The following is a 108,404-nucleotide window of genomic DNA, read 5'->3' as shown; positions in this document are numbered from 1 at the left end:
AGTGACCAGAGCTGGAAGTTTGGACACGGAGATAATAGCAAAGAAGACCATGTTCTGTATGACCAAACCCATGAAGGAATTTTAATTGTTTTTTGAACAAGATACCTAATTAAAAAAAAAAATAAATTTGGTGATACCATATTAACTCAGCATCATTTTTCTTATGAATGAGTGAGGTAGGATTCAGTTTCATTCACAGGAATTTGACTTTAATGTTTTGATGATCATAAAGGTCTTGTAGAAGAATTGGAACAGTTGAGGGAAAGAAGAATCCATTGCCTAAAGGAAATACTAATTACCAGGAGTGTGAGCTAATGACACACGATCCAGCTGATATCAGCTCTGCATAGAGACTTCCCATTTCTAGGATCCTCACAATCTGACTAAAATGAAAGATCATATGATCCAAAGGCAGTTTTTGGGTTAGTAAGTTAAATAAAGCAAAATAGTATTCAAGCTATATACAGTAGATTTGTAGAACACATTCAGCTACACGTCAAGTGAGAGAACAGTGCTGTACAGCAGGAAGCTTGTCCTGAATTCTCTCCCAAGAGAAATCCCAACTCATTTAATACAAATATTGCCTCGTGTATATGTGTATGCATGTGTGCTTATTATAGCCAGGCTTATTGTTTTCTGCATAACACAGGGTACGAATCCTGAAGGGGTACTACTAAAATATTGATTTAATTTTTTAAATATCACTTGAAGCCTAATTGCACTATTCACTCAAGAATTTACGAACATGAGCAAAACCTGATCTTTTTCAAGTCCTCAGGAAAAACTATGCAAACTGGATCGATATTAATTAAGTCACAACAGGACCTTGTTATCTGCATTGAGGTGAGTGATTTGCAGTTGCACTATCACCCCTTGTAAAGGGAAGCAAACCCTGCCATTTAATGCCTTAGTATTCAGCTCCAAGACTGTATGGATCCCCTTTGCAGTAAGAATTACTGTGTTTTATAATTCATGGCAATAAAACTTTTAGACCAAAACATAACTGAATCAATCAGCAGAGACTCAGAAATTAAGTCATGCAATCCCTAATGGTGTCTGATATGGGAAGCAATACACTGAGCACTAACAGAGCAACAGTGATGGACTTTAGGACAGAACAAGCACATCTCGCATTACGTGTGATTGTCTTCTTAATGTGGGATTTTATAGGTTTGTAAGTCACCATAAAGCACCCTTCTTGATTTAAGCCTTGAATTGTTCAAAGTACCATATAAACACATTTGAATGTTTGGCTAGTGTCTAAGGTAAATTGTCCCCACAGCCTTACAGCTTCCAATGTTGCACATTCATTGTTTTCCAGCAGCCACTTTTCACCTGATTTGGTCCTTGAGCAGCACTGTGAAAGGAATTATGACAGACTGATGCAACCCAGATCCATTAAATCCTACCAAACTTCAGTTTATTTAGGCATCCCAAGAACATTTTTGGTCGATGAGGGGATGGGGGAAGTGAATATTTTCCTGCCTCTTTCCCTGCTGAAAAATGTCCAAAATCTTTCAGGTTTGAAAACAGAAGGACCATTGGAGGTGCCTTTGGATAGCTTAGTTCACAATTAGCCTTTGCAAAATTCCTATAAAACCCCCAATACCAGCGCAACATTCTTCGCGTGGGACCTGGAGGTCAGCCCAGGTGGCAGTATTTTGAGCTCTTGATGATTGCCAGAGGACTGAATTCAGTGTGATTAAACACAAATAAGGCTTAACATAAGGGAAAGCCAGGCAATAAGCTAGCATCATACACTGCTTTAGTAACTGCAATGGGACCAAATGGATATATAGTAACCAAAAACAGGGTCCTTAAAGGCTGAGATTTATCCAAGTCCTAGGTCTGGTCTGAAGAAGGAGCTCATTTCAGAATCAGATGTCTCTCCTGAATTTCCTGAAAATTCTTCTCTCTTTCATTCATATACAGATAAACTGAGAATTGCATACGTCATCACCTTCAAAGCAACAGGATTAGTGTAGGTTGCAGACAGTATTTTAAAGTATTCTATCTGCCATCTGGACACACAGATGCAACATAGAAGCACCTGGATGTGTTATGTAGAGATGCTTGCACCCTGAAATGCCTAGGAACTATCAGAGGGTGTTACTTATACAGGAAAGTCATCTGCAGCTTTGAAGGCAAACTTTGAGATGCAGCAAAAAAAATAGAAGAACTATATCCATCTATCATAAAAATGCAATTAAAGGGATCTCAGATAACACATCTTAGATACAGCAGAGAAGGAAAATGCTGTTGTTTAAGAACATGTTAAAGGTATAGAAACTGTTAGACATATTATAGTTTAAAAAGGAATCCTTTGCAACATGATACAACAGAGGTTGCCTTCCCCAGTGGATGGAGAAACTGTTTCAGCTCGCTCTTGGGCAGCTGGGAACCTGCTGGACCCCAAGCCTCCCACCGCTGCCACCCCTGGCTGCCCGCAAAATCCACAGACACTCCCATTCACATGGCGTCATGCTTTCGACAAGTGAAGTGCTAGCAAATTAGAGCACCAATATCTTACCCTCACTTTGTAGAGGTACAAATGTCAAGAAAGCACTGACGAAGTGGAGCAAACAAACTGAGAAAGGGACACCTTCCACTAGACCAGGTTGCTTGAAGTCCTGTCCAGGCTGGCCTTGAGCACTGCCAGGGATGGAGCAGCCACAGCTTCTGTGGGCAGCCTGTGCCAGTGACTTACAGCTCTCATTGTAAAGAAGTTTTTCCTAATCTGTATTCTAAACCTCTTCTCTTTCAGTTTAAAGCCATTCCCTTTTGTCCTACACCTACTCTGTCCTACACCAGTTTTCCTGTAGGCCCCCTTTAGGTACTGGAAGCTGCTCTATGGTCCCAGAGCTGAACACAGTACTGAACGTGGGGTCTCACTAAAGTGGAGCAGAGGAGCAGGATTACCTCCCTCACCTGTTGGCCACTCCTTTTGATGCAGCCCAGCATCTTTAATACTACAATATTTACCACTTTCTTTGAAGTAAGAGAAAACATGTCCAGACTTATAAATAAATCCCATTTCTATTTATTAATAAACTATTTCTGAGCATGCACTGTGACCCTCAAGACCCACAAGACCTGAAGTTACCACTGATATTTCACTCCCATGAAAGTTCTACTAAACCACTTCCTTTGACTGACCTGATTCATTCAATGCAGCTGCAATAGAAGCTGCAGGACGTTGTCAGTAAACACCCCTGGTATCAGGTTTTTTGTCCTGGTTTTGGCCACAGTGCCTAAGAAAGAGTTAAAACAAGAGCTCCTTACATCAGTAGCAGGCCAAGCATTTGGTCTGATATGAAAAGAGAAACATTACAGTCAAATTATCTATAGCTCTGCACAATGCTGTAGGACTGAAAGTTACTCCAAAATTGTCAGTGTAATTCTCCAGGCTGTTTATTTAATTCTTTGAGAAGGTCAAGAGCTTCTTTCTGAAAGACTGGAAAAAGGGCAAATTAAGAAAAAGTATCAGGATGGTTACTGAATAATTTACTAACATATACAAGTTCTCACAAGAGTGATTTGGTCCTTTAAATAAAACTCCTTTTTTTACTCTAAAAGTTTTATTATTTGATCCAAAATCTAATCTTAGCTGCACAAATAGAACATCAGGGGAAATGCTTCTCAGAGCTCTACTGTGTTAAACATTATGATTACAGGCAAATTAACACACTCTACACTTGTTAACTGCAGCCTTTGCACAACTGGCACTTTCAATGCACAGAAAAAGCAGCCCTGAAAGTTGAAAAGCAGCTTAATGTAAATTGTTGATTTAAATTTCTCTTTGTCAAGTCCTTTAGAAAGCTCTAATTTAGAACTCAGGCTTTATTAAAGTGAAAGGAGGGGGAAGATGACAAACATTTGAGAGCAGCAGCAGCTTTGTTTACTCCCTTCATCAGAAAACAGCCTCCTCTTGCGCAGCTCCAGGAAGGGTGGGGTTGCATTTGCTTTCATATGCTCCTATTTCTGGTTTTAAATCACCAATTTGTCATCACCAGGCTAAATTGCAGTCAAATTTTATAAACCCAGAACCATTTAATTGAACCCTTAGAAAGCTGAGGTACTTACTACCTGATGTGCTTTGCTCTGGACAGAGTGGTGCGGTAGCCTAGGACACCAGGTCTTAACAATTTATTGCCAACAAAACCCAAAGTCTAAATTTTCTGTACCTTAAGTACTCCGTAACGCCTGACTGGATGGTCTATACTTCCTCTTCTTCAAGGAAAGGCTGAGGGAGCTGGGTCTCTATAGTTTGGAGGAGACTGAGGGGTGACCTTGTTAGTGTATATAAATATATAAAGGGGGAGTGTCACGAGGGTGGAGCCAGGCTCTACTCAGTGGCAAACAATGATAGGACAAGGGGCAGTGGGTACAAACTGGAACACAAGAGGTTCCACTTAAACTTGAGAAGAAACTTCTTCTCAGTGAGGGTGACGGAACACTGGAACAGGCTGCCCAGGGAGGTTGTGGAGTCTCCTTCCCTGGAGACATTCAAAACTCACCTGGACACATTCCTGTGTAACCTTATCTAGGTGTTCCTGCTCCGGCAGGGGGATTGGACTAGATGATCTTTCGAGGTCCCTTCCAATCTCTAGCATACTGTGATACTGTGTGATACTGTGAACCTCCATCCCCACTAAAACAAACAAGTCTACTTACTGCACTAGCTGGCAATGAATGATGTGACAGATCCCATCAATTTTCACTAGCCATGAGATACACGAGGTTTTCCTCACTGCATTTCAAAAAGGGGGCAGTTAATTGTCCATACCATTCCCCTAGTTTCAGATTTGATTTTGTTACATACTAAAATCCCACTGTTCAGACTATGCAGCCTGTGCTTATGGTTACATGCAAACCAATTATGCACATGTACAAAAAGGTTCAGCAAAGTTTAGCTTGCACATTTAACTGTTCCAGTAAGGAAAGTACAGGTTACCTGATTTTCTTGCAGACACGTTGTCTGCACAAACAGACGTAATAATCCTCATATTTTAAAGAAAAAAACACCTGATCTGATCATATTAAAGCTTTAGTAATACAGTAATTCAAGCAGACAACAAACTCATCTCTCGAAAGTTTGATCAATTGGAGCACTGCTATTTTGTGCAAGTCCATGAGTCATGGGTTCAATTATCTTTTTGCCTATATAGTTTATCATCCCAAAGCATTCAATATGAAAGATTGGGGTTTGTCTGGAAAAGGCTATTGCGGTCCTTATTTCACTGAACACGGAGCATGAAGACACAACACCTTGAGATTAGACTATGGAGACAAGGCATGCAAATTGGTTTGATAGTAGGCAGTGTGACAAGCTGAGACTTCAGCTAATAAAGTAGTCATGGTTCTCCACTCTGCTGTAAATTAAATGCACAAATCTTTGGTCCACAAAAATCCTGCTACACAAACGTGGGTTGGGTGAATAACCAGACAGCCTCTTGAAAATCAGTACTATCCTGCTATGCCTTCATTCATCTATTTGATAAATAGATTAATCTATTTGATAAACAGATAAATTCATCTATTTGATAAATAGATGAATGAAGGCATAGCAGGATCTTTTCCTTCAAGATAATGTTTTCAGCATCTGGTATTCCTGTCTAACAAGGGGTATTAGGAAGGATTAAACATGGAAATAGATTAACTTGAATTATTCTGTGACTGATAACAAATTAGTGGGGTGCTCAACAATGAGCTATGCAAACAGAGTTTACCTTCACATCTGTGTAATATATAAATTGACTTTTTTCCTATTCATCACTAGTCAGGTGCTATCCAATTTTGATTTGTGTGAAAGGTTATGCTTTATTTACCTTCAGAAATTTTCCTGTCTGTTATGAAACAACAGCTCTTAAGCTCTCTCGAGCCTCCAACTATTCGCAACTTAGAAACTTCCTGAGATGAATCCACTGTCTACGCATTTAGTAACCTTTAACAAATTTTTATGGGCTTGCCTAGTCTCTCTTTGGGCTGATGAAAGTACTCAACAGCAACTTGCACCAGCATCTTGCAGCAAGAACTTGCCCAATGTAAGTACACAGCAGGTGGAACCCCTCCTTTTGTTTGCTCTGAACATGCCTCCGACAAGATTCAACCGATGCCTCATTCTGCCTGTGGGACACCAGTTGCAGTCCACCTTTTCCATGCCACCCATGGTCTCATAGCTTTCTGTCTACCTCTTCCAATCAGCCTCTTCCCCAGACTGAAGAGTCCTGACCTAGTCTTTCCTGAGGTGGAAGTTAGCCACAACTTTCCTCACCCTTGTTGCGCTTCTCTGAGTGTTTTCTATATCTGTTACAGTCTGGCTAACCAAAACGCACACAGTACTTGGGAAGCGGATGCTGCTTACATGAACACATAATTGTTATTATTCCTTTCTTCATGATCCCTACTGTGATTTGCTTTTTTGACCACCAAAGCAAATTAATTTTATTGCTTCACTATTTACTCTTTGTTTCAGTGCTGGTGTTACCAGTCATTAGAGGATAAAAGTAGGCAGATGACAAATATACATTTCTCAATAGCCCAGAGAATAGGTTACAACCTTTCACTAGCTGTATTCACTGTTAATAGCATATTAATTTCGATTAAAAATAAACCCAGACACTTATTCTTGAAGAAATCCAATGCCAATTGAATTATTAAAATATACTGGCCACTCTGTGAGCTTGCAATGACTCTGTATGACCTATAAGACATATAAATGTACATCCAGTATGCTTTGTTTCTGACAACTTCCCATGCCTTCTATTTTTTAATGCTGTAATTAGAGGAAGAGCAGAAGTGAATTTTATAGCAGATACAAGAGACAGTAGAAAAAGTGTTCGCTCGTATTTTGTGTGAAGTGTTTTAATGAATGTGGGCAAATCTTCCCATTACTGCAGGGAAATAAATAGTGATTTGCTATCAAGAAACCAACCCTCAAAAACCTTTTGCAAGGTCTTTGATCGCTCTGGTCAGATGACTGCCAGGTTGATGAATACAGCACTAGAAAAAGTGCTAAACCCTGGCTGGTGCCAGAGCTCTCAGCAGCAGCCAGTGCCTTGTCTGCAGGCTAGATCTGCACCAGTACATGAAAGGCTTGGAAACTCAGGGATAAGCAATCGTTTCAGGTATCACACAGTAGCAAAATGCACCCTCCTCCTGGATCTGATTGCAAGCTGAGAGATGGTCTTCAGGGTTTCTTTTGTTACTAGAAAAGCAAAGCCAGATGATGTAGACAACAGGCTAATAGCAGGCTTTTAGACTTCTAAGGAGGATATATTCTGGCTATGTAGTACCTGACCTATCTAAAACACATGCATACCAACTCATGCTCTCCAATTCTTCCTTTTACTAGTTGTACAAGCTTTCTTTTAAGATGTTTATGAGTTTCAGAATGTGATGGCTACTTAGGGAATGGAAACCATTTGGTCAAACAATAGTTTTGCTAATGGATGATGCTTCATGTGCAAACAGCACAAGAAGGAAATGGAATATGACTGCATACATTGCATGGTGGTCATGAGCAAGGACCACATGCACTACTTAAGTCTAGCACAAGAGATTTTTAAAGTTCTTTTCCTTTTAGTCTAAATGCTGTTGTGGAGCTGTAGCTCTCTCAAAGCCCCAGGAGCTCCTATCAGTCTAACTCAATAGAATTTTTTTTATTTCCATGTCTTGGTCTCACTCAAATATGCTTACTTGAAGGTGAAGGTGCTTAGGTATGTCCTTCAGGCCATATTGGCAGGGATGAACTTGTAAGATCAAGCAGGCAGGTTGTTTACATCAGTGTTTCCCAGAGAAACAAAACACCTGGAACATTTACTGGTACATTTTACAAAGCAGCAAACCCAGTCCCTCCCATGTGAGGCCTCCTAAGGCAAAAGCTCCCCTCTCAGGTAAATAAAGCTGTCCTGTTCTTAGATATTTGCATTTTCCCTTTGCCTTTCCCCCAGAATACATGTCTTTTCCCACAGCACAGCCACCCAAGACATTCTGTTCAGAGCTGATCTGTGAAATTCAACCACAAGTTTGGGTCTTTTCCAGCTGATCAGCACCTGCAGCTTGTGCCTCCCCAGCTGCACTCCTCTCCACCAGCACAAGAGCCAAATTCTCCCTCTCTCACAAGAGATTTTATTTCAGCTGTCCCCATTTCCAGGTCTGCTAGCTATTAATGACTATATGAAAAATGAGTATCACTTCCACCATTTTAGAGATGGAGGCATTGTTGGCTGATACTGATCCAAATAAAAGCTTGCGTTTACTATTTAGTACTGTAAAACAATTTCCACTTTCATACTGAAACACAATATAAAAAGCTGAAAAGGGTGAGGCTCCCAGCAGTAAGAGTAGAGTAAATAAAGACTGAAGTGACTCACTTTTTCATATGTGGGATCTCCTTGGCAGAAATCAGTGATCTTTCTTTTATTTGCTTTAGTTCAATGATTAGCTTTTTCAAAACTGAAAAAAACCCAAACATGTAAAACAGTAAGACTTCCCTTTTCTACTCATCAGAGTAGGGACAACATGGGCCCTTTCCGGAAGCTATCAGGAGAACTGGCTACCCTGCATTTGGAGAAGGCTGAGGCTCTTAATGACTTCTTTGCCTCAGTCTTCACTGGCAAATGCTCTGAGCACAACACCCTGTTGTGTTGGCAGACACAGGGACTGTGAGAATGAAGACCTTAGGCCCAGTGTAGGAGAGGATCTGGTTCAAGGCCATCTTAAGAACCTGAACGTGCACAAGTTTATGGGTCCTGATGAAATCCATCCGCAGGTCCTGAAGGAGCTGGCAAATGAAGCTCCTAAGCCACTGCCCATCATATTTGAAAAATCATGGCAGCCAGGTGAAGCTCCCGACAACTGGAAGAAGGAAATATAACCCCAGTTTTCAAGAAGGGGAAAATGGATGACCCAGGGAACTACAGACCAGTCAGTGTCACCTCTGTGCCTGGCAAAATCTTGAAGCAGATTCTCCTGGAAGGCATGCTAAGGCACATGAAAAACAACAAGGTGCTTGGTGACAGCCAGCATGGCTTCACTAAGCGGAAATCCCGCCTCACCAATTTGGTGGCCTTCTAAGATGGGGCTACAGAACTGATGGAAATGGGTAGAGCAGTTAATGTCATCTATCTGAACTTCTGCAAAGTGTTCGACACTGTCCCACAAGAAATCCTTGTCTCGAAATCAGAGAGACATCAATTTGATGGATGGACTACTCAGTAGATAAAGAACTGTCTGGATGGCCACATGCAAAGAGTTGTGGTCAATGGCTCAGTGTCCGGCTGGAGACCAGTAACGAGTGGTGTCCCTCAGGGTCGGTGTTGGGACGGATCTTGTTCAACATCTTTGTTGCTGACATGGACAGTGGGATTGAGTGCACCCTCAGCAAGTTTGCCGATGACACCAAGCTGTGTGGTTCGGTTGATATGCTGGAGGGAAGGAATGACATCCAGAGGGATTTCGACGCGCTTGTGAGGTGGGGTGGTGCCAACCTTATGAACTTTAACCATGTCAAGTGCAAAGTCCTACACCTGGGTTGGAACAATCCCAGGCACAGCTACAGGTTGGGTAGAGAAGAGATTCAGAGCAGCCTAGGGAGAAGGAGTTGGGGGTGTTGGTAGATGAGAAACTTAACATGAGCCAGCTTCAGCGGGAGCTCACAGCCCAGAAAGCCAAGTGGTGGTCATACATCCTGGGCTGCATCAAAAGGAACATGACCAGCAGGTCAAAGGAGGTGATCCTCCCCCTCTGCTCTTGTGAGACCTCATTTAGAGTATTGTGTACAGTTCTGGTTTCCTTAACGTAAAACTGACATGGAACTGTTGGAACAAGTCCAGAGAAGGGCCACGAGGACAATCAGGGGACTGGAGCACCTCCCGTATGAAGATAGGCTGAGAAAGTTGAGGCTGTTCAGCCTGGAGAAGAGAAGGCTGCATGGAGACCTCATAGCAGCCTTCCAGTGTCTGAAGGGGGCCTATAATGATGCTGGGGAGAGACTCTTCTTTAGGGACTGTAGTGATAGGACAAGGGGTAATGGGTTAAAACATAAACAGGGGAAGTTTAGATTGGATATAAGGAAGAAGTTCTTTACTGTGAGGGTGGTGAAGCCCTGGAATGGGTTGCCCAAGGAAGCTGTGAATGCTCCATCCCTGCCAGTGTTCAAGGTCAGGTTTGACAGAGCCTTGGGTGACATGGTTTAGTGTGAGGTGTCCCTGCCCATGGCAGGGGGGTTGGAACTAGATGATCTTAAAGTCCTTTCCAACCCTAACTATTCTATGATTCTATCTATGAGCAAAAATATATAAATTGTTTGGGTCCTTTTTGGTCCTAAACATGTAAGAGAAATTGAAAATAAAAGAAAAAAAAAAAACCCTACTGAAATCCTTAATTGTAGATCAAAATGTTTTTCATTTAGTAAAGGACTTTCCAAAGATTTTAACAAAGGTGTTGATACAGGTTTTCTTTGGGATCCGGCATTTTTAGCTCCACACTTTTTTTTATTAGCTATAGTGCTGGTTTTCTATGTGTTAATTCACTCTAATCATCTTCAGGAGACAACATAAAAAAAACCTAATTAAAAAAATATATATATGCAAGAAATGGCTTTTGATGTTTCCTCACAAAATAAAAGATTGAATAACAATCTACATGAATGTGTTAAAATAGATATTTGTTGACCCATGTGTATACCTTACCCTCCTGTTCAGCAAAGACATACCAAGTCTAAGGTGATATTCCACATAGCTGCTAAATCAGGTCTTAATGGTTAACTGTAAGGATTAACCCATCTTTACACAGCAAAAATGTTGCAGTGAAAAAAAAAAGAAAGTAAAATTAAAATTCATTATGTAAATCACCATTTTGTGCGTGAAGATATAAACCTGATTAAGACTAGTTATCTAAGTTACTTGATTTCAGTCAAGACACTTACAATGAAATTATTTTTTTCTCAGAAATTCCACAATTGCTGAGTGAAAAAAAAACAAAAATAAGTTAATAATAACAGAAACTGTAGCTAGGACACTAAGGAGAAAGAGACTAGGCCAAAAATATGAAAGTTCCATTTGTCACTTACACTGTGCCTATGCCCATAAACTGCTGATTTGCCTTAAAATCTGTTTAAAATGGACCTTCTGAGAGAATAGTTGTGTTTGAATTGAACTATCTTACCAAACTGAAAATATTTAAAACATTATTTTTTTTTATCTTCTCCTCTTAAATCCAGTAGTTTAATATATAATTACTTCCTGGGACCAGAACCATTTATTAAATACCTCTCTCATCTAGTGTTACACATGCTTTCCTAGAGCCATCCACACCTCAGCTGGCTGCATTCTCATGTTAACATCAGACCACTATTTTAACAGTTAGGACAGAGGCAGTATTTGAAATATAATACTATTGCAAGAGCAGGATAAATTGGTCTGCTTATCCTTTTATTGGAGTAGTTTAGAAAAAAAAAAATACTTAAAAAGTGGAGAAAGAAGAGAGCCCCTTTTGCAATGAGGAAAATTCATTCTGTGTGCTGAGCAACCCTATCCATGTGGCGTAGGAAAAAGAGGAGAGACATTTTAAAGAGCAGACAAGTGTACTTCATGGATTTCCACAGGGAGTCACTGACAGAGAGGCGTCCTTGGAATTGCCCATCTTTCATGGCATCTTCTGCAAACCCTGTCAGCCTGTGCCTGGCTACTTGGTTTCAAACTGGGCCAAGAGAGAGAGAATGAAGAGCATAGGAGCAGAGCACTTGGGTTGGGTTTGCCTGTCACTTGACAGGAGAGGTGATCAAATGAGGTCTGTCCTGGAACACCCCACCACTGGTATTGCTAGGAAGAAAAAGTAACACAAACTTTAAATGCCAAGCTGTTAACATCCTGAAAGGCTTTAGTGTCTGACTGACTGGAAAGTTGCTTTATCAAAACTGTGCTCAGGCATTGGAACAGGTTGCCCAGGGAAGCGGCGGAGTCACCATCCCTGGAAGTGTTCAAAATCCACACAGATGAGGCCTTTAGTGACATGGTTTAGTGGTGGTCTTGGCAGTCCTGGGTGCAGAGCTCTTGGGGGAGGTTTGCCTCTGAGGAACAGGTCCCCAGACACCCCATGATGCACCAGGAGACAATGGAGGGAACTCACCTGCTAGATGGCATGTCCTGGGTCCAAGCTTGGTGCAGCGGCTCTTCCACTCCAGCAGTACTGGCAGCAGTGGGCACTCCTAATCACGCTGATGTGAGCTACAGGCAGCAATGCTGAGAACACCCAGGGGAGCAATGGGGCAGACTAACATTTCAGAGGTATAGTCCCTGCCTCCTTCTTACAAGACACCACTAATGGCAACTGTGAGCAGCACAGTCGCACCCAGACTGTCGGGTTGAGTCATACACTTTGGTGTTTGAGGAAAATCGGGGCTGGAAAGCCCGGGTGGGAAAACAGGCAGCCAAGACCTGTGGTGTCCCTGGCAGCACAAACATATCACAATGTCCTGTGGCATTCAAGGGGACCCCAGTAAAGACGTGGAAACAGTACCCTCACTTCAATGCCCTCACAGGGCAGTACACGCACACTCCTAACACAATAGCACAGCCTGGGTCTAGCATCCAACTCCATCCCATATTGCACAGCAGTGTTTAAGAGCCCTTCTACATGTGAAGTCTTGAATGTAGCAATGAAACCATAAACCAAAAACACAGATACCAGACCTTTATTAGATATTTCACTGGAGAAACTTCACAAAGAAACTGGATTTTATATTACTCTTTTTCTACACCAAATACACATTCTTGCCAAAAAAATTCACATTTGCTATACAGAACTGTAGCCATTTTTTACACAACATTTATTAAAGTACCACTGAATCCTAAAAAAGAGAAGGTGCAGCTCTGTGAACCTTTGTGGGCACAACACACAAGGAGCTCCGTAATCAGTGTTATATAATCATTCTTCCCACCACAACAGAGAAAAGTCATTCAAATGCATTAATGCTCACAGGAAATAAGAAGACTTCTGTACATAGACACTGAATTGTGTCAGGAGGCAGTGTGGCAATAACATCTTAATCATCTACATCACCTACATCACCTAATCACCTAAGCACCTACATGACCCTGAAGCTACTCATGACTGAGGCACCCAAAAACTTAACAACTGTCCTGACAAGCCCCGGGGATTTCTTCATTTTCTTTTTTGAATTATATTTTTAATCATGTATTTTTAGATTTAACATATATTTAATAAGCCAAGATTCTGCTTTAAAGATCCCAGCTTCACAACAAAACTGACTTCAGCTACCCAAGGAGTCTCTCCTGATCAAATTGGCTTTGTAAGGACCCGGCGCTGAAAGGAGAGACTAGTATGTGTCATCTCACTGCAGAAAAAAAGCTTAAATGTATCTCCATTTTAGGACATACTCACTGGGATATCATCCAATCTGCTTTTAATTTGGAGGGAGAAAGTTTATAACTGAATTCTCATAGCCTAAGAGGACAATGGGTACATAACTTGAGATTGTGGGTATAAACCATCCTGGGACACCAGGTATGGGGCACTCCATCTTTTAGCCCTGTACTTAACACCTTTTAAGGACCTGTGGTTTAAGGACCTACTTTACTGAGGACAGCAAACCTATAATACTTTGAGCAGTGTTGCTCACAGCTGGCAGTTAAAGGAATGTGTACACAGTTGTTGAGATAAGGAGCACTGACTGGAGGCAAAGGAGAAGAGTGGGAAGGTGTTGTATTTTAACTACACAAAGATAATAGAAGAGGGTGTGAAGCCAGGTAGGCTAGGCATGCTCTGCCTACTCTGTCCAAACAGCCAGACACAAGATAGACCCTTTTAATCATCTGTGTTATCTGAAAGACATATCTGAAAGATATTATCTGAAATAATCTCAGACAGAAACCATGAAGGGAGATCTAGACCCGGCTGTGGAAATTGTGGAGGGGTCTTACATGTGGGGAATGTAGAGTTTCCTAAGCAGAACACTAGGTCTTGCCAGCCACTGGGAAATTATGATATCTTTTTTATTAATCAAAGCTGCCATGGTTCTGAAAGCAGAATGCTGTATGTGTGCAAGCCAGCCTAGGCTGATTAGCCTCTGAAATTTATAATTAAGGATTTTTACAGTCCAATGTAGACACTAACAGAGATCAAAACTCTTCCTGTGAATTTACAGCTATGTTCCAGCACAGGACAAAAGAAGTGTTGCATAGCATCCAGGTACGTCCCCAAAGCCAGGGTACCAGCGCTCTCCTATCATGATTGTATCACAGAATATGAAGTTTAGCACATTTGCCTGCATGATCACAACTGCCACAGGCATCAGCTGGAACTGTGTGTGCACAGAAGTGATTTGATATGCATCAGTCTGGAAACCATGTCTTTGCCAACTTGTATGTTCAAGACAGTTGATCAGGCAAACATTCTATTCTTTATTTATCAAGATGTGAGCTCCAAGTAACTTCAAGTTTAACTCCTTAGTGCCAAAAAGTGAGAAAGTCAGACCTATGGGCAATCCTTGGCAATGCTTGTGATCAGGCATGATAATTATTGGATTTAAACAATATTATGCCAATGCATTAAGGCAGGTTACATAACTGCCCATTTCCTTTAGGATTAATTATTGTTTCATTGTACATTGTAGACAACCATACTCCCATACACACACATACCTACAAAACAGCAGCACAGTAAAAACTAAATAGATCACTGAACTCCTACATACTTGTAATCAATACATTTCACATACTATAGAGCATTTTAACCCCATCATTGGTTAAACATATACAATTCAGAACAATAGTGACTGCATGTAACACAGAAGCTACCACTGACATATGGCAAATACATCATACACACTGTTAGCTTTAACTTCACTGAAAAGAAGTTCAGATGTTTAGAGTGGTGTTACCTGAACTCTTAAAATCACCAAACAGTATACTCAGCTGATAATACCTAGTGCTCCATATACAAGATATTCAAGATAAACAGCACTGCAGCAGTGATTTCAGGGCTCTTCACTTTGATATTGTATAGTTAAGCTCCACTGTTTTACATTGCAGCACAGCATATAGCTACCACACACTGATTAGCTGCTCTTCTCTCATCCCGGGGTAAAAGTAACTACTTTTAGGTTAGTAGAAATGGTCTAGATTTGTATCAGTATGACAGAAAGACTTAGCCCAGCATATAGGATCATACATTCCATCTCACTCATGTATGCACATATATATACACGCATATATGTATGTTTAAAAGAATGGCTTGAAGCGGCAAGACCAACGGAACCAATTATGTAACCAACAGCAAAGGAATACAAATAACCCACTGTTATATATATTTTAAAACTAGGCTCCTGTGGTCTGATTATGATCTTATCCCTCCCCACACAAGGCAGAAATCAGACCCCAGGACCACATACTGTTTGGTCCAAATTGCTGCAGGTAGGATCAGTAAAGTCATCTCAACCTGTGTAAACTGAAAAATGGAGCCGGGTAGGCTTACATCAGCTGAGACACTGCACGTGTTGCGCAGCACAGTCTCAATTTTTCAAGTATGGCTGAAAAGAAACGATCAAGTAAGATGCGAAAATGTCAGAAAACAGCACTAGTTGATGCGTACACAACGAACATAGTGAGGAGAAAAATGAGTGGAGAAAGAAAAAGGTGTTTTGGAGGAGAATGACATGACAGTTTGAGTAAATATATGCTTATGAAGATCAGTACTGTAGACAGGTATTTTTTCCTCTGATGGGCTGATTAGTCACCTAATTTCCCATGAAGGATTCCTCATAATACAGGTGTCGAAAACTCCCAAACGAATCAGTTCAGAACAATGTATCTGACCTAACCTTGCAGGCTCATTTCTGAGAGTTTTAGCTTTATACGGGTGCCAAAACTGGGTTCCTGAATGGTCGAGTTGTGCTGCATAGTCCTTTCTGGCTTGTTCTTTTCCACTTAGATCTCCCAGACAATACAATCAGGGAGTGCATCCCCATCAGGACTTACAGTTTTGTGGCCTCGCAGATGAAATCCCCAGAAAAGCATTGATAGCATGCCCCTCCCCACCCTTGTTTTAGCAATTAAGGCAAGTTTGTTTACCTGTCTTTAACATAAAGTGCTGTGCTTCTCCAACAGAAAAGAGACCGACAGCTAAGTGAAAACATATTTTTTCTGACCAAAAGTTAACATTTTCTCTTTTTTTTTTTTTTTTTTCCATTAATGGAGAAACCATTATGATTTGTTTATTACCCTTCTTGGCAGAGGATCCTTTTTTACAATGTTTTTCCGTGCTTTTATTTCCAGCACCCATATGACAATTAGAATAAGACTTACGCTAAGCAAACATTTAATAACAATGCTAACAAGCTCAGGATATCTCTATATTTATTCATATATACAGGCACACACACACACGCTTTTCTTAAATACAGCAGAACATTTGCTTCGAGCACACCTCTGTGTAAGCATAAAGCTCAGCGTGTCTGATGTGAGTTTGAGCTGGGGTTCCCAGCAGGAACTCGCTGTTATTGATGCTCTCAGGTGCAAGAGAATTTCAATCAGAATCCAACGAAAGAAGCCTAGATTTCACTCTACCCAAAGATCCAGATTACTTCATTATATTAAAAGGATGTTAAGATATTAACTCTTTTGACTATACTTAAGCAGCTGAAGGATGACAGGAAGAGTCTGGAAGCAAACAAATCCAGCCAAACAGAAAAATGAAAAGAGCCTTTCACGCCACATAGCTAATAAATAAGCAAATATTTCCATGTTTCTATGTGGGATGCCCACATAGGGTGGGTTAAAAAAAAACATATGCTCATGTTTCATTTTTTGTGTCTGTTACATAAATTTTGCTTGAACAGCCTAAGGTGACTGATACAATGTGCATCAACCCACCTAGTATCTTGCTTAGTTGTGGGTGAAAGCACTAGAGTCCTACCCCTCTTTTAATACAAAGATGGACAGTGATTCTTGGTAAATTTTTGAGGCAGTTTGGGTAAAGTTTTAATGCTGTAAAGCACTCAATTGGTTTAGATCACAGATTTCACTGTCTTATATCACTACATTGGATGTAAGAGTCATTCAATTTAGGATAAAAGATTCACCTCATACAGTCCTAACCTATATAGGAAAAAAAAGCTGCTACTGAAGGAGATGGCATAACTTCATAACAGCTGCACAGGTTTTATTTCAACCAAATTTATATTATCCCTGTACAGAAACCAAAATATTATTATGAATGTATGCACAGATGTCTTTGTATAATATACATACATTTAATTATTGTGTCATTATACTATACATACACTTCAATGTTTCTTTATAGTACACACACACACATACTTTTTCCAAGGCACACTCTCAATACAAAATAGCAGCAACTGTTCATTTCTTCTTCTTCCTAAACTAAAACCAAGAGAACCCCTGCAATCTGTCTGTAACCCACCTGCTCAATAAGACCACTTTTAATTTTCTAAACTGTGATGGTAGGTGGTATTCCTTGCCATCTGACAGAAAGTAGCAAAGGACCATATGATGCCGTTCTTTCTTCTCTCTCAATCAAAAGTTCGAGTAATATCAACAGAAACTTGACCTTAATGGGAACCCAGAAAGCCCTACAATATTTCAAAGAACATTTTCCTTGTAAGACATCAAGCATCTATTGTTTTGCACAAATGAAATGTTTTGCTTTCCAAAGTTATGTGCCTGGGCATTGATATGTTCAGGAGATACGACTGATTGCACTGTATCCAGTTAGGTGTAATACAGTGGCAGTTCTTTCATTTTATTCATCACTAAGTTTTTCATGTATTTGAGTTTTATATAAGTTCCATTAAAAGTTGCATGACTGGTGATTTTGCTGCCAGAACAGTGCCATTCAGTAGACTTCCAACCTTGTGTTATGCAGTATTATATCCCCAGAACAATATAAGGACTACAGAGTATTATTATTAGCTAGAAACTGAACTACTACACTTTTTAGTACAGCAATTTTTCATTGATGAAACTGGCACTGATCTTTTTTGCAATCAGCAGAGAAGAGTTTTGTTCGCAGCTGCCTCAAGGAAAAGCTTAGACTGCACTTATTTAAGTGTAGTTTTAGTCCTGCAGAAAGCAGGTTTCTACTATGGGACAAAATCCTGCCCACCTTACAGTACACACAATTTGCTGATCCTATCCCCAGTCCATGCTAAATACAGGAAATTTTCCTATTAAATTCAGTGGACATTGGATCAAGCTTTTACAGAAGATTAATTCTGGGAGGAAATGGTGCTCCAAGCTGGCCTAACTTTGCTCCTGCTAGAACAAGGGAAAATATGCACTGGCAGCTCCTATACAGATTTAGACCAGCACCACATATCTACCCACTTGAGCTGGGGCAGACAGTGGAAAATCCCATTTTGAGAATGAGAAGCAAGCAGGATTTAGTCTGTGCCTTATGCAAGCTACATAATATATCATGTTAACTGTCCATTGATTGTGCATGAGGCATGACTTTGGATTTACTTCACAAAGGCATTTACTGTAACTCACCGATATATACAACCAGTTAAACCAACATAACAGATGAAGTGTAGAGGCTTAAAATTTGTGGGCCAGATATACTGCCCTCAAACTCCCGGTGCAATGCTCATACCGTCGGGAATCCTGCTGTAAGCAGGCAGAGGGCAATATACATCCCACTGCTCCAAAAGCAGCAAATTTCTTGGCACTATTTGTAACCATAGAAGACACATAAATCGCATTTGGTACCTCATGGAGAACATGTAAATGGCCTTCTTTTATCTAACACTGTAAATGTGTTTAGTTTTGCTCTTCACATGAAACAAATGTAAAAAATGATCACAACTGGTTAAAACATTTTCCCTAAGCCCACCCACTAAAGCCCTAAACACCTCAGTGTGTCATAGGAAGATTAGTGTTTTACAAGACAATTCTTTTAAAATGCAATCTTTTATTTTTATTTTTTTTTTACTCTAAATGATGCAACAAGACACATATTATAGGACTATCAGGTAGTGTCATCTTCACCTCCATCCAAAACATAGTTGAGTTTTATGACTGTGCTGATAAAGTCGCCGAGTTCTACAAAATCTGCAGTGATAATATTCACACCACTTTCTCCTGGTCTCTGAGTTCTGACCCAGTGCATCATTGCAGGAAGAGCCCTAAGGAGAAAGCAGAAACAATTATTATTCATAAAGCAGTGAGACACATGCATTGAGGCAGGATTTACTCGGTCTCTAAAGGAACCATGTGGAAAAGGACACAGGATACTTAAACTTCAACAGGGGAAGTTCAGGTTAGATATAAGGAAGTTCTTTACCGTGAGGGTGGTGAGGCACTGGAACAGGTTGCTCAAAGAAGTGGTAAATGCTCCATCCCTGACAGTGTTCAGGCCAGGTTAGACAGAGCCTTGGGTGACATGGTTTAGTGTGTGGTGTCCCTGCCATGGCAGGGGGGTTGGAACTAGATTAACTGAAGGTCCTTTCCAACCCAAACCATTCTGTGATTCTATGATTCTATACTGCTTGGGTTATTTAAAAACCCTTCTTCTTATAATTTTCATTCTGTGTGGAAGTAACACGTTGATTGCATTCAACTTCTCAGAAGAAAACACTGGGAGGCAGGCTCACAGTAATTATTGATCTTGTCTAAGGGAAAGGGCATGGACCAATACCTTTTCAGTGTCATCAAACCATAGAAATTGTTTAAGGAAAAAGAAATAGCATTCAAGATATTTGCAAAGCATATTTGACACGTACAAATAAATGCTGAAAACAATATTTTGCAGGACACTGGAGCAATCATATAACTACAATATACACTGTATACCTTCTTTCCTAGTATTAATATCTTAACCGTGAACATTATAAAATCATAAACCAGCGGTTAGTAACAGAAATAAAAGGCACCACAGCCATATTGACTCTTTTCTAACATGGTATATTTTTGTTATGTCAGACCTTTAGTGTGGGAATACTTGGGTAAGCATGTCTGCTTAACTGGGTTTGTGAGTATAAAGAAGTTTTCTGACAACATGAAATTATAAATTAATGATCACAAGAAATATCTATGGGAAAACAAAGTGGTCCCCAGTCCTTCTGAGAAAGTCAAGCAGCAAGACTCCATTTCCAGAAGTCTGATGTTAACGGAGTTCCAAAAAATAAGGTACAGATTTTTCGGAGAAAGAGTATTTTTCAGAGAAAGGCCAACTGACCACTGAAACAAACTCTCAATGACTGTGACAAACTGCAGCACTTAGCCTTTAAATCCTCGTGACCTCGTGCTCACCAACAGGGAAGCGCTGGTTGAAAATGTGACACTCCAGGGCAGCCTTGGTTGTAGCGATCATGAGATGGTCAAGTTCGAGATCCTCAGGACAGTGAGAGGAGCATGCAGCAAGATCATTGCCCTGGACTTCAGGAGAGCAGACTTTGGCATCTTCAGGAGCCTCCATAGTAAGTTTCCATGGGATACAGGCCTAGAGGGCAGGGGGGCCCAAGACTGTTGGTTGATATTTAAGAATCACCTGCTAAAAGCTCAGAAGTGTTGCATCCCAACTAGAAGGAAGTGCAGCAGGAGGGCCAGGAGACCTCCTTGGATGGATAAGAAGCTGCTGAGGAAACTTTGAGGGAAAAGAGAGGCTTATAAAAGGTGAAAGCAAGGACAGGCTGCCTAGGAAGAATACAGGGATGTTGTCTGGGAAACTAAGGATCAGGTTAGGAAAGCTAAGGCCCAGTTAGAATTAACCTTGGCTAAGGATGTGAAAGAAAAAAGGTAGGAATTCTATACTTACATTGCAAATAAAAGACAGAGTAGGGACAACATGGGCCCTCTCCGGAAGCTATCAGGAGAACTGGCTACCCTGCATTTGGAGAAGGCTGAGGCTCTTAATGACTTCCTTGCCTCAGTCTTCACTGGCAAATGCTCTGAGCACAACACCCAAGTCTCAAAAGGCAGACACAGGGACTGTGAGAATGAAGACCTTAGGCCCAGTGTAGGAGAGGATCTGGTTCAAGGCCATCTTAAGAACCTGAACGTGCACAAGTTTATGGGTCCTGATGAAATCCATCCGCAGGTCCTGAAGGAGCTGGTAAATGAAGTTCCTAAGCCACTGCCCATCATATTTGAAAAATCATGGCAGCCAGGTGAAGCTCCCGACAACTGGAAGAAGGAAATATAACCCCAGTTTTCAAGAAGGGGAAAATGGATGACCCAGGGAACTACAGACCAGTCAGTCTCACCTCTGTGCCTGGCAAAATCTTGGAGCAGATTCTCCCGGAAGGCATGCTAAGGCACATGAAAAGAACAAAGTGGTTGGTGACAGCCAGCATGGCTTCACTAAGGGGCAATCCTGCCTGACCAATTTGATGGCCTTCTAAGATGGGGCTACAGAACAGATGGACGGGGTGGAGCGGTTGATGTCATCTACCTGGACTTGCATTCAAAACTGTCCCACAAGACATCCTTGTCTCTAAATCGGAGAGACATAAATTTGATGGATGGACCACTCAGTAGATAAAGAACTGTCTGGATGGCCACATGCAAAGAGTTGTGGTCAACGGCTCAGTGTCCGGCTGGAGACCAGTAACGAGTGGTGTCCCTCAGGGATCAGTGTTGGGACCGGTCTTGTTCAGCATCTTTGTCGGTGACAGGGACAGTGGAATTGAGTGCGCCCTCAGCAAGTTTGCCGATGACACCAAGCTGTGTGGTTCAGTTTATGCACTGGAGGGATACACCAGAGGGATCTCGACACGCTTGTGAGGTGGGCTGGTGCCAACCTCATGAAGTTTAACCATGTCAAGTGCAAAGTCCTACACCTGGGTTGGAGCAATCCCAGGCACAGCTACAGGTTGGGTAGAGAAGAGATTCAGAGCAGCCCTGCACAGAAGGACTTGGTGAAAGTCAAGTGGTGGTCATACATCCTGGGCTGTACCAAAAGGAGCATGACCAGCAGGTCAAAGGAGGCAATCCTGCTCCTCTACTCTGCTCTCATGACACCTCAATTGGAGTATTGTGTGCAGTTCTGGTGTCCTCAACATAAAACCAACATGGAACTGTTGAAACAAGTCCAGAGGAGGGCCACGAGGATGATCAGGGGACTGGAGCACCTCCCGTATGAAGACAGGCTGAGAAAGTTGGGGCTGTTCAGCCTGGAGAAGAGAAGGCTGCATGGAGACCTCATAGCAGCCTTCCAGTATCTGAAGGGGGCCTATAGGGATGCTGGGGAGGGACTCTTCATTAGGGACTGTAGTGACAGGACAAGGGGTAAATGGTTAGAACTTAAAACAGGGGAAGTTTAAATTAGATATAAAGAGGAAGTTCTTTACTATGAGGGTGGTGAAGCACTGGAATGGCTTGCCCAGGGAGGCTGTGAATGCTCCATCCCTGGCGGTGTTCAAGAACAGGTTGGGCAGAACCTTGGGTGACATGGTTTAGTGTGAGGTGTCCCTGCCCATGGCAGGGGGATTGGAACTAGATGATCTTAAGGTCCTTTCCAACCCTAACTATTCTATGATTCTAATCAAGCCCATATTTTGTTCCAAATATGCACTCTTAAGCTGCTAGGTTAAATAAAAGAACCTATGGACTGGGCAAGGCCACAGTCAGTTTAGCTGAACATCATGTTCTCCCTTTGCTCTAAAATCCATAAATTTGTGATTCTCCCACAGCCAGCTTTTTGTACAGCCTTTTTCACAGAGGCAAGGTACATGTGAAATGTTGGTCTGACAGCAGTTTAAATGAAGCTGAACATACTGAACCAGATCCCAAAAGCTTTAGAAATAACACATCTAAAGAAAACAGCTATTAGCAGAGTCAGATCGTAATTGCTACTGGCCACCTGAATCAGACATTTTTTTTTAAGCAAATTAGTACAGAAAAAAATACCAACCAGTTATAATTAGCCCCTCTATTTTTTTTTTTAGAGGAGATGCACAAGCCTGAGCCTTCACTTCAGCAAAATGTGCTTAAATCCACAAGATCCATGCAACACATTTTATTTCGCTCATTGATTCAGTGACCGGAGCACATGTATGTATGTACACCTGCTCATAAAACTGAGCTTAAGCACTCTGCTACATAAGAACACCTTCAGTTTAAGTTTATGTTATCCTAAAAAGCTGCACTCCATGTAACCATAACAGGCATAGGGCAGGTGTTAAATACCCAGCGATGCCTGGACTGTTTAAAAGGATCTGTGAGCACAAGAACCAGGACAGATCTCAGCAAAACAGCGTGGATCACCAAGGTGATAAAAGGCACATCAGAGCAGCTGAAAACTCCACTGCATCTTCACATGCAAGAGACACTGCTGAACAACAGACAAAGACATAAGGCTGAACCTCTAAAATGACTGTATGTTGCCTTTGTCTTTAATATAATCCTGTTTAAACACGAAGAATTTAAGTTTTAAAGGTGAACTGATTGATTGCAGGCAGGCACAGCTTTTTCCTTCCTTCCTTCCTTCTGCTTAAGTTGATACCCTTGATATTTTACTCCCCCTTGAGGCATAATTACTTTCTTTTGGTGTCCTTTATTTGTTCGGAAGCTGGTTCTGATGTAATTCTGTCTTCAGACCATAGAACTTGCTTTCTATGCATCTAGCCATATAGACTGAAATCCTGTTTTCTTTTTCCTACAGTGTTCTTATTAAGTCAGCCTTCAACAGATAATCATGCCTTCTTTTGGTTATCTTTAACTCAGTTTGCCCTGCCACTTCATCTCCAGTTAGGCTTGGTAGTTAAATGGGTAATTTACATTCTACTGATATTTCACACAGGACACAGCTGCACAACCCTTTGCTTATACAGAAATTGTTATATAAAGTCACAGAAATCTTTGTTCATGAGACTATAGAGCATTTAAAGATAAGTCAAAAAGGGAATTACATTATCCAACAGAAAGATTATTTGTGTAGCAATACCAAATAAAATAATCCTGTGAGGAAAAAAAAAAATACCTGAACAAAAGATTCCACTGACCTTAAAGATTTTATCTAGGCTATGCTTGTGATAGAAATACATAGAAAAAAACCTCATACAGATTGTCCTCCTCCTATAGTGCTATCTTGAAAGTAGATTACATCAATGACTGTAAGAATCCACGTTACTCAGTTTCAGTGAAAATACCTCACATGTTCATAAGAATTATTAGAATAAGCCTGCTTTAACATTCCTCAGGGTGCTTTTGTGATAGCAGCACAAACCTGGCTCAGTCTTCCTTATAATTTCCAATCTCTGCATGCCTTAAACTAGTAATTGTTCCCATTAAGGGTTTTAGTCTGAGGAACGAACCACGTTGTGTGGCAGCTACCTACATGACTGTGCTCACAGAAACCCAGTTGTTGTGATGGTCCTCATAGATGTTCTTATAATGTTGATAAGGAATGATTTGTTGTATGAGCATATGAAAGCCTCTCAGCCTGCACATCCTGAGAGCATCACTGCCTTTGTGTTAGGCAAGTCCTGACTCTGCTAGGGAGGACATTGATTGTGTTTAAGGGTCTCATTGGAGACCTGACACCAATGGTTCAGATCCCAAGGGCTGAGGACAGTCCAGCCATGTCAGTACAGACCACACTTGCAGATTCTCAAGGTTAGTATTTCTGCTGTTATCCCACTAATTACAGAGTCATACAGTAACTACATTCTCAGCTCTCATTGTGCTAGTGTAATGATTCTTCCTAATAAAACAGTGTCATGATGGCAACAATGACAGAAATGCCACTATTGAATCTGCATGTAGGAATGGCTCTAGCTCTCCTGAGGGTAACATCAAGCTTTCCAGCTCTCCTGTGTGTCAGCTGTCCCTGCTGTAAATGATGCAGTGAAAGCTGGATATGTTCATCAGCAGTCCTACTGGCCTCAGGTATGTGTTGTGAGGTTTCAGCACCATGACTAAATGGTAGGGCATACAGGATGAAAACTCCTATGTTAATATGCTACAAACTCAGGGCCAGGCAGCTGGAAAAGCTGACAGATGCTGAATTGCAGTCCTTCAGCTTACTGAGTCAGCTGCATCCCCCAGCTGTGCAGCCCAGCTGCTGCAGTCACAGTCTTTAAAGGAGTCACTTCTAACTCCTAAGGGCTTCAAAAGACACTGTATAACACTGAGTCATACACACATAAAGGTGCTGCTTGCCTTAGCCTAGAGCCAAGGTGTGCTTGTCAGCAAAACCTGTGCAAGAAGAAAGTCTCCTTCTCTTGTTCCAAGATCTGGGGTATGGTTTGCACCCTGCTGCAACTCCACTGACCTGGGTCAGGTCTGGCCAGATCCAACCCTGCCAGAACAGTGCAGAACTGTGCCACAGACCTGCGTCTGAAGTCAATTCCTGCTTTCACGTCCCCAGCAGGAGGGGCTGGCTAGATGCAGGATCGAGCAGGGAGGGGAAAGCCACAGGACTGGGGGCTTGAATAGTGGTGGGGAAGTAGCGGAACAGCATGTTACCTGGGTTTGATTATGTACTGAGATCAGTAACCTTGGTGAAAAATTTTCTCTTTTGAAGGAATACGTAAAAGGTATTATTTATTTGCACTGACTGGGAGCTAGGAAGTACCAAATTGTTGCTCCTCCTTCCCAGGAGAGCAAGAGTGTGGGGATGAAGTGATGTGACAGGATGCGATGTGAAAGAACTTTGTGCAAAGTGCTGTATTCCAGTCCCAGCCCACCACTGGTGCACCTCAGTCCCAGTGGGCCGATCCACCCCACCACTCAGGCTGCCTAGCTTTCCAACCTATCAAAAAGTCGGCATGAGAAGCTGGAGGAGAGTGGAGGAGATCTGGGCAGTAGGCACCTACATATGTACGGCAATGCAGTGTCATGCAAAGATATTTCATGTGACCATATTTCTTTTCAGACCAAAGCTTTTAACTCTAGGTGGTTCTTTACTAGGTCAGACAGAGGTCCTAATGATTTGGGCATGCCTTAGGTATCAGGATGACTTGCATCACACACGCAAACTTGCCATACTTAACTTTCCAGCTTTTTTTTTGTTGAGGAGCCATGTACTTTCTCACATAGCACTGCCCAGTGATTTTCATTTACAACCCAGTAAAACCTAGGCTCAGCTTTAACAAGTATTTTATTGCCTCTATTTTCTCTGTTCTTTTTGCTTCCTCTTATAAAACAGAAAAGTGTGCAGATTTCTGTTTAGGTTTTTCACTTCTTTCAGGAACCGTTTTCTGATGCATTAAAGAACTCAGCTGAGAAACACTGCCCTATACAACCCTAAACTACAAAAGATGTAAAGCTCGTTTCAAATCTATTGAATATCAAGACTTTTTTCTTTTTAATCTATCAAAGATCTCAAGATAGTCAAGTCTAGTCAAGATCTAGACTCCAACAGCATCGATTTTTGTTTAAAAAATAATTAAACATCCAAATAGCTCCAGTTCAAGCAGCAAAGCCGTGAGTCCCATTAACACTTTTCAGAAATAAAATACAACTTAATAAATTGTATTAAAATTTGCTTTAAAAATATCTGCTCTTCAGCTATTTTAGTTCAGAAAGAGGGGTGGTTGGTTTTTATGTTTTTTGCAATGCCTGAGTCATCAAAGCCTGACAACATGACAGAAGACTTGCAACAGCAGAGCTCTGAGGCAGGACCTCCTATGGCGAAACAGCCGCTCCTCTCTGCACAGCCTTCAAGGGAAAGGAGAAGGAAAAGGAACTTCGTAAACATGAAAGGGCTGTTCACTCTTTAATGAGTTTGATTACTAAAGGCAAAGAGCAGATTTTCTTCTGGAGTACAAGGAGCCAATTCAATGTCATCCAGAATAAGAAACAGGTCTCATTTACAATGGTGCCTAGCATTAAGTGCCCATTACCAGTAACACCAGTGAGAAATGAAGCATGTCCACTTGCTTAGGGCAGAAGTGACATGTGGCATTTCTTCTCCCTCCAGCGAAGCACACACCCCATCTCCGTGCAGCCTTTGCAAATAGGAAAAACAGCACTCCTCTGCGGGAGAATATACACACACGAGCCTGAACCTGAATTCCTTTAACTTTTCTCCCTTCTATCCAGTTTTACGCAGGTTTGCAAGAACACTGATTAATTCTGCAGCTGTAATTCAGCATACGCTGACTTTGGCTTTTCAATGATGCTGAGAATTCACTGCTCCAGTGGAAGCAATAGAGATTTTGTGTGTCGCTGAATCATAAAAATCACAATTGGAAAGAACCTTGAAAAGTCATTCAAGTTCCTCCAGCCCACCCTGGGCATGATCAGCTACACAAAGTTCAACAATACAAATCACACCTAGCAAATGTTCAATTTAATCAGTACTTACATGCCCTCAGTCATGGAGAAGGCACAACCTCCCTCTTTCATATTTAGAGCATCCCTACATAAACATTCTTATACATCTTCATTGCCTTCAACTGGAGTACCCACAAATAGATGTCACTAAAAGTAATGGCATTAAGGCGTGCTGCTCAAGAGTGTTCACTGTGACTACTCCTGCTTCAAACTTAGTGTTCATTAGTATATAAGCTTCCTGGTAGAACGTGGACCTTAAGTACCATTTCACAGTACCTCATTCTATCATAATTTTCTCTGTTGCAAAACTAGTTTAAAGTCCTCTTTTACATGCCAGCTGTTTGTTTCTGCTCCCTGATCAAAATCTACAATTCTCTCAGTTTTGCTAATAGACCTGCAGGAACAAAATAAAAACCAAAACATGGAAATTGTCTAGGTTAATAGAAACAAATCCAAATTTTTTGCCATCTCTCTTTCTCAAATGGCCCACATTATTGATAAGATTTGATTTATAACAGGATCTCCCAAAATAATGAATTGGCACAAACAAAGAACAAATGAACTGAAGCACAGAGATTTACATGAGTTCAGCATGAATGGGCTGGGAAGGAACTCCTTAGATTCACTTCCTTACTCCTCAGATCCTCTGTAGGCAGCAGTAGTGTGGCCATAGAATTGGCACTACAAAGACCAGCCTGACTAGAAACAGAAAAATTGGACAATACTGGGTGAAGTGATAGTCTTGAAGACAGACAGGTGATATTCCTTTCCTGTCATGTTGCAAGACCTACCTACAAAGGTGCCCAAAAGTCCTGAATTTATTCTTCTGAAATGCTTATCTGTAATTCAGTCATCTCCAATTGCTTTATACAGTTTGGAAATCAGACGACAGGCTACCATGCTGGGGTCCAATTAATATTTTAACATAATTGATTGTAGTACTGTACTCTGCAGAGTCACCAGGGACCAGATGTCTCTGCTTTCCTATTGAGCTGTTGTTGGCTTTCTAGGTCTCATTTTAGGGGGAAGCTGAAACAGGCTCAAAAGTCTTTCCTGCCTTCCCATCAGAGAACATTTCAGCCAAATTTATTGAACCTGCACCTCTATTCTTGCACAAAAATGACAGAGGATATTTAATAGGAGTGAAAGGTGGTTCTGGAGGTTAGTAATGTTCAACATCCTTCAACATTTTACCCCAGTTCTGTGCTTTTAGCTATTGCACCTATGGCATTAATTAATCACATAAGGAATGCAGACAGCTGGGAAAGGAACTCAGTAGTATAAAAGAGGTCATTAATGAAGCAACTCTCTCAGTCAATGTAGCATGTAACTGAAGTGGGCATCACCAGAGCTAAAAGCTTGAACTGCTGCCGTGCAAAGTGAAGCATTTAGCTTTCACATCATGACTGAAGGCCTTGTAACACATATAATTATGCTAGTATGGATAAATATATGATAGTATGCAAATTAACAGGAAAACTACTGCCTGTGTTTAAAGGCTAGCTTTTCTCAGGGATGCAGCAGATTAAGTTAGACAAACCCATCAACTGCTCCTCTAACCTGCACTTGTGCAAAGCATTTGACACTGTCCCACATGATGTCCTTGTTTCTAAAAATTCAGAGATGCAAGTTTGACAGGACCACTCAGTGGATAAGGAAGCATTGAAACGGGACCTGAAACAGATAAAATCTCTGCTTCATGTAAGAAAACATCTATGAGTAATCAGGGGAATAGCTACAGGTTTGTGACTTCCCCTTCTCACCCCCCCCCCCCCCCCTTTTAATTCTTTAAAAAAGAGTTACAAAAGAGTTACTTTTTGTTCATACATTCATTACACTTGAATCACTGTAGTAAACCATTCAAGTCCCCTGCTGAACAACTTGGTATGGGACTCCAGCTGCCCAGCTACTCCCCAGTTCAGTTTCACTTCCTGCTGATGCCTCAGCCCCTTTTTACAAAACTCACCTTCTTGCACATATAAAACTTGAATGATGCAAGAAAGAAAAGAGAGATTAAAAGGCAATGAATAGGAGGAATTTTTTTAAAAAGGAAAAAGACAAAAAAAAAGATTGTGCACGAGGAGATACTCTAAAATTTAATGTGGTGAACAAGGAAATAGTGTCTACCAGAATGAACAAGCAGTGATTTCTACCAGTCTGGCATCTAGCCCTGCCTAGAACCTTGGAATTACTGATGAATTAGCAAAGCAATTCTGAAAATCCCACTTCTAGTAAAAGGAAAATTTAGTAAGAAGATACATATTGCTATCAGGGAAAGCAGAGCAGGTAGGTGGGAGACAGAGTTTATTTAAGAAACTTCTAGCTGCCAGCTCTATCACTCCACTGTAAGACCTGTAACAGAATTTTACACATCATTGCACAGTTTCCACTGAAATAGATACAACATTAAATCCAAATTACTTAATTAGATAGATAAAATAAGGAGATTTTTTTTTTTTTAGTCTAATGGTGTAGCCTGCAAAATTGTTTTCTTATTGCTGATGCTTCAAAATTTGACTAAATCTCACCTATGTTTGAATCATTTGCTATTGAGTTCAGAAAAAAAGCAATTTCCGTTTTCTTTCCAGTAAACAACTCTAAGTGGTTCTGATATTTTTGTTTCATGAAATGGAGACATAAAGTCAGTCTGCAGTAGCAGAAAAGACAACCAGAGTATAAAATACTGCACACAACAGTTTGCTGTAGTACCTTGCTCAGTATATTCAACAATACATTATTCAGATACAGTGTAGAATAATTCAAATATTGTTGAAAAATGCAAGCAAAATAACCGTACTCAAATCAAAGAACGCTGCATTGAAGAATGAGTTTTGCAGCATTCCCAGAAATTTAACACTTTCTGATTCTTCAAAGGTGGGAATCTGCTTCATTTGTGGAACATCATCAGATTACAATGACACAATCCACCCAACAAAGTTTAAATAGAAAATTATGTCAAAAATAATTGCCTTTGAAAAAAGGTATGAGGAAATAGTAGTTTCTCATCACTGCTGCTATCTGGACAGCATGAAGAAACACAGAACATACTAAGAGCTTCAGGCTGCACATCCAAGTAATAGAAATTTGGCATAATTACAGCTCTGACTTGAATGATGTTGTGATTAAAACAAGTCAGGAAATGAGATAGTGGGGCACAAAATTAAATAGCAACATACAGTTTTTCAGTTATTTAAAAAACCTGAACATCTAGTTAATATTCAACATAGCCAATTAAACATTCTTTTCTTACTTTTTGGTCTTTTAAATTAGGTGTCATTTAAAAATAAAAGTTATTTTGAAACTTCCAAAGCTTCTATGCTTCTGAAATATGAAGTTAGAAAATATCAAGATAAGATGTTTTCCTACATATTCTCCTCAATTAGTCATCAAGTTTGACACAATTTTCAAAAAATATCAGTGGTGCTCAAAAATCTGTTTTTTCCCCAGCAGATTTCTGTTTAGGAATCAAAATTCCTCCCTGCTGTACCTCTCTCCATCTCAGCACCACCTCTTCTGTTTCCTTTGGTCGTATTTATTTGATTGTTCAGCCTTTTTGCATGGACTGAACTTCCTGCACCTCTTTCTCCACCAAGCCTTCACGTGCAAAACTACTTTTCTTATTTCCCTTCCAAGGTGTGTATCAAATAGATACACAGCACCAAGAATACTTATTACACTGCCAGTGCCACCCAGCACTGCAGTCTGGTGCAGGTCTGGAGTCATTGCACAGACTGTAGCTCCTCTACAACTGCTTCATCTCACCTTATGATGAAGGCTGCTTATGATTTTTTATACATTTTCTGGCTTCTAACTTTGGCCTAACACAACTAAACCAGCTTTGTTAATCAACTGGATCCAAGAGGCAATATCCTCATAAAAAGCACCCTGGGCATTACTGTGAATCATTTACCAGGAGCAGACTTCCCTGAGCTATTCCTTGTTCATTCTTATTGCTTTCCTCACAAACCAGCTTTAGCAAACCCAAAGCATTTATATGAGAAACCCTGAATTATACCAATTGTAGTTATGCCAAATTTGGACTATTTTTCTGCCATGTTGGTACCATACCAGGAGGATTTGTCCATCTAACACAGATTTCTCCGACTTCTTTGGTAGCCTGTAGGGCCATGAACAAATACTGCAACAGCACCTGCTTCCCCATCACCAGGCTGTAAATTCTCACATTCCTCAAGACATGAATCCTCCTGGGACTCCCTCAGGCAACTTTGCAGGGAGAGAAACATTGCACCCTGCAGTCCTCTCTTTCCACTTCCAGTGACAAAGCCAGTGATACGGACAAGACCATGCACGGCTGCCTTTGAAAAAGTGGGTTAGCAGCTGCAACATTCTCCCATATAAGGGGGCCTGGCAGGAATCTGCTAATGATCTCTGTCCTCTTTCAAAAGCAGATAGAGCTCATAAAAGACATCACCTTTCTCACTGCCACTTTTCCAGCTGTAAGACTGATGGCAAACCACTGCTCTGATGGGATATAGCCCTTCTATCACTTCCAGCCTGAAATTATTTAGTCAGTGTAGAAGCGTTGCTCTTGTGAGAACACTAGCCTTTAAGCCTAAACTGTTCCTTTCCCTCCCTGGTATTTATTCCCCTTTGATATTTATAGACAGTAATCACATAGCCTCTCAGGCTTCATTGTGCTAGGATAAACACGACAAGATCTCTCAATGTCTTCAGCAATTCACTCCCTGATTATCCTAGTTAGTAGTCCCCCTCTGTATTTGTGCTGGTTTTATTCTACTTCACTGAACATGAATTGCATATGATATCCAAAAATATATCCTACCCACACCTTGGGCAGAAATATCACTACCTTTATGCACATGCTGGAGATGCCTCAGTGCGTATGAAGAGGATACTCTTCTTTTTCCCAGATGCTTTCCACTGGGGGCTCAGTTTTAACCAGCATCTGTCTTGCCTGGCTATCCCAGCTGATGAGATCCCATCTTACCAGAGCTTGCTCCCATTCTTACAATCTTGCATTTTATATTACTGAATTTCAGCTCATTCCTAAATATTGCAGGCATCCAGTTCCTCCCTTATGTTACTCCCCAGCTTTCTTCTGTTATTAAGATATCCCCTTACTTTGTGTTATCAGCAAATACCATTAGCAGTCACCTACAGCTGAATCCAAGGTCCTTCACAGAAATATTAAAGATGAAGAGGCTGTTTTCTGAAGAATGCTACTATTACCTTCTTTTCAGTCTGGTTCTTCAAACCAGTCCTAACTCCATTTCCAATTCCCAAATTCCATTTTGGTTGATAATATCCTACTTAACGCTTCACCAGCTGCATTACTAAAATTGCAAAATTTTCCTGTAAAATGTCCATAGAATTAGTTACAAAAACAAATGAAGTCTGTTTGACGTTGTCCACCTTTGGCAAAACCTCATTAATATTCATCCTACTTTCCATTAACCTCTGTATCTTTAATTACCATTTCTTTCCAGTTAAATTCTTCGGCCTCATTGCCTTCTCCTGAAGGCTTGTAGGGACTTAGACCACTCCTCTACCATTTTTAGACATAGGTGTTATGTTTGCTGTTCTCCACTCTAAACCACAGTTTTTTATAGGTCTCCTTCACTGTGGGCAATGCTCATGCTAGTCCTTCAGCAATTCTGCTGTGAAAATTAGCAGATCACTCTCCTCTCTGCTTAAATGTATTCCCTCCTTAAATGTATTCCCTTCTGACGGCTTTTATAAAACATCTTCCACAGTGTTACCAGGAGTCACAAAGGCTTCAAGAGGAATCTTTATAATTCAAACACTGGATGAAAAACTAATATCAAAGATCCATGCTGAATATAGCAGAACTTAGTAAGAGGATAAACAGAATTAATGCAGTTATTTAACAAGCTCACAAGGCAACCATGGCACAATTTACTTACTGCCATGGGGAAAGGAATTCACTGAAAGAATTAAATCTGCTTGTTTCACCCTGGTAGATATTTATGTTTACCTTTGGGCCATCCTTTTTAACATTCATTACTGGCAGATTTTGTAATCAAATGCTAATAGTCATCTTTTCTTTTAAATCAAGTTATATCAACAGTCTTGGAATGTCTAGAGGATGATGCTTATGGCAATAAAACACGACTGGCAGCAAAATTCATATCAATCATAAAGTTGTGTCAGACTCTTCCACACTGCATAGTCCCAAATCACTAACTCTGGATTATCTCTACCATCATGCTGTTTGCCTTGACTTCAAATGTTTTTAAATTTTTAAAGGGAGTATTTGGGCCACTTCACTTTTGGCCAAAATAATGAGGTTAAACTTTCTTAGAGAGAAATTAAAACAAGTTCTGACTTATTTTTCCTGCAAAACTGTAAAAGTCCCAGAGGTATGACACAGTATTACCTAGAAGACAGCGTATCCTGGAAAAACTCTGTCCTTTTATCGGGTTTGTTACCATGCAGTAGTGAATAATTACTGTTACTAATACTGTTACTTTGCTTTCCCAGTGGTATACACTATCTTTAATGGATAAAACTGTAATTTTCAACAGTCAGAAGCAAAACTAAAATGGACATTAGGAATGAGGAAAAAAAAAAATACGAAATTTTCTGCAGACTGTTGCTTGATCAACAATGATAGGGGGGCAAGTAAAAGCTGTGTACTTTAGTGTTAGACATCCATTGTGGTATTAAATAGATCTGCCCTGAAATCAAGAACTGCTCTTCTGTGAGAAACTCCAGCATTTCAAAGTGTGATTTTGTTTTGAATTTGAAAGCAAATACAAAATGTTGGCCTGCCCCACCAAATAAAATTTAAGACCTCTTTCTGAATACAATAATGGAAAGTTGTGAATATAGAAACAGCATTAAATATTATATATACAATTAACACTGCAACATAAACCTGAAGACATAAAAAAAACTAATAGAAATACAAAAGTTGAAATGTTTTCACGTTTTGTTAAAGTAGACTTCTCCTGGAGAGAGAGGAAAAAAAAAAAAAGATACCTGCAGTTTTCAATAAAAAGCTACACCAATGGGAAAAAGAAAAAATAGTTTTGTAATCACTGGGTGGAAACAATTTACACAAACATGCACTTGCTGCCCCATCTGACAAAACTAACTGCAGACCAAACTCTTAGAAAGATAAATAAAATATTAACCAATATATCACAGATGTGATCTTAAATTAGCTTTAAAAACAAAAATGTTTTGATGATTCAGAGAGCTCTTACTGGTTCTGATCAGCACTAAAAATAGGCAGACATTGTGAGAAGTCTCGTATTTCCAGTAATACTGGCATTACTGAATTGATCTGGTATTTTACTTAATGAGAACTCCACATTGATGAACTGAGGTTGCTATACCACAAATGAAATAACCACATGACAGTCCATCAGAGAAAATGTAGACTAAGAATGCATTATATAGCTTGTAAAAATATAGCAAGGGATTCCAGAAGATATATCAGCCACAGACTAAAATCCTCCTGGAGTGCAGCCAGGAGAGATATTTGGTTGAGACATGCCGTAACAAAGAGGTCATAGAATAACAGAATAGTTTGGATTGGAAGAGAACTTTAAAGGTCATATAGTCCAACCAACCCTGTTATCAACAGGGACATTTTCAACCAGACCAGGTTTCTCAAAGCCCTGTCCAACCTGACCTTGAACACTTCAGGGATGGGGCAGCCACAGCTTCTCTGGGCAGCTTGTTCCAGTGTCTCATCACCCTCATCATAATAAATTCCTTCATTATATCTAGTCTTAATCCACCCTCCTCTAGCTTAAAACCATTCCCCCTTGTCCTATCACAGCAGGCCCTATAAAAGTTTGTCCTCATGTTTCTTAAAAGCCCCCTTTCAGTATTGAAAGGCTGCAATAAGGTCTCCCCAGAGCCTTCTCTTTTCCATGCTGAACAAGCCCAGTTCCCTCATCTTGTCCTCAGAGGAGACATGCTCCTGTGCCCTGAGGATTTTTGTGGCCCTCCTCTGGATCCCCTCCAAAGGTCCATGTCATTCTTGTATTGAGGACTCCAGACCTGAATGCAGTACTGTACTGCAGGTGGAGTCTTACCAGAGCAGAACAGAGGGGCAGAATCACCTCCTTCAACTTACTGGCCATACCGCTTTTGATGCAGCCCAGGATACGGTTGACTTTCTGGGCTGTGAGTGCACACTGCTAGGTAATGTCCAGCTTGTCATCCACCAGTACCTCCAAGTCCTCCTCCTCCTCAAGGGCATTCTCAACCTTGTCATCCCCTGAGATATTTTGATACCAGGGGTTGCCCCAGCCCCTATGCAGAACCTTGCACTTGACATTGTTGAGGTTCACGTGCACCCACTTTTCCAGCTTGAATACCTCCCTTTGAATCTTATCCCTCAGGCATCTACTGCACCACTCAGCTTAGTATCACCTGCAAATTTGCAAAGGGAGCTCTCAATCCCACTGTCTGTGTCATTGATGAAGGCATTAAATAGTACTGATCTCAGTCGAGACCCCTGAGAGACACCACTCACCACTGATCTCCACTTATCCATCGAGCCATTGACCACTTTCTGAATGCAAACCATCTAACCAATTCCTCACCCACTGAAGAGTCCACCCATCAACTCTATATCTCTCCAATTTAGGAGAAGGATATTGTGGGGGACTGTGTCTATCTGGACTTACAGAAGTCGAGATAGATGACATCTGTAGCTCTTCCCCTGTCCACTGATGTAGTCACTGCATCAGAGAAGGTCACTGCGTTGGTGAGGTAAGACTTGCCCTTGGTGAAACCATGCTGGCTGTCTCAAATCACCTCCCTGTCCTCCATGCACCATAGCTTCTATGAGAATCTGTTCCACGATCTTCCCAGGCACAGACGGGAGACTGACAGGTTGGTAGCTCCCATTGGCCTTCTCTATACCCTTTGTAAAAATGGGTACAATGCTTCCCTTTTCCCAATCTCAGGGACTGCACCTGACTGCCATGGCTTTCCAAATATGACGGAGAGTGGTTTGACTAGTGCAGCAGACAGTTCCCTCGGGGCTGTGAAGCATCTTATCAGGTCCCATAGTCCTATGGATGTTCTCAGGGTTTCTCAGGATGTGCCTCAGGGTTTCTCAGACCTGATGTTCTCTTACACTGGGAGGGACTTTGCTCCACCTGCCCCCACCTTGAGGTCCATTCACTCAAGAGGTGTTCAAGGACAGGTTGCCAAGGGAGGTCATTCCCTCCTTCATGGAGTCACTCTGAACCACTCAGCTCCATAGCCACAAGGAAACAGAGACTTGTTACGTCAGTCATGCACTAACCATAAGAATCACTGTAGCGGCTCACACTCCTCTTGAAGGATACAAACCAGGCTGGCACATTCACCATAGAGCTGCTTTGGTACCCTTCTTCCTACAAACCTCTCACACCAGATGCTGATGTGACAGCTGAGCATTTGCCTCGCATCATGCATCAAAGTCCAGCCAGAGACCCTGCACCCCTGACCCAGCAGTGATTAGGGGTAAGACCTGTTAGCACAGCCTTGGTCAGTGTGACAGAACATGCTGGCATATTATGCATCAACGGACACGTTAATTAAGAGATGACAAGAGTTCATAAGCTTGGGCCTAGGGAAAAGTATACAGCACTTTGGAAACAAAGCAGATGTGAGTCTGCATCTCAGAAGAGATGTATCCTGAGAACAGCAGCATAGCCAGTACGGTTGATGATGTCTGTAGCAGGAGAGAAGCCCAGAAAGTTGGTGACAGGGAATTACAGTAACTGAGCTTTGTGGTCAATTCATCCAGTGCATTATTTCCAGTTACTAGAGAGCAAAAAGAAGTCCTGGCTGAGCGGGAAAATATTTTTCAAGCAACAGCCTACTTATAACTCTTATGAGAAATAGCTTAGGAGAAAAAAAAAGCAGAAGTTCATCACATGGATTACTATTTCCACAAACGTTCTTCAGACTGCAGAGCTCAGAGGGCGGAGCTTGCTCCCATGAGAAAACTGTTCAGCTGGATTTATGTCTCTTCTGTTCTAGTGCAGCCAGGCAGTAATAGCACTGAAATGCTGTCTGATGGAGAGAAGGAGCCAGCAGCAGAGGTGAGACAGATCGTTGTCAGCCACATACTCTGAGCTGAGGTTAGTAACAGACTCAGAGGAACCTACAATGCATAGTGTGAGGGTGTGAGAACAGGGCAAGAGCATGTCTCTCATTTTGAGCACTGCAGTGCTGAATTTACCTCTCTTAGCTCATCCCTATCCTTTGCTTTCTGCCAAAGGATGCTTAACAGATGGACCAGAGTAGGAGCAGACACTCACCATGCCACACACTCATACTCTTCATAGAAACAGCACTGGTCTCAGACAATACACAAGTACCTTGATGATCTTCCAGCAATGAGTTTTAGGACCACCCACCAGCACTCGATGACAGCTTGAAACAGCATTTTTGGGTATGAAATGGCTTTTCCTAATTCCTCCCAGTGGCAAATTTAAAGACGGATGGTTACACTCTAGTTTCAGATTTAATTGTTTTGTCTTAATTGTCCAAATCCTAACCATCACTATGCATGCAGCTGAAGTAGAAGTGAACCTTGCTGGGCTGATTGCTTGAAACAGCCCAGAGCAAGAAATAAAAACCAAGTTAAAAGAGTGTGTGAGGGGAAAATAGAGATGGTGAAAGGTGGCTAAGGAACAGATGCAACAACAGTGGTCATGAGAAGAGGCAGATCCTCCTCCTGACACAGGGACAGTGATCACAAGCCCTGCACCAGTAATAATTATTTGGATTATGACATTGCCTTGCAGCTGTAATTTGAATAGGTCTCATTGGAAAAAAAGAGAAGCTAGTTTCAGACTTCAGAGTATATAAGTCCAAGCAGAAAGGGAATAAAGATCCATGGCTCTCCCACTTCATTGTCCAGCAGCAAAATTAAGGAGGCTATCATCAAAGATCTAGTTTCAGTCTCGATCTAAAGTGCTTGCTGGCACAACTGTCATGTTGAGAGTGCCATGGCAGCACTTGAAAGATAAGTAGGTTTCAATATCCCACCATGAAACAAATGATGATAGGATTCCTCCTTTGTGCTATAGCTCAAAAATTTTCAGTGGGAAAGTGCCTGCAGCTCACCATGGCTCCTACTCAACTCTAACCACTCATTCTCTTTTATATCTTAATACTATTTTATGATATAATACATTCTGGATAACAGTTGCTTAGTTACAAAAACTCTCAGAACAACAGCTACAACATTAAAATATTGTCAAAGGTCAAATCCTACTCTATGATCATTCAGTGTCTTAAAGACATGGGGTTTATTATTTTTCTTTGTGTCTGAGATAAATACTGAAAGACTTCTTATATAATAGGCTGTGCTCTGGTGAAGCAATTGTACAGCCTGGGACAATACATGCAATGCTAGCATTATAATTATTTATCTTTTATTATAATCTCTGAATACATGAAGTTTATACCTTAGCCCACACCCCTCACCTTGAGAAAAATAAATCTTGGAAGAAAATGAAATCATGAAATCGTTGTCCAAAAGTAAAGTTGTAGAGAAAAGATCAATAAAATGAAGTTTAACATTTCCAGGCTTTAAGAACAAAAGAAATGAAAATAAGCTTTCTCCCTAAGACAGAATTGCATTGCATCACGCAGACATTACTGAATTCCTAGGGAACAAGCTTTATCATCCCTATTTCAACAGAGGAAAAATACGGGCATTTTTATAGCCCTGTGCACATTCTGCACCATACAGAAGCTGATACATCATCAAGACCTTTGGCCTGGCTGCCTTTCCTATATACAAGTCCTGTCCTACTCACTCTGTTGCAGCCACTTGTACAAATGTGGCACCAGGGTGCCAGGATGCCTTACTGCATCCTCTGCAGGCTTTGCCCCAACAGAACTCTGACTGTAGCCTGCATGCCCCACCTGCTCATTCACTCCACAAACGCTATTTGTTTATAAGCATGGGAATCATCTAATAAAATAATTGGAGCTTGGTATACTCTCTGATCCCAGAGACTGTCTGTAGACTTTCTGATCACTTTCTCTGGCATCAGTGGATCCCAGAGACTTTCTGTAGCTAAGACTTCCTTAAGCCTACCATCAAAGCAGACATAGCCACTAGAGAAATTGGGAATATGCAGGTGACTTCTCTAGGGAGAGCATGGATGTGTTCTGTCTAGAAAGCCCTCTAAGGTTTTGGAGAATACCGAGAATTGCCCAAATACATGAGGAATGATACAGCATATGCAACAGGGTTTTAAGAGGTGAAAAGATTTTTCTGAGAAATTCTATCCACGTCTTATCACTCCAGGACCACAGAGAAGCTAGAGGAGATTAAAAATTCAAACTTCCAAACACACAGTGACTGCTTCTTAGAACTGCCCAGTTCTCTGCTTAAAAATTGACGAGGGTGCACCTACTCATCTACTTACCAGAATAGATCTGAAGTCGACTGTTTGCAGCATGCAAGTGTGAATACAACATAGATTAAAAAATGTTACAGACTAAGCAGGTATATTTGCTAATATATATGTTTTTGTATTACAGAAACTCATTACCAGCTTGAAAGCCACCTTGAGAATAAATCTGGAAAGTCTTGTTTGCGTAAACCTCAGTACTCATTTTGTAACTTATAAATGAAGGGGAGAATGACCAACCCACCAAGAAACCATTCTCTTCAGAATGAGGTAAAAGCAGTTAGCGTGACTAATGCATTTCTCCCTGGGTAAGCGCTTGTTAGTGTCTATTAGCTGTAGTTTCCTTAGTGATCTAAGTAATGTCAGAAAGATCAAAGAAAACCCAACTGATTTAATGATCCATTTGCAATTTCACTAGAGCAGCCACACAGACTAAAGCATGAAATCTTTGAGACAAATAGACATTAGTGACAGGTTACAGCAGCAGAGTTGGAGGAATGAACATTTCCTTTCATGATGAAAAACACTTGCTGCCTTCTGTACATGCAGGGTCTGATGGTGCTCAGAATGTGATGATGGATCACATAAAATATCTTTACAAGTAGTCACACAGCATATAGCAGAACTGCAAGCAGGTCTTTCGGTGCATAATGTGATAAAAGTTATGAGTAGGCCAAATAGAAGAAAAGACTGTGTTCAAAAACCGTGTAAATGTGGCCCTCAGTGATACTGTTCAATGTTGGTCTTGGCATACCTGGGGTAATGGTTGGACTTGATGATCTTAAAGGTCTTTTCCAACCTAGTTGATTCTATGACACCCCAAACTACCAGAAGAGAAGACCACACCGACTACCCTAAACACACATCCTAAAGCTAAGCCACTGATAGTTCTAATGGTCACAGAGCTGGTGATCACCATGCCAACTTCCTTTCTGGACTAAAATCCCACAGGATACTAATCTGTATGTAGGTAAATACTTTTCCCTAATAAAGTTATTAAAACTCCAGTGCTCACGTATTTTATGACATTTTAATACTATTCCAGTTTCATGATCAAAGCCACCAGACACAACCACTCAGCACTTCCCAGTGGAACACTATATTAAAATCCTTGTGCAGACAGATTCTCCTCTGGTGAAATGCCACTAAAATGCCTGCCAGCAAAATTAGGCTGAGCATACACAGCCTATTAGGAATTTTATTCTGCAGGCCTATTGACATGGCAGATAGATACTTCAAATGAAAGTAAGGTCTCCCTGTACTGCTCTGTATGCAAACAGAGATTGCCTCTTGTGTGGAAAGACTAGAAATGTAATTAAGAGTAGTCTGAGGACGAACAGAAATACTAAGGATTAGGCTGGAGTGCCCAGAGTACTTTTGAATTCCCTAGTAATATACCAGAATGACAGTTTGTACCACATATATTAGTGAGAGATGGAGTCTGCACTTGTCTGTTGACAGTTAAAGAGCTCACATACCACCTATGTTGCTATGGGGTCACTTAAGTCCTAAACACAAATCAGCTCACTGGGGCCTGATGCTCTCCTGTAGCCCATAATGAAGACAGATATCAAGGTTACAAGCAGGAAGGATGCCTAGACAATCAGGAAAATACAGCTGCCACAGGTGACATTTCTGTTTTCTTTTTTAAAAAAATAGGGAATAACAAGTCAATATCAGTCAATATCAAGTGTGGATCAAAATATGATCAAATCCCTCTCTTCCAGCAACACAGAAACTCTCACAAATTCATCTGGCTGAGATATGGCTTGGATGAGTACACCCTCAGCAACTGTTTCAAAAAAAAAAAAAAAAACACTTCCTGAAACTTCAAGGATTATTTGATTATTTTTCATTTAATATCCATCTATGTGCTCGCTAAATCTGACTCTGCTTAGGTTTATGAGTGTACCCAGAAATGGCTTTTTTGCAGACAGCTTCTGTGGCCTGTTTACCACCCTTTTTGTTAACAGTTTGCCTGCTTTTCTTCTCCTCCAAAGATTCATTCTCATGTGCAGGTGGGGTTTTTTCCTGGTTTTAGGTTTGGTTTTTGGGTTGCTCTTTTTTTTAAAAAAATTTGCTTTGGTTGCTAAGGGGGAAGCTTTAGCATGGTAGGCAAGGATTTAGTCACATGTGGAATACAGGGAACATTATCCCTAGAGATTATTTTGGAAATCAAGTGACAATTGACAGGGTATGTCTTTATGTCTATTTCTTGAAAGCTTTAAAAGTACCACAGGACTTTTGCGTCCTCTGAAGGAGTTCTATTTTTTCCTGTTCTGTATTACTCAACCTCAGAGACAAAAAAGAGAGTATCATGCTTGTCTCCAGTGTCAGAGATAAAATTAGCAATTTCACTGCAAATCGGAAAACAAAGTAGATCATTATGAAGAACAACCCTACACTCATGGAAAGGTTGTTTCACAGCCACCTTTGAAATGTACTAAAGGCAGCTGCCTCACTGTGAAGTTAATTCAATAAGCAGTGGGAATGCAATTCATTTGGTACATACTATTTGCTAATCAAAGAGTATGCCTTGGCATCTAAGCTGTGTCTGACAGAACGTTAAGCCTGAAAACATATTGTTAGTCCTCAAAGTTTTTCATCAAATCCAAGAAACGTAACATGCACTCAGGAGAGCCATCTTCCTCATTCAAAAAATGAAGATGAAAGCTGTGTTACATAGTTTTGCAATGATGAGCTGTGGTCCTAAGAAGAGCACACAACAAATGGCTTTTGCCTCTTGTATTTGTGCAGGAATAGAAATCTTGACTATTTTATCATTTCTCCTTCTTTCAAATTATTGTCCTACAGAGCATTACCTGTGATGACAGCAAAGCCTGTGGGCAAGCATTCTCAGTAAAACCCAGTCCTGGTATATCATCTACTGAACTCGAAAGCTTTTTTTTAACCAAAGCTGCCATGGGCCTTCCCTCTTGCATATCTGTGCTATGGGGAAAAGGCTGAGAAAAAACGTCACGTCTCCTGCAATGTGTCGCCTTAGGAGAATTTTCGACTGCAGTTTGAACATGTGGACCTCCACCACCACATGCAGCAGTGAAAAGCTATTAAACCAATCAGCTTGGCTATGGAGGAATATTTCTTTCACAACATGAGATACAAAACAATAGAAAGGGGCATGGATTGCTGCTCAGTGTCTGCTTGCAATTTTTGCAGTCTGTTGCAACTGAGAAACCAGGTTCCTCCTCTAAGGTGGCCACTGCTTTTCAAATTGTACATAATCTCATGACTAACAAACAGCTTCAAAGACCAAAACCTAACATGGTTGTTCTGATCCAAAAGGACCTAAGCTTTGTTCTATTTTCAGAAATAAGTCAACATGTAAATGAAAATGGCTACTCTACAGATGACAGAAATAGAGACTACAGGATATGCCTGCAAATGCCAAAGGAAACATTTCTGCAATGTAATATCTGGGGGGCGAACACACCAGAATTACTTGAAAAGTTCAATCTTATTCCACATTTGCGTTCAGATCTGTCAAAATTTAGTGTGAGAGAAAAACCCAACCCAAATGACTACAAAACTGCTGCTAAAAGCAAGATTCTTAATGAAAAGCTCTTCCCAGCATTAATTGATAAGCAGAAAATAGTATAAAATATATAAAACTATGCAGCAACTGGCAACAAAAGCACAGATGTTATCTACCTGAACACAGTAATGTATGTGGTCTGTGCATTTATTCTGAAAAGGACAGAATAATCTTTATATAAATAATTGCGAGACAGATGAAAGTAACAAACAGTGCAGCTGGAACTTACGCCCTGGCTCCTAAGTTACTGCAACATTAATGCAGCGAGATTGAAGTGAATTCTGTAAATTCTATTAACTGTGCACATCCTTTAATTGCTTGTCTATGTATTTTTTAGCAGGATCATTGTCAAATGAGGATCAGTTCTGAGTCTACTTCCAGAGCAGTTAACAATATAGAAGCTCAGTTCCTACATTAACAACATTCAAAGCCTGTGCTTTTCTGCAGTGTCTTTTAGTAACAAAAATACAAATAAAAATTTAAAATGAGATGCCACACTTGGAAGATTGAATACTAGCTTTAGAGATAATTTTAAAGATCCCTTTCTTTTGTGATGGTTAAAAGTTAGGCAAAGAAGGAAAAAAAAGCACATTCATGCAGCAGCCTCTGATTACACACTTGGAGCCCATATGAAAAACCTCAACTGCAATTTGGAAACAACATTTCCAGGTATTCCAGCCCCATTATTTACCAAAATTTCAAGTTATAATCTCAAAGTTTGCTGTAGATAAAGGCTTACTAAGAGTTCAAAGGCTCAAGTCATTCAGAACTCAGACAAACTTATTCACAATCCACTTTTTTTTAGTTTTCCGAACAGCTTTGAGGAAGCACAATGCGAGTCAGAGAAGAAAAAAAGTTTTTTTTAATGGATATTTTACTGATGCAGCAGATTTTAAAAAGAATCTGGTAGTTTCTTGATCTTGCTACTTCATGGTCTGAAGAACACTCAGAAAGATGTTTACCAGAGAAAACAAATCCCTGAACAACAAAGTGAGTATTTAACCGTGAAATCCATCAAGAAAGTAGCATTTCAATGAGAGAAGTGCTCTTCAGATTCTGCAGAAAGGGAGATCCCTAGTCCAATGGACTTATAAAAACATGTGAAGGATGTAAACAGCTGCAAGTGCAGTCATACAAGCATTTCTGAATCATATCCCAGTGTTTATAAAACCTTGTGTCAGTGTTTTACCATTTCAGCTAAAGATTTTCCTTGTTTTTTCAAGTTAACAGTCACTTGGGAAAGCTGCCATAAAAATGGCTCAATCTTTCTCAAAAATGAGGCATGTTTTCTTTCGCAGGTTGTAGTGTCACAGGCACTGTGTCATTCATCTCATACAGAAGGAGACAGTGTTCCAAATAGACCTTCCTGACACAGGCACATGAATGCAGACAGCAGAACATCAGAAGGCCATTGACTCCCATTATAAATTTTTTTTACACTCTGCAACCCTTCTTCTTTTTTTTTTTTTTTAAGGGGAAAAAATAGCTCTTTTGTCTTGGCATTAAATTTCACATTTCCTACAAAGTTGGCAAGAACAGTCATACATATATGCCTTTAAACTGAAAGCTTGCTGTGATTTATTCAAGTCAGAATGGCATAATAACTCACATCTTGCACAGACTGCTTTTTTGGTAATCTAACAACTAATGGCCTGTCAACACAGTATTCCATATACAGAACCTGTACAGTGGTCTGCAGTCTCATTCCTGCATGACAAATGAAGGCTTCTTTGGAGGCAAACTCACTCTAACAGTGTCCTGATATCTTTGATATAATGTGTGATGTTATGCAGAAAGAAAATATGTACATGTTTAAGGTACATAAAGATAGTTAAGGATGCAAATTCTTCAGTTTCAGGCTTTGCTCATGAACAAAAAAAAATATCTACCCAATACCTGAAGCCTGATGCATAAATAGAAACGTACATGATCTAGATAATTCACACAGATTTGTCCACATCAGTAAGGAAATCCAAGACAAGGTGTTCAGTGCTCATGGTAAGAAACCACATTTGAAAACAAAAACAAACAAACAAAAAAACCCAAACAAAAAAACCAACCCCCCCAAAAAAAGAAATAAGGCCAAAACAATCCCAATCCCATAATCGCATTAGGCTTTAGCACAAATTTTTATTTCAAAATAGAAAAACTTGTCTTTCAATGTATGTCCCTTTAAATATTTTAAGATTATGCACAAGTTCTGACTAACCTAAAGTAGGATGGAGTTTCTTTAAAAAGCATTAGAAAAGCAGCATTACCAAACACACACATTCAGCACAGCAACACGTTACCTGCCAGAAACTTACCTTTCTGTGATCGTTTCTCTGAGACCACTAGTAACCCCTTTCACCACTGTACTAGCCTTTGGTGTCAACACTACTTGAGATATAAAGAAGGAACCTTTCTTTCTTCTTTCAGTGACTGATGCCTGGAGGAATTGAATCAGCTTTTCAGGATCTGTTGTGTTTGCCCAGGGAGCTGGCATCATCTGGCCTGGCCAAAGAAATGCTACCTCAAGAGCCACTGGACTGTGGTAGAACACCAGCACTTGGTGTTCCTTTTCCCACAGGTACTGGAGACTTACTTCATGGGCAAATATAGCAGGACACATTTTGTTTCCGTATGTGTCTTTGAGCATTTGGACAAGCTTTTCATGATGGTATTTCTGCATCCCGTAGAAGTGATTGAAATCCAGAAAGACCACTTCTTTTGGGTGGTCAGCAAGAAACGCATTGATCTCTTCCAGACCCTCCTTGACTTTGGCACTGAATAAACCATGAGCAAAGTAGAGCTCATTGTCTGGATCTCTGGGCTTGGTGGAAATTCTAAGATCAAAATACCGTATACCTGCCCCCAGCTGGCTGGTGAAGTTCATGGTCTGTGTAGCCAGCCACTTCCTCATCAGCTTTTTAGCAACAGTCCCAAAAACAGATACAAAATTCTGGACCGTCTCTGGCTGTTCAGGACCAACTGGAGAAGCTTCATCGATGTAAAAGCTAAATGAGTCATGAGAACCTAAAAACACAATAGAAGAAAACAATATGTATTAATCTGTTATTAGTGATTCTTGATAATTTTCTGACCTGTACCAGCATTCACCAGTAGACTCCTCCCCTGCCCTTTCTCTTAATATACTACATTTGTCTCTCAGCATTTACCACAACAGCAGCTTGTATGAATTTGAAATAAACAGGCACTGCTTTAATTGCTTGTATGGGCACTTCCTCACTTTCTTCTCATTCTTATGCCTTTAAGGTCACTGAAGTCATCGGGCTTTGAACATCAAAGCAATCCTGGTGTAAGCCCAGCAAAGATAGTCCCATAATAAATCCCTAGGGACAATGAAAAGAGGAGAGTCTGGCCCTATACACCGAATCATGCACTGTGTAGATTACAGAAACAAAGAAAAAAAAATTAAAATAACTAAAAAAACCCCACAAAACAAACCAGCAATATCACAGCTGGCTTTATATTGCAGCTAAAATATGAGTTGAAAATGTAAAGGACACTTAAACTTTCCAATCTTTTCTTTATTTCAGGTCTTATCAACAAGGTTACTGAATGCTGTTTTCCTTCTCAAATTTACCTCAAATTCTGTTTTCCTTTGCTACAAAAGTACAACAGATAGAGCCAACAGTAGCACTGCCTGTCACTGATACAATACAGAAACTCCAGTGCATGGTCTTGAACAAGATGCAGTACTTAACATGCTTATGTACAGAAGTTACCTCATTCCACAACTTAACAAAGATGAATAAAAGGTATGAGATACCTTGCTATGAAAAATACTGTTTCTAAGGTACATCCATTAAGAAAACCCTCAACCACAAAATAACTTATCTTGCTCAGCATTCAGACATTTACATGAAAGCAGCTGATAAAGCTAAAGACACCACCAAACACATGATCATTCCCCCCCATAAGGGACATTGTCTTTATGGAGAGGTGAGCTGGCACTAGAAGATGCTTATCACCCTTGAACACCACTACCTTTCTGAACACTGGTGGCGAAATCTGGCAGTTTATATGGAAATACTGTTTGGCTGCAGGCAGAGCCACAGTCCCACTGTTCCAGCTAGAAGAGATGTTTCTGGTCAGATTCACCATAGCAAGCAGGTCTGCTCCACAGCCTATGTAGCACTGCTTGTAAAACTCCTTCAGTGTCAGTAGAACTCTATTTCAGAAATGAACTGTACCATTAGGGCCTCAGAGACGCAAATCCTAGCACCAAAATGAGTTCAGAGCACAGGTCTTGCCTGCTACTGACAGTTTTGTAGGTGCCTTTAAAAATTACTTTCCAAAGCATGCATGCTGTGGCAAGTACCACATTAATGAAATCCTGCTAGTCAGTCATTCTTGTTTCAATGCTATTTTAACTGAACTGGAACCCTAGAAACTGAAGTCACAGCTGTAACATTTTCTTCCTTAACAATAAATGGAGTCACAAAAAATCATGTTAGACTCTGGCTTGGATTTGGCTTTGTTTAATCTGAGAACTGTCTTAAGATTTTGTACAGCCCTGCTTTTCATGGTTGTCGCTTTGAACTGGCTTTTGCTTTAAACATTAGATAAATTTTCCATTTTGATTAAGCTTTCTGCTGCTAAGTGTTGCAGAGATAGCATATTTCTTGCAGAAGCTGATTAGATCATGGAGTATCTGGTTACACACTGATATCTCAAGGGACCAGATCTGCATAGAGAATTTTAATGGTAAAACAAATGATTAGAGCAATGACTTGTGTTTCAACAGTATTACAGGGAAAATCAATGAGATACATTAAATGTTCTGTTCAATGTTACCTTCACTAATCTAGAAATCAAAGTAAACCGAGTCTTGTTTAAACCAATGCATAGCTACTGACATTAGCTAAGGATGGATCTTGCAAACCCTCACTTTGTCCATTGAAGCCCCCTTTATTTCAGTAGGATTTCAGGTCAGAAAAAGTACAGGTATAACCACGATCAACTGATGCAAGGCAGGTTCAAAATGGTGTTGATTAATTAAGCCATTTACCCTTTATTGCCTGATCTACAGCCACTGACAACCTGAAGTTGCAGAAGCAGCTAATGTTGACCACCATGGCCAAAATACAACAGTGTCAAACACTGCTTAAAATTACTTAAGAGAGGCAGCACAGTTCTCAAAGCAGAAATCTAAGGGGAACAAGTTGTCAGCAGGTAGCTTTAGGTACTGGTAATGCAAAACAGAAGAGAGGGTAGAGAAGTGAGAAACACCACATTCAGACACTAAACATTACAAGCAGGGTAGTTTAGAAAAACATCTTTCTTTTAATTAAGGTCTTCATGCACATATTTGAGCCAAAAAATGGTGATCCTTTCATAGAAGGTACAGAGAAAAGCACACAGTGCTCTGAGTATCACCATGTATTGTAATCCAAACAAAGAATCCTGTTAAATATTACAAAAATAAAATAAGACTTAACTCAGTTGTCATTGAATGAAGCAGGAGTCAGCTTTCAAGAGAATGAAAAATACAGAAAATGTTTTATCTTGCCACATGTACAAATAATCTGTATAGTTGCCTCAATATTTATTTCCAGCATGCTCTCATCTATGTTTCCGTTTGTTTTCATCCTGCCCTGTTGTCCTAACCAGCTTACACATGTTACTTGGGAACATTCAAAATCTGTACCTTTGGCAGAGCAAATTAGAGTATGATATTTTCCACTAACATGCTCAAAACCACTATGTTCCTGGTAATGACAGAATTCTGTACAAACATACACTTGTTTTAGCAAACAGGTTTCCTTCTAACCTTCTGGTGCATGGGGATATTCACATTCTATATTGCCTCTGGGAAGTGGACTTACAGATTCTGTATATCACAAAATCTCAGCAATCATGAAGACAAGATGCAGGATACAGTCATGTTGTTCAGCCTGGAGAAGGCACTGGGGAGACGTTATAGAAGCCTTCTGGTACCTTCCAGGGGCCTACAATAAATCTGGAGAGGGACTTCTTACAAGGGCATGTGGCGATAGGGCAAAGAAGAATGACTTTAAACTGGAAGAAGGTAAATTTAGATTAGATATTAGGAGAAGAATTTTACTGTGAGGGTGGTGAGGCACTGGCACAGGCTGCCCAGAGAATCTGTGGCTGTTCTATCCCCAGCAGTGCCCAAGGCCAGGCTGGGTAGGGCTTTGAGCACCCTGGTCTACTGGAAGGTACTCATGGCAGGATGCTTGGAACTAGATGATGTTTAAGGTCCTTTCCAAACTAAACCATCTTATGATTCTAGAAATACTAATGCAGTGACTCCTGCAATCTTTAGAAAGTAACAGAGCTTACACACTGACTATCTATTGCAGTATGACATGCTGACCTGATATATATGACAATCTACCACAGAGACTTCACAGACCAAGATATGGAGAAGTAGAGGGAGGGGAACTTACTCATCCTTTGCCAGGATGGAGGAGGAGGAGTAAGCTGATATTCCTCTTACGCGCAAAAATATTTTCTCACCAGTGCACTAGGTGTCCTGCACTTTCTTGAAATATGGCATAGTTTTCCCACTATTTCAGCAACACAACATGCTGTTGATCCAAAGAGTCAAACAGGAATGCTTGTGGATCAAGATCATGAGGGTGGCAAACAAAGGTAAACAAGGTGTGCATATAGTAAAGACTGTCCAGTCAAGAAGAGACAAAGGAGGCAAAACCTTCTTTAACAACTGGAAGAAGACTTACAATTACAGGGCTTGTTTTCGTGGGGAAGAGAGATATTTGCTGGCAATCTGAAAAGCAATGACTTTGTTTAGAATCATAGAATCATAGAAATGTTAGGTTTGGAAAGGACCTTAAGATCATCTAGTTCCAATCCCCCTACCATGGGCAGGGACACCTCACACTAAACCATCTCACCCAAGGCTTTGTCCAACCTGGCCTTGAACACTGCCAGGGATGGAGCATTAACAACTTCCCTGGGCAGCCTATTCCAGTGCCTCACCACCCTTACAGTAAAGAAATTCCTCCTTATATCCAATCTAAACTTCCCCTGTGTAAGTTTTAACCCATTACCCCTCATCCTGTCACTACAGTCCCTAATGAAGAGTCCCTCCCTAGCATCCCTATAGGCCCCCTTCAGATACCGGAAGGCTGCTATGAGGTCTCCATGCAGCCTACTCTTCTCCAGGCTGAACAGCCTCAACATTCTCAGCCTATCTTCATACGAGAGGTGCTCCAGTCCCCTGATCATCCTCGTGGCCCTTCTCTGGACTTGTTCCAACAGTTCCATGTCAGTTTTACGTTAAGGACACCAGAACTGCACACAATACTCCAAGTGAGGTCTCACAAGAGCCGAGTAGAGGGGCAGGATCACCTCCTTCAACCTGCTGGTCACGCTCCTTTTGATGCAGCCCAGGATACGGTTGGCTTTCTGGGCTGTGAGCACACACTGCCGGCTCATGTTCATTTTCTCATCGACCAACACCCCCAGGTCCTTTTCCGCAGGGCTGTTCTCAATCTCTTCTCTGCCTAATCCGTAGCTGTGCCTGGGATTGCTGCTACCCAGGTGTAGGACCTTCCACTCATCATGGTTAAACTTCATAAGGTTGGCACCAGCCCACCTCACAAGCGTGTCGAGGTCCCTCTGGATGGCATTCCTTCCCTCCAGGGTATCAACCGAACCACACAGCTTGGTGTCATCGGCAAACTTGCTGAGGGCGCACTCAATCCCACTGTCCATGGCAGCGACAAAGATGTTAAACAAGACCGGTTCCAACACTGATCCCTGGGGGACACCACTCGTTACTGGTCTCCAGCTGGACATTGAGCCATTGACTACAACTCTTTGCATGCGGCCATCCAACCAGGTCCTTATCCACAGAGTAGTCCCCCTATCAAATTGATATCTCTCCGATATAGGGACAATGATGTCTTGTGGGACAAGTGTCAAACGCTTTGCAGAAGCCCAGGTAGATGACATTGACTGCTCTACCCCTGTCCATCAGTTCTGTAGCCCCATCATAGAAGGCCACCAAATTGGTCAGGCAGGATTTCCCCTTAGTGAAGCCATGCTGGCTGTCACCAACCACGTTGTTGTTCTTTAGGAACAAGGTTGTTGTTTCTGCAGGTACTCCTTCAAGCAGACAAGCATGCTGCTGGACATATTGCAAACTAAGGAAGAAATGACTTGAAGAAATGGAAGAATGGACATGAAGGATATGAAGTGATACAAGAATTTATAATACTGAGGAAAGTGAGGAAGACAAATAGCAGATTGAAGATCCTGGATTTCAGAGCAGCCATCTTTGCTTGCTCAGGAAACTGGTATGTGGTAAGGAAACTAGTAAGCCGCAGTTGAATTACTTTAAATGCCAAGTGGCTCAGGAGAAGTGACTGAACTTGAAAGGCAATGTCTCTAAAGCATATGGACAGTGTGCAAGAAAACAAAGAGGTAAGGCAGGAGGCAAGTTTACCTGTATGGATAACTTCCAAGTGACCTTGAACTGAAAAAGCAATGAACAGAAGGTACAGTGTCCCTGGGAGACCAGGGTCTCTAGCTGGGGATTATCTGGCTAGACAGCAGCTCTCCAGAAAAGAATTTTTTTCACTTGGACATAAGTAAAAAATAATTTTCCCCAAGACCAGTTAAGCCTGGAGTGGGAGTGCAGCAGGACTGGACTCTGTACCCCTGATCCTCATCTCCCACATTTAACTTGGAGTTAGCTCTGCTTTGAGCAGGGGATTGACCAGATGACTTCTTGAGATCTTTTCCAACATAAATTATTCTGTGTCTGCTCCCTACCCCCACCCCTGAAGATAAAGATTCAGAACCAGTTATCAAGAGACACCTAGGATGTCTGCAGCAGCCAGGGTCCAAAAAACAAAAGTGGCCAGTTTCAACCATTGAGACATTAAATTTTCATGAACTTAGATGTGGCCAAACACTACTTGGATATTCAAGAATAAAACGTACAGTATTACTTAAATTGCAAGAAAACATCTATTTGTACTTCTGCTAGGGAAAACAATCTCTTGTTTTCTCTACTGAAATCCTGTAATAGGACAATTGGGAATACCTAACCCACTACATTTAGCTATGGACATATTTATGGCTTCCTGGGGGCTAACCCCATATTTAAAAAATAATTGGGTTCAGTGCTGAAAAAAGTCCCTCGAGGAGAGTGCATTTTAGTCCAGAATAGTTTCTTCAGTCCCACAGGTATTTACACAGAGGCGCAGTGAAGCTACTATTTTTGGTGGCTAAGCTTTAACGTATTATTCATAAAGCAGGCAAGTGTACCTGAACTTCACCCTTCCCTGCCTTCCCTTGCCTCATTGCAGATCTGGCCATTCCTTGTAACAACAGCCTGGTAAACAGCACCTAAAAAAAAAGTACTGAATCAAACAGTGCTGCTCAACATGCTCCTGACAGTAGCAATCACACCCTGAAGATCCAAATGTCACAGAAGACACACAGACAGATAGAAGCAAAGGTTCACAGGTTTTGGCATATTTTACTCACTTTCCCTTCTCCCACAGGCTGAAAGCTCCTCTTGTCTCTGTGCAAGGAGTTTCCCAATAGTTGTTAGAAGTGGACTTTTTTACTACTGCTTTGGATGTCATTACAGGCTTTACCTGCTGTTGTCTTCCTGTATTTAGGAGACAACACCCACTGGTGACTATTGGTGAAATGTCATATGTAGTGCAGCCTTGCTTTTTTGAAAACAACCTTGTCAATTAGGGCTCTACAGTGACTGACAGAATATCACAACATATTTCCTCTTGTGGTAGAACAGCTAGGACAAATTCCATTACCTCAAGCACACAGGAGACCAATGCAGGTGCTCTTGCAGTCTCGTTTGGTATGCTCTCACTGTCGTGTTTGGACTTAAAAATTAAACCAGAAAAAAGCCCCATGAATATTTACCCAGCTGCCTGTGATTTCAAGGAATAACAAAGTCTAGTCATGACCACTAGAACTGGTGCATTTCGACATTGTGTTTCACCTTCTTTTTAAGATGGGTTAGCACTGCTCTGTCCAAAGCCACAGCACATCTCAAGGAAGTCGAAAGGTGCTGCCACGAGCAATGCAATTCTGACTTCACAGTCTGGATACCTTTAGCATTCAAACTGCTTAGGTGATACAAGCTTTGTTTGATAAAAAGATTACCCAGGAAAGCAAAACAAAAACAACTGGGGGAGGAAAAGATACAAATTTTGCAGAGACATAGCTTCCTTACAGGTAGCTGCCCCTCTTACCAGCTGTTTTTCCAGTGTTGATCACCATTTGTGCACCCCTGACACCAACGAAAGGCCATAGGGCTTAGTTACTCAGCACTCCAACATCCAAAGGCATGGAAAGATAACCAGACTGCCTCAGGCTCCACAAGCCCCAGGTAATGCAAAAATACAGTTAATGAAGAAGTTGGAGTCAGACCAAGGGTGCATATGTGACCCATTACAGAAGCTGTGTATCTGATCACAATAAGTTATGATGTAATGCATACAGCTAACACTCTGCTATCCATAAAATCTCTTTCTAGGCTCATAAACTCTGTCAAAACCCTATGAGAAACAGTTCAGTTCCCCAGGCATCATGCTGCTGTTTCTAGGTAAAACAGTTAAAAATGCAGAGACAGACTTATGCAAGTTAGCTTACATCTGGTAGAGTGTAATTGAGAAGTCCAAAAATGCCCCTCTGCAGAGAGACCAGTGAACTTTCTCTCCGCAATCCCCCAAAGTTTTGTTCTGTTCTGTGTCTGAATTAAGAAGCCTGCAGAGACTGAGCTGACCACCTCCCAGGTCTTATCCACCCAAACTCCCTGACCACAACCAAACTGCCTAACTGTGCAAGTACCTAACAAGGAAGCTCCCCAACAGCATACCCCCCCTATCTCAGACTCCGACAGTCACATAGGATTTTCTGCAACTCCTTATCTGCAAGTCTCTGCGCTGCCCATAAATTAGCCAAGTTTTCACACAAGGCTGCCTGTAGCACCAATAGAATTGTGCCAATTTGGCTTTCTAAAGGCTCAGGATACCTTTTCAATGAAAGTCAGAGTAGTAGATGCTCTTCCTGGATTCCTGGCCAGCCGAAACGTACACCCTCTTACAACTTGGTCTCAGCATGGAAATTAGGATTTTCATTAAAAATAAAACATTGGACTTTTCTTTACATGAGAGGAATATTTATTAATATGTAAGAATATCTGGGGTTTATTCAAGAGAATTGCCTGATCAGAAAATAAAAAAAAAATATTTTATAAGCCTGCATTATATAGGTGGTGAGCTAGCCCATACATAACTGAAATCAAACTCAATCACCCCCTCTCAAGTGGTGAATACAGAAGAGCTATTTCACTTTTTGTAGGTAAACCTCTGAAGTTTCAAAAAAAAAAAAAAAAACAGAAACCAAAATGAAGACTTTTTAAAAAGAAGCTTATTACACAAACTTGAAATGTTTTTGTGGGTAACATGAACACAAATCATTACACTTTCTAAATCAAAAATTTTTTCCAGGCCATACAGCACAAACAACTTTATATCCAGACACTTAAATCTTCCAATGTCAACAGTTTTAATCTGTTAAGTAAGCATTTAATGCTTTCAAACTATAACTACAGATATGAATTAACCTTGGTTTTCAACAGGAGATTACCAATAAAGTACAAATCCACAGCCCAATTCTAAGAACACTTAACTGTTTGAATTATTTTAATTATGTGCACAAAAGGCTGCAGTGAAGAGGCCCATTTTGATTTAGCTTCTTTCAGAAGAATAAGATTCCAAATTGCTTTGGAATTACATCAACACCAGATAAATTGAAGTTATCAAATACCAGAGAGCAATAAGAGACAGGCAGGGACAAAAGAAAATGTATTCTGGTTGTGTTTGAGAATGTTCTCAAAAAAGGTGACACGAGTGACAGAGAACGAAGCTGTTAAAGCAACATTTGTTACATTACTATTAACTTTGCAGGAATTTAAATGCTACTGCAAATAGAGCACAATCACAATTTCCCCATCAGACGTTCACTCCCCAGTCTGTGCACATCTTCTGTGTCAGTTCCATCACCTCTAACAGACTCTTCTCTGCTTTTATCCCCTACTGCCTTGAAGACCACAGTGATAACGTGGGAAAAGGAAATGTTTGATTCGTTCCTGCTCCATTACTCCCCAGAACTGGTAGCCTTCCCCTTAATTTCATCCCCCTGCAACCTCTCTCCCTACCCTCCTGCAGGAGATAAAGGTGCATTTTCCTTCTGCCACCAGTGAGTCCTGAAGCAGCCATTGGGATTGCACATAACCATAACTTCAATCTTGGTCCTGTGCCTAGGGACATGGCATCAGGTTTGCACTTGTGCTGTCTTATCAGGGCTGTTATTGAAGGCAAAGTGTGTCAAAGGGACACTCCGAGGGACCAGATAAGTGCACAGTAATTAGTATGCAAACCTTTTAACATGGTTTCCTTGCAAGGGTGAGCAGAGCCACATTATACTAAAAACCACTTCATACTAAAAAACACTTTGAAGTCACATTTTGTCCACTTCTGCTAGACATGGTTTCTAACACTACTTCTGCCATAGGTAGAATTCTGCACTTCTCAGCCAAAACATCGAAGCTGGAACACCTTTGTGCAAACGGAATGTCACAGCACAACCATAATAGACATACCAACTACTGATCAATGGATACAGCTTAGAGGTGCACGTGGCAAAGTACAACACATTCAAAACTCAGCACAAGGTAACTGCTCTTTGATCAACCTTTTACAGAACAGAGAGTTTATCCTTCAGAGAATCACAAAATAGTTGAGTTTGTAAGGGATGGAAGTAGTCTATTGGTCTGGAGATAGCATTCTGTACCTAATAACCAACTTTCAAATCTGGAGATAGCATTCTGTACCTAGTAACCAACTTTCAGATCTGGAGATAGCATTCTGTACCTAGTAACTAACTTTCAGATCTGGAATGACACCGTGTTCTTGTCCTCTCTATAAACAAAATTTTCACACACAAGAAGGGATTTTAAGTAACTACTTACTCTTCCTCCTCTAGCAGCACCTATGAAATATGCCTGAAGATAATTTTGGTTTGTGCTTATGAACAGGGCTATAGTTGCCTCCAAGGGAAGCCTGTGACCATTGACATTGCCAGTAATCTCCAAGACTGGGACAAACTGCTGTTGACTCAAGCTAACGCTGTTACCACTTTAAGGTATTTTTAAGAGACATCTTGTGGACCATGGCAGTGCCTGCACTGAGGAAGTGTTTCTGGTTACTAGACTGAGTTAAGATCAGTATGTCACCTAAGCATTACTTCTTTCTTATACAGAGCTCACTTCTAAAATCAAACGGGTTGGAAGCTGGGGAAAGATCTACGTGGCTTTAAGGCCCAAGATAACCGGCAGTTACTGCAGTACAACAGGCAAGCTTGGCTAAAAATCAGATTTGGTCACTCATTATTCAATTCATACTCATCATCTGGTATATATGCAAGCACCCACATTTAATCTCTTACAGTTTCCTTCTGAAAACACAAATACCAGCTCCTGTTGCTTTTAAAACATTACATCAGTTAAGTCTGCATTTCAAATTCTCAATACTCTGTTGAAAGTAAAGAAATAAGAAAAAAATGCTGTATTTATACTTCTAGCTCTCCACTGTGAGCACGTCCACAACTACAGACATCACAAGGCCAATTCTGCTAAAGAAACTGCTATTTAACAGAAAACTAGTACATGCTAATGTACTAATTATGTACAGAGGAGGGCCACAAGGATGGTCAGGGGACTGAGGCACCTACCATATGAAGATAGGCTGAGAAAGCTGGGGCTGTTCAGCCTAGAGAAGAGAAGGCTGCTTGGAGACCTCAGAGCAGCCTTCAGTATCTGAAGAGCACCTATAAGGATGCTGAGGAGGGACTGCTCATTAGGGACTGTAGTGATAAGACAAGGGGTAATGGGTTAAAACTTAAACAGGGGAAGTTTAGATTGGATATAAGGAAGAAATTCTTTACTGTGAGGGTGGTGAGGCACTGGAATAGGTTGCCCAGGGAGGTTGTGAATGCTCCATCCCTGGTGGTGTTCAAGGCCAGGTTGGACAGAGCCTTGGGTGATGTGGTTTAGTGTGAGGTGTCCCTGCCCATGGCAGGGGGGCTGGAACTAGATGATCTTAAGATCCTTTCCAACTATTCTATGGTTTTGTGATTCTATGCTGCCCTCCTGAGAGGATGCTTCCCCTTCTTTACTGTCCTGTAATTATTTGTGTTGAGGAGGAGTTGCTATGATGTTTTCTGAGACACTACTAAGTGTAAACAGCCTCTTACCTCTTTTCAGTCAAATCACCTCCAGACAGATTTCCCTGCAGACTTCGTGCTGACAGCACAATGGAGCAGTATGTGAGTGGCAGGGGCTCTGCAAGAGGCCCCAATTACTATACTCTAAAAGCTTGTCAAGAAGTGAGCTATTAGTTTCATCAAAGGTAGCTTCTAAACAAGCCAGTCTTTACTCAGACAAATGTAAGATTAACACCACTAAAAACCTGGACAAGGTCTGTAAAATCAGGCCATGGTGCAGAGCAAACCACGCTAATTTTCACATCTAATTAGCTCAGAGGAGACTGCACCCAGTGCCACAGTGGCAGCAGGGCAAGCTCTAGGCAGCAGCACTGCTCACCACATCTCCGTAACTCCTAGAGCCATACCCATCTGCTCTGCCAAGTGCAAGTCAGGCCACCAGATTTCCTGCAGATATCTAAATGCAAACAACATCAGAAATATTTTTGCATTACAGATGTAGAAGTGGAAATGATCATGTTGGAGACTGAGAAAATCAGTTGGGGTACCTTCCCCACTATTTTTTTCAAATGTGATCTAAGTCTCTCAGCTCTTCACAGAAGAAAAGGTGGAGGGTGAAGGAAGTTATATTGCATGTGTGTATACTAAATGCAGAAAAAAAAAACCACTAGATATTTGTGCAGTGCACTGAAAATTTTAAAAGGTGCAATAGCTTTAAAACTGTTAAAACCTGCCCTACAATAAACCACTAAAAAAAGTTATTTTATTTCTGCAGTCAAGTGAAACTGTAAACATGAATTCTGACATTGTGTGAGCAGACATAAAGAACAAATTATTGAATAGAAGAAGGCTCCTTTCACTTACCAGGCTAAACCCCATTGGATTCATGGAGCAAAAACTTCAATTTACAAAAATTAGTAAATCAGGTCTTCTTTCAGCAAGAGTAACTACCAGTTTTTAAAAAAGAATCTTTATATTGCGATTGATCAAGCACCTACAACATACAGTTTAAGATCAGCAGAGGTTACAACTTCAGTATCAGACCAGACACAACATTATGACTTGCATGATGTTATGTGAGGGGCTGTCATAGGTATACTGTCATGGTCTTCTCATTTATGAATTTCACTGCATATAGAAAACTTAATAAAATATTCTGTATCACATTATTGAGCATCACACACAACCTTTTATTTTAAGAACAACTATAATCTGAAGATGAAATCTAATCACTTGGAAATTAAACACTTGGGGCAGAGCTGCAGCTCTTGTCTATCACCAGCACACCACAAATGACAATTCTTTCAAGTTTTCAGGGTTTTGGTGGAACACTGCAAACAGATCTATTGTTTTCTTTATACTTTGCAAGCTCACTGGTGCATGTTCAGATGCATCAGATACCTCTATCAGAGCTCACGTTTTAGTTAGGACTAGTCTTAGAAGTATCATATTAGCCAGTTTTCTTCTTAATTCGGGGACTAGCATACAAGAATGTGAACATATTGTGGTATATGAACATAAAAGAGATAAAAAATAACAAGAGGTATATCTGATTCTAAGCATAAAATTAACATGCCAGGAATAGTTCAGGGTGTATTTTATTCCAGCACCAGCTCAGTCTGTCTAAGTATGTCGTCAGCGTCCAAGTTTTAACTCCTGGGGCAATCAGCAGCACTTGAATTGTGGGCCAACAGCTTCAGAACTAGCAAAAAGCTGTGATGACCCCAGGCAGTCTGCTGAGCAAGCAAAATAGCATCTCCCCACAGTGAATGCCTTCCAATCATAATTCTTGTTCATAATCCTAATGCTGCCATTGACAGGATGGCCTTGAAGGGCAGTGTGCAGCTGAAGAGGCTTATAAGAGAGAGAGCAGGCCAATGACTTTTTCGTATCTCTTCCTCTCATGAACACATAAACCACTACTTATTATTTATAGCCACAAGCAATTCAATGTTCACACTCTAAAATATGATCGAATCAGACAACCTCTGCTTCTTGTGCTTTTATTTGATTTCTTCTCATGGAAAACATCCTTTAATATTTTCAGCAACAAGAGAAATTTCCCTTGAAATAATTGCTTCTGATTTACATGGATCTATCTCTTGCCACTTACTGTATCGTTTCAGCAGTACAGAACATTTTGGATACTTGATTTTGCATTACTCCCATCTCTTGCTTCTCCCTTCTTTGAGCTCCATTTTTTTTTTCCTCTGGCATATACAGTATAGCCCTTCCTAACTCATGGCTGCGTTGACATGTATTAGCCTTGGTAGAGTTTATATTTAATTGTGTTCTACCTTCTCTTTTTTTTCTTTTATTAAAATGAAAACAATAAACAGTGCAGTATTCTCTGTTAAATCTTAGTATCACTACTGAACAGTTCTATTGATCTTGTAGCTGACATAAATTAGCCACCCAGAATATGCAGTTTCTGCATCTTTACCCATTATTTTAAGGCCAAGAAAAAGAAGACCAGGAGATGTCATTACACAAAATGAGGTTGCATCAAAAAGGCAGTAGAAGAATGATGCCTTGAAACAGGTTTTTCATTAAAGATCCCTACAAGAAAGCCACTGCTATCGGAGATGAATCTCAACAAGAACTTTTAAAGGTAAGAGTTTTAAATTGTTTGTAGAAGCTTCAAACTCTGCTGCAAGGACACCTGCGATGCAAAGAATAAGGACTCCTCCTGTACTGTAATGAGTGCACTGACAGCCAGTTTATCAGCACTCCAGGAGGGGCTGCCCTAGGGATATTGGTAGAGTTTTCCATTACCATGCAAGAAATCCAGGCTAGATTCCTTTTCATTTTCTCAGTCACTGAGCTTGAAAAGCTGGGGCAAACCTGAGCAGTTCATCTGATTCTTGTGGAAGAAAGCTGGGAAAACAGATGGAAGAAATACTACTCCCATTTCTGAGTCAGTTCACAAAGGCTTTCACATACAAACCCTCTTAAAAGTCCACTTCTAATAAACTGGCCATATAAACTTAGCTGACTGACTGTGCCAAGGCTGACACATAAGAAAGAAAAAAAAAAAGGATGTAAAATACTGCAAAGGAAGGTGAGGAAGAGGGAAGCAGGTAAGATGTGATATTTTGGTCATCCCCTGTGCTCTGCACTTTGCCTTATCCTTTGGTTGCCTTAAATTTTCACATTAGACATTTGTGTATTGTCTGGCATATTTGACAGATGGCTACAAACAAAATAACTCCCTTAGCCAGTGCACTGAATACAAGATACGTCTCCCAAGACAAGGTGCTCTAAAATAAGCCTCTCTCATGCAATGTCTCAGCTATAAACAAAGACACTGCAATGTTTGACTTCATATTCACTAGAAGGAAATAATGAAGTATTTTCCCTCAGGCCCCAAGATGCAAATGAAAAATACCACTTCATCTTCATCAAAGCATTTTTATTTTCTGTAAAAGTCAAGAAAAACAGCCCTAAACGGCAAAGCCTGAAGCTTAGGATGTTGCCACCTACATGGGTACAAATGGAGCATTCCTCCAGCTCAGAGCTTGCCTACAATCAGTTTGCTTTGCTTACCTCAACAGGGTGCAAGAGAATAAGCAACTGGAGCAGCAGCACCATGAGGAAACACACAGGCTTATTCAGCTGGCCATTAACATAACCCCTCCACCAAGTTACCACACCATGGTGTCACCAGCCTTCTCAAGCTCTCAAGCTGAGGTTTGCAAATACAATACAGCTCTGCTTTACTACACACAGCCACTGGTTTACAACACCACTTCTTAGGAAAGTACTGCAGAGGAATAAACCTTTCGAGGAGGCCTCACCGTGTCCTCCACGTAATTGGTATTTGACTTTTACATCCAACTGCAGAACAAGGAAAATAATCTCATTCAAAAATTTGGTGTGTGGCAGTTCAAGACAGTTGTGTTTCATAAGCTGTTGGCTGCAAGGCATCATGAACATCAGACGACAGCACATGAAGCTGTCTGGCACCCAAGGGTTGTGGCAAATGTCAGAGCACGTCCTCTTCACAGCCAGTGCTGCTCTCATGTCTTCTATCACTTTCTTGCACCACACTTTGCTACTGAAAGAGATCTCCACAGTCATGTGTACCCACTGTAAACAAGGCTTTCTTACCATCTTATGCAGAAGACTAGAAAATGTATGGCTGCTCCTAAGTGAAGAAAAGCATCTACAACATTTGTAGAACATCAGATCAATGCCAGAAAATTACCTCTTGCAGTAAGATGACATGAAGACTGGAAGACTATGAACCAAGTAGTTTTATAGAGGGGAAGAGTAGAATGATTTACTCAGCTGGAAAAGGAGAATCCAGAAAACAATTTTAAATAGAACTATTTATTTGGTCACTGCTAAATGGAAACATAAGCAAAGATGAGCTGGGTTTTTACTCCTTGACTGTGAGGTGTAGTTAGGAGACCTCTCTGCAATCAGACAGGGAGGTTTAAAAATAGATCCTATTTAAGCCGGGTGCAAATATGTTTTCAGCCCTGTAGTTCAGAAAAGCGTTGTCAAACCAGTCATGCTGTGATGAGTCAGTATCCCCTTTCTGCCAGGGGTTATACCTCAGCGAGCTTTAAGAGCCCTCCAAACAGAGGTATGGGATAGTCTGCTACCCCTCTTCCCCACAGGTTCACAACCTGAATTCTGAATAAGGTTAAATCCTAAAACACGAGGTTTAATAACACCCTTTTCAAAGTTTCCATGCTTTTAATTATAACCATCCACTCTTCCCCTCTATAATTAATCTTCCTATCCACACATGTGACTTGTTTAGTTATTGACCTTGAAGCCTAAGAGGTATCACTAAAGGATGGGAAAGAAAACAGCAAAACAGCAAAAAAGACTTCAATCTCAACCAGTAGGCAGGAAACAGGACTCACTGGGCATGCTATTTTAGCTGGTAGATCAAAACCAACCAACCAAAACCCAATAAAAACAAAATATCCCTAACACACTGTAATTGAAGTAAGCATTGCAAGGGCTACTGTTGGAAGATTTTTAGCTAGAATACATACAACTGTATGTTACATGTATCAGCCACATCACCTGGTGCACATCCTCCCTGGTCCAGGAACATAAATAGACTAATAATTTCATTTTGCAAGCAGAATGGCAACAAAAAAAGACGCACTGAATAGAAAGTATTCAAACTGTCAGCGCCTGCCTTTTTTACTCATCTCTTCTACCATTGCTGAACAGGCAATTTAAAACCCCACACCACAGATTAATCTAGAGTCCTGTGAAACACACTAGGAATCCAATTTCAGTCCAGTTGTTATTGCATTATTTGTTGCTAACAGTATACCTGCTCGATTCAATACAGCAATCAAATAAACCACTGTGCAATACAGAGGACTGTAAGAAGTGAGTGAGGCATGTTACAAAATAGCAGTATTCCATTTCCTAAACTTCCAGTCTACAGTCCACACCAGATTCCCAGTTGGTCTTTATCAGTATAGCTCTAATGACCCATTAGGCCAATTTAGAATGCTGCAGATCTGGCTGTTAGTGTTTACAATCTAGCATTGAGAAGTCAATGAAAAAGCACAGACAGTACTATTGATTAACTGAATGAACAGTCAGCTGATCTGCACTTTATCCAGGCTCAGGATACATCTAATTTACACTGGATATGCTCGTGTCTTTAAAAATAATAATTAGTTTAGCTATTTCATACTGACATGACATAAATACAGCATTTCATACTAATTTCCTGGCATGTAATTGGATACTATCCTAAACCTCCATCTAACTCGAGATGCTGAAGAAAATCCAAATGAAAAAAGAGTCTTATAAAAGGGGGAAGCAAGGACAGGTGGCCTGGGAAGAGTACAGGGCTGTTGTCCGGGAAGCTAGGGACCAGGTAAGGAAAGCTAAGGCCCAGTTAGAATTAAACTTGGCTAGGGATATTAAGGATAACAGGAAGGGATTCTGCAGGTACACAGCAAATAAAAACCAGACTAGGGACAATGTAGGCCCCCTCTGGAAAATATCAGGAGAACTAGCTACACATGATTTGGAGAAGGCTGAGGTTCTGAATGACTTCTTTGTCTCGGTCTTCACTGGCAAAGGCTCTGACCACACCACCCAAGTCTTGAAAGGCAGAAGCAGAGACTGTGAGAATGAAGACCTTGGGCCCACTGAGGAGAGGATCTGGTTCGAGATCATCTTAAAAACCTGAACGTGCACAAGTCCATGGGTCCTGATAAAATCCATCTGCGGGTCCTGAAGGAGCTGGCAAATGAAGAGGCTAAGCCACTGGCCATCATATTTCAAAAATTATAGCAGTCAGGTGAAGGTCCCGATGACTGGAAAAAGGGAAATATTTTCAAGAAGGGGAAAATGGATGACCCAGGGAATTACAGACCAGTCAGTCTCACCTCTGTGCCTGGCAAAATTTTGGAGCAGATTCTCCTGGAAGGCATGCTAAGGCACATGAAAAAACAACAAGGTGCTTGGTGACAGCCAGCATGGCTTCACTAAGCGGAAATCCTGCCTGACCAATCTGGTGGCCTTCTATGATGGGGCTACGGAACTGATGGACAGGGGTAGAACAGTTGATGTCATCTACCTGGGCTTCTGCAGAGCATTTGACACTTGTCCCACAAGACATCCTTGTCTCTAGATTGGAGAGACATCAATTTGATGGATGGACCACCCTGTGGATAAAGAGCTGGTTGGATGGCTGCACGCAAAGAGTTGTAGTCAATGGCTCAGTGTCCAGCTGGAGACCAGTAACGAGTGGTGTCCCCCAGGGATCAGTGTTGGGACCAGTCTTGATCAGCATCCTTGTGGCTGACATGGACAGTGGGATTGAGTGCACCCTCAGCAAGTTTACTGATGACACCAAGCTGTGTGGTTCGGTTGATACGCTGGAGGGAAGGAATGCCATCCAGAGGGACCTTGACACACTTGTGAGGTGGGCTCATGCCAACCTCATAAAGTTTAACCATGATGAGTGGAAGGTCCTACACCTGGGTCAGAGCAATCCCAGGCACAGCTACAGGTTGGGCAGAGAAGAAATTGAGAACAGCCCTGCGGAAAAGAACTTGGGGGTGTTGGTTGATGAGAAAATGAGCATGAGCTGGCAGTGTGTGCTCACAGCCCAGAAAGCCAACTGTATCCTGGGCTGCATCAAAAGGAGTGTGACCAGCAGGTCAAAGGAGGTGATCCTGCCCCTCTGCTCTTGTGAGACCTCACTTGGAGTATTGTGCGCAGTTCTGGTGTCCTCAACATAAAAAGGACATGGAACTGTTGGAACAAGTCCAGAGAAGGGCCATGAGGATGATCAGGGGACTGGAGCACCTCCTGTACGAAGATAGGCTGAGAATGTTGAGGCTGTTCAGCCTGGAGAAGAGAAGGCTGCATGGAGACCTCATAGCAGCCTTCCAGTATCTGAAGGGCACCTATAAGGATGCTGGGGAGGGACTGCTCATTAGGGACTGTAGTGATAGGACAAGGGGTAACAGGTTAAAACTTAAACAGGGGAAGTTTAGATTGGATATAAGGAAGAAATTCTTTCCTGTTAGGGTGGTGAGGCACTGGAATAGGTTGTCCATGGAGGTTGTGAATGCTCCATCCCTGGCTTTGTTCAAGGCCAGGTTGGACAAAGCCTTGGGTGCATGGTTTAGTGTGAGGTGTCCCTGCCTATGGCAGGGGGGCTGGAGCTAGATGATCTGAAGGTCCTTTCCAACCCTAACTATTCTATGATTCTAAGTCATTTCAGCTGTTTTCATCCCCCCCTCCCCCCTTCAATGTTAACTTTGATGCAGTAAAATTTACAAATTAGTAAATATACTTTAAGGACTTTCCAAAGGATTTGAACATTGAGTGTTTTCAGTCTTCAATGTGCCAAAAAAAGCCATGTTTTCTCTGAACATCATGTCAATGACTGCAGTGCACCTAGAGTGACTGTTTTGGCTTTAAGGTGACACTTCCACAGTCAAAACACTGTTATACTCAATAATCCCACAGCTGGTGATACTAGGAAAGCTGGTATATATTGGTAAAGCTGACACAGTGCATGGGTGCTTCCAGCACAAATCCTTTCATGCTTTTTCCGAGTTCTCTTTTAACTTCCATGCACCTTTCTGTTCTGGGTAGAGATTGCCCTTATTACTCAGGCAGGAATATCACAGACCAAATCGCCTTCACATCCTCTTTCCCTCTACTCTCTAGCTGTATGGCAGCCTGAGCATTTATTAATTCAAGACGTTTGCAAGGATTTGCTCAAGACAGCCCATTTTTGATCCAGCTGTGAGAGGACATGAGTGGCTTGTATGAAAGGAAACCCTTTGCTTTAGGCCATTAAGCAATTCTTTGATAAAGAGGCATTGCTAGACAGCATCTCAGTTCAACATTTTCACTCCACGGCCAAACAATGAAAGTTGTTCCATTCTGCTATTTTTGCAGTTATTCAAGAAGACTGTCAAAGCTCTGCCTTTATCAGTGTCTTTTTTTTTTAATCCTTTCTGCCATTCTTCCAGTTATAGACATACACATTAATTTAGGAACTTGTCAAATTTTGAGTAACTGAAAACTTTCAAAGCATAAAACCCTTGTTACTTCTTTTAGGAGTGGTTGTACTAGGGAAAAAAAAAAAGGAAAAAAAAAAATCAAAAAGCTGCCTGCAATTATCTAAAAGCAGACTGGATTAGATAAAAGACCTAAATTTTCATATTTAACTTCATTTAAAGAGCTTTTTCACAACCTTAGCCTCCCTGTTAGATGCCGAACTGCCATCCTGCTGGGACATAATTAAAGCTGTGGAGCACATGGAGCCAAAGTTCTCAGGCCCCCCATCCCTCCAATACACAGTTGTAACCCAGAGAGTGTTGTGGAAGACAAACTGAGTGCTAAGCTTTAGTGGAAATCATCACTAAACTATCAATTCTGCGAAAAAGGAAGATATTAATACACTTTCTCCTATTAAAAGTCCCCAAGTAGAAAAGTGACACACAGGAACTAAGCACCTCTGAATTTTTAGGTGACTTAGTATCTGGTGCAAGTAAACACTAGGCCAACAGCTTAACAATATCCTTGTTAACTGATGCTTTTCACAGAACAAGGTTATCCCTCTCCCCCACTAGAGCCACCTTGCTGCATTGCCACCCTTCACCCCACAAACCCGCATGCCATGTGCAGCCAGACAGCCCCTCAGTAATACTGCCAGATCAGCAAGCTGGACACAGCCACATGGCAGCTGCAGAGCCTGTACTGCCTTGCAGGCAAGACAGTGGCTCCAGATGGTGTCATGAGGAATTCATTCTCCTCTCCCACCCCAGTAACTTTATCACTGATCAGACAGGTCCCATGTACAACACAAGAGGCCTTTTTGCAGAAGTTTGATTTTGTGCTGTGTTTCACAATCACAGTAAAGATGTTTAGTATTTTAAAAAGAAAGTATCAAAATAATTGCATGGCAAATTATTTCTCACCTATGACAAACACCTAGTTGTGGTCTAAACCCTAGCCAGATAGCTTGTTCACTCACTCCCAGTGAGTGGTGCCAGGCTGGAAACAATTGAGTCCTGTCCCATCCGCCCCCCCAGGCTCTCCCCTTCCCTGCTCTTGAAGGGATGGGGAGGGGAATCGAAAGAATGCAACTCCCACAGGTTGAGACAAGAACAGTCCAGAAACCAATGTACAACACAAATCACCACCGCTACCACCAATGACAACAATAAGAGAAAATAACAAGGGAAGAGAATACAATACCACCCACTGAGAAAGGAGTCCGACCCAGAAGCCCGTGTCCATCTGGGTAACTCCCAGTAACTCCCAGGCACGACGTGCTGTGGTATGGAATACCTCTTTGGCTAGCTTGGGTCAGGTGTCCTGTCTCTGCTTCCTCCCGGCTTCCCCTCCTCCCTGGCAGAGCATGAAACTCTCAGAGTCCTTGGTCAGGGTAAACATTACTTGGCAACAACTGAAAACATTGGTATTATCAGCAGTGTTCCCAGGCTGAAAATCAAAACACAGTGCTGCACCAGCTACCAAGAAGGAGAAAAATTGACTGCTACTGGTAAACCCAGGACAATAATCTTCTGTTATCAGCAACCACACTGATATATAATGAAGAATAAAATCCTCCTATCAGAGGGCATGTTTTGAAATCTAAACATATTCATCAAAAATTTAAATTTGCAGGAAGCTCCTAAATCTGTTCCCCCAACTGGCAATCAGCCATTTCATACATTATGTTACCGACATACTTTAATTAGGTCTAATTCACACATTATAATCACTGTCTAAGTAATTTCTGATGCACTTCTTATGAAAGAGCTTTGCATCTTTATTAAAAAGCAGTTGCTTTAATCTTGCAGAATTCACTAATACAACAAAAATCTCATGTCATGAATTATGGCATATCTGCCTTCCAACTGAGCACTTGGGTTTTTTGAAAGCCACCTGCAAACTAGTAGCCAATAGCTAAAGTATTAAAATCTCTCTTCATTGAATACAATAAAGAAAAAAGGAAGAAATAATACATTTACTGTAAAGACTGGTACTTTTATTTTTTTTAAATACACTTCAACAGGATGCAGAAACTAATCTTCTCGGTTCTTTCAAAAAATCCTCTGAGCATACACTTCTACCTTTCTGTTCCCAAAGACATTTGAAACTCTGACTTGTAGGAGTCTGTCTATCGCTGGGAGTCAGTGATACCTAGGCTCTTCCATATGAGACAGACAGCCTGGGAGTGCTTAACTACAATATGCAGTATCACTGATTCTGAAAAGGCAGGAATTTAAAATTGAAATTAAAGATTAATACCCTTTACAATAGCGACACAGGCGTTAGTATTATTAAAGTTCAGATCTCATTACTATACATTCTTCAACATCCGTACCTGATTTCTTAGCATTGTTCCAGGCAGATTTAATACAGTCCAGTTATAATATGCGGAGTTTTATGAATTTGTTGCATCCGATAGGTGTCGTGGTTTAAGCCCAGCTGGTAACTCAGAACCACACAGCAGCTCACTCACTCCCCACCCACTTCTTCACTCCAGCTCCCAGAGGGTTGGGGAGGAGAACCAAAAGAATGTAACTCCCATGGGTTGAGGTAAGAACAGTTTAGTAACTAAGGTATAACACAAACCACTACTGCTGCCACCAATAATGATAATGATAAGGGAAATAACAAGGGAAGAGAATACAACCACTTACCACCCGCCAACTGATACCCAGCCCGATCCGAGCAGTGACCTAGCCCTTCCAGGTAACTGCCCCCCATTCATATGCTGAGCATGACATGCTGTGGTATAGAATACCCCTTTGGTTAGTTTGGGTCAGATGTCCTGTCTCTGCTTCCTTCTGGCTTCTCCTCCTCCCTGGCAAAGCATGAGATTCGAAAGTCCTTGATCAGAGTAAACATTATTTAGTAACAACTAAAAACATTGATATTACCAGTGTTGTCCCCAGGCTGAAAGTCAAAACCACAGCACTGAACTAGCTACTAAGGAGAAAAATGACTGCTACTGCTGAACCCAGGACATATCCACCCCTTATTGAATACCATTCACGTCATGCTCAGATCCCGCATTTTTCAATATTCCATCACTCGTCTCATATATATATATATACACACACAGACATCCACACACATATATAGAGAGATATTCTTTAGTGCACGGACCAATCCCTATGAAGCTGCTGAGTTCATCTGGCTACATCTCTTGTAACAGTCTTTCAGAGCAGGAGAGAGAGCATGCAGTGTTCTATCACTGCCTGCTGATGACACCTCAGAGCTCATCTGGTTACTGCTGAGCTCATCTGGTTTCATCAAAGTTCATTCTTCCTTGGGATGATGGTCAGGATGAGGGCCAGTCACTGGTGACCTGAAGACATCTAGTTGGTGGGCTATGAAAGTGCTACATAGCAGGCAACAGCATACAACTGAGTTCATTGGCTGTTTTCCCCTAAAATCAAATCCCCTTGACGTATACATTGGACTTCCTCATCTTCCCAAATTACCCACCAAGTATATTCAGCTCCCTGAGCAAAAGCAATCCCATGAGTGGGTTTGCCTTTACCTGAAGCAGGAATAACCCAGACTGTCTTACCCAGCAAATTCTTTATGTGCACCACAGGAACCTTATTCCCCTCTACAGTATATAAAAGTTCTGACTGGGCTGGGCCAGCCCTGCTGGCAGATCCTCTGGAGCTGACCAACTAGGTGCCTTTTGGCAAACATGTGTCCCAATGTTTGAAAGTCCCACCACCCATTGCTCTCAGTGTATTTTTTAACAGCACATTGTGCCATTCAATTTTCCCAGAGGCTGGTGCATGGTAGGGGATGTAATATACCCACTTGGTGCCATGTTCTTTGCCCCAAGGATCTATAAGGTTGTTCCATAAATGAGGCAGTATACAGATAAATTACTGGACACTTTTTTTCATTCAGCAATGCCCGAGGACAGCTGGATGGCTTTCACTCAGCAAACTGACTCAATTCACCCTCTCCTTCAGCAGTTTCTGCAGCCTGTCGTAGCGAACTCCACACAGCTGACTTCCACCTCCAATGCTTCCAAAACACTATGGGGACCCACTGGACTAGATACTTGCCCATACTATCCCACACACCCTGCCAGTCATGACTGTCCAGCCTCTTGATCCTCCTATATTGTCATCTAACCCTAGACAAGACCCAAACCCAACTCTGTTTAACTTTCAAGATCAGATGAGATGATCGTAGATAAAATACACTGTGTATGAGTGCTAACATGGTGATCCCCATCACAATCAGCAGGCAGGTCTCAAGGGTACCCAAAGGCCATTCAAAACCCTCAGAAGTCTCAAATGATGCTGTCCATAGTCTGGTAGGGGAGCTGGGAGTGTAAGGGAATGTCTTCTTCATAGGTTGACCATCCAAGGAGAGAAAATAAGGTGCGTAATTGCTAAATAATTCCATTATATACCTCCCAAAGTATAGAGGTGATGACCATACTGGGAACGCAAGGCAGATCAGCTTCATGATCAATGAGTCTGTTGTATTACAAGTCATTATCATAAAGTACAATGAAACTAAGAACCTTAGCCCAAGCCAAAAAACACTAAAACAGCAAATACTGGCTATAAGTAAGGTATGACATGCTGAAACTCCGAGATCAAGAGCAACAACTTTGAGAGCCAATAATTCAGCATTGTGACAAGAGACTCTTACCCAAAACAATGAATGCTTATCACAGCTACAATTAGACACGCTCTGGTCAGATCTATTGTTACCTCAAATTACTGTGCCCCACGTTGGGCACCACAAAGTGGTTTAAGCCCAGCCTGTAACTCAGAACCACACAGCAGCTCGCTTGCTCCCCACCTCCCCCCCTCTTCTTCCTTCCCCACTCCCAGAGGAATGGGAGGAGTATAGAAAGAATGCAACTCCCATAGGTTGAGATAAGAGCAGTCCGGTAACTAAGGTATAACACAAACCACTACTGCTGCCACCAATAATGATAATGATAAGGGAAATAACAAGGGAAGAGAATACAACTGCTCACCACCTGCAAACTGATACCCATCCTGATACGAGCAGTGACCTAGCCCTTCTGGGTAACTGCCCCCCATTCATATGCTGGGCATGACATGCTGTGGTATAGAATACCCCTTTGGTTAGTTTGGGTCAGGTGTCCTGTCTCTGCTTCCTTCTGGTTTCTCCTCCTCCCTGGCAGAGCATGAGACTTCGGAAGTCCTTGATCAGAGTAAACATTACTTAGCAACAACTAAAAACATTGGTGTTATCAGTGTTGTTCCCAGGCTGAAAGTCAAAAACACAGCACTGCACCAGCTACTAAGAAGGAGAAAAATGGCTGCTACTGCTGAACCCAGGACATAGGTGAAACATAATTTCCCTTAAGTAGTAAGAATAAAAAGCAAGCCTGGTGCAGGTGAATAAAAGCTAAAGGAATAGTCAGCACAAAAACTTGAGAAGAAAATCTTTTGAATCACAACCTATTTTTCTGAACAGACCGGCGCTACAATGGCTTTATTTGCTGCAGTGCACTTCAAACACAGGTGCTGCTCACTCTGGGTGCTTAGCTGTCAAAAAAATAATAATAATAAAACAGTCAGAATTGCACCTGATCCCTAAGCAAAAGATATAATCTATCTATGGCCTTATTTCACTAACATACCTTTTCATGCAGAGGCATAAATCCACATTATACCCTAGTTGTTTCCTCTTCTGTGGAAGCCTCATTTAAAAAACTCCATAAAAAAAGATATTTCAATTATTTGCTTACAGAAACTCAGTTTTCATGACAATGATTGATTTTCACCAGTCAAGCATCACCAAATATGCACACAAGGGCACTGCAGTCTGGACAATAAGTGACATGTTCAAGGATGACAAGACAAGTGCAAATGCAGGTGCCAGGCACAGCTTTGTGTATGATGCCACACGTAAAAGGCTTATAAGGAGGAATAGGGAGACAAACAACAACTGATCTGTGCTGAACTCCATGCCTGTCTGCTGCATGCTCTATTTAGTGGTTGTGCACAGGCACAGCACCCAAAAACTTCGCTAATCCTGTGCGGCAAGAGCAGCTGAAATGGAGGCAGAACGTGCCCCTCAGTGTAGGAGGAAAATGAATGGTGAGCAGAAAAGCAGCCCCCACACTCATGCCATCAGTTAAGTTTCATCAGTATGTGACCTTTTGTTTGCCATCAAATCATCTCCCTAGCAGTCAAATCATATGTTTGTCTATTCATCAGATCCTCTGAGCATTCAAAGCACCTGTTCACAGACACAAAGGCTGTTCGAATTCTTCCTGCCCTCTATTGTGGTAGCTCAATAACTAACACAGAGAGCTCCCAGCTGGGTGTGAGCAGCAGAGAAACACTGCACAGCCAGTGGGGAACGAGATGTCACTAGTGCACTGTTACTTACGTAAGAAAAAAAATTAGAGTCTGGAAACTCAGTGATGGGTCATCCCTTTTCTTGTGAGAGTCATAAAAGAAAGATGCTCAGAATAATTGCTACAATAGCAATGTTAAATGTTAATTTGTACAGTACTCCATGTAGCATGCAGTTCTGATTGACATTTTGGCTAGAAAAGGAACATTATTTAGCAGTCTCTGTTTGCTGAATTAAAGCACTAATAGAGGCAGTTTGATGAAAATGATGTCACCCTCTTTGAAACCAAGCCAAATGAATTTTTTTTATGGTTTTGCTCCTGCAACTCAACAGTGATATTTAAACATGGAGATATCCAGGAACTCAGTATGGGTGGATTTAATTCCTCAGAATTAAATATTAAAAACTGTAGGAAATACCTACAAAATTGTAGCAGCAAAACTGCCCCAGGTGAACATGTGCTGTGCTGTCTGCAGAAACAGCAATGGGTCAGGTATTTGATTTCATCACACAGACAAACATCCACTTAGCTGGTCCACATCTATCACCCTGACCACCTCACCCAGTTGTAGCTGCTTAAAATTAAGCCTCTCATTTAAATTGGTAGTGGTCATCTAAGTCCTGCAGAGGTAAGAGAGAAATAGAGGGACCTCCAATGGGTACTTACCTTGCCCATGTATAGGCGTCTAATGTAAGTCAGAATAATTCACCAGTGGAGGTAATTCTTTTTCTCTGCTCTTTAAATGAGACAAACAGATCACTTAAGGCAGCTAAAATTAGGTGATACGAATCTCAGCATACATGTCTCTGCTATTAATGAATGTATCTTTAAGGTAAAGGAAATAATATCCCTGTATTACTAATGGGTGAGTAGGTTGGTTCTTAAGACACTGAAGGTTATACCTTAAAGGAATTTGAAGTCCATCGGTATGGAATTTAGAAGTTTAAACTCTAAAACTATGACCCTAAAAAACCTCTGTGGCAGACACGCAAAGAGTAGAAGGTCTTACTTCTTACCACAGCATTTCCCCAGCAATGAGAGGTGTCCAGAAATGAGTCAGTCTCATGGATGAGCAGCTCAGTGCCCAAACAGTATATAATCCCTGTTTAAATGCACAAACCTAAAGCGTCCTTGCTCTAAATCCCTATTTAGAAATTAAGCTGTGAGCGCACACATGAAAAAAAAAAAAAAATCAGAAAGACTTGAAGGTGCTCGGGATCTCCAGACTTAAGGCCACATGGTCTAGAAGAAGGAATATGGTTAAGGGATAAAGGGTGTGTGTTGCAGAGTGGTGAAAAATAGCTGAGATTGCAAGAAGTCTGCAAAATCTAGGCCCACAATATTTCGAACCGAGCATCAAAAATGTTCAGATTGGTTTATTTAATTCTTAAATGTACTCTCCCGTATTCATTGATGTCTCCATTTCTGTCTCATCAGGCACAATTATTACAGTGACATCTGCATCAGGATAGCTTGCAGAAGTCCTCATTAAGGAGCATGACTGCCTTGCACGTGATACAAGTTAGAGTAACTTCTACAGAAACATCACAGACAGCCTGTATCTCTGCAAGGATCTAGCTATCTAAGAATAAAAAGAAATGCGTAGAGTAGAAATAAAAATCAAAAGAGGAGAACTGGAAGAAACACTAAGATAGTAACAAACAGCATAAAAAAAGATCACAGCTCATCAATTGCTTGTTAAGTGCTTCATGCTTTTACATCACAGAACAGCTCATTCTTAGGGAAACACTGGAATAAGACTCTCGTTCTGAAAGTGTTTTTTTCCCACACAGAAATAACATTGAAAAGCATAAGAGCAAAGGTGATGGTGCTCGTGGGAAATGCTGACTCAAGTTCAAAAGAAGGGGACATCACTACAGGAAGGCAGGCAAGAGCCAGCTCTCTAGAGCTCCCAGGACTCACTGGCTGGGCTGAGGCAAGCTGGGATCTGAAACCAGGCATGAGCACCCTGTGTTTGATGTGATGATGAGTAGGCAGATGTGGGCAAGGACAAAACGAAGGAGAGCCTCCAACAGCAGAACAGCTGTTACAGGTCATGCAGAAACACTCATGGGGAAATGCACCATTCTCTCCGCGCATTTGCTCCACACAATGTAGAGAGGAAGGTCACAGCCAAGAGAGAACCATCACAAAACCCTAGCTAAGTGCTCTCTGTAAGGCAGGAGGTAGACACCCCATGGGGAGTAACAGCACATCACCCCGTAACACTGTGTTGGACAAACTGAAATTACACAAGCCATCTTGATACTTCTCTCCCTATGACATGAGAACAGTGCACAGATTGCCAGTTCTTGCAGTCTGAGAGAAAACAGCTTTTGGGATATACTCAGCACAACCCAGGCTATACTCCATTCAATATCCAGACACTAACACTTTCATGTTTCACAGACTTGAGCTACTTAGACTGTGTTTATTCTTAGATGGCACTAGTGTTAGTGTCAGGTTGGATTTTTATACTTAGGTTGAAGTCTGCTGCTTCCATTTCAGGCGCAGAAAAAGGTTTCTATACCTAGAAGTTTATCTAATTGTTTCTAGTTATAGATGCAAGTCCACAAAATATGTTTTTCTGAGTGCCTGGAACTATTACAGCCATAAGGAAACTACGCAATATGGGAAGATACTGAATTTCGTGTCTTCATTTTGAGATTGCCCAAAATGAAGAAAAATGAAGCTACAGTATCATTTAGTCCTCAGATATACACACCATACCCAGAAGACCTATATCCGCAAACCTCTAAGTATTACTCATTTTTAACTACTATATACAACTAGGTAGAGAATTTTGAACACCGAGAAATCATCTCTCTCACTCCACTACTCAACTCCACAGGAATTAAAATGAAACAAGAAGCATGCTCCAGTACACTAAAAAAAAAATTCCTGACACAGAACCAAACACTATACAAAAAAAAAACACGAAAACACTGCCAAAATAATTCAATAACAAACAAAACAAGGAAAAAAAAAATCTAATTAACATGATAGAAACACCTACTGCCAGCAACAAATTGACCTGGAAACCTTATTAAAGCAGCATCAGATTGGACACAAATTTGGAGCAAAGTCCATAAAAAGGCTATTTCTTGAACAGTAGGCAGCTAATAAAAACTCAGGCCTTTTCAACTTTCAATATTTTTGTGAACCCTAAGTTTTTTCATTAAGCTAATCCCATTATCTCATGATCAACAGGTAACTAACACAGCTGCCAGCTCTTGATACAGGAAACAGCATTTGGCAACCTGTGGCAGTAATTTACCTTTTCCTCTGCCAAGTAAATAACTATTAATCTCAGAATGATCTAGTATGTAAGGCTCCATCATTAAGATGAGAAAGAAGCCCCAGAAGCTGTGTGAACTGTATTGTTGCAGAGGTGGCACTTGCTCAAAGGCAAAGCCCCTCTGCCCCAGCCACCTCCACAATCCTTCCCTGTACATGTACATGACTTTTCATACCCTATTGGCATCCAGGGAAGACACACATTAACAGGCAGCTTTTCTAAGAGAAAGGAGAGATGTCTATAAATAAAAAGCATTATACATAGACAAAATACCAGCACATTTGTCTATTGTGCTTCTCTCCACCTGTACAGCATTAGAAATCAGCATATTTTTTTTTTAATTTGAAGAAATGCCTACAAGGTCAGAACCAATCTCCTGCTTTCTATGGATTACGTTACCTAACTCCATTGCCAATCACAGTTTAATAGTTCCAAATATAGCCCCTGTATTTCTTTTTCTGAAGTCTCTCAGTGAAGTGCTGGACACAAATTTGGTTGTCCCTGTTCCCAAAACTAATTATGTTCAGTGGCACATCCCTTCCCATACATTCCCTTGCCACCCCTCTCCACTCCCCCAGCCTTCTGTTAGCAGCAAAGAAACAAGAAAAGTGGAGATGATAACTAACATTAGGCACTTTTCAACTGAAGCTTGTTATAGCATTTTGCCATGAATCTATCAGTTATTATCTAACACTTATTCATGTCTTCACATCCAAACAGAGAAGAGCCTGTGTCACAAACGGTGCACAAAACTGACAGACAACTGCAAAAGGTGTCAAGTCTAACCGGCTTTGGTTTTGCAGAACAGTGCAAGGGTACACCGGTGAGTGAAAGATCAATCTGATGTTACCTTTGACAGGCTTTAGACATTAAAGGTTGATACAAAAGATGCTAGCTCCATCTCAAATGCTGCTTTCTTTTCTGTAAAGAAACAATGTGTCTGCATAGAATCATTTAGGTTGGAAAAGACCCTTAAAATTATTAAGCCCACCTGGTAACCTTGCACTGCCAAGTCCACCAAAGACTGGCATGAGTACAAGTGACTTAAAATTATATTTTAACTGGCTTTAGATAAATTAATGCAGGCGTCTCGGAGGATACATTGAAGCAGCTCTGACTGCAAGATTGTTGTAAGAGGCGCTGTATCCACACATTGACTCCTCTCTGCTCACCCCGAGGGGGCTCTGTCTCAGGCAGCAGAGCTGCAGGGGCTGGCACTGGACAGCCGTCGGCCACGGTGGTGCTCCCAGGTGCCTCCCAACCCCTGCATCTTCTCACCGTGCACAGAAATGGTCTCATTAGTGACGCATCATAACCTATTTTTTCTTGACTAAGGCTCATCTTCTTTTCAGTAAGAATGCGGTAATCGGTTAATGAGGAAGAACTGGCACTGTTAAAAGACTGAGTTGTAACACAGGAACTCAATTGGCATAAATGCAAGTGGAACCATATGATCTGTTGTTTAACAGGAGACTTTACAGCTCTCGTCACACTGAAATTTCTGTATTTGCACTTGATGTTACAGAGTTCTTACATTTCTTCGCCTGCCCCTCCTCCCCAGTAATACACACCTCTAAAGGAAGAAAGAAGAGGGGATCCAGTTTCAAAGACAGGTGGAAATTGAATTCTACAAGTACAGAGGAATTGTGAATACAGTATTTTTACCTAGGTAATATTTGTAAGCCAGAACACTGACAAGGACATACTGTAAACTGGATTAAAAAAAACCCTAAAACTAAAAAAAAAAAAAATTTAGTCCAGTTCTAAAATAGAAGCAGCACTATTTAATTACTTCACTGTTTTCTCTTATGGCAAAAGCATCTGCTAAGTAAATAAAATATTTCAGTGTAGAGCTGTGATTCCTTATGGCTCTGTCTTTGGCCAGGTTGACAAACAAAACTAGCATAAACCTCAAAACCTAGGAGGCAAACAGTTATCTCATTAAAGTGCAGCACATTAACTTGCAGCCATCAGCTTTGCTGCATGCTGTGCTGTGAATAAATTAAATGTGAATTCAGAAGAATTTTGGCTGGCTGTGTCTGACAAGCTTTATTATTGTGCACATACCAGCAATCATCTACCCAATTTTGCAGGAAAAAAACATTAAGGAGGCAAGAGCAAGAGAGTCCAAGTTTATCTTCTCTGGCAGTGGAGTGGCCAAATCTGTAGTGCCAGAGATTGCCTCACATAAATGCTTTGATGGTTCCAACTGTGTATGTGCCAATCTTTTGGACAACCACCAGTGAAGCAGATATTTTGGTGACCTACCATTAGCAGCTTCTCCTTGGAGCCATTCCTATTGAGTGGCTGCTGCTTATGCAAACATAGTCTGTACTAACTCTAGCAGAAATGCAATCTGAGGAGCACTGACTATGTCGGAGTTTGGCTCATCAGGCACATATCACAGAATAATGTATTGTCCTGAGGCAGAAGGAAACAGTTCTGTATGTCCTTCAGTCCTCTGCCACTACTTCTTGTGCTCCTTTATCCTGGTAGCATAAAGAGGTTATAACATGTTAGTTGTTTTCACCCATTTGAAATGAAAGAATGTTTGACTGCAAAAAAAACAAGGATTAACATTTCTTTTCCATTATACTTTGTTATGTTTTATCCCACTAAAGAAATCAGGATCTGTGACTATCATTCTTTATTTCCAAACACAGACATAATAGAAATTCATGTATTTTAATTAGGCAAAACTATCAGACAACCAAAAGACAATTGAGGGCAAAAGCGAGATGACCATCACTCTAGCTGGCTCAGGTCTTCCAAGCCACAAGCACAAAAGCAAGTGTTCAAGACTGAAGCCATAGCAGATCAGTAATCCAGGATAAGAAAGGAACGCAAATGTACACCAACAAGTTTTACATCTCTGCTTACAGGATATGGTTGTTCAGATGGACTCAGTATTTATTTATTAATATTATATGGCCTGAGGCACAAACTCTATAAAATGTTACGTCTGGATTAGCTCAATGGAAGCAGCATTATCTGACTGCAGACAAAGAATATGCAACAGTGAAATTTGGAACACTGGCATAACTATAAACAGAAGCACATGACAAGAAAGAAAGACATTGAGGTGCTGGAGTGGGTTCAAAGAAGGGCACCAAAGTTGGTGAAGGGTCTGGAACACAGTCTTATGGAGGAATGACTGAAGGAACTGGGAATGTTTAGTCTGGAGAAAAGGAGTCTGAGGAGACACCTTATCACTCCTTACAACTACCTGAATGGAGATTGTAGTGAAGTGGAGGTCACTCTTTTCTCCCAAGAAACAAGTAATAGGACAAGAGGTAAGAGCTTCAAACTGCACCAGGAGACGTTTAGATTGAATATTAGGATTCCTTCACAGAAGGAGTTGTCAAGCATTAGAACAGGTTGCCCAGGGAAGTGGTGGAGTCACTGTCCCTGCGTGTATTTAAAAGGTGTGTAGATTTGGCACTTGGGGACATGGCTTAGTGGTGAACTTGGCAGCTAGATTAATTATTGGACTCAGTGACCTTAAAGGTCTTTTCCAACCTAATTGATTCTATGATTTTCTTCTATTAAACCTAACACCTTGGCCTTTGGCAAAGTAAAATCCTGGAGCTCCATGTTTATTTAAATATGCAGACGTATTAAACCACATAATGTCAAAGCATCTTGGACAAAAGTACACTGAATTTCAATTAGTTCAGATTGACGGAGAATTAAAAATTAACCTTTTATTCATCAATATTTCAAAGCCCTTTTAGATTCCATTCAGTAGAGAATGTCCTTAGCAGCATCCTACTGTCACAGCAAATCGGGGGGGGGGGGATGACAAGTACTTAATTGAAGAAATTAGAAGGACACAGAATTTGCCTAAAGCCTCTGCAGGCAGTGCCCATTTCACTGTCAAGTTTAATTCTACATCTCTATTCCACAGTTTGAAAAACAGCCTTACCTCTCATGAATCCTAGCAAACAAGGTTCCTGTGTCCACCTTATTCAGTCTACAGATGGAAGAATTTAATTTCAAAAGCAGAATCATAGTGAAATTAATTGGGGTTCCTCCTCAATCCAACTGTTGACATGTGCACTTACAGAGATAGCATCTATTTCAGCTTGAAATTGTGGTACATACATCCTTTGTAGACTTCTGACTGGCACACAACATACATGATACTGTCCTTGACTTCTTTGTTCATAACCATCCCGTTTCTGAAGCCATTTAAAGCCACCAGAACACTAAAAATGGAAACAAACTTTGGTATCAGGTGAATATAGTTAACCTGACTGCATCATCTTACAAATTCCAATCTCACTGTAGCAGCTCTCTGAATTACTTTTAACTTTTACTCCATGCCTCTTTTCTTAAGAGGGGAGTTGAAATAGCTCTGTGTCTGTCTAGAGAAAGTAGACATGCTGCTGTCCACACACAGACACATGTTTGACAAAGGCACACTTTAGTTACCAAGGAGGCTTTGATGTAAGGAAATTGCACTTGACCTGTGGTACCATATCCTGTAGTTTCATAACCCAAGGAGAAGTATCAACACTGAGTTATTTGCAGGGAATGTGCTTCAACACAGGGCTACTGAGCTTAAGTGTCATCTTGCAAGTATGTAAGATCAAAGTATGGGCCTTCTATAAGTGCCTGGTAGCTACCTGTAGTGGGAAGGTGGGCTGCCGCTCTCATGAAGAGGAGCTGGGGAATTAGGCAGATTATGTACACATGTTGGGAGAAAAAAATGAATTGAGAGAGAGGAAATAATTGCAATGTATCTTTTAAAAACCTGGGAGATATCTAGACACTACAGGGTGCCTGTGAAAGGATCTGGTAATTGAATCTAAATTCTCTGCAGTAGTTCATATCTTTACCTCTTGTAAATGTAAGCATCCGATAAATAAAAATAATTTGCATTGACAAATACACTCAGTTTCTTTGTCAAACAGTACAATAACCACTATTATAAGTACTTGAACAAACACAATTCATGTATGCTCTCTGAGAGTTCACACATGGCTTCTTGTTAGAGCAAGTCAGGTACTGCTGCTCAGCTGCTTCTGCACCACAATGTGGAATGCTTGTGTGCTCAGCACTGCCGCACACATTGAGAACAGAAGAACTGAGAATTTGAGAATATAGTGGTAATGTCTACTCTGAAAAAGGATTGTTTAGCTTCTGAGGGTTTCCTGCAAAGACAGAAAAACTTTCCAAACAAGTTTTGCTTCCCTAGATTGCTCCTCTATAACATTATTTACTTCGTGCAGCTTGCAAAGGAAATTCTAATTTCATCCCTTATGAACTTTCAACAGGGAGGTGTCACCTGAATGAACTAATGCAGAAAAATATATGTACACATACACAAACAGACATACCCACATGTGTTGGAGTCAATGCAATGATTAATGCATGTCCAAGTTATAGTTATTAACCAAGTGATTACTTTAGCATCATATGAAACCTAGATCTTTATTCTTTGCAAAGGTAATCTTTTTCCCTGGAGACGAAAAGTTTTTCAAAAGGCAGACTCCAAAACAATCAGGATTTGGCCCATGATAGTTCTTCAGTTTCTGAGACCTTTACTCTCACTACACACTCATCAAAGCAGCCCAGCAGCCACTGCAAGACCAAATGTGGTCTTTTATCCTGCTTTTGGAGTTTTGTTTGATTTTGTTTCAGGGTTTTGTTTCTTTTAAAGAATTTAGGATTCTATAAAATTACGCCTGCACATAACTTAAACATACTAAGCCATGGGCAGCTTCTGGCCTGGACATTGTGCAATCTAAAACAGGGATAAGAGATGGCCAGAAAAAAATGTGCAAAGGAATAAAAAGACAAATCTGTGTAACACTACTGATGGCAGTCATGAATGGAGAGAAAACTAATTTTTCAAATCTCCATTTATGTTTGTGTCAGGCTTGCATACCTGTTCCCAGGAAATGTAACATGTTTATTGCCAATGACACTCTCACCTCTCCCACTTGGGGGGCTGGTCTAACAAAGACCTGACTCACCAAGTAACACTGTACTTGTCACTAGGAAGCATTTGATGATGAAGCTGTCCCTGCTCATTGCAGGAGGGTTAGACAAGATGACCTTTAAAGGTCCCTTCCAACTCAAACTAATCTGTGATTCTATATAACTGTACAAATTCAAACAGATTTGGAATAACATGCATCATAACTATTCTTTTCAGCTTATAAGGCCTGTGCCCAAGTCCAGTGCAGAGAAAGCCCAGGCTCTTTATTCTTCAAGCCCTTTGAGTATGCACAGCAGGGAGAGGGACAGGTTGGTCACACCTGCCCCTGGAAGCCCATTTTTAACAATGTGTTTCAAAGAGCTAACTTCCAGCAACTAAGAAGAAACCCCTGTCCCTACAGCATCCCTCTGGAGGAAAGGTGAGTGCTTAGTCTTCAAGTCCAGAAACAAGTGATACTACCACCTTCATTCAGCTTTGATGAGGTAAGTTAGCTACAAAGCCCTGAGTTCAGCTGGTTACAATATCTGATAAAGAGAAGGTAGTCTTTCAGGTAATAAACACCTCTCAAATCAGTGACACAGCTGGTGTCTAGCACAGAGGTAAGGACACTGAACGTTGCCAGTTCCAACATACCAATTAAGTAGTGATAAATTTTAAGCAGAGAAGTCATACTGTGATTTTAGCTCTTTACCCTGAAGAAAGAGAAGATTATTGAGAAGATCATTATAGGTGAAAGCCTAGCTCACCAGCCGAAAAAAAACATGAATGGACAAATTATGTATATATACACATATATAAATATACATACACACATACATATACACAAAGATAAGTTTTTATTCATATATATATACACATACAAATGAATGAAAGTGTTCATGAATTATTTGAATGAGAGCCTAAAGAGTTGTTACATGTACAGCCACCTTTAAAAGGCTGTGATAGATCCTTGCAGTCATTTGTGACATCCTAATCCTACTCACTGTGCTTTCCAGGAAATTCAAGAACATGTAGTGAAAACAGCACACCCAGTGACAGACAGTAGCGAATGTTAGGAAACATGGTAACGTAAAAGGGACACTGACAAAATGCCTTGAAAACATTAAAAAAAAAAACTTTGCCCTCAGGGAAAAACACATGCATTTACTTAAGGTTCAAATGGGCCATCTTAGGGCAACACATATACAGACCTTAGCACTGACCTACTTCTGATTTTTAGAGCATGGTTTCATAAATTCCAGGTGCATTTGAAAATTCACAGTCAAAATTTTAGCAGTTCCCATGAGAGTAAATTCATATACACATGTTACCTAAGGAAGTGTCAGCAAGAATCCAAAACTGGCAGGTATGCAGTGTTAAGTAAATTAAATACCACAGAAAAATATTTGCGTTCTGTAAATCTCCACCTGAATTAAATACCTGGAAGCTTAAAAAATATTTACAGATATAATTTGCTTCTTGGGAGTCCAGTACTTCTGTCAAAAACAAGTAATTAAAAAGCATTTTCATGCACATTACCTCGACCTTTTGTTGATCTCCTGTTGAGAAGGTTCACTGCCTTTGTGTGGCTTACAGACTTTCCCCCCAATATCTTGCAGCTCAGCTGTTCATGCATCTAGTCTTTACACATTCCCAGCATACAGATTCACGCTTTATATCATGTAGCTTAGTCCACAGGTTGCTTTGAAACCATCTGTTTAACTGGGACTAATAATAGTGTTTTGCAGCTTATTTATCAGTCAGATTCATCACTTTATTCTCCTATGAGTACTGCTGAGTAAACTTCCCCAAATTAGTTTCCCACGCATAATTGCTGCTTGTAAGAAAGGTTATGCGAGTGTTGCTCAGGAAAGTTCACTGGGTCACTGCATTAAGTAGTACCTTTTCATACTTTTTATTCACTATATTCTTAATGCTTTTAACCTGCTGAACTGGGATCAGATTCTGACTATTCACATTCTGACTTTTTCCGTTTTGAGGATATGAGTAGGCTTTCAGAATTTGACCTTTTATAAAACATCCTGAGTACAAAGTTCAACCTAAGCAAGTCTTATTCTGGTAGGGTTATACTTTAGTCAGAAAAGCTGAACAAATACAATTTATAGATGAAAACATGTTTTTCATTGCTACACCCTGCTCTGTCTACCCCAATCCACCCCAAGACAGACTATGCTTATAAATTCATTCTTAACTGTTAATAGTCGAGATCTTATTCTGCTGTGGGGAAGATAAACATCCAAAGGAAAACCCTTACTAAACATTACTTTTTCTGAAAAAAAAAAAAAAAAAAAAATGAAGACAAAAGAAGCTACCTTATTCCAGTACTACAAAATAATGGTTTGGTTTTTAAAAGATTGAAGCTGAAACATTTTATAACATTTCATAATGTCAAGAGACATTAAGAGTAAGGAAAACAAAAATCCTACCAGTCAATGGTATTGCACTATCTGTTAAGTCAATTAACTAATGACTACAAAGAAAGAATTAAAGTGAGGGAAAAAATCTAGTTATAAGAATTTGTTGTATTCATGATTAAATGCCCTTGATTAACAGCACCACAATTATTGATCCTTGTTCAATCTGGAGAGCAATACTTTGTCAGCCCATGTATTGTCTGCATATCTGAGATATTTCAGACATTGCTGCCTGTTTCTGGCTCTTAAAACCCACATTCCTGCTCCTAAAAGACTAAAAAAAAGGCTGTCCTTCAAGGAAGATACAAGTAGATCAGTCATTTAGCTATCCAGGTAAATTTACTCCTGAAACAGACAGCAAAATCGGTGTTGCAGTGGAATATTGTTCCCTAACCTTGTCAGAAGTAGCCTCTGCCTCTTGAATATTTTTGATTTTGATTGTCGGGTTTTTAAAAATAAAAAATAAAAAAAATAAAAAATAAGTGGTAAGGGGTTGGTTTCTGACAGAGTTCTCAGAAGACTCTGCAAAGTGGTAATACGACCACATTTCCTAGGTCTTGCAAGTAATAGGAAAAGAACTATTTCTGTTAGACCTAGATGGACACGTCAATTTCATAAAGTATTTTATCTTACTTAAATCTGTAAGACATAACTCTAATCAATCCAGCCTTACACATTTTATTGTTCAAAAATGCCTGCAAGTTATTATTTTAGAAGAAAGTAATCTTACATAGATGCTTTACAGAACAGAGATACCCAAGGGAATTAACAGACAATATCTACAGATTCACACCAAAATCATATTAGAACTAGACATAGGCTGTTAAACAAAAAACAGCCTACAACAGCCAGCTCCACAAGAGAAGTGGATTTAAGACACTGGAGGCAGAAACTTACTTAGTTCTTGAGTTCCTGCTCATCTTGACTCTTTGCCAAGTTTTTTCCATCCTACAAGTCCTACTTCTGATCTAAGTCCACACTCACCCAAACCTGAAATATCTGACATAAGTGACTTAAAAAAAAAAAACAAAAAAAAACAAACACCACACCAAAAAAAAAAAACACAAAAAACAAAAAAAAAAAAAAAAAAAAAAAAAAAAAAAAAAAAACAAAAAAAAAAACAAAAAACAACAAACCTAGATTACAGATTTTATAGAAAGGGAAGCTTTCAACAAGAAATCTGCTCAATTTCTTACAATGGCTTTAAAATAGGAGCTTAATATGTGCAGTTTTTGTTAAGTACAGCATTCTGTACAGGGGCATTCGGCTCCCTGCAAATGGATCCTTTACAAAAAATGTCCCAGTTGTAAAATGACCCAGACAGAAGTTACAAAACCATCGAGATCTTCAAAACTTCACAGAATATGAAGCTACCTTGACCTTAGAGGTTTTCAGAACAGAACTAGCTGAACATTTTTCATGGTCTTGAAAAAGCATGCACCTCTCCATCCAGCATCACCAGAAGATTTAGAAGATTCACAAGTATTCCCATGAAACAAAAGAAAGTTTATGTCATTTTGAGTAACTGGAAACTGCAAAAGTTCACAAGGGGGGTATCAGATCTGTTTGCCCCTGTTCTTGCTCTTCCTTACAACTCTGCATACAGACACTGCTGGAGAGCAGGACAATGGGGAGAATGCAGTACAGGTTTTTATATGGTGATTTAAACATAGTATCTTGGTTTGAAATAAATCCTTTGGGATTACTGTGCTCATAAATCTAAATTGGCTCATGACTGAAATAAAACTTTTGTTTTGAATGAGGAAATGCCTATTTTTCCATCCCAAATAAAGTATTGGGGTTTTGTTTGTTTTTGTCAACTGCTAATGAAAAAAAGCATGTGTTACTTTCCAACTTCTGTTCTGATAATATAGAATTTACTGGAAAATAGGCAATGACAGTCTTGTGGAATTTCAGACCATGGTCTTTTTACAGACCTCGAAGTTCTGAATAGGCAATGGTTATTTATGCTGGACTGTGGCATAGCACTGAAGAAACCAGCTCAATAATTCCATGCAACAGACTTCACAGCAAACCTGAAACCTCATGCTGGGATGGAGTCCTTTTTCTGGAAAGGACTCTAATCTCATTTTAACAGATTACAGTTCTCAATCTATCAGTTGAGCTAGCAGTCTCATTGGTAAAAATGCACAGTTTAATTCCAAGCTGAATACAGATGGAGTAAAAATGACACTTATATTTCACTTCTGACTACCCCCCTAGAGCAAGCTGTGATAGCTATGTTGCTACTGGAGAGCCATCCTGAAGAAACATTGCTCATATTCTTTAATAAGACTCAGAAGCATTTAATCAGAAACATTTTCATACCATGTAGGAAGAGACAGTTCCATCAGAAATAGGAATCTCACAGGCCTCTAACACCAACCTTCTTCATGGTGTTGATGTAGCAAATGGTCTCCTCAGGATTTCGTAATTTCTAGTGTCAGAATAAAATGCATCATTAAAAGCTTTAAAAGGGCAGCTCATGGTGTGATCTATGGGACGTCATCTTCAAATGATCCCCAAGGATACTGAGACTGAAATGTACAGAAGCAGCAAAGATTTCAGCCTCTTCTCCTGATATCACCAGCTTCCCTGTCCTCCCTTTGGGTGAGGTAAGGGATTCCCCACCATGTACTTGAGGCTTGTATCTCCTACTCCAATATATTATACAGCAATACCCTTTTCCTAGGCAACCAGAGAATTATGATTATGTAGCACAGCACAGACAGAAACACACTTCTATACAGAACAACACTGCTGCATACCTGAACCTCAAATACTCTTTGAAAGGCATAATGCCTTTATGAGGATAAAAAGAGAATCTTAATAGGGTACCTCAAAGTGTATTAGGAAGGACTGTCCAAATAGTATGAACAGAGTAACAGATACTGTAGTAATAGCATGGAGTTTGTCTTATTTCTTTCTCTCCTTTGCAGATACAGGGACAGCTCAGAAAATTAGCTTTACCCTCTAAAGGAGAAGAAGGTAATTTGATATAATGTGGACTCCTTGCTAGGTATCACAGCATCTGAACACGTACATTCTGGAACTATGTAAATTAAGACTAACAGGATTCTTTTAAAGTATGCATATCTACAAGATAAGCTTCATAAAGGAGACACTACTCATTTTCTTTCCACATCACCAAACCTCCAGTTTGCCTTCATTTTATGGAAGTATTTCTTCCACACAGGACATGATAAGTGCCCCAGAACCACACAGGGAGAAGCCACCTTTTCTTTGTGCCTGGATCTTGAAGATATTCTTCCATGTGGTTAAGGCTGAAATGCAGGTAGAGCAGTAAGGACAGTGTAGGCAGAAGCCAAAAATAATGGTTCGGTCTACCTAGCTCAAGACTGATAGGAAGCAAGCTGAAGGCAGCATTGCTATCAAGGAATTGCCCTGGTACAGTATTTGGTCAGGTCTGTCCCCATGGCTCAGGGAAAGCTAACTTCAAAGTATTCCTGTACCTTGGAAAGTAATATTGTATTTAATTGTTAATATATTTTCTCACAGCTTCCTGCTTTAGATTTTCTTCTAAGACAGAATGTGCTTTGACTCAAACAAATCATTAAGGCATGAATTTCATTACCCTCTGAATTACATCCATGACTAGTTAAGGCTAAACGGTGGTTGTCATCCTCCAGCTTGTAAAGGTTTCTTAAGGTGTAAGCAGTCCTACCAGTGGGTTTCACATAAAAAAAAAATAAATCACTGGCAAGAGAAAACTATCCAGAACTTGCTTCTTTATAAGGAGTGATCTCTGCATTATTACCAGGCTGTAATTCAATTGGCTAGGCTCTGCCACACACAGCTGTCTAGAGAGAGGCTCCAAGGTCACAGATGGAGCTCTCAGCTCCATCTCTTTACTCAGACTGAGCTTCTCAGCACAAAACTGAAAAGTCACTGAAAAGGAGTACTGCATTTCAGCTGAGTATAAGAAGCCCCTGCAGAAAAGAGCTCAGAGAGCAGGTTGAGCCATGCAGGAATAATCCAGTCCTCCAGTACTTGCCCAGACTTTTTATACAGCATGGCAAAAACAACCTTACCTAGATATTAGCTGTGTCAGTTTTTACAGAGCAACTGTTCCAGTAACTCACCCACAGTTTGCCCCAGCAGCAAACTTTCTGGATTTGCTGTCTAGTAGAACTATAAAAGCACCTTAATTGTTACTCTCTACACTACTCCCAAATATTTCTTGGTAGAAGGTTGTCGTGGTTTAAACCCAGTCAGGTAACTCGTTCACTCACTCCCCCCCCTTCTTTCCCTCCCCCTACTCCCGGAGGGACGGAGAGGAGAGTCGAAAAGAATGTAACTCCCACAGGTTGAGATAAGAACAGTTTAGTAACTAAGGTATAACACAAATCACTACTGCTACCACCAATGATAATAATGATAAAGGAAATAACAAGGGAAGAGAATACAACACCTCAGCACCAGCCGACCGATAACTTGCCCCCCTCAGCCCGACCAAGCTCCGACTGATACCTCCTCCAACCCTGCAGTCTCCCAGCCCTTCCGGCTAACTCCCAGTTACATCCTGGGCATGACGTGCTGCGGTATGGAATACCTCTTTGGTCAGTTTGGGTCAGGTGTCCTGTCTCTGCTTCCTCCTGACTTCCCCTCCCCCCTGGCAGAGCATGAGGCTCACAAAGTCCTTGGCCAAACCAAAACATTGCTATCAGCTCTGTTCCCGAGCCGAAAGTCAAAACACTGCACTGCACCAGCTACCAAGGAGGAGAAACATGACTGCTACTGCTGAACCCAGGACAAAGGTGATCTCAATTGAAGAGAAATCGATGAGACATGGATAAACATTTTTTGTCTCTTAAGATTAATTTCCTTGTGTTTCTAGGAGTTTTCATGTAAGGTTCCTTCATGAGTAAGCCAACACTGACATGCTGTCAACCTGCAGCAGAAAGTCACATGCACAGCTGATGACCATATAATCCATCTGATGCTATCCACATGCAGAGTAACTTCTTCAAGAGGCCTGACCATTAAAGCTGCTGGAAGAGAAGGAAGATCAGAAGATAGTTATAGGTGATGGTGAAGATGTGCCAAGCTGCAGCTTCAAGAAGATTGCATAAGCTTCATCCCTCAGAAGCCGTCAAGTTTTTACACATGAACTAATGTGATTTATTGCTCATTACTACAACCAACTCTGGTTGAAAAATACATTTCAACTTAGGTTTACCGAAGATGTGTAAAGGGTGGGAAGAGAAGGTTTTTGAGGTCAGGCAGGACACCCACCTGTTAATGTGGTGACTTTTTGTTTCACATTGATGTACTCTTTTCAATCCATGAGTAAAAGAGCTCAAAGGGATCATACCTTATTCCTTTTTTTTTTTTTGAATCACGTGTAAAGTTAATCCACCATCAATACATTTTTTCCAGTTGCTATCACCTCATGCTGATCTCAGCCTGATTTCCTGCTTTACTACTACTCACACTGACACACTACCTCAAAGGGCTTTGTACTTCACTTCTAGCTTCCATTTCTGCCTGTATTTCCAGTAACAAAGAGTACCATACCTCATTTACACCCACATCAGACTACCATCTCCATGCTACTCGTGCTTCAGAGCGTGTAGCTGAAGCATGCAGTGGTGTTTTCTTCCCAGCTGCCTTATCTGTCAAAATTCCAGCCACTGTTACCCTCCAGGTCTCCTCCTGAATTATCATATTTTAAACCCTCCTTCTAAAAAAAAACAGCTGCCTGTTGAATATTTTTACAATTCAGCCCCAGCCTATCAGTTTATTTTTATCCAAATGAAGTTCATTTCACTGTGGTGCAATATGAGCTGCTGTTTTCCTCATGTGTTTCTTTCAATTGTCATTACTCACTTATTTCCATAATGAGCTGGTTCTCATCTAGGTTGTTAATGAAAAACATTAAATGAAACAGGACCCAAACACTGCAGCAGTGAAAAAACACCCTGCTAAGAATCTAGTTTTACCAATTCAATGGAGTCTTCACCTGATATCCATCAAGATTGATTGGATGCTAGCAGTACTACCAAGATCTTATTTTCTTTCTAGCATGTATCATACACAACAGGACAACAGTAAACTAATTTTAACCTGCGGTTATGCCAAAGTCATTCATCAGCTTATTTCTCTGCAGTCTACATGAATTCACTGTGAAGGAGAGCAGCAAGAAACATGTAACAGCAGGCACAGGCCTACTGGCAAACATCATTTTAGGCCCTCAACAATTCCATGTCTCAATTCAACTTTGGCACCCTAAAAGTCTTTCATCAACAGTTTTCAATTTAAATACTCTAGCTTGGCACTCCTGGAAAATTTCAATACTGCAAAGTAGCTCAGCGCTGAATAGTCACAACACAACCCCATTCTGCTGGAAGCTCACAGAAACTTTTTTTCCTGCACGGTTTACCATCCCTTTTGTTTAAACTTCTCCACAGCAAATTCTGTTACTTTCACTATTTTTTTAAAGAAACACCAGGGCCGCAGTGGTATGAAGACAATTCTTTCCTCTTTCTTTTGAGGAGTTATTTCCCTCCTCAAGAGGTCTTGAGGTCAAAATTTAATAGATAGGGGTATCACAGAGATACATATTTTCAGAACTTACATCAGAAAGACAGAAGTAAAGCAGTCTTTTCAGAGCCTACAGATAAAATTAGCAGCTGGTAAAGTGCATGCATATATCCTCTTATTTAATAGAAAAATGTGGGTTTGCTATTTTAACTTATTTTCCCAAAAGCAGTGTAATACCTAGGCCCACTTCTTCTGCACACCCATTTTCCTTTATTTTTGCTCAAGCCTTAGAAGCGAAATATGTCAGAAAACCACTCTTGGGCTGCACTCTAGGTGCTTTCTGAAGTGATGTTTTGAAAAGAGATGGAGCTAAATCTGGCAGCACTCACCTCCCTAATACACAGGTAAAAATTTTGGGTAGTATCCTAAACGGCTTGTACTCACCTCTCCGTACTTCAGTGTATATATTCCCCTTTTAACTTACTGTATTCTCTGTCTTGCATGATTTTGGGTGAATGTATGAAACTACCAGTGCCTTCAAGCTTTCAAACTGTGCTAAAGGAGACTTCTGGGTCTCACACCTTGTCCCTGCTACTAACTAGCATATATTAAAGATTATGGTGGTATGGAACTGGCTCAATGATTCGTCACTTCAGAAAACAAATCCCACACTCTGATTTTTTGTCACTAAATTAAGATCTATAAAACATGGGTTTACTTTCTACTCCTGTCTCTGCCTCCCCCATTTTAAGCAAGCCATTTAGTTTTCTGGTCCATGAAACATGGAAAACATCCTGTCATAACAAAGAATATGACTTGTTTACAATTTCTGTTTAGGACAGAGGCTATGGAGGTGGTTGAATGATGCGCTGCTTTCCATGCTCCGAGTATTTCTCTTAGACAAGCTTTATGTACATGTCTTTGACTCTAAGTCACTTTACTGAATCTGATCTCACATATCCCTCTGCAAGCACCAGCAAAAGCCAGGAGGCCCGTCATAAAACATCCATATCACTGACCATTTTACACACCGATATGGAGATGTGTCTTCTGCATGTGATCTGGGCTAATACCAAAGTCACCCTATCTGGTTACTTGCATGATCTCTCAAGGATCTCCAGCTGTACTGCTCTTCTCAGCACCCAGGCCAGGCATCAAAAATTCTATAAATCCTAACCTTTAATCTGATACGCAAGTCCATGCAGTGTTTCTGACAGCTGCTTTTCTGTTCTCCCCTTTCACCTAAATATTATTTGAACTACTTGTTTTCAAACTACCCCACAGTTAGCAGCCTGCCATGAAAATCCAGGCAAGAGCAGAGACCAAAGCAAGAGGATTGGTCTTTTGTGAGAAGGTGTTCAACAGTGATATTCAGAAAATGGACTGATACTGCTGTAATGAAACAACTATTCACAGCATCAAATAAAAACCAGACATTTTAAAGCCTTTTCTTTAAGACTGTTTTCTAATTCTACACATAGCTCAATTCCATAGTAATTCCAGGAACAGATTGCTACATTTGAACTGGAAGATTAAAACCAGAAATTACAACCTTCACTTGTCCCACGAGTTCTCCAGACTTCAGTTTGTTCTGAAGAGTTCTTCAGGACATCTTAAAAGATATGTTAAGACCTTGAAAATAAACTAGCTTGGTTTTGAAATACTTCTGCCTAAATATTAAACAATATTATTATAAATAGATGTTAACACATTTGAAAGACTCATATTTTAATTTTACAGTAAAAAAGAACAAGTCTGTGAACAGCCAGCTGGCTTCAGTATCATTAGAATGCAGCCCAAAATCAAAATATTACTACTACTATTTCAGTAGTGCACTGCCTCAAAAAAAGGTTATATGCTATTTCCTCCTCTTTTGTATGTTCACTACAATAACAAACTAAAGGCCTGATCCAGCACTATTAGTCATCACAGTGTCAATTGACTTCAACCTCTAATAGAGAAAAGTACGATTTTTGGATTTCACCTATGTTTTTCCCTAATTTATATCAAACATAATGGATTTCTTCGATAAGGCTAAATTGTAAATCTTGTGATTTTGGAATTGAGTCTGTCTTGGATTAGGTTTTGATGAATAAATTGCTCTGATCAACTGAAGAAAGCAATGGTGATAGAACGATGGACTTAAATGTGGCCCCCTAAAGTACCCAATGCAACCCATTTGTCAGAAGGATGAGTGCAAGCTTATGTTGCTTCTACTACATAGCTACGTGAAACAAAAAATAATCTATCTTCAAAGTGAAAAAATAGACTGTTTAAAATCACTCCAAATAAAAAACCCACTCAAACTTAACTGTGAACTGGGTTAAACTCATGCAAAAAGCTTACTTGAAGCATAATGTTTCCTCCCTCCTGGATCTTTCCAGGTTTCTCTAGAAGTTGCTGGGTGTTTTTAAAACACATAGCTTTGCCTCTTAGATTAAAACAGTGCTCACAAGTTATTATCAAAGACATGATCACTAGCCTATCTACACTTTTTAATGTGATTTCCATGTTAAAAGAATACTTCTTCGTATTTCTATTCAAATTCTCAGATACTCTCATAACGAAGTTCTTTCTCAGGTTGAGGTTGAACTTCCTGTGGTTAAGTTTATGCCTGTTGCCTCTTGTCCTACCACATGGCACCACTGAGAAGAGCCTTGCTCCATCCTCTTGATGCCCTTGCTTCAGATACTTGTATACATTGATCAGATCCCCCCGAGCCTTTTCTTCTCTAGGCTGAAGAGGCCTAGCTACCTCAGCCTTTCCTCATATGAGAGGTGCTCCAGATTCTTAACATTTCTAGTAGCTCTTTACCAGACTTACTCCAGGAGCTCCTTGTCTCTCTTGTACTGGAGAGCCCAGAACTAGCCACTGTACTCCAGGATGAGATTGCTTTCAAGGCACTAAGTTTATTTATTGGCATTTTTGAATACCATTTAAATATTAAAAAAAAAAAACAACCTTAAAATTACACCAAAACACCATCACCTAGAATTACAGAATCATAGAATAGTTAGGGTTGGAAAGGACCTTAGGATCATCTAGTTCCAAACCCCCTGCCATGGGCAGGGACACCTCACACTAAACCATCTCCCCCAAGGCTTTGTCCAACCTGGCCTTGAACGCTGCTAGGGATGAAGCATACACAGCCTCCCTGGGCAACCCATTCCAGTGCCTCACCACCCTACCAGGAAAGGATTTCCTCCTTATAGCCAATCTAAACTTCCCCTGTTTAGCCTCCTACTATTCTGATAAAATTGACGGCCTAGAAAGGCTGTTTAAAGATTAAGAAGCCTTCTCTCTCTTGTTACTGGAAGTTGCTGGGAAAGCACTGCGAAAAAAAGACGAATTCCAATTCTAAAACTACGTTGCTGGATTATTGTTGCCTGAAGACTTACTTAAAAAACATGAGGGGCTGGAAAGCGACCCCCACAAATATTAGTTCTTCTAGAGCAGCTGTCACAACATATGTGATTCAGAAAGATGTATGTTTCTTCCAGAAAAAAAAAACAAAACATTTACATGGATTGTAAACAGTCAGAAACTACTAAGCACTGGGAGAATGAACAGGACATCCTCCAGCCATGCTACTACATCTCTACAGTGGTGGGCATGATTCACAGGCCCCAGGAGACCACAAAAAAGAAACATTCATGCTTGGCTGGGAAGGAGGTGTTCAGGCTGCACCCACTGCCCACAGAGCAAATATTGTTGCTCTAACTAGTATCTAGTCAAACACCTAAGCAGTCCCAGAAACAGGAACCTGAACTTGTGACAGTCACATTCTCCCATTACTGAGCCAGTGTCGCAAACCCTCTTGTTCACTCTCCCAGTGCCACACAAACCTTGCGCTCTCTAGAGCCAAGAAGAATAAAGTCCCCACTCCAGCCTCATTTACAGACTAAGGAACACAGCTCTCCCATGAGAGCCTCTGGAAAAGCAGTCCATCAGGGTTTATACAATGTAATAATCTGAATGCAACCTTTTGGCTCAAGAAATCCAGAGGCCGGAAGAATGAAAGGTTACTTGTGGGAGGGAATATTCCTTTATTCTCACCTTATCTTTAAGCCTTTACCATGACACAGGCCAAAGTAGACACCAGAGCCAAGTGCACATAACTAATTACACCTTTCACCTCCCTCAGCACAGCACTTCTCATCCTATCCTTAAATTTCCACCATTGCCCCACACACAATGCGTGACCCTGGATACATTTAATCCAAAGTTTATTTGCCTGTGTACCAACAGGTCTCTGCTACAAAACTGAAGTCACTTTACAATAGCAAAGAATAATCCTGGTTTGGTTAAAGATGCAACCTCAAAGGAAACAAAGAACTTTGTGTAGACAGTACAGTCAAGATTCCCCTGCTGGCGACTAGAATCAGTACCTACTCAAACATCTCCTCTGCTGACAAAGCAACATCTGAATAGCATTCACATGGCTGGAAAGCAGTACTCCACCAAAAGCTCACATGATCTTTGCAGCCTTTCTCCCAAAGTACCACCTAGGAGTCAATGAAACATTCCGCAATCCATGCGGCACGCTTTCTAATCCAGCTCTTCTCCCAAGAAGAAGGCCAGCTTCAGTATCAGTGGTCTTCTTAAGATTACCAACCCCAGTCTACAAAGAGGAACACATGGCAGGGATTATTCCTCATAGTCATACAGCAGCTTCACAAATAACAGCAAACATTTGAGTGAGACATAAGACCAGTCACATCCTGGTTCATTTGGCTTTGGTATGAACATCCTGTCTTGTTGGAAGCATGTATTTTTAAGGATACAGTTTTAACAGAAGGATTTAGCAAAAAGAATTTATTTTAAACTAGTATACTTTGATGTCCTAAGGCGTCAGTTTGATTGCATAGCACTACACATAACTCATCTATTGTACATCCTTCCTACTCTCACTGAAGTCCTAGTTTAGAAACCTTTCATAATTATAAAACCAAGTCACATAGGTGCCAATGTATAAATACATGCCAAACATTTAAGATTAAAAAAAAAAAAAATAAATCTTCTATTAAAACTCAGATTGTGGATGATAGCATGAAAACAAGGTAATGCATAAAGTATACTATTCATCCTACTGGGTTTTGAAAAAAACAAAAGAAAACAAAAAACTACAGAATTTATTAAAAGGCAAGGTTACTTCAGCAGCCTTTATCCTGGCTTTTTAAAATTATAAGCAATATTTATAAGCCAATAAAATTCATGGATAGGTTTTCACTTTCACAGCAGCAGCATATGTCACCTCTCAAATCGTATGAAACATCCTAAAGTGTCACACACAAAGGGGAGCAAAGCCTGGGATCACAATTAAGAAAACTATTTTTTTCCCCTCCATTTCTCTTCTTCTAGCTGTTCTACAAAATTTTATTTCGTAGGTAAAACATTGAGGTGAAGTATTTAAGCATGAGGTATACAAGCTAACCAGATAAGAAACAAAATGAAGCAAAGATTAAGCTTAATTTTATATGAACAGAGATGTTTTAAAACATGGCAAAGCACCTGAAAATATTTTTAGTGATCTGTTTTAAATTACATCAGTGAAAACCATGAAGTGGTTTTAATATAGACAGAAAAAAAAAACAAACTTGTACTTCCAAACACAGAAAACAATATATTCTGTTTCACCTCAAAAAAAAAAAAAAAAAAACAGCATTCTTTTAAGTGGCTTTGACATGTTGCTACAGTAGAAACAGTAGCAATATGTGAATAGAATACAGTCAATATTCTTTTTAGATACTTGGACCGGAGCTGACAGAAGGCTGAGAACCCTCAGCTTCCAAGGGAGCTGGCAGTACTCAGCACATTTTTGTATTTAGTCCCCTTCTACTGAGCACTAAATTACAAGGGAAGAAAAATCTTTCGCTCTGCCTGAAGCATCTTCGACAGATGACAATAAGGAGGGGTTACTATTGGTACTATAAACTACAGTTTATATTTTTGTCATTCATCTGTTCTTCCATGTAGTAAATGGCTAAAAACCCTCAAATAATTTCTAATACCCCTTTGCCGGACTTGCCCCAGGAGCTCCTTGTCTCTCTTGTACTGGGGAGCCCAGAACTGAGCACTGTACTCCAGGCAACACCTAAGCAGTCCCAGAAGCAGGGACTAACCACTTAGCACAAACTATTCCTTTACTGCCTATCTATATCCAACAAAGAAACCGAATCGTTACTATAAAAAATGTGAAATATTACCTCAAGTGGTCTAGCTGTGCAAACATACGCAGCACTGGTACAGTTTTTTTATCAGAAGCATTAATACATGAAAATAAGAACACAAACTATTCATCATTGAAACCATAGAATTGTAGAATCATTTAGGATGGAAAATACCTTTAAGGTCATTGAATCCCACCATTCCCCAACATTGCCAAGTTCACCACTAAACCATGTACCTAAGTGCCAGATCTACTTATCAGCTAAATACCTCCAGGGATGGTGAATCCACCACTTCCCTGGGCAACCTGTTCTAATGCTCAACAACCCCTTCTGTGAAGAAATTTTTCCTACTATCCAATCTAAACCTCTCCTGGTGTAACTTGATGCTATTTCCTCTCATTCAATCACTTGTTACCTGGGAAAAGAGACTGACCCCCTCACAGGTAGCTGTAGAGAGCGATAAGATCCCCTCCAAGACTTTTCTTCTCCAGACTAAACACCCCCCAGTGTCCTTGACCGCTCCCTCAGACTTGTGCTCCAGACCCTTCGCTAGCTTCAGTGCCCTTCTCTGTACCTGCTCCAGCACCTCAATGTTTCTCTTGTACCAAGAGGCCCAGAACTGAACAAAGGATTTAAGGCGCAGCCTCACCAGTGCCCAGTGCAGAGGGATGATCATTGCCCTGGCCCTGCTGGCCACACTTGCTGATACAGGCCAGGATGCTGTTGACCTTCTTGGCAGCCTGAGCACAATCTGGATCATGTTCAGCTCCGTCAATCAGCACCCCCAGGTCCTTTTCCACAGAGCAGCTTTCCAGCCATTCTGCCCCAAGACTAATATTGCAGGGGGTTGTTATGGCCCAAATGCAAGACTTGACATTTTGCCTTGAACCTCATATAGTTGGCCACATCCCATTGATCCAGTCTGTTTAGATCCCTCTGCAGAACCTTCTTACTCTCCGTCAGAACAACACTCCTGCACAGCTTGGTGTCATCTGCAAACCTGCTGAGGGTGCACTTGGTCCTCTCACCCAGATCATTGCTAAAGACATTAAACAGAACTGGCCCCATTCCTGAGCCCTGTGAACAACACCTGTGACCAGCCTTCAACTGGATTTAACTCCATTCATCACCATGGTTTAGGGCCTGCCATGGAGGCAGTCTTTTACCCAGCGAACAGTACACCCTTTCAAGCCATGAGCAGCCAGTTTCTCCAGGAGAATGCTATAGGACACTGTGGTAAAGACTAGGTAGACAACATCTGCAGCCTTTCCCTCATCAGCTAAGTAGTCACCTTGTCACAGAAGGAGATGAAGCTAGTCAAGCAGGACCTGCCTTTCATAAACCCATATTGGCTGGGCCGAATGACCTGGCTGTCCTGTATGTGCCATGTGATTGCACTCAGAATGGTCTGCTCCATCACCCTTGCTGGACCAAGGTCAGACTGACAGGTTTGTAGTTCCCTAGATCCTCCTTCTGGCCCTTCTTGCAGATGGGCATCCCCCAGAGGAAATCACTAGTGATTTCCATTGCTGGCAGGCTGCTAGAGAAGGGAAAATAAGTGTTTCATTGCATTTGTTTACATTGATTTACCCTAGCATTTCTGTTCAGTTACTGGTTGATACTACACAGCTATTGAAAGTAATTGGTAAGATGAAACCAAGGTATGTTCCAGTAAGTCAAAGAAACAAACAAACAAACAAACAACAAAAACAAAACACCAAACAAAACCCAAAACAACAAAACCCCCAAACATTCAACTTTGCAAAAGTTTAGATTAAAAGAAACACTTCCAGATTTCAAATTATCTTTCTTGCAAATTATATTCTTTGCAGCATCTCATGGGCTTTACTGTAAGGACTGCACAAGCAGATCCATTCACAAATTAAATACCTATAATTTGTACCTACTTTGGAGAAAGGACAAGATGGGCATGGAGGTCATTCTCCCTTGAATTAACTGCTCTTTGAAGAGCAGTTGTGTTAAACACAAATCTGTTTCCCAAATCTGAATAGTATTTATTAAAAATACATCATCCATTTCTAATTCAGTAGCTAAAATTTTAATATCTGTGCTAAGCAGTAGAAGAAATTGCATAGCCTTCTTAGGGGGCTTACAAGTTACAGTCCTCATAGCTTTCCCTCTTAGGGGGCTTACAAGCTATAGTCTTCACAACTTTGCCTACTTTACACCTGCATTTTTAATTAATTACACAGTCAAGTGTGCCTGAGCACCTTCAAAGCAAGTGTATCAGCTTGCGTGAAAGACACAGTACAAGTTGTGCTATAGTAAGAATGCTAGAAAGTTACCAAACATAAAGCAAACTTCAGACACAAAGTTAAAAACCATCAGAAGGTAAGAGCAGTTCGAATGCACAGAACAGTTAACAAGTTTTCAGCCAGGAGATTAAGCGAGGCAGCAATTCAGTGAGATGGAAAGAGAGGAATAATTACAGATGGTAATAAATCCGTTCCCTGTGCCACACCTGCCATGGTGGTGGGATGCAAGGCAGGTCAGAGAAGAAGCCAGCTCCGATGGAGCTAAGCTGCAGGAGACAGAGCGGACAGAGGTTGCTAGGCTAAATAAATAGCTTCTATTGGAAAACCAAGCAAAACCAGTTTCAAATTACTCTGTGTAACATATGAACAAGTAACTGAAAAGTTTGAACTGTTTGAATTTTACAGCAGCGTGAGGAGCGAAACACCTTCATTTTGTGCATGTTAAAAACATGTCACAGCAGGAGAAATTATGAGGGCCACAGAAAACAGTATCAAACAAATATTTCTGAAGGGTTGGAAACGAGACATTAGCATGTGCAGGGTCAGTGAGTGAAGCACTATTTTGTGGATAAAAGTGATGTAAAAAGACAGCCATCAATTAGGAAAAGAGCTATTCTAAAAAGTTAGGGTCAGAACTTTGCTCATTTTCTGAGCAGAAAATAAAGCATAAAGTACTTCTTTCAGGTAGAAGAATGCTGAAATAGAGTACAGGGTGTGCTGGAAAAGGAAGCAATTCTTCCAGATATTCACATGCACTTCAAAAAGCTAATAGGCAACTTGCATTATAGGTTTATTTATAAGTTTACCTGCATCATCAGTTTATGGTTCTAGGCTGAGCTAGTTTCGTACAGAATCAGACCCCAGCAAATGAAGCAGAGGTACTCTGTAAACTGCTGAAGGACAGAAACCAGTCTCAAGTGCTTCCTAAAGGCAACCACTTTTCACTTCAAAAACATCCAATTTATGAGCTACTCAAGATCAAAATTAAAGAGCTGCCTCATAACATTTAAACAGTGAAAAAGTTCCATGTCTACACAACCAACAAGAAATTATTTCTAGCCATTTGTAAGATGAAAGAATTTCCCTGTAGGGGTGAGAATGACAAGTGTCCACTCAAGAAGTAACCATTTGAACATCTGCAAGGTATTGCAACTGAAGACAAGGACTGAAAATATTTGAAACAGCACTGTTGTTACCTCAGCAGTGCTGTCATTCACAAAATAGACAAAATATTCCAGCTATGATAACATGCACGCTTTTCTCCAAGTCTCCTCATACCACCTCAATCTGTTAATAAATCTTTGACTTTAACATGCATACTCCCTTTTGGTAAACTAATTCTCCATGAGGTCTTGCTCTTTCTTTTCAAAGTGTGGGACAGTGGGAAACACAAATTTCAAGTCTTAGAGCCTCTTTCTAAAGACAGGTACCATAAAATTCCATCTGCCAACAGGTTCTCATTTAAAATGACCCATTGTTAGTTCTGCTGTGTCTAGTAATTGTTTTCTGGCTGATGGACAAATAACTTTATAGGTAAAAATATCTCTTCTGAGAAACAAAGAAGCCTGTCAGGTCCTGTACATTCCTCTTAAGGAAACATATTTGCCAAGATGACATCACTGTGAAAATAATTTTCACAGAGAATTGTATTGCTCATGGTGAACAAGAGCACATACTGAGGCCAAACATTTTGTTTGCTTAGAGAAAAATTCCTCTGTGAAACTAAAGGCTGAAGAGTCCCAGCTCTCAAAATTATGTTCTCAAGGCAAATTCATTCAGAAGATTTTAATCTAAACTATATGAAGGACAAACACGTCCTTCATCAAGACTATTCATATGGCAGATCTTAGCACCAGTTAGGGTGGAGGGATTAGTTTCTTGAAGAGGAAAATACTTTTTTTCCCCATCACAAATTGGTTGTACAGACTTCTCAGAGGTTTAGAATATTACATCAGGGGAAAAAGCAACATGAATTACACATTATCTGCTCAAAAACTCAGACTGATATAACAAGAGGTACATATTTACAGATTATCAAGAAAGTTAATTGATCAGTACATGGGACAATTCATAAGGAAATGCTGCCTACTGATGTCTCTTGTACAGCATTGCACGTAGCTCTTATCCTCAACCTGGATTGAGGAGGGCATTAACACAGCAGAACACACAGGCTTTTTATACCTCACCTTCTAGCCTCAATTCAGGGGCACAAAGATTTCAGTTCTCGAAGTGTACATTATCTACAAAAGATCCTATTTCTTATCATGGTCAAAGGAACACAGGCATTGAACAAAATCATACTTTATGAACTACCAAAAGACCATTCCCACAGTAACAAAAATTACCAAAAAACCCACAGCTCTCTTCTTCATAGTCAGACTGTTGTGAGTTTAGCCAGGCAGACCTTTAAATACAAGAGGCAGTTTACAGACACTAGGAGACATACCTGGATCCAAAATCCTAATAGCATTCCATTTCATTGCTGTAGTTCTCATAGGAATAGAAGATTAAATATGCGTAATATTTTCTGGAAGCAAAGAGATTATTCTATTTTCAAATAGCGTATACTATAACTTGCTACTGGTATTTCACTTGGGGAAAATCTGCCACTTGCAGTTCACAGGAAAACAGACATAGCACAATGAAAGAAGAAAATATCATACTATAACACATCATCCTCATATTTGGAAGGAATCCAAATGGAAAAGTTTCAGATTGATAAAGCTGGCACAAGTTATATGAGGTGTCTCTGCCTCATCTACTGGATTCCTGGTCTCATGAAAACAAAACCTGGCTTGAACTACAGAGAATGAAACAAATAAATAAATTTCCTGAAATACTAAAAAAATCCAGTACTGGCTATGGAAGTATAAGAGGTGATAAACAGTATGAATCTGTGTCTGCATAAGCTTAACAACTGACCTTAAAAAAAAAAAGTATGATCAGACTTGTTTTTAAACATAATAGAGGCATAACAGAACTTCAACAGTATTGTTTGAAATGCCATAGTGGCAGAATAGAATATTATGTCCTTAATATATTAAGGACACGGAACTGTTGGAACAAGTCCAGAGAAGGGCCACAAGGATGATCAGGGGGCTGGAGCTGAGAAAGGCTGAGAAAGTTGGGGTTGTTCATCCTGGAGAAGAGAAGGCTGCATGGAGACCTCATAGCAGCCTTCCAGTATCTGAAGGGGGCCTATAGGGATGCTGGGGATGGACTCTTCATTAGGGACTGCAGTGATAGGACAAGGGGTAATGGGTTAAATCTTAAACAGGGGAAGTTTAGATTGGATATAAGGAGGAAATTCTTTCCTGTTAGGGTGGTGAGGCACTGGAATGGGTTGCCCAGGGATGTTGTGAATGCTCCATCCCTGGCAGTGTTCAAGACCAGGTTGGACAAGGCCTTGGGTGACGTGGTTTAGGGTGAGGTGTCCCTGCCCATGGCAGGGGGGTTGGAACTTGATGATCTTAAGGTCCTTTCTAACCCTAACTATTCTATGATTCTATGAATACTATGGGGTCTGTGCTTCTTATTGCGATAGTTAAAACATTACCTGCATGTCTGTGCAAAGTGACACAGTGTATCATTTCAGTTCCAACACTCCTTCTAGAAAATTGGAAATTTACTTATGATTTCTAATGAAAGAACATTTTCCCCCTAATATAATGAAATGTTCTCTGTTTTGGATAAATGAAAATACATTCATTTGGAAAATTCATTCTAATGTTTTCAAGCTAGTGGTTTGTTTTATTCTACAATGAATTTATTCATTGGACTGTTACTCTGGCTCCAGAACTGATTCCTATCCTGCTGAATTAAGGTCAAAATCAGTATTCCTACAGAGCAAGGGAAGATTACATCCTGCTGGAAAAAAATAAAGATGTACTGTTTGTTTGTTTTTTTAAGAAAAAAGAAAAAAAAAGCACCAATGGAAACACAATGCAATTCACAAGGTATATCAGTAATTCTATGACTACATTAGCAAATAAATGTTAGTTTGCAAAACAGAAAAACACATGTTAAAACTATGAATTGACAGATGACATTTTAGATTCTACACATTCCTTCCATGAACTACTTGAATAGCAGTTGTATGTTAACAGTTATCACACACACACGCGCGCATGCACAACATATATGTTCAGCTCTGGTCATATGGGAAGGAACCTCCAAATAAGCATTATGAGTGTCTTAAAGGTTTTTTCTTCTTAAAAGACAGAGCCAATCCCATGTTTGCCTTAGTACTAATACTGTATATTTCCACATTGTATGTTGAATGTAATAATAAATCTACTGTTAGAAGATAATATATATAAACTTCACAGACCTACAGTCTGTGCCAGGCTCTCCGACAAATTCATACTTAACATATTGCCTCCTTCCCCATAGGGTTCTATTTGCCAAAGCTGGCATTTTAAAAGTGAGAAAGGCAGATAAGAGGTATGTGTCAATTTACACCAGTAGAATGGCAAATTTCAAAGGTCTGAGCCCTGTGCCACTCACCTCAGGGAAGTTTTGCTGCTAATCTCATAAAAAACAAGATTGTGCATGGCTGTTACCTGAACGACACCCTTCTGCCAATATACGGGGTCAGGTTTCACACTCACAGGCTGCAGAACTTGCCCATTGCTTAATGCTGTATTGTGGGTTTTTGTTGTTTTTTGGTTAGTTGGTTTGGGGTTTTTGGTGGTGGTTGTTTGGGTTTTTTTACTTAAACATGTTAATGAAGTATGAAAGCTTATATTACTACTGTCAAAGCTCTGGGAAAAAAAAAAAAAAATCCATTGCGAAAAACTGTCCTATATTTTACAAAGAAGCTATCAGAAAGTAACTAAGAGATCTTGGTGAGATAGATGCACCAATAACAGCCTTATGATGTTTCAGTCAAGGAAACCAGTTAAAGGTAATGCGTATCAAAGGCGATTTCTGCATCATGGTCTCCTGAAAATCAAGAAAAAGTCTCTAACACAGTACATTCAACCTGTAAGGGCCCAATGAATCATTGACTCACTTCTCATTGTAGCCCGTGTTCAAGAACATTCCACAGTTTTGGGGTTAATGGAAAGTTATTAACAAATCAAAAGCTTTTACAGCTCCAACATAATTTGACACAACAGTTATGGATGCTATATTCTATGCCTCAGAGGCATGCAATTTTATACAAGATATATTCAACCAATATCAAAAACCAATAGAAATACTAGACATAGTTTCATAAATTGTAAGAGACTGAGATGTGACTTTAAAAGGGCATTTTCTTTAAACAAAACTATGGAAAACACATTCTAGCAAATAGCTGCTGCATTTACAATGTCTTAAAAAGTTATTTTTAAGTAGTGCTATAAAAACTGTTGTTACACAAGCAGCTGCTACACACAACTTGCAAGAAATGAGCACTTCTCAAAAGGAGCTTATTAAGAGACATCGCTGTTTGAGCATCTCTGAAACCTCCTTTACTGCCGTCAGACTACTCAGAGGGGACAGGGTGCTGGTAAAGAGGTCTTGCAAAATGAGGTGCTCCCTCAAACCAGGGATAATCTGAATCGATCACTGGTTTGGACTCTGACTTGCATTTTGTGTAAGTCTACAGGTGCAGTTAACACCTCCCCAAGAGAACGCAGACAGCAGGGTAAAGAAAGAGTTCATAGAGTACCGTGAACTGCCATTTCTCATCTGACTTAAACTAGTGCCGGGTCCGAATGTTTTCCGGGGGCTGTAAGCAGTGAAACCGCGTCTATGCGCGTGACCGCATGGCAGCCCCGCGCCCGCCCGGCGCGCCGCACGAGCTTAAGAGGAAACGGGCAATACACGGCACTGTGGTCGTGGGTGAGGTCCTGTACAAGGACTGCTCCCCCAGCAAAGCGGTACAGAGACACGCTACTTTCCCTCAGAAGCGGCGGGTGCAGCCTCTGCACGCTGCCCGCCAACGTCTCTGACAGCCCGGGGCCGCCAGAACCGCGTCCTGCCTGCACCCCCCACGCCTCTGCAATCCACCCCCCACACCTCACCCCACCCCCACCCCCCCGGCCTGGGAACAGCGCAGGGGACATGGCACTTCGAGGGGAGAGCAGAGCCACCCCAAGCAGCGAGGGGATGGTCCGCTACCTTTTCAGCGGCACTGGCAGTGAAACGTGTCCAACACCCCGCTCCCCTCCCTTCGGCGCATCACAGCCAGGGAGGGGAATTGGGAGTACCTACCAGGGATGGCCAGGTTGGTGAGTGAAATGCGGTGGATGCTGCTGGGCAGAGCTGCCATCCAGTCGGAAAACCTCACATCGTACTTGCCTTGTGACGAGGCCATGCCACCTCCGTACCCCCACCTCTCTCCCGCTGTTGCTGTCACCGCCGCCCGCTCCAAACCACCCGGACTCAGTCCCGGTGCCAGCATTAAATCCTGTTCAGCTCCGCCCCCCCCAGCACCGCCCCACGCCCACTCTCCACGCCTCCCCGAGCCCTCCCGCTGTCCTCCGCCGCTCGCTTGCGGTGCCGGGTCCCTTGAGACCCCCTCAAAGCTGCCGGTGCCGCCTCGTTTCCCCTCAGCGGCGGGTGTCGGCGGGGCCGACGGCGCCCGTGCTCGGGAGGGTGAAGCCGCCCCAGATAACACCGCGGGTTGCGGGAGGGAACAGGGTCCGGCCCAGGCCCTCGGCTTGCTCCGCATTAGCCCCGGGCCCGCGTACCCGCAGCATAGGCCTCTCTGAGTCTGCCCCACCGCCTAAATCCTGCTCCGGAGGAGGCTGCAGCTCCCGCCCGAGAGCTCTGCTGCGGCCACGGCGCTGTAGACGAGCTCTCCTGGGTTCGCGTTGCGGGGCCCTGGCTGAGTTTTGCTCCCCCATAGCCCTGAGGCCCCGCAGTGCCCTTCCTGCCCTTGGCGGTTGACTGAATGTGGAATGCTTCTGCGCTGGGACGTGGGCACACTTTCGCAGCCGATGCCTCCGGCCCCCTCCGAGACAAACCTCTCCTTTTCCAGTGGCGTTACTCACATTGAAATAACACTGTTCCTTACTTGAACACTTCATGGACATCCGTAAATTTCGGGGTGATTATTTTTCATTGTCTCCTGAGGATAATCCAGGTAGTACTGTTGCAGTTTTCAAAGGGTGATGACTCCCTTTTCACAAGGAGTCATCTGGAAAACAAAATAGGGGCGATAGACACAAATTAATCCTGAGGGCATTCCTGTTCGACACAAGGAAAATTTCTCACAATGAGAGCAATCAGCCATTGGAAAACTCTCCCCAGGGAAGTGGTTGACTTCCCAGCATTGGGTACTTCTAAGATTCAGCTGGACAGGGTGCTGGGACATATGGTCTAGGCCAGGAAAAGTTGGACCAGATGATCCTTAAGACCCCTTCCAACCTGGGATTCTATGATTCTAGTATCTTTCATTCTCATATTCCACCTACTCGTCTTTGGGGAAGCATTTTAAATGTTGACATTAACAAAGCATTTATGTTACTGCCTCCAGATCAATGAAGGAATGAACCTGATAAAGCCTTGTGAGCCATCTTGACTGCCTGTTTTTTTTTTTACTTCGGCATAACTGTTTGTTTTCTTGTCAGAGTTGCTGACATATGCGCAAGTTCACTTGGTAGATCTGACAAAAAAACAGCCTGGAGAGAGCCACACCTGAGCTGGGACCAGTTACCAGCTCATCTTGTATTTCCAGAAGGGTCAGCTATAGTCCCTTAGCTTCTATTCTCACTCAACATCATCTTTAACACCTGGGTTTAGGAATAAAAACACAGGGAACAACTAATAACAAGCCACTTTACTCTTTCTGTCCAAGTTTCCACAGCAAGTACAAACAAAAGCTTTTCCTTCAGCCACAAAATAAAGGAATTTTTTTTTTTTTTAAATGAATGAATGTTTCCAAGGTATTTGAATAAATGAAATTTTGCTGACTCGCTTTTTGCTATAGAAATAACTCTTAGGGTGGATTTTGAGTGGGGCAACATGAACAGATGGATGACCTCAGGGGGTTTACTGAATTGGAATCAAATAGTAAATTAAAAAGGAGGAGGATTAAGCTGACACTGGAGAAGTTTAATTTTTGCAGTGCTACTTCTTGGCTATTAGGGTGCTCATCTGTCCATTTCCAAAATCACTACTACTAGTGAACATGGGAAGAAAAAAAAAAAAAAGACTAGTCCATGCATTGTACGCAGAAACATAAAACGCACTAATAACCCAATGATGAAAGATGTTACTTTACATCACCTTCAAAGGACAGGTAGAAATTACAGCAAAAAATGTCAACATTTTAAAGAGCACTCAAGTAAGGAGCAAATAATGTTTTTATCGACATGATTGCCAACATCTGAGTGGCAAAATAATTAATGGATTGCACTGGTTACCTGGAAAACTGCTGTTGAACTTTTACCTGCTCCACTATTTGCTCTATCTTTTCTGAGATAAAACTGAAGTATACAGCTTTTTGACAGATTAAACATGTTGTTAATACTGTTGTTGACCTCCTCCAGTCTCTAAAGCTTTGGGTGCAGCTCAGAGCAAAATATATAGCTGCAAAATCCTGTCATTTTAGAATGTATTATTATGTATAATAACGCCTGAACACTCTGGTCATTCTAGGTCTCTCAGTAATGTTTTCCACTTTACTGGACAACTCAAACGTCCTTTTCTGCACTGGCTAGAAACTCTGCTACCACAACTGATTATTTTGGCCTTTGCTTTGGTGTTTGCTTCCACAACTGAGTTTGTTTGGTTTTGGTTTTTTTTTTTCCTTAATGCCTAAAGTAAGATTCTTCATAGCCTGGATTTTCAAACCATGGCTACTCTGCTTTGAAAAAACCAGTCTCCCCTACCATGTCTCACACTAATTCTGTTTGAACAGGTTTGCCTCTGTTTCTAATTCACTGTAATTGCTAAGATATCAGGCTTAAAAGCTGCCAGTGGGTCTCTGTGAACTTGGAATGTAGGCTTAAATAATTTGGAGGGAAGTGGGATAGGAGAGGAAGCTTTTATGGAACAGAAAATAGGAAGCATTTGTACAGCAACCTGAAGAAACATTGATGAGGAAGATTTGATGTAAAACAAAAAGGTAACTTCTTGGAGCTTTTAGGTGGTGTGAAGCTTCAGCATTTGTCTGTGTATCTGCTTGAGAAGAATTTAATAAAAAACTCTTCTTGTTTCTGGATTGAAGAGCAGATTAATGTGGTGTAGTTTGAACCTGCCATTTTACTAACTTTAACTGATTTATAAGCAATGGAAGCTTATAAATCAAAATCTAGGTATCTGTACAACCTTTTGTTCCTGTTTAAAAATAGTAAAAAAAATAACATTTTTGGCCAAATTACTGAAATCCCTACACGTAAGTCTGAGCTGTCAAAGAAAGTGAATTTCAGGAATCAAATACTTTAAAAGCTCAAGAGAGACCAGGTACGTCTAAAATGAAAGGCAGTGCCAAGATACTGAAAAAGACCATCTTTGCTTTGATTCACAGCTATGCTCAAC

General features: G+C 40.9%; 1 protein-coding gene across 1 annotated transcript; it reads right to left on the bottom strand.

The window, feature by feature from the left end:
- Nucleotides 1-12,681: 12,681 nt before the first annotated feature.
- On the bottom strand, nt 12,682-105,330 carry PLCXD3 (phosphatidylinositol specific phospholipase C X domain containing 3). Its single transcript, XM_062627762.1, has 4 exons — nt 105,132-105,330; nt 45,512-46,220; nt 13,091-19,168; nt 12,682-13,056 (listed from the first exon to the last, which is right to left on the bottom strand). Exons 1-3 carry the CDS (start codon nt 105,319-105,321, stop codon nt 19,012-19,014), a joined length of 1,056 nt encoding a protein of 351 aa, XP_062483746.1. The 5' UTR covers nt 105,322-105,330; the 3' UTR covers nt 12,682-13,056; nt 13,091-19,011.
- Nucleotides 105,331-108,404: the final 3,074 nt, after the last annotated feature.

This window comes from Pezoporus occidentalis, unplaced genomic scaffold (genome assembly GCF_034315485.1).
Source record: "Pezoporus occidentalis ecotype Australia unplaced genomic scaffold, CSIRO_AGI_Poc_V1 ctg306, whole genome shotgun sequence".
NCBI classification, from domain to species: domain Eukaryota; kingdom Metazoa; phylum Chordata; class Aves; order Psittaciformes; family Psittacidae; genus Pezoporus; species Pezoporus occidentalis.
This window is presented reverse-complemented; position numbering and strand designations above follow the sequence as displayed.

Bases quoted from the DNA above. Each gene is read 5' to 3' on its own strand.
- PLCXD3 (XM_062627762.1), bottom strand. From the start codon at position 105,321: ATGCTGGCACCGGGACTGAGTCCGGGTGGTTTGGAGCGGGCGGCGGTG. The intron at 46,221-105,131 runs GTAGGTACTCCC...TTGTGTTTTTAG, and splicing joins CACCAACCTGGCCATCCCTG to GTTCTCATGACTCATTTAGC. The intron at 19,169-45,511 runs GTAAGTTTCTGG...CTTTCTCCTTAG, and splicing joins AGAGAAACGATCACAGAAAG to GGCTCTTCCTGCAATGATGC.